This window comes from Artibeus jamaicensis, unplaced genomic scaffold, assembly GCF_021234435.1.
Source record: "Artibeus jamaicensis isolate MK-2021 breed Jamaican fruit bat unplaced genomic scaffold, CSHL_Jam_final contig_233, whole genome shotgun sequence".
NCBI lineage: Eukaryota > Metazoa > Chordata > Mammalia > Chiroptera > Phyllostomidae > Artibeus > Artibeus jamaicensis.
In genome coordinates this window covers 52,712,726-52,856,600 of record NW_026521486.1, presented here as the reverse complement: position 1 = coordinate 52,856,600, position 143,875 = coordinate 52,712,726, and the positions used below count along the sequence as shown (strand labels likewise).

Here is a 143,875-nt window from a genome sequence, read left to right as displayed (position 1 = left end):
CTAATACACACCACTACTCACATCTTCATTAGCTCATTAGGCTCCTGGCTTCCTCTTACAACTGCGAGGTCATACTCTGTGACCACTGTCACCCATTTCCCTCTCCTCCCAGGCCCCAGAAACCACCAATCTACTGTTTCCATGAGTTGCGGTTTTCTTAGTTTCCACATATAAGTAAAATCATATAATATTTGTCTTTCTCTCTCTGACTTATTTCACTTAGCATAATGTCCTCAAGCTCTACCCACATTGATGCAAATGGCAGGATTTCCTTTTTTCTCATGGCTGAATAATATTCCATCATAACAATATGTATGTTATATAGTTTTTATTGCATAGATTTTTTTCCTTTCTTGGCTAAACTCATTCCCCACTATTTTATTGTTTTTAATGTTATTGTAAATGAGATTATCTTCTCAATTTATTTTTCTAATAGTTTGTTCTAAAGGAATTTTTTTTAAATGAGTAACCCTTCGCACATATTAAAGGTGGAATCTAGAATTTTTTTTGTTGAAGGTTTCAAAAATTGCAAAAGGCAATGCAGTGGATTGGATGTGAGGGCGATCTGGCTGCGATATCTGTCACCCCAATGCAGTGGATTAACATCTTCCGTATAATTGACGTGGTTCCCTCCCTCCCCCTTCAGATCTTTGCTCAAATGTCACTTTTTGAAACAGGCCTTTCCTGGCCAGCTATCTAAAATTACAAGCCTCCTACATATTCCCTACTTTATTTTTGTCCTTAGCATTTTTTTCCCAACTTTTTTGAGGTCTCTGTAATATACCAAAAAAATACACATATTTAATGTATACATTGTGGTGAGTTTGGACATATGCATGCACCCACGATACTACCATCACCACAATCAAGGTAATAAATGTATCCAAGACCTCCAAAGAACTTCCTGTCACCCCTTGCTCTAAGTGTGTGTGTGTCTGTGGAACACTTAGCGTCTTAGCATGAGATCTACCCTCTTAACAAGTTTTTACCTGCACATGCCGTATCATCACCTATAGCCACTATGTTGTACGACAGATCTCTAGAACTTATTTCATAGCATTTCTCACTACCTAATATCCTATATAATTTACTTATTTATCTGTTTTCTTCACTAGAATGTTAGCACCATGAGAGCAGGGATTTCTGTTTCCTTTCGCTGGTATATCTCCAGTTCCTAAAACAGTGCTGGAATCAATATTGAATGGATTCACCACTTCTACCCACCTCTCCATTCTCATCCTATGAAATCAATGCTTCCATTTTCTCTATTCTCAGAATGTATTTTTTGCACTTGTGCTACATTTCTACCAGATAGGTAACTTTTTAGAAGTAAGTCTTCCCTGGTTGGTGTGGCTCAGTGCATTGAGTACAGGCCTGTGAACCAAAGGGTCACTGGTTCGATTCCCAGTCAAGGCACATGCCTGGGTTGCAGGCCAGATCCCCAGTGGGGGGCACACGAGAGGCAACCACACACTGATGTTTCTCTCCCTCTCCTTCTCCCACCCTTCCCTTCTGTCTAAACATAAATAAATAAAATCTAAAAAAATAAGTCAGTCCATCTTGGTATCCTTATTACTCAATGGATAATAGATGCTTAACAAATGATCTGTGCATTGATATTGAATGACAGAGATTCATGTAGGCACTGTTCACTCAGGCCTGTGATTGCTCAGAAGACTTCTCCCATCCTCCCCACTGACATAACCCTCTCAGGCTCTGCTCATCTCTGCCTTCCAGCACCCAGCACATCCCAGGTTCTCCCCCTACAAAGGAGAGAAAACTTTAACGATCTCACATTCAGACCTCAGTGCTTTTGAAGCTTCAGTGATCATGACAAAATCTGATGAAGGGAAACATCTTTCCCAGGTACTGTGTCAGGGGAAACCCCAAGCCCAATGAAATCCCTTTCATCCTCACAGACAATAGCCACAGACCTAGACCGTCTAACGAGAAGAAGGCACACACAGCTCCCTTGTGTGGTAGAGGTCTGTCCACTCTAACATGCTACTTTTGTTGGGAGTGTGGGGAGCAGAGAGTGATCTCAGTGGAACAAAGCACTCAAGACACATGCAAATACATCTGTGTCCAGATAAAAGGCCAAACACAGCTTTCTACCTCCCATCCCACCCCAAATGTCATGAAATGACAAACAATAATTGTTCAATTAAAAAAGGATTATTTCTGTGTTTGCAATTGTTTTCCCAGTTTCTGAGGTTATCTAACTTTGCTGTTTAGATATGGATAATATTCTAAATCAGCAATTTTCAACCAGTGTGCTACAAAAATTTTTTAAACATTCAATACCTGACTATTTAGTAGGGTCATTGACCTCTTTTTCCCTTAGATTGTCAATTTTTTAAAAATAGACAACCTCCAACACAACAATAGCCATCTAGTGTGACTGAATCACAATTATACCTTTTTTCTGTCAGACAGCAAAAAATATGTTTTTTGTGTGCTGCTGAATTTTAGTAATTAATTTATGTGTGCCATTAGCTTACAGAGGTTGAAAATCACTGTTCTAAATAAATCAATACAAATTAATGGGGAAAAACACTCAATAACAAAATTTCAAATGTAAGGAGAGAGAGTAAACATACATCTACCTATGCCTTATCTCTGAAACCAGTTGAATCACTTTACCACCAAGAAAATAAATACAGATATCTAAATTCCATTTTGAATGAAAAAGTACTTAAAACTCCAAATAACACTTTCCATGAAGAACTTCAACGTCCAGTGAAACAAACCAAATGAGAGAGGATGCCGACAGTCTCCCATAATGGCAACAGATCCTGGGCAGAGAAGCAAAACGCAACCTCTCTAAAGTGCTCAATAGATTCAGAGGAATGAAATCAAAGACACCTTGTTTGTACCTAGACCCACCTTATGTATAATGACTGCTCCTGGAAAAAAGCATTGAACACAGAAAAGAAAAACATAGTTCCTTAAAAATAAAAGGAAATTTTCACCCAGGCCAGTGTGGCTCAGTTGGTTTGAGCAACATCCCAAAAATTTGCGGGTTCAATTCCCAGTCAGAACACATACCTAAATTGCAGGTTCTGGGCCAATTGATGTTTCTTTCCCTTTCTTTCTCTGTTCCTTCCCCTCCCTCTAAAATCAATAAGCATGTCCTTGGGTGAGAATTGAAAAAATACAAAGAGGAAAAGAAAAGTTTAATCTTGCTTGGGGAGGGGGGAATAGGCAGTTGTTTAATAGATGTAGAGTTTCAGTTTTGCGAGATGAAAAAGTTCTGGAGATTGGCTGTGCAACAACATGCATGTACTTAACACTAATGAACTGCATACTTAGACGTGGTTTAGATGTTATGTGTATTCATTGTTATGTGAATTCAATGTTATGTGTATTTTACCACAGTTAAAAACTAAAATTAATAATAATGTGAATCTGCATATTGAAAGGAAAAGCAGATTTAAAATGACCAATGCTGAGAACTGGCTGGAGAAATTGTTTTACCTTCAAAGATAAATAAAGATTGATTGGAAAAGAGGGGACGGAATTAAGTACAAACTTGCCGTTGTAAAATAAGTCACAGCGTGTGACTGACGCACAGTTTAGGGACTACAGTCAGTAATATCAGAAAACTACGGCTGGTGATAGATGCAAACTAGGTTTACTGTGGTGATCCCTCTGTAACATATGTAGATGTTGAATCACTATGTTGTACCCCTGGAATTCATATAATATTGTATTTCAACTATAATTAAAAATTGTTAAACAAAAATAATCATTGGACATTCAGGCAAAACTATCAGCATACCTACTGAGGAACTGAGAGGGAAAAAAAAAAAAATATATATATATATATATATATATATATATATATATATATTCAAGCTGGCTTCAAACTTTAGCACCAAAAGAGTAGAGAAATCCTTACCAAGTCCTTTGAGAGAAGAAAAATGAGATCCAAGCATTTTGTAATTCCTCAAATTATTTTGTCAGGCTAAAGGCAATAGACAAATATTTTCAGCATGCAAGAATTCAAGAAATTGCATTTTTCTGAGCCCTTTAAAAATATATTAAATGATCATCTCTAACCAGCCAAGAGATAAATGGAGAAAATGAGGTAAAAGGATTAGTTGTGAGAGCTAAATTCACTTTAGTGCAGGACAAAAGTTGAAATTGCTGAGGAGCATTTGTTATTGAGCAGCAGGTAAATGTTATAAACTATGAGAATGTAACCAAAGATCAGAATAGGGATGGTGGGACTAGAGGAAAGAGAGGGAGTTAATAAAAGTAGGCTGACTTACTCAATTTTTATAGTTAGAATATCAAAAACTGTTTGTTTGTTTTTTAAGATATTACATTTTGCCCCAGCTGGTGTAGCTCAGTGGATCGAGCATGGGCCTGTGACACCACGGTCACCAGTTAGACTCCCAATCAGGGCACATAACTGGGTCTCAGGCCAGGTCCCCAGTGGGGACCACATGAGAGGCATCCACACATTGATGTTTCTCTCCCTCTCTTTCTCCTTCCCTTCCCCTCTCTCTAAAAATAAATAAATAAATATTTAAAAATTAAAAAATAAAAGATTTTTCATTTGTTTGTTTGTGTGCTTGTTTGTTTATTTTAGAGAGTGGGTAAGTGAGGAAGACAGAGAGGAAGAGAAACACTGATCGGATGCCTCCCCAGGGACAGACACGTTGCCTACTGAGCCCACCTCTCGGTTGCAGGAGGACATCCAACCCACTGAGCCACACCAGTCAGGGCTCAAAACCTGTTTTCACCTGCTGAGACCAGTAATAAGGGTATAAAGAAAATTACTAGAAGAATTAATACCTCAATCCCTGAAAATCAGATGGTGAAGAGTAGGAGAGAAAAGAGAAAATAGAAAAGCTATTTTAATCATTGCTTGTAGAAGGAATCAACTCTAAATAGTGAGGAACTGAGTACATCATTTGAAGTTATGGTCAAACAATAATCAGTAGGACTATTAAAAAACTATAATATTTTATATTATCAGAAGAACTACACACAAAAGAAGAAACAGATCTCATAGCAAAACATAAAAATTGTTAAAATTGAAGGATAGCATTAAGATAAAATTAGTACCAAACACACCTTTCATGTGAATAAATAAAAATAGCACAAATTCATAGATTAAAAGCAAACATTCTCAGCCCTGGCTGGTGTGGCTCAGTAGACTGAGTGGTAACCTGTGAACCAAAAGGTTGCCAGTTCAATTCCCAGTCAGGGCACATGCCTGGGTTGCAGGCCAGGTTCTCAGTTGGTGGCATGAGAGGGGCAATTAATCAATGTATCCCTCACACACTGACATTTCACTCCCTGTGTTTCTCTTTCCCCTCCCCTCTCTCTAAAAATAATTTTAAAAATAAATAAAGTCTTTTTTAAAAAGTCTCAAAAGATAGCAAACATTCTCAGATTGAGTCACAAAGCAAACAAAACTATAAACAATTAAAAGATATACCAGTAACAAAATAACTGCTTTATTTTGTTTTCCTTTCTGTTTGTCTGCATTCCTGCCTTCTTCCCTTAATAATTCAATACAAAAACCAGTAGACAGAGCCAGCAAGGCAGGCCTCTGCAAGGGCAGGGGGTGGGCACGCTGGAAAGCTGGAGCATGGTGTTGGATCTGGAGAGAGATGAGGAGGGGGTCTGCCCAAAAGTACAGGGGGCAGGTGGAGGCAAGTACTGGTCTGGAATGGGGTGTCAGAGTAAAAGCTGAGTGAAAAGGGGGTCTACATGGTATTTGGTGACTGAGCCAGAATTCTGTAGTGCCAGAATTTATATATATAAATACAGGGTCCAGAAGAAGTAACGCCTGCTTGGGTGTGGTTGGTAGAGTAATAATATGGGTGTAATAATTTATAGTTTTAATTTGAACATTTCACCTAAAATGTCATATGGTATGCTTGAGTGTGATATTGTTACGTTACAGAATTACATGCTTATGATTTTGTAATTTTTAAAAAAGGGGGCGGTTTTTGTGCCAGACCCTGTAGATGTAGAAATACATCTAAGCATAAATGTGCATGTATGATTTATTTGTACGAACATAGATACATTCATGCAAACATATATTCCTGGCTTTGACCAAGGGGAGGGCCTGGAAGCAATGATACTCCAACTACAGTGAGCAAACATCCTATACCTTCATTTCCAAATACTATTAAAAGAACACAGATCTTTGGAGAAATGACTGATATCAGGGCTAAGGCAAAGAACTACATTATGGGCTTAGAATGCCTGGTTGTGCTAGAGAGTTAAAAAGTGCTCAAAGAATGACAGATACATGTCCAAAGAATACAAAAGCTAACCAGAAAACTAGATTAATCCCATCACTGTCTAATTGTCCCAGACTAACCAAGTTCAATAGGAAAAAAATCGCAAAGTATTATAGTAATGATAATAATAAATAATGGTAGATATGGGATTATAATTTATTAATTAATTAAAAGTCATGAGTCCATGTAAATATTTTCATAAATTAGGAAGTAAGAAAGGCTTTCCTTACAGTAGAATGGCAGTTAATGAATGCAGAAGGAATGATTGAACTAGAAAGTCAGTATTTGGCAACAATCACAGGAATAAATAATTCATGCAAGAAACATCAATGAATGCTAAAACTAACTGGTAAAAGTTTGATGAGGAACAGGATACTTGCCCAGTCTCAAAGTAACTTCCTACAATGTATTTACTAATTACAAAGAGGAAAACGAGTAACTCCAAGTGGAGAAATCTGGCAGACAGCAGATTAACCAGTGATCAAAGTTAACATCACAAAAAGGGGGCAAGTAGAAATTAGGTGCCATCTGATAAAACACAATGTGAAGACTACAGTGTCTCTTCTTGCTATTCCTGCCAAAAATACGGAACCTGAATCTAATCATGAGGAAACATTAGACAAACCAAATCAGAACACATCCTACAAAATCGGCCTGTAATCTTCAAAAGTGGAATTCGTGGAAATCAAGGAAAGACTGAGGAACTGTGAAAACTAAATGCTAGTCTTGGACTGGGTTCTTTTGTCATAGGGAGCTTTATTGGGACAACTGACAACATTCACATGGGGCCTGTGGTTTAAATGGTAATAAGGTACAATAGTGTATCAAATGTTAATTTTACAATTTTAATGTTGGCATTGAGGTTATGATGATGTTCTCATTTGTGGGAATTACATAAAATTCAGTAGAAAAGAAAAGTAACTCAGGAAGATAAGAAGTCAAAGGATGAGCAAAAAGCACATATTCAAATTTTAGAAAGTGGAAGAATGATCTTAATATCAAATAACATTGATTTTAGCACAAACCCATTAAATGAAACAAGAAAGAGTCTATGAGTATAAATAAAATTTACAATTCACAACAAAAAATTGAAGAGACAAATATTTCTGCTCCTTATAAAAGAGCACCAAACGTTTAGGAAATGCAGGATTAGTAGCTGCATTCACCTCCACTCCCTAGATGACAGGTAGACCAGGAAACCGTGGCTATGGAGCACATATCTAAGTATCTTAAACAGTGAGAGAGAGATGATTCAATACTCTTGGGAAGAGAGAATATTCCTTTACTCCAGAACTGATTAAAAACACATCAAAATTTTATAATGATAAGCAACCACAATAATAATAGCTAAAACTTCCATAAAACTTAAAAATGTGCCAAGCACTATTCTAAGCACTTTAAAGATTTTAATTTTTTTAGTCGACCTAACAGCCCCATGATGAAACTTGAGACACAGAGAAGCTCAATAAAGCCATGGAGCTAAGGATCTGAACTGAGGCAGCCTGGCTCCAGAGTCTGCACTCTTAACCAGTGTCTCAGTAAACTCTAAAATGCAGACATAATGCAAATGGACATCCTCTGATCATACAACAGTAAAACTAGAAACTAAGAACAGAACTAGATAACACCCCCCAAAAATCACATTCATATGGAAATTTGTAACCTTCTTCAATGACTCAATTTAAAGAGGAAATAAAACCAAAATTATTAAATATTTAGAATTTTTTAATAATGAAAATACTACGTATCAAAATTTGAGATGAAGCTAAAATGGTACACATAGGAAATTTCAGTTTAAATATTAACAGTAGTGAAAATAAAAATTAATAATAAATCAATTTAGCAACCAACTCAAAAATTTAAAGAACAAACTAAATCCAGTGAAATTAATAAAAGTAAAATCAGAACTTAATTAAATGAAAAAGAGAAAATTATAGAATGTAAACTTTAAAAACTCTTAGAGCTGATTATTCAGGAAAAATACAGATAAATTGATAACTAACTCTTGACAGCAACAACAACAGAAAAAAGAGGTGAGGTATGGGGGTGAGAGAAACCAAAATAAGAAACGGGACATAACAAAGATAAAAAGGCAACTCAAGTAATTAAAAGGTCATTTTTGCTTCAATCTGCAAATGAATTTTTTAAACCTGAGTAACATGGATAATTTTTCTAGAAAAATATCCAAGAACGCTGGCCCCAGAAAAGCTAAACTACATAAACAGATGAATTATTTTAAAAGAAATAGAAACTATTTCTATAAAAAGCACCAGGCCAAGAGCACTTCATAAGTAAAGAAGTCCACTGTCCCTTGAAGGAACCCAGTTTCACTGATCCTGTTCCACAGTGCAGAGAGAAGAGAAAACCTCATAAGTACAGAAAAGAAGCCAGACAAACACTGATCTCAAAAGCCAAAAGAGTGCCCATAACATTTTTTGAAAACAGACCAACCGGGACTTCCGCCAAGATGGAGGCATAGGTGGATGTGCCATGCCTTCTCACACAACCAAGTTTAGAGACAACTATATATTAGCAACAGAAAACACAGCCAGATCATGGGAAATTGAACTTTTCGGAAGTCCATTAACAACAAATTCTTCAGCCTGACCGGTAAGGGGCGAAACCAGCGGCTGGTGAAGCAGGATTGCACAGGAGGTCTCGGTCAGCCGGACTCAGGCGTGGAATCCAGATGCGAGGAATCCAGGCACAGGGTTGGACCTAGTAAGCGACCAAGCGAGCCACCAGGCGAGCGACCACGGAGGAGACAGCAGGGGAGCGGTGCTGCGTGTTGACTGTGGTCGCGAATTTGTGCGCAGGCGGACAGGCGAGGGAGTGGGCGGTTGGACCAGGGCCCCGCGGCAAGCAGCAGTGGAGGGCGCCGCCATTTCCCCGCTCTGACCCCACCTCCACATACAGCGTCATAACCCAGCGACTCTGAGTGGCCCGGCCCAGCTGAACCACCTAAGGCGCTAATCCTCACCCAGCTGTGAGAAACAGCAGAGGGGGTCGCCATTTCCCCGCTCTGACCACGCCCCCACATACAGCGTCACAACCCAGCAACCTGGGAGTCCAAGGCACCGCTTCTCACACTTAAAGGGCCAGAACAGACCAAAAATGTCGCAAGATCTCAAAGCCCCAGAACCCATAGATCTAAGTGATGAAGAAATAGCAAAACTCTCAGACGCACAGTTTAAAACACTGGTCATCAGGATCCTCACAGAACTGGTTGATTATACCGAAAAATTAGACAAATATATGAAGGCGAAACTAATTGAAATGAATGGAATTGCACAGGACACCAATAGCAATGAAAAGGAAACTGGGACTCAAATCAATGGAGTGGACCAGAAGAAAGCAAATAATGGCCAAACAGAAAAGAGTCAAGAAGCAAGAATTCAAAGAAATGAGGAGAGTCTTAGGAACCTCCAGGACATCTTTCAACGCTCCAACATCCGAATTATAGGGGTACCAGAAGGGGGAAAGGCACAGCCACCAGTGGAAAACTTATTTGAACAAATAATAAAGGAGAATTTCCCCAATCTGGCAAAGGAAATAGACTTCCAAGAAATCCAGGAAGCTCAGAGAGTCCCAAAGAAGTTGGACCCAAGAAGGAATACACCAAGGCACATCATCATTACATTAGCCAAGATTAAAATGAAGGAGAGAATTCTAGAAGCAGCAAGAGCTAAGGGGACAGTCACCTACAAAGGAGTCCCCGTCAGACTGTCAGTGGATTTCTCAAAAGACACCTTACAGGCAAGAAGGGGCTGGAAAGAGGTATTCCAAGTCATGAAATCCAAAGACCTACAACCAAGATTGCTCTATCCAGCAAAACTTTCATTTAGAATGGAAGGACAGATAAGGTGCTTCTCAGATAAGACCAAATTCAAGGAGTTCATCATCACCAAGCCCTTATTATATGAAATGTTAAAGGGACTTATCTAAGAAAAAGAAGTTAAAGAAACATGAACAGTGACAGGACAACAAACTCACAGTTATTAACAACCACACCTAAAACGAAAACAAACTAAAAGGACAGCTAGATCAGGAGTGGAAACATAGAAATGAAGATCTCAAGGAGGGTTAGTAAGAGAGGAGTGGGAGGAGGAGAAGGGGGGAGAAGGTACAGAAAATAAGTAGCATAGACAGTAGATAGAAAATAGATGGGGGGGCAAGAATAGCATGGGAAATATAGAATCTAAAGGAATTGAGACACATGGTCATAAACTAAAGGGGGGTAATGGTGGGGACGGGGGGTAGGGTGGAGGGGAATGAAGGGGGGAATAGAACAACTGTAACAGCATAATCAATAAAAAAATCAAAAAGAAAAAAAAAGAAAACAGACCAACCTCTCTTACTTGAAGGCATTGAGGCAAAATTCTAAGAAATTAGCAATAGAATCTAGCAGTAAGTGCAGTCCACACCAGGAGCAAAAGAATGGTTCAGTATTAGGAAGTGTATAAATATAATTGTATGTACCAGTGATCAATGAAGTTTAAGCATATGGTATATCAAAAAATTCTGCAAAGAAATATGACAATAATTCGACATTCAAGTTTCTTAAAGATGATTTTATCATTTAAATAATACTGGTAATAAAACCACACTCAGAAGTTTTGTCACAAAAGCTTCCACTTAATTATGGAAGGAGTATTCAAATAGTTCAATCCGGTACTATGTTGAATAGAAGTGGTGAAAGCAGACTTCTTGTCTTGTTCCTGATCTTAGTGGGAAAGCTTTAAGTTTTTGCCTATTGAGTATGATGTTGGCTGTAGATTTCTCATATATGGCCTTTATCATGTTGAGGAGTGCTCCCTCTATTCCCACTTTGCTGAGTGTTTTTATCATAAATGATTGCTGTACCTTATCAAATGCTTTTTCCACATCTGTTGATATGATCATATAATTTTTGTCTTTCTTTTTGTTTATGCAATGTATTACATTTAATGATTTGTGAATATTGTTCCATCCTTGCATCCCTGGGATGAATCCATTCGATTACAGTGTATGCTCTTTTTAATGTATTGCTGGATGCAATTTGCCAATACTTTGTTGAGGATTTTAGCATCTATGTTCATCAGCGATATTGGCCTATAGTTTTATTTCTTTGTTGTGTCTTTATCTGGTTTTGGGATTAGGATGATGCTGGCTTTATAAAAAGAGTTTGGGAGTCTTCCCTCTTCTTGGATTTTTTTTGAATAGTCTGTGAAGGATAGGGGTTAGCTCTTCCTGAAATGATTTTTAAAATTCTCCTGTGAAACTGTCTGGTCCAGGGCTTTTGTGTGCTGGGAGTTCTTGGATTACTGCTTCGATTTCATCAGCTGTTATTGGTCTGTTCAGGCTTTCTGCTTCATTCAGTTTTGGGAAATTATATTTTTCTAAAAATTTGTCCATTTCACCCTGGTTTTCAGATTTCTTGGCATATAGTTGTTCATAGTAATTTCTTACAATCCTTTGTACTTCTGTGGTATCGGTTGTAATCTCTCCTCTTTTGTTTCTAATTGTGTTTATTTGGGCCCTCTTTTTCTTGATGAGTCTGCTTAAAGGCTTGTTGATTTTGTTTATTTTTTCAAAGAACCAGCTCCTTTGGATTGTTGTTTTAGTCTCTATGTTGTTTAATTCTATTCTGCTCTTGGTTATTTCCTTCCTTCTAGTTTTTCTGAGCTTTGTTTGTTGTTGTTCCTCTAGTTCTTGTAGGCATAGGGTTAGGTTGTTTATTTGAAGTGTTTCTATCTCTCTTAGGTAGGCCTTTATTGCTATGAACTTCCATCTTACGACTGACTTTGCTATGTCCCACTTTGGGTTGTGTGTTCATTTTCATTCATTTCCAGAAACTTTTTAATTTCTTCCTTTATTTCATGCTATTCAATCTCCATGAATATGAGTGTTTTTGAGGATTTTCCTTGAGAATGGTTTCCAGTTTCAGGCCCATGTGGTCCAAGAAAATGTTTGATATGATTTCAATTTTCTTGAATTTGTTGAGGCTGGTTTTGTGTATTATGTGGTCTATTTGTCTATTATGTGGTCTATCAGAAAGAAAGAAGAAGCTGCTACCCTTCACGACAGCATGGATGGAACTGGAGAGCATTCACAGGTGGCAAACACAAGGGCCGCGGGCCAAATCCAGCCCTCCACTTTGTTTTATCTGGCCAAGCACTGAGCTCCTTGCCCCTAGTTGAGGAGTAGTTACAATTATACAGCCCTAAAAGTGTATTCAGTCCTTTGAAGGCAACCATGAGGCTGATGTGGCTGCTGGTGAAAATGAGTTCAACACCCCTGAAAAAAAGTGAAATAAGCCAAGTGATGAAAGACAAATGCCAAATAATCTAACCTATAAGTGGAACATAATCAATAAAACAAACAAGCAAGCAAAATACAACCAGAGATATTGAAATGAAGAATAAACTTGACAGTAATCAGACAGGAAGAGGGATCATAGGGGATATAGGGGAAGGGCCATCAAGGAAGATGTACAAAGGACACATGGACAAAGTCAAGGGGGGGTAGGTTTGAGGGTGGAAGGCAGAGATGAGTGGGGCAGAGGGATGTGGTGGGGTGAAAATGGAGACAACTCTACCTGAACAATAAAAAGATAAATAAAACTTATAGATAAAAAAATAGTTCAAATCTAGGAAAATGTATCGGGAGCTAGGGAAAATGAAAATCATTAAACAATTGTTTGAAGGACTAAGGAAAATAAAAAAGAATATCATATAACTAAACTTATAATACCATAGAACTAAGATTCCAGACAATATCGACATGATGGGATGTGTAGAGGAAAACCAAAGGGACATAGCAGCATAAAGTGCTTGTTTTATTAGAAAGAAAATATAGACATTGAGCATCGCATGTCTTCTCACCAACATGTCTGCAATTTTCCCCTATCTCTTTCTCTGCTAGAGTTAAAGGCAGAAGTCAGAGCTTGGGACTATACTACACTTAGGCAGAGAGAAGAGATGGAGAAAGTGAGCACTGAATAGGATATATCAAAATTTTAAACTGGACTTGATTAAGGACTATCCCTGAGATATTATTAAGGGACCAGAAATGGATGTTGTACAGAGTATTTTTAAGGCAGTGATTTAAAAAATTAAAACCATTTCATATCTAATTCAGACTATTCATTACATGCTGTTGGTTTCCTACACAAAATTTATAAGCCCCTCTTCCTTCGCTGACAGATTGTTTTATTCCCTCTCTCATCACAGCCATGTGTTTCAGGAGGCAGACTCCATTCAGGGATGAACAGAAATTTGTCAAAGCCAATCGAAGTGGTCCCATTCTCCTTGCCAAAGACTCACTGAAGCATTGACATGTGTTGCAATTCCAGCTAATGAGATATAAGGAAGATTTTGCCATGGAGACTTCTGAGAAAGGTTTTTCTTAATTAAATTTACTGAGGTGACATTGGTTAATAGAATCACATGGTTTTCAAGTGTACATTACTATGACACATGAGCTGTATAAAAAATGACACATGGACTTTCGGTCAAGATGGCAGTGTAGGCAGACATAACTCACCTCTTCACACAACCACATCATAATTACAACTAAAATATAGAAAACCAATACTCAGAACCATCAGAAACCTAGTTGAATGGAAGTCTTGACAACTATAGAATTAAAGAAACCACATCCATCCAGAATGGTAGGAGGGGCACAGATGCAGGATGGGCTGGTCCTTCACCCACATGTAATAAATAAAAATTTAGGAGGGATAACTCAGGAGCGAGGAGTTATCCAGCCCCACACCAGGCCCCCAGCCCACGGTTCCAGTGCCAGAAAGATAAGTCCCCACAAGTTCTGACTGCAAAAACCAGTGGGGATTGAGTCAGTGGAAGAAACTTCTGTAGCCCCAAACAGTTCCTCTTAAAGAACCCACACACACACTCACCTACTCAGACATACTCCCTCTGAGTTCCAGTGGCAGGGTGGCAGCTTGAAGGGCACCAGTGGCATACTTGAAAAGGCTGAATTATCTGGCATCCAGGCAAGCAGATGACATTGTCCCTTTTCTGAGCCTTCCCCCTGCAGAGCCATGGAGCCAGCAGGCTGGTGGCATATCTGAGACTCCATCAACCAGGCTAAAGCTATCTGACTTGCCTTGGAGATCCCCAGAGACCCCTCCCCACCCAACTTATGGGCCCACCCAAGCTTCTTTTCCATGTGAAAGGCTGGTCTTGGTTCATCCTGCACAACTCCCTAAATCCTCTCAAATAAGCAACAGCTGGCCTCAGTGAGCCCCAGGCCTGGCACTAGCAGCAACCAGCCTAGAACCACAGCTTGGCTTCACTTGGGAACCTCCAAGCCCAACACAAGTAGCAGCCATCTCAGATTGCTTTTATAGCTCAGTCAGGGAGGCCCAAGGCAAAACACAGGTGTGGGCTGACCTTGGCCTACACCAACCAGGAAACTCCAGGGCCAGTGCACCCAGTGGACAGCTACAGACCATACACGATGTCAAAGCATCACCACCCTGCCCCTGCACAGCACATCCTCCATGGAGGGCAAAGGTTGGTGGACAGTGGTCACAACCAATCCTTGAAGCTAACTAGCCTAGGTAAATCCCTCCCATTGATCTGCTAATAGCAACCAAATCTCAACTACAAGAGGGGGGTGTGTTTGGCTCACACAAAGAGTGAACCTCAAGTACCCAGCTTGGGAAATAGGGGAGGCTGTGCCACCAGACCCTACAAGACATCTACTACATTAGGCCACACTACCAAGACACAGAGTCAAAGCAGCTATACCTAATACATACAGACAAACACAGGGAGGCTGCCAAAATAAGGAGACAAAGAAACATGGCCCAAATGAAAGAACAGATCAAAACTCCATAGAAAGAGCTAAATGAAATAGAGATAACTAATCTCTCAGATGCAGAATTGAAAATACTGGTTATAAAGATGCTCAAGGAATTTAGTGAGGACCTCAACAGCATAAAAAAGATTCAGTCAGAAATGAAGGAAACACTAACTGAAATAAAGAACAATTTACAGGGACACAACAGTAGAGTGGATGAAGCCAAGAATCAAATCAATGATTTAGAACATATGGAAGACTTCCACCAAGATGGAGGCGTAGGTGGAAGCACTGCACCTTCTCACACAACCATGTTTAAAAACAACAAAGTTTTAGCAACAAAAACACAGCGAAACCACAGAAAATTGAACTATACGGAAGTCTGACAACAACGAACCCTTCAGCCAAACCAGTAAGAGGGGCAGAGCCAGCAGCAGAGTGGGGTCTCACAGGAAAGATCCACCAGACCAACCTGGGCACTCGACCCAAGCACCCCAGCAGCCATGGGTGGATCCCAGGTGTGGAGAAGCGGACAGAACTACTGAGGGCACAAGGCGGCAGACCCACTGAGACCGGACTGTGGTCACACATTCCTGCGCAAATAAACCAGTGAAGGAGCTAGCAGTGGTGAGACGGACCACGCAGGCCCCAGTGGCGGGAAGTGGCAGAGGGAACTGCCATTGTCCCTCTCTGACCCCGCCCCCACATATAGAGTCACAAACCAGTGACCTAGGTGGCCCTGCCCTGGTGAACAACTAAGGCTCCGCTCCTCATACATAACAGGCACGAACAGAACAAAATATGGCTCAAGAAAAACTCAGAGCCCCAGAGCCCATAAATCTAAGTGACCAAGAAATAGCCAAACTATCAGATGCACAGTTCAAAACACTGGTGATCAGGATGCTCACAGAACTGGTTGATTTTAGTCACAAATTAGAGGAACATATGAAGGCTAAACTAATTGAAATAAAGCAAAAGGCACAGGAAACCAATAGTAATGTAAAGGAAACTGGGACTCAAATCCAGGGAGTGGACCAGAAGAAAGAAAAAAATGACCAAAAAGAAAAGAATGAAGAAACAAGAATTCAAAAAAATGAGGAGAGGCTTAGGAACCTCCAGGAGATCTTTAAACATTCCAACATCCAAATTATAGGGGTACTAGAAGGGGAAGAGGAAGAGCCACCAGTGCAAAACTTATTTGAACAAGTAATAAAGGAGAATTTCCCCAATCTGGCAAAGGAAATAGACTTCCAGGAAATCTAGGAAGCTCAGAGAATCCCAAAGAAGTTGGACTCAAGAAGGAATACACCAAGGCACATCATCATTACATTAGCCAAGATTAAAATGAAGGAGAGAATTCTAGAAGCAGCAAGAGATAAGGGGACAGTCACCTACAAAGGAGTTCCCATCAGACTGTCAGTGGATTTCTCAAAAGAGACATTACAGGCAAGAAGGGGCTGGAAAGAGGTATTCCAAGTCATGAAATCCAAAGACCTACATCCAAGATTGATCTATCCAGCAAAGTTTTCATTTAGAATAGAAGGGCAGATAAAGTGCTTCTCAGATAAGATCAAATTCAAGGAGTTCATCATCACCAAGCCCTTATTATATGAAATGTTAAAGGGACTTATCTAAGAAAAAGAAGATAAAAAAGATGAACAGTGAAAGGATAGCAAACTCACAGTTATTAACAACCACACCTAAAACAAAAGCAAACTAAGAGGACAGCTAAATCAGGAGCGGAACCATAGAAATGAAGATCACATGGAGGGTTAGCAACAGTGGAGTGGGAGGAGGAGAAAGGGGGAGAAGGTACAGAAAATAAGTAGCATAGATGGTAGGTAGAAAATAGGTAGGGGGAGGGCAAGAATAGTATAGGAAATATAGAATCTAAGGATCTTGAGACACATGTTCATAAACTAAAGGGGGGAATGGTGGGGGAGGGGTGTAGAGGGGAATGAAGGGGGAATAGAACAACTGTAATGGCATAATTAATAAAATATATTTTAAAAAAAAGAACATACAGAAGAAAAAACAACCAATCAGAACAAGAAGAAAAAATAATCCAAAAAAAGGGGGATACTATAAGCAACCTCTGGGACAACTTCACAATGTCCAACATTTGCATCATAGGGGTGGCAGAAGGAGAAGAGAAAGAGCAAGAAATTATAAATCTATTTGAAAAAATAGTGAAAGAAAACTTCCCTAGTTTGGTGAAAGAAGTAGACATACAAGTCCAAGAAGCACAAGTCCAAGAGAGTCCCAAACAAGATGAATGCAAACAGGCCCACTCTAAGACACATCATAATTAAAATGCCGAAGGTTCAAGATAAAGAGAGAATTTTTTTTAGAGAGAGGGGAAGGGAAAGAGAAAGAGAGGGATAGGAACATCAGTGTGTGGTTGCCTCTCACATGCCCCACACTGGGGACCTAGCCTGCAACCCAGGCATGTGCCCTGACTGGAAATCAAACCAGCAACCCTTTGATTTGCAGGCCCACACTCAATCCACTGAGCTACACCAACCAGGACAAGAGAAAATCTTAAAAACAGCAAGAGAAAAGAAGTTAGTCACCTACAGGGGAGTTCCCATAAGACTATCAGCTGATTTCTCAAAAGAAACTTTGAAGACTAGAAGGGATTGGCAAGAAATATTCAAAGTCATGAAAAGCAGGGACCTACAGCCCAGATTGTCCTACCCAACAAAGCTATCATTTAGAATGGTAGGGCAGATACAGAGCCTCCCAGACAAGAAAAAACTAAAGAAGTTTATCATCACCAAACCATTATTATATGAAATGTTAAAGGGACTCATTTAAGAAAAAGAAGATCAAAACTATGAACAATAAAATGGCAGTTAACCAGTTAATAGTTAATAACCATTGAATCTCAGAAACAAACTAAGCAAACAAGAAGAACAGAGACAGAATCACTGATATGGAGAGCATTTTGATGGTTGCCTGATGGGAGGTGAGTGTGGGAGAATGGGTAAAGAGGTGAGGGGATTAAGAAGTACAAATGGGTAGTTACAGAATAGCCATGGGGTTATAAAGTACAGTAAAGGTAATGGAGTAGCTAAAGAACTTATATGCATAACCCATGGACATGAACAATGGTGGGCGGATTGCCTGAGGGAGTGGGGAGTGCTGGGTAGAGGGGGACAAAGGGGGAAAAATCAGGACAACTGTAATAGCATAATCAATAAAATGTAATTTAAAAAACTATACATAAAGATAAAGGACTTTTTCTGCCTCTGGATCTTCCGAGGATGTGATACCTGGGGCAGTGGCAGCCATCTTGCTTACCTGAAGGGAAGTGGTCAGAAGACAGGGCTCTTGGACAGAGAATAGCAGTGTGGAGAAATGGAAAGATTCTAAGTCCTTGAAGATTTATTTGAATTGCTGATGTAACCAAGCCTACCTCCAACATTCTGTGACAGAAGATAATAGCTTTCTCTTTGTCTTTGCCAGCTGAATTGGACTGTCCATTATTTGGAAGTGAAAGCATCCTACCTGACACTAGCCAAGGAAAATTGAATGCTTTGGGTTCCATTCAAAATCTGCACTTTAAAGTCAGTGTCAAACCCTCTACCCACCCCTATGAGGGAATTAATGAGAATAGAAGTACCCCTAACACATAGATGTGACCATAATGTGCCATAACCACTACCTGTTAAGGTCTTTTCTTCACTTGGAGTCCTCACTGAAGGTCCACAAGTCACATGATTACTTCCAAATAGGAAATTCCATCATTTTATGTTCACCCCAAGTACAACCTCCATCTCTTCCACTGTGCACTCTGCCATTTTTATTTCACCCCCCAATGGGGGAAGGACAGATCTCCTAGCCTCCAAAGTGTCCAACCTCTACCCATCCCACAGCCTGCACACCTCACACTGGAATGGAACCCCACAGATCAGAGCTGTGGAGTGATACTGACAAAAAACATCTGACTATAGTATTGTGTGTACAGTTTGAGGGGTGGTTCATATGGGATTTAAGAGGAGAGAGAAAAGCCTGCCTGGTGTCCCAGTGGTAGTTGAGTGGTCCCAAGGCATCCTGGTAACTGCAAGCTTTCAGTGTAGTTGGCCCATCAGCTGTCACACCCATGCCACTCCCAGAGCAGCCGGCCCGTGTGGGCAACATTCTCAGGGTCCCGTGTCCCAGATGGAGAGTCTTTTCCATAGACTACCCAGGCAGAGCCAAGTCTGCCTCAGGCCTTCCTGCAGAGAAACTGATGTGTCTGGAGTGGACTTCTCAGCCCTGGACCCAGAGGAAGGGAACTCACTCAGGAAGAACTGCTGGAGTCTTGACTTAGAAGCAGGACAGAAGCTGCTCTCCCTCCCCATCTGCTCCAGGATTGAGTGAAGGTAGACTCCTTCTGCCCTTGGCTGCCCCTTGCTGACTCCCTCCTGACCCCCTTCACTCCCCCGCTCCAGTGTGGACCTGCTCCATCTGGCTCTCTTACCCTCTGAGCTTCCTTACCAATGGCCTTATTTTCCTCTCCATTGTGGTAACAGACTCCCCTACTGCTCCTGAGAATGAATATAGCCTGGGAAGTGTTTAGAAGCAGACATACTGATTTTCAAAGATAGTCCATGGATGTGTGGGGAACCACGGAATATGTGAAATGAAGCCCTGATGGGAAGCCAAGGGTTTGTGGTTGCTCTACTGTGGCACTGACTCCAGGGATACTTGACTGGGGGGTGGGGAGGGCATTATGGGAAGAGCATGGGCCTCAGAGCCAAACAGATATGAGTCCATATCCCAGACGTGCCAGTTGACATCTATGTGCTTAATTTTTTTCTACTTAACCTCTCTGAGCTTCAGTTTTCCCAATCTGTCAGAGGCCATCAATACTACCCTGCAGGTAATTATGAGCATTAAATCACCAATGTATCTGGCTCAAGGTCAGATCTCACAGAACTTTAGTCTCCTTCTCTTCCTCTTCTCTAGTGCACAGGTCAGCAGCCACTACAGTAGTAACACACACACACTCAAAACAATAGACTCTCTGCCTCCCAAACTCCTTACCAGAAAAAGTTTGAGCTTTTGCTTACAAGCCATTCCATGAGCAAAAGGGGGTGTGATCTTTGCCATCTCCACATCAGAACTGTCCTGAATGCTGGTTTTAAAATGCAGATTTCCAGGCTGCATTTCAAACCCACTAGATGGAGAAGAAGAGTTTCCCCGGCTGATTCTGGTGTGCTCTGAAGTTCCAGACTTACCAGCCGGGACGCTGTTATTCTTCCTGGAATGGCAGTCTCCAAAGAAGTTTCTACCCCCAGCCCAAGAGGGTGTCAGATCCTGGAAGAGGCCTCTCTAGGCACCTTCAGACAGCCCTCTGGACCCTTCTTCTCCTCTTGAGAAGGATGAGGCCCAGAGAGGAGAAGTGACTGGTCAAAGGCCACAAAGCAAGATAATGGCAGATTGACACTTTACTGCATATGTCCTGACTAAAAGCTAATGCTTTTTTTAGTAAAATAGGCTTTTTCAAGTTTATATGACTTACTCAGGGTACATCAAATGACAGCGGGAAGGACGGATGACTAGGAAGGCATCTCAGTAGCTCATTGAGTGATGTGCAGGGAACAGCCATGGCCGTGCACCCCTGCAGCTGCTCTGGTGATAGTCATTTTGCTAGAACTTTAGACCCAGGTGCTCCTCTATGCAGAGGTAGTATTGCCCTCCTTCTGTCTTTTCAGCCTCTTTCTGCTACTGTTTTTACACCTCAGTGAGTTTTCTTCTGTCTCACATTCATAATTCACTGAGAGGAGTCTTGCTGACTTGGTTAGGAACCTTCCAGTGCGGAGCACCAGAAATGGATGTATTTCTCACCCAGACTTCCTCAGAAGCCACTGGTCTTCTATGTGCAGCCTGTTGATGGATGTCTTTGGATAAGACCCAGACTTTCCCACCAAATAGGAATGGCCCGAATAATAGGGTCATCTGATCCAAAGTCTGGAACTTGTGTGCAAAGGACCACAGTGACCTCTTTTCTCAGAAGGGAACTGCAGGTATGGCCCTTGGACACCTCTTTAGTCCATCTTTCTTCTACACAGTGGGGAACTGAGCACACAGCGGGAGTCTGGGCTCTTGGAGGAACTGCTGGTACAGGGAGGGTAGAGGCTGATCTGGAGCCCTGGGGTAGGATTACCATATTTGGCAAAGAAAACACAGAATACCCAGTTAAATATGAATCTCAGGTAAACAATAAACAAACTTTTAGTATTCATGTGTCCCCTATTGGAGACATACTTATACAAGAAAAATTTATTTGCTGCTTATCTGAAATTCACATTTTCCTGGGCAACTCAACCTGACGACCCTACCTAGAAGAGAAGGGACCAGGTCTGTTCTGCTCAGTGTTGAAGTCCCAGCACCTGTATGGTATCTCGCCTCTCTACCCACCAGGAGTAAATGTATCCCCCCAGGGCCCAGCTTTGAATGAGCAAACTGACTCACTCAATTTACCAGAGCACTTTATAAGCATTAAGATCTATGCTAAATAAATTGGGAAACAGAGATAAATAAATTATGGCTCTTGTTCTCAAAATAGTAATTGACCAGTAGGAGCAATAGATCTAAACAGAGAATTACAATAGAGTGTGATAAATGACAGCCAAAACATGCATGCCATAAGGCCAAGGCCAGGCAATTTTGCATAGCATTGTATCCCTAAAACTTGCAAAATGACAGGCACTTAATAAGTAGTAGTGAAATGTAAAAATGAAAAGATGAAGATGTAAGCGATGTATCCTGGGACCACAAAGGTGAGGTGACTAACAAAGGCAGGTGTGATCGTGAAAAGTTGGATTCACTCTGGGGAGCAGGCAGCATCTGATGTGGAACCCGGTGGGGAAAAGGAGAGGGAAGCTCACTCCTGGCAGAGACACAGCGTGAATACAGATCTAACACTGCAGTGAGCAGGGAATGATGCACAGAGGAGAAAACAAGGTCTGAAAGATGAAGGGCCTTGAACACATGGCCAAGGAGTTTGCATTTATCCGATAGGTAACGGATGGTCATTAAAAGACTTTTGAGTAGAGACGTGACATGAATGAACATCGAGAGATTCATCAGGCACGGAAGATGGACCGAAACGGCCTAGTCTGGAAATAATGGAGGCCTAAACTTGTGGATTATTAGGGATATTAGGAAATAAGCCTGGAGGGCTGAGGACTCTGTCTGTGAAGGTCCTCCTCTGTCCTCGCCCTGTCCCTAGTGCCCTGGGCTGTGGGCGGGGAGGATCCCGCTGAGAAGGGGAAATCAAGGAGGAAGGGGCATAGGCAATACCGCCCCCCAAGCCCCCAGTAATTGTCCCTTTCAAACTTACCTAACAACACTTGCAGTGTTCACCACTAAACCTTCTGGTCTTCTTTTTCCTCCACGCTAAGCAAGTCACTGTCTACACTGGTTTTCTGGCTCCACGCTCCCTCTAGCGGCCTCGCTCGGCTTTACAGGGTTGTTAAATCTAGACCCCCCCTCATCCTCCCTGATTCAGAAATTAGTAAAATTGTGTGCTCTTTTCTTGTTTCTTCTGTAAAAGTATTTAGGTGTAGAAACATTTCCTTCTTTCTTAATATACCTCAAGTGTGACCTCTAAGAAGTCAACGTTTCTCCAGTGAAAATTGTCTTTCCCCAGCTCAACCAACAGAACTTCCTGCTTTTTCTCTCCCTCTTTCGATGACTTTTCTACTACAAAGCTAAGATGTGCATCTCACAGTGACCCTGTGTCTCCTGACTCCCTGAATACATCTGATGTCTTGAGACAGAGTGTTCCAAGTAGAAGACATGTTTGTGTCTCTTTTATCCTTCAAGTTTGTAACAATTCCACTGAGAGTTCCTTCACTTCTACCACTTTGGCGTTTCCTCCACAGAAGGGCCCTGGTCCTTTTGATCTGTATGAAGTCCACCACAGAGGGCATCGGAACCCCATAACCCCTGTCAGAGCTTGAATAAGTGTACAACTGGGAGCCAACCTGAGACTGCGTGGTGGGAAATAATAATACTTGAAGCCTGTGGACAAGCCATAAATAAACTCCCTCCATCGCTCCTTCTATAGCCCTAAACGCAGTTCAAAACAAAGTCGACAATCAGGATCTGGGATGGCCAACCTAGCATCACTTACTAAAGATTAGCACAAATAATCTGAATCCATCATTTAATGTTATTTTATTCTTTACCCCATGGAATTGAGGTAATTTCATTCCAGCCTCAACTGCACCTCTAATGCTGCAGATTAGAATTCTCTTTGCAAGCCTTTTAAAATCCTGTTAAATGCCTGTGAAAATCCATGGCACTGGAGTCCCCCCAGGCCAGTCCTTAATTTTACCAGCAAGTCTCCAGGGAGCCCCCACCCTGCTCATCATCCCTTCACCCCCACTGAATCCGGCCAAAGGAGCAGGCACCCTGAGCACAGGGCCAAAGGAGACCGGAGTGTTTATTTTATTAATGGCCAAACAAGTGCCAGACAATCCACAACACTCTGACCTCTCTGGCAAGCTCAGCTGGAGAAGGCAATCAAGACACAAATCCAAAGGAGCGTCCTCTGCTTCCTCCCTGCGGGAGCCACTAAATAGAGGGACATAGCAAACATCCCCCAGGGGAAAGGTGGGGGGTGGGCAGGAAGTCCTGTCCAAGTGTGTGCATTTGCATCAGCAGAGGACAGCAGGAAGAGAGACAATGCTGGTCTGTTAAATTCCTGTTAATGCATTGACTCCACTCCCCGTGAAACATGCCCAATACACCTTGTCTCTCCGGCTGCCATGCATCTCACCCTGCAGGAGGGAGCAGTCAGCCAGAAGAGGAGAGCCTCTTACCTTATATTAGTTCTCCAATTATAATTTCTAACTACAAATTACCCCAAATGTACTGGCTCAAAACAAAACAAATTTATTATCTTATAATCCTGGAGGTCAGAGTCCAAGATGGTTCTCACGAGGCTGAAATCAAGGTGTCAGCAGGGCCACACTCCTTTCCGTAGGCTGGGGGGGGGGGGGATTCATTTTTGTGCCCTTACCCACTTCTAGAGGCTGACCACATGCCTTGGCTCTTGGCCTCATTCTCCCATTTTTAAAGCCAGCAACACCCAGCCAAGTTCTTCCTTTGCCATCAATCTGGTTCTCTCCTCTGAATCCCTTTTCTACATTTAAGGACCCTTGGGACTACATTGGATCCACCTGGGTAATCCAGGATAGTCTCTCTGTTTTAAAGCCAGCGGATTAGCAACTTTAATTTTATCTGCAACCTTATTTCCCCTTTGCCAGGTAATCTAATACATTCACGGGTTCTGGAGACTAGAACATGGACATCTTTGGGGGCCGTTATTCCGATACCACACATCTCCTGCTCCCATGGGACCGGCCACCACCCACACCCCATTAGTTCCTGCTGCCACAGGAATCAGTTGCCAGAGGCCCCAAACTATCCAACTAGGTACTGAGATCTATAATCTGTCCCGACTGCTCTTAGAGGAAGGTGGGCAACCAAGTTCCTTTTGTCATTCCTGTTGTTTTCCTTAATCATCTCCAGGACCAATCCAAAGTCTCCAGGACTCTATTAACAAGATTCCCAACTTCCTGCAGCTCTGTCCTCCCCTAACCCAACCCAGTCCTCTGCCCAGCCTCTTTTCTCCCAAGCCCTCTTACTGAGCCCTCTAGAATTCCTGATCTGTGATCAGCAAACTCCCTGACATTGCTAGTGCCTTGTTTTGAATGTTCTCTCCATTGCATATTCTTAAATGGTATTCTTAAATTTCCTAAGAACTTCACAGCCTCTACAGGGCTCTCAAGTAGAAGCTCCTTTCTCCCCTAGTATCAATTATTTTAGAGCCAGAAACTGGGGGGAGAAATCCTTCTTGTTCCCCATTGCTGCTTCTACACCACTGCCCCTCCTTCCAACTTCCAAAGCTCCCCTCCTTAGAAGCTCAGAAGGGAGGCTGTCCCTCCTCCCAGCCCCCCTCCCTCATTCACTCATGACCCCGACTCCAGGCCTTCCTCTCCCCAGTTGCTCCTGTCATCATTCTTGATGATGCTCAGCATCTACATAGACGATGTTTCCTACCCTCCGGCTTCTTGGTCTTTGACCTTCGTACCTCAGTCATTGTTTTACCCTTTGCTATACTAACCTCCCAAACCATCAGCTCAAGAATCTCATCCTCTGTCTACAACCTCCTGACCTTCCATCTCCTTAACTTTAAAAGTCCAGTAGAAACAACTCTTTGACCTTGTCCCGACTTCCAATCTACTGACTGCCATTTTTTTCATGAAGTCAGTGACTACATTTCTTGCCGAAAATGTAGGCTTTCTTGCCAAAACACGGGGCCATGTGACTAGGTTGTGGTCAGTAGGATGTGAGCAAATGTGATAAGGGCAAGTTCTCGGTGGTGTTCTTGACAGAAAAGGAGTATGTTCTCCCCTTCTCTTTTCTCCCCTCTCCACTGACTGGAATGAGAGGAAGAGCTGGGAGCTGGAGCACCATCCTAGGTCACTGAATGGAAGCACGTACTAAAAAAGAAAGAGGGACAAGATAAAAAGGGCCTGGGTCTGGAAAGTTGTGGAGCCTCCACACTGGCCCCGCCTACCTTCTGCTTATGCCTGAGTATGATGGCCTTGCTACTGCACCTGAATTAGTATTTTAATATATGTATCTATCTCATCTTCTCATCTCATTAAATATAACTTCCATGTACTTGATTATACAAGCCAAAGCCCTATGAGTACATCTTGATTCCTGCCTTTCCCTCAACCACCACATCAACATGTCTTAGACTCTATGTCCAAACTGCATCCTGACTTCAGCAGCACCCCCCATCTGCACCCTCACCAGCCTAGTTCCTTTGCCAGGATTTATCCCTCAGGCTTTGCAAGGGCTTTCTGACTAACCACTCTGCCTCCACTCTGACCCTTTTCAATTCATCCTCCCCTCAGCATTTAATCAAAATGATCTTTCTAAAGTATATAGTAAATTATGTTGGTCAGTCTGCTGCTCCTTAAAACTATTAGGTGTTTTCCCATTGCACTTCAAATGAAATCCAAACTCTTTACCGGGACCTGTACGCCCTCACAGTCTGGCTCCCACCTATGCCCCCACCCCCACCCCCGACTCCAAACTCCTCTATTCCACTCTCCTGCTCCATCCAGCACAGGCATGCTCCCGGGACACACAGCACCTTTCCCAGCCCAGGGTTCTCGCCCTTGCTGCTCCCCCTACTTCAAACCCTGTTCCTCTTGCTCTTTGCGCAGCTGACGCCTTTTTCTCCTCCAGGTCACAGCTCACGTGTCTCTTCTCAGAGGGAGTCTCCCTGTTTACCCGTCTGCCCTCCCACCAGTCACTTCTGCCACCTCCCCTGGTTATTCCCTCACTGCATTTACCATGCTATGACATTATCTTATTTATATACTTATGTAGGTGTTTATACACTTTCTATCTCACAGAAATGTAAGCTGCATGAAACTGGGGAAATTGGTGATCATAATTAGTCACCATTTTCTTTCTAATACCTTGAACAGTAATTATTAAGCAAACAATTGGAGTTCAGTGAATGAGTCTGAACTGAATTCACGAGTAAATTGAATGAATGAATGAATGAGTGAGTGAATGAAATGGTAAAATTAGCACTCCTTTCCTAGGAAGGAGCAAGTAAAGGACAGAGAGACTAGAGGGCCTTGCACCAACACCCATGGTCTGGTGGAGAAGGGAGCAGAGCCCTCTGCTCTGATGGAAAGAGGCACAGGGCAGCACCTCCCTCCCTCAGAGTGTTTGGAAGGAAAAGATTCTGGGAAGGACTGAGAAGCCTTTGCTCGCAGTCCCAGTGCTCTCCCTCAGCTTCTACAAAATCAGTGCAGAGGTGAGGACAAGACCGCTTTCCCAGAGAACAAGGCCCAGTACCAGAGGCCCAGACACTGCGGTGGAGAGGTCTGAGGGTACATCTCAGGAAGGGCTTCTCAACCCCTGGACAAGCAGGAGGGCCCACCTCAGAATGGGGACTTTCTTTTATTGGATGTGAGGGAAAAGGCTTAAAGAAAAGCCCTCAAGGTTGTGCAGGAAAAATCAGCCAGACCGACCCAGGCGTGCAGGCAGTGGCTGGCGGATCCCAGGCGTGGGGTGGCAACGGGCAGACCCAGTGAGGGCCCAGGGTGGCAGGCTGACCGAGGTCGCACATTCACAGGCAGATAAACCAGGCGAAGGAGCGAGCAGTGAGACAGATCGTGCAGGCCCCAGTGGCTTGCAGGAAGCAACAGAAGGGACCACCATTGCTCCTCTCTGACCCCGCCCCCACATACAGCATGACAACCCAGCGACTGGGTCACCCCACCCTGGTGAACACCTAAGGCTCCACCCCTCATACATAACAGCACGAACAGACCAAAACATTATGGCTCAAGAACAACTCAAAGCCCCAGAGCCAATAATTCTAAGCGACCAAGAAATAGCCAAACTATCAGATGCACAGTTCCAAACACTAGTGATCAGGATGCTCACAGAACTGGTTGATTTTAGTCACAAATTAGAGGAACAAATGAAGGCTAAACTAATTGAAATAAAGCAAAAGGCACAGGAAAGCAATAGTGATGGGAAGGAAACTGGGACTCAAATCAAGGGAATGGACCAGAAGGAAGAAAAAAAAAAAAAAAACCAAACAGAAAAAAGTAAGAAACAAGAATGAAAAAAAAATGAGGAAGGGCTCAGGAACCTTGAGGACATCTTTAAACATTCCAACTTCCAAATTATAGGGGTACCAGAAGGGGAAGAGGAACAGCCACCAGTGCAAAACTTATTTGAACAAATAAGTTCAAATAAAGGAGAACTTCCTCATTCTGGTAAAGGCAATAGACTTCCAGGAAATCTAGGAAGCTCAGAGAGTCCCAAAGAAGTTGGACCCAAGAAGGAACACACCAAGGCACATCATCATTACATTAGCCAAGATTAAAATGAAGGAGAGAATCCTAGAAGCAGCAAGAGCTAAGGGGACAGTCACCTACAAAGGAGTTCCCATCAGTCTGTCAGCTGACTTCTCAAAAGAGACCCTACAGGCAAGAAGGGGCTGGAAAGAGGTATTCCAAGTCATGAAATCCAAAGACCTACAACCAAGATTGCTCTATCCAGCAAAACTTTCATTTAGAATGGAAGGGCAGATAAAGTGCTTCTCAGATAAGATCAAATTCAAGGAGTTCATCATCACCAAGCCCTTATTATATGAAATGTTAAAGGGACTTATCTAAGAAAAAGAAGATAAAAATATGAACAGTGAAAGGACAACGAACTCAGTTATTAACAACCACACCTAAAACAAAAGCAAACTAAGAGGACAGCTAGATCAGGAGCAGAACCATAGAAATGGAGATCACATGGAGGGTTAGCAACAGGGGAGTGGGAGGAGGAGAGAGGGGGAGAAGGTACAGAGAATAAGTAGCATAGACAGTAGATAGAAAATAGATAGGGGGGGAGGGCAAGAATAGTAGGGGAAATATAGAATCTAAAGAACTTGAGACACGTTGTCATAAACTAAAGGGGGGGAATGGTGGGGGAGGAGTGTGCAGGGTGGAGGGGAATTAAGGGGGGAAATAGGACAACTGTAATGGCATAATCAATAAAATATGTTTAAAAAAAGAATACCCCTCACCAGCCCCAAACTTCCTGCACAGAATATGGAGTTATGTCACACGGAGGCAGGAGGAGGGACAGCACAGCTTCCTCAGAGCCTCCTGCACTCTCCCCCCTCACCCGAAGAGACTGGATAGCCAAGGCTGTGGGTGATGTGGCCCCAGAGCAGGAGAGACACTGATTTTTTTTTTTAATTATTGTTGACACTATCACAGATGTCCCAATTTTCTCCCCCTTTGCCCACCCCATGCAGCCCCTCCCTCTGGTCATCACCACACTGATTCTCTCCACTGCCAGCTCCATCTTCCCAGGGGCCTCTCTTCTCCAAGGGTAATCACAGAATCTCCCATTCATAGACTCCAATGCACAGCTTCAGAATAACCCAAAGAATCCCAAAACTTGACTTAGGAAGGGCCCTTAAAGGTCCAGCTTGGGTCCAACGCAAGGATCCTCCAGAGAGCTTCCTGCGTCCTTCCAGGGACAGAGATCTCCACACACACAGTGCAGCCTCTTCCAGGCTTGGGGGGCTCTGGTTGTAAGAGCATTCTTCCCCCCCCCCCCCACCCCCCACCCGCCAGGCCAAATCTATCTCCCTCTCACTTGCCTCACTAGTTCAGCCTGGTGGAGCAGAGCAGATAAGTCAGGAAGGAGTTTACATGTGACAACCTTTGAATATCAGAAGGCAATTATCATTCTAATAATAAATGGTACCACTTAACGAATGCTGACCAGACACTGTGCTAAGCATTTTATGTATATTGTCTCATTCAATACTTGCAACATCTCTAGCATGTATGAATTATTATTCCCAATCTGTAGATTAGGAAATAAGCTTGAGAAGTAAAGTAATCAGCCCAGGCTCACTCGGGTATTGGAAGAATCAGGATTTGTTCCAAGGCCGGTCGGACTCCATGCCCTCACCTCCCCTGTTATGCCAAGGTCGCCCCACCCCTGGCAGAGTCTTCTTCAATGCTACACAACATCGAAGCCTTCCAGCGTTTTTTCCCTGCAATGCTCAAGGCTCCCATTGCCCCATTTTCTCTGATAACCTCTAATTTCCATAAAATCTTCAGTCATCCAGTCTCAGCCCCTCTTCCTGGAGACTGAGGAGTTGAAAAGGAAGCTCTGCTTCTGCTAATAGCAGAAAACAGAGTCTCCCCAAAATTCCCCCACAAGGCCCCCGTGCTCCCTGACAACCCACCACTTTCTGCTACCCTCCACCTTCCTTGTCATCTGTCAACTTTCTTGTTCCCCAGGGAATTGTCAAACTACCTCCCCCTTATTCTCACACTTCTTCCTCAAAATCCTACTCATCCTTTAAAAAAACCTCACCCATTTTCCACCCTCCGTGAAGCCTTCTCCAGCTCCTGCTCCTTCCTCAGTGCTCCCAAAGCTCTTCTTTCTTTTTCAGCTTTATCACAATGTAGTTGACAGATAACATTGTACAAGTTTAATGTGTACAACATGATGATTGGATATTTGTATGTATTGTGAAATGACTAACAAAATTAGTTTAGTTAGCACATCCATCACCGCACAGTTACAAATTTGTGGGGCTGGGAGATGAGAACCTTTAAGATCAACTCTCTTAGAAACTTTCAAATATACAAGGTAACCTTGTTGACTATAGTCACTGGGCTGTACATTACATCCCCAGAACTTATTTATTAACTTTTGACTGCAAGTTTGTATCTTTTGAACACCTCCACCCATCCGCCCCACCCTGTGCCCCTGGCAACCATCAGCCTGTTCTCTGTTTCTAACACAAAGGGTTCAGTACAAAGCCCTTAGTTCTGCCTCTACCACAGCTGTTGCTATTTTGCATTCATTGTGTCTGTTCACAAGCCTCCCTCCCCTGCTGTGTTTGTCCAGCACAGAAAGTGTACCTTTAATTGCCAGGCCCATTACAATGTAGGTGTTGAGTACAATAAGTGGCTGTCACTGTTAAATGCAGGCTGACATTTTTGATACTGCAAATGGAAGAACAGTGGCTAGACTATGGAAAGTCCGAAAGCAGAGCCAACATTAGGGAGCCAGGTGCTATAACAGGATAGCTGAGGCCCTCCTCATGGCCCAGCACCTGGGCACCAGCTGGTCTCCGTATAATTTAGTTCCAGTGAGTCCAAGGAAGGAATCGATTTGAAGCAGGATCTGCTGCCCTCTGGTGACCATTCCACCTCAGGGCCATTTGCTCAGTGTCCTGTTCCCTGATAGAGAAGTCGACTGTATGGATTTGGAGCCTGATGCTCCTCTCTCCTGGCACGATCTTAACTGTCCCAGATGCTTACACAGCAGAACACTAAAATTAGAATTTCAACTAAGCACCAAGGTACAACAGATGAAATTTCAAAATAAGGTGCCAAATCAGCCTATGAAACATTTCAAAGGAAATTTTTAAGAACTAGTTTCTAACCCCCTCAGCCAGATGGAGGATATAAAAAGGCAGCATAGTATGGAGAGAAGGGAAGATTTTATGAGGAGGAAATGTATGAATACAGCTGTGCTGTGAGCTCCATCCCCCTTCTCCCAAGAAAGGAGAGAGGACACTACCCCCTTGTAGCAAACTACCGGAAGCTTGTGTGGGCCCTTAGAGTCAGGGGCAGAGTGGCGTGGAGCCTGCGTGCCACCCCAAGTTTAGAAGGAGGGAGAAGGACCAAGGAAGGGCTGTGTGGGCAGGCTGGCAGAGCCCGTCCTCCAGAACGCCCTGGGCTGCCAGCACTTGCCTGGCAACAAAAGAACTAGCTATATGTCCTGGGAGAGAAACAAGTATATCTCCGTGTGCCCATCTCGGGCGTTGTCCCATGGGGCTATCTCAAGGGATGAAGGGACCCCAGCAGCTGGAGGAGGAGGCTCGGGTTTCTGGGACAAAGAAACACAGGTGAATGGGGCTGACAGCAAAGCTCTGAGCTACCAGAAAGGGGCCGGTAAGACAGCAGTCACCAGAGGACATCCGAGAGGAAGGAAGGAGGATACTGCTAGTTGAGGGAGGAGGAGGCTGAGTGCCAACTGATGTAAAAACGCACCAACGCCTCCTGTCTGCTGTACACCACCCAGTCGATCTCCCCACCAACACACCTCGCCCAGAACAGCATCTAAGGGGAGGGGGTGAAGGTTAGGGCTGGGGAGCAGAGCGGAGGGGGAACGCCACGCCCCTTCCCACGGCTCCAACTGCAGCAGGAGCCCGCAGGCTGCGGAGAGTGACGTTGAATAGTTTGCTCTGAGTCATGTACTGGCCTGGTCATTCTAATTGCTGAGTTGAGTCGGTCTCTTACCTGAGAGTGAGCAGAATAGTTAAAAGGTTTTTCTGGGTTTTCACCCAGAAGCAAGGAAAAAAAAAATTACCCCTGACCTCTGGCCCAATAAAATATAAAGAATTGTCTCATAACGCCAAATGTCATGTAACCAAAATGCAACTTATATGTTTTTATTATATGGCAAACTGTGGTTGTCATATAGTATATAATATACAATATAAAACATATACAATAATAGGTACAAAATATAATATAATGCAAGTTATACTTTCCCCTCCAAGAGAACTAAATAAATTACAAGGATCCAGGATTTCCCTTTCTATGTTCCCTCAGCCTTCTTTCCCCCAACCTACAACACCCTTGATCCCATTCCTTTGTCTCTTTACCATCAGTATCCCCTCTTTAGAGGCCTCTGGGGACCCGGTCCTGCCCACCCAGGGTCCTGAGCACCACCTGCACTTCTTGGGGGAGGGGAGACATGCCCCTGGCCTCCAGTGCCAGCTCCCGTGCTCACCCTCTCCCAGCCCTCGCGGGTACTCGAACTGTCGGTAGTGGGTCCAATAGTCCTCCAAACCATTTATGTCCACCCAGGACCTCAAAACATGACCTTATTTGGAAATAGGGTCTTTGTCAATGTAATTAATTAAGCACTTTGAGCTGAAATTATCCTGGATATAGGGTGGGCCCTAAATCCAATGACGGACATCTTATCAAAAGAGGAGAGGACACCTGTGAAGACCAAGGCAGAGACCAGAGTTGCACAGCCACAAACCAAAGACACCGGGGGTCGCCAGGGGCTGAGGGTGGCAAGGCGGATTCCCTCCCTGGGGCCTTCAGAAGGGGCACAGCCCTGCTGACTCCTCAACCTCCGACTCTTAGCCTCCAGAACTGCGAGAGACAGCAAAGCTCTGAGGGGCCAGGACCGTGCCCAGGAGAGAATAAATTCCTGTTATTGAAAGCCACCCAATCGAGACACTTCGTTACAGCAGCCCGGAAAACTGATACACCTTCTCTCCCCCGTCCTTCCAGCCCCAGCAGCAGTCAATGGCCGACCCCTGGCACGAGGAACACCAAGGTTTGGGCTGGGGCCCAGTGCCCTCTGCCGAGCCTGGGAGGAGGGTGGCCCCCCTCCACCCCGACTCCCCTGCTGAGCAGCCTGGGGAGAAAACCCCCAGCTGCCTACCATCACAGCCTGTGCAGAGCCCGGGGGGCCGTTTGCTCCTGCTCCGGGTAACCTACCCTCATCCTGTCCTGTGGCTGGGGAATTTTCCATCCCACCCCCAAGTGAAAGTCATTAGATTTAATCATTAACAGGGCTGGTGTTAATTAGCAGGGCAGGGTGAGCATCCATGCTGATGAGGATACAGCTGGACATCGAGAACAGCTGCTCAGACAAGGGTGGGGAGGAGCAGAGTCTGGCTGAGAAGGGGAAGGGGTGTCTGCCTCCAATTCTGAAAGCTTTGAAGTCCCCATTTCTTCATCCCTGATTTTTCCAGAGTCAAAAGAAACCTTCGCTAAGATGGATTCCACCCTACTAATGTCCGTTTTTCAAGCATTTAATGGGTGTTAGGCACTGAGCTAGGTTCTTTCTGGACATTACCTCATCCCACCCCTCACTATAATAATAGATATGCCTGTCATTTACAGGTGAGGAAACTGAGGCTCAGAGAGGTTAAGTGACATCCCCACGGTCACATAGCTACTCAGTTACTCAGTTGGGATTTGAACCCAGGCAGGTCATTCCAGAGGCTGGGTGTGTAATCACGCTCCCGGGAGGAGCCGGATGAGGGGGCAGTGTGCATCTGACCTGTCTGAGGTCCTTCCTTCCTTCTTCTTTAATGTGCCTCATTCTTGCAGTACTTCTACTTTTTTAATAATTTATGATTACTTAGTCATCATTTGTCATTACTTCACTGTCCCATTCCACACTGACCTCTGCGAGACTATAAGATGCTTGTGGACAGAGACTGTTCTGGACCTGTTTTGTGTTCCACTGTATCTCCAGTGCTTAAGCTAATGCCTGGCACATGTGACTGCCCCATAAGTACTGGTCGGAAGAGGAAATTCAACCTCTTAAAGGCTTGGAGGGGGAAGCAGCTAGCTAGAGGCTGCTAAGGGACTGGGTGTCCTAGACCAGTGATGATCATAGGATTAAAAATGCATCTCAAGAGGTCATCTGGTCTGAGCCTTGCTTCAGTTCAGCCATTGCCTCTGCCTTAGCCATCAAATCGGGTGGGAAAGTGTTAACATAAGTTCTAATCCTTGGGAGAGCTGCTTTCTCTCTCTTCCGTTCAGTTTCCCCTCCTGAAGGGAGTGGATTGGCTGAGTTTTACGTCTCTTCCACCTCTACCAGTTTATGGTTCAAACAGAGGCGAAGCACTTTGGAAATGAGCATCCCCCTTGTTTGAATCACCAGCTCTGGACCCATTCCCGAGAGTGCCAGATGCAGCGGGGTATGCACCCAAGCCTGGCAGGATTGCCACGATGGGCTTTTTCACAGGCAAACCAGGCCGTACACAGTTGGAGGAGGCTGGGCCTTCCAAGTCAGCCCCTGAGAGGCGACACATCTATTCTAACTCTAACTCTAACTCTAACTCTAACTCTAACTCTAGCCCCAGTGCTGCTGGGGCTCACAAGTTGCTCTGGAAACCTCTCTTGCAGAGAGAACTTCCAGATGGGCTTTAGAGCCCCAGGGGACACAGACCCTTACTGCAGGGTACCCACACCTCCCACACCTGTGTTCCAGATCAAGTTCCACTCCTCACCTGGCCTCCTTCCTTCTTCACTCAGCACGCCTCCTACCGACTCTCACTCACTGACAGAAGAACCAGGCCACTCTGAAGGACGAAGTTTCACTTCCCCATGAGGGCTCTCAGAGCAAATGCCACAAGCTCTGTGATGACTCCAAGAGAGTCTCCAGGAATGTTGGGTACACTGCAGCCAACGGGCAGGAGCACATGGCTCCCCAGGGGGACCTCGTGGACGGGCCACCGCTCCTCCTCAGCCTCACCTCCTTGGAGCTGTGTATGTAGAAAAGTGTGCATGCATGTTGTCGTCAACAAGCAGAGTTGACCTCTGCCACGCGGGTCAGACAGGCAGAAATGCAAAGGTAGAGGGAAGGGCCCAGTACCCTGGGGTCCTCAGACTTCCTGCCTATGTGGCTGGAGCACCCCACCTCGGAATGACAATATATTAGAATAGAAAGAAACCTATGCAGTCACCTGCTCCCCTCTTTTTACAGATGAGGAAACCGAGACCAGTGTGTGTGGCTCACACACACTGATGAGAGGGATGAGAGGGGATGAGAGGAAGTGATTACCTCAGAGGGGCCCAGAGAGTCAGTAGCAGAGGGAGAAATTGAACTCTGGCCTCCCAAATCCCAGCATCAGGACTCTGCCCTGGAAAAGGAAAATAAAGATCATACCACCTGCCCTCCTTCCTGGTGGGTTGTAAAGATTAGTGATAATGCAAGAGAAGGTATGAGAAGGTTCATGGGGGGTGAAGAGGATAGATAAATAAAAGCGGAAAGTGCTGAGAGCAACAAAGAGCAGCCTATGAACCCAGAGTCCAGCTCCGAGAGTGGGGGCAGGTGGGAGCCCTTAAGTGAGTCCATCACTAAGTCACATTTCTGTAACCTTAAATATTTCATCGACCCAGAAGTGTGCCATCGGAACAGCTACTGCTCCTCCGGCAAGGGCTGTGACTCTCCTTGCACTCATGAGCACACCTTGCACACACATGCAAGCTCCAGGAGGGATCTGGGGCCAGTGGGCTCCAATTCTCACTCGGTCTAGGAATGGCTCCGCCACCCCGCAGCCCTGTCAGTGAGCCACCCACACCTTTTTCCACCCACAAGCCCAACAGATGCTCAATCACTCACCCAGCTCTGGGCATAAAAAGAAAGTCAAAACGTCACCCTCACACCTTCACATGACAGCTCACATGGAGACCCCGGCAGCAAAGGCTGCAAGTCAGTCCAACGCCACCTCCCTGCTACCCATAAACACTTCGCCACCCACCCCCAGCCTCCTCCAGAAGCCAGCACCAGGAGCTGTCTCTCCTCCCTCTCCCTGCTCTCACCTCCTCTGCTTCCACCTCCGCACCAGCTGCTCCCAGGACCCCTCTTTCCACGAAGACCCCTGTCAGCCATTTCTCCAAGGCCTGAGCAATCTGGACCTCTCTTCTGACCTACAGCTTTTGGGTCAAAGGGTCTGAGACTCCGGGGCTTGAGAAAGCAGCATGAAGAGTGGTGTGAGACTTTGGGAGGAATTTCCATGACCAGATGGAATTTGAGAGGAAAAGGGGGACTATGAAAGCAGCATAGGCAAACTGGTTGACTGGTGGGGTGAGGGGGTGGAGGTAGAAGGTCTTAAGAGACTGGTAAGGTCATTCTCCTAACTCTGCTGTCCTTTGAGGAGATAACAAGACAAGGAAAACAGTACTTATCCATCCACTGAGGGCTCTTTGTGCCAGATACTTGACCTCATACGATACTCAACCCCTTCAGGGAGGGACTCTTCTGCCCATCACACAGATGGGGTAATCGAGGCTCAGTAAGGAGCATCTGAGGCCCCAGAGATAGGGGCCTGGGAATTCTAGCTTCAAGTTCCAGGGTCCTGATGGAAAAGGGTGGGGGAGAGACAAGTCAGCTATTTAAAGGGCACTTTGGACCTTGCTCTGTGTATGTGTGTTTAGGAGGTGGGGGAGTGGGGGAGCCGGAGCAAACACCTGGGCCCTGTTGGGCCCTCGTATCCCCCACCCCATCCTTCTCTTGGCATCTGGCGCTCACACCCTCTCCTTTGCTATCACGTCTAGGGGGTGGATAGCAAATGACCTGAACAGGGGCTATGAACTCCGATCAGCTGTTTCCCAGGCTGGCCCTGCCACATCAAAGAGAGAGCAAGGGAACCCTGCAAATATAGCCTGGCTGTAGGGGGCCCTGGGGTCCTAATGACAGCCGAACAGGTCCAGTTTACAGCAAACGGAGGTCTGGCTGGCCCGTGGGTCCCAGCACTGCCCTGAGAAAACTGAGACGGGCCTGGCATGTGTAAAGTGATACAGCTGGTGGGGGCAGAGCAGAGGAGGTTATTTTGGGAGGTAATAGGGGAAGAGACCATGTGAAATCCAGGCCAAAGAAGGGCTGCCTGGGAGAGGAGGCAACTGAGAGTTGAGGCTGACCCTTTACAGGAGAGGATGGCCATAGGGTCCCCAGAGAAGCAGGCATTGAGCTGTATGGAACTTTCCAGGTGCTCAGTTTAAAGCAAAAGAAACAGATTTCTGGCCCTGGTCCCTACTGGGCCCCTCCCTCAGAACTCCCGGTCCCTTGTCCCCTCCATCCCCAGTCCTCTTTGCCCTAGAATGTCCAGCCTGCCCCTCCCCAGGGCCCCAGCACCTCTCCACCTATCCCGTAGCCCTCCCAGCCCCTGCCATTGTGCCAACAGCTCCCATGAATATTCCATCTCCTTTGCTCTATAGCACTGATTGACATCTTGGTCCTACACCAAAGTAGTAAGTTCTTCTCACAGTCTAACTTCCATTCCTTCGGTCACAGTAGATCATGTCATTATTCTACCAGTAGCGACGTTGGAAACCCAGGCCATCTGTAAAAACAAGCCGCCCCAGCAAAGGAGTTTTTCTCTTCGTCCCCCAGCATCCTCTTCTTGCAGGCCTTTCACCTGCTTTCCCATCCCATAATTTAGCAAGCAGAAAAAGAAATCTATTTCACAAGCATTATTGGCTCGCCATCCCCATTATGCCTTCTGCCGAGTCCCAGATGGTCCTCTGCCTCTGAGTCCTCCGCCCACCGCCGGCGGCACTTTAAGAAGCTCTGGCCTCAGAGGCCCCCTCTCAGGCCTTCAGTTGCCTCCCCGCCGCCCAGGGAGCACCGCTCTGGTGCCCCGACCTCACCGCTCCCCTCCAAGTTGCCGTCTCCGCTCTGGTGTGTTCTCCTCAAGGAAAAAGTCCTTCTCCCTGTCTAGCCTTAATCCTTCCTGCTGCATGCCTGAATCCCCTTCCCTTCTTTTCTTTATGAGACAACCCCCTTTAATATCATAAATGAAATCTTCCTTTCGCGTTTGTTGTCTCCCTTCTCGAAATGCCCCTCCACACTCGCGGCCCCTAAGACCTTTCCGGGCTTGGAGAAGTTCTTGGTGGCCGCCCCCCACGCCCCTCCCTGCCCAGGACTCCGAGGCCATCTGCCTGCCCGCCGGGCTGTCCCCCGCGACGGGCACCGGCCACACCCTGATCGCCCGCCCGGCGGGTGGGGACCCCGGCAGCCGGCGGCGCAGCCACGACGGGGTTAAGGCTCAGGGCTCCGGGAAGGAGGGGGGCCTGAGGGGCGGGTGGGGAGCCAATAGGCGGCCGCAGAGTCCCGGGGGCCGCGAGCTGGGAGCGCGGAGCCGTGAGCCGCGAGCTCAGCGCGCGGGGCTGGGGCCGGGGACCGAAGGGAGCGGAGCGGAGCAGCGGCGCGGCCGCCCCAGCCCCGAGTCCCGCCGCCTTCCCGCCGCTGCAGCGCGGGCCAGCGGCCGCCGCCCAGCTATGGAGCCGGACAGCAGCCCCCGGAAGATCCAGTTCACGGTCCCGCTGCTAGAGCCGCACCTTGACCCGGAGGCGGCGGAGCAGGTGCGGAGCAGGGCGGGGCGCCGGGGGACTTGCCCAGCCCCGGACGAGGGATCCCGGGACTGTGGGATCCGAGATCCCCGCTCGGTCCTCCCCTAGCAGTGCGCCACTGGAGGCGGACGCGCCCAGTTTGGGGGGCTGCCATTCCCTCCCCCACTGTGGAGCCTCTTGTCCCTGTCTGTGCTTCTTCGAGACCGACGGAAGGACCAGCGCCTCCACTCGAAGCTTGTCCCCGCGAGAGTCGCTCCCTGCCTCCCCAGCCCCGGGGGAGGGGGCTGCCTAAGGACACGACCCCTCCCTCCTCCGCCCCTCCGGCGCCCTCCGCCCAGCCATCCCCGCCGGAGTTTCGGCGCTCGGAGGGGGAGCTAAAGGGTACTCGCAGCAGCGCGGGAGGGGTGAGCGAAGAGGGTAGGAAATGGAGGGAGCCTGGTGCAGTAACAGTGGAAAGAAGAGAAATCGCCCTCCTGGGCCTCTCCTAACCAGGGACGACCCTGCTGGATCCCAGAGAGTGAGGACAAGCAGGGGCTGGGGAACACTGCGAGGGCTGGGGCTTTGGGAGGGGAGGTGGTCCAGCTAGTCTGCAGGCTGAGGCTCCCCTCTCTGCAAGTCTGGACACGTGGGTCCTTTTTCCCAACTACTGCCTTTTGGAGCAGGGAGTGGGGGTGGCATAAAGAGGATGGCATTGGGGAGGCACAGGCAGGGGCTGTAAGGGCCTGGGATTCAAGTTGAGCAATCGGCAGGGGAGAAACCCTGTGCTGGCCTTGGCTCAAGGGGTGGGAGTCCAGGGCCAGGGCACAGCCTCCTGGCCTGGACTATTTTTAGCTCACAGCAGCCTGGCAGAGGCGGCAGCCTCGTGTGAGAGTGTGAGCAAGTGTGTGTCTCAGGGAGAGTGAGCGTGAGTGGAGAAGGTGACCACCTTGGTCACTACCACAGCCTGTTTGCCAAAAATTTGCTGGTTTCCCCATCTCCTTTGTGTTCTATGTCCCTTTGCCTAGTTATCCCTCTTCCTAAAGAATATCCATTCCCACAAGGTCAGTGTTTTACTCCCCCCCCCCCCAACTGGCTGCCAGGGCTCCGCTGAGCCTCCCCACCTGAAAAAACACTGTGGCCTCTCGGGATGGGCTGACAATGTTCTTTCTGTTGCTCCAACTGTTTGGTAGAAAAAGGTCTGGTTGGGAACAGAAAGGGAAGGTGCACACTCTCCCTGTAACTTCAGCTTCCCGTGTGGGTAGGGGTTAGGTACCTGCCTCTCCATCCTCTTCCTGGCCTGGGGGAACCTCATCTCCTGACCTCCGAAGTGGAACGGTGGGAAGATCGTGGTGAGACTTCAGAGCCCCTAAGGATGAGGAGAGTGGAGAATAAGGAGCATGGGGAGTGGTCCCTGGGCTCAGGAGAAAGGCTGCTATGCCTGCAGGCAGGGGACTACTAGCAAAGGTCACCTCAGACCCAGGAAAATGGCCCAAGAGTGTGGGCTGTGGGGCTTAGGGATGAGGTTTCAAGCAGAACTGCCTTCCATTGGCACAAACAGGTCTCACTACCTGACACCTGCATCTGTTTGGTGTTAGAGGAGGCAGGTGTAGGTGTGTGTTGGGGGAGGGCAGCTGGTTTGGGGTCTGGGGGCAGAGGAGAGGGGTGAGGCAGTGCTAAGGAGCCAGAGCGGCAAAGAGAGCTGGGACTTGAGCCTGCTTTTCTCTAATCTTCAGAAATCCATCTACCAAGCCTGAAATTTTACCTGCAGTCTAACCTCAGCCCCTCCTGCTGTGTTTCCCAAGTGTGCAGGCAAAAAGCTCCAGGTTTGGCGGGAGCTAATAACGCAGACTGACATGAGAGGGCAAAAACCAGTCAGGAGATCTGATCTGGGGAGCACGGAGTGTCAAGGGAGGGGAGGGGTCACAACTACCTGGTCCTTGGCATGATTGGTCTGTAAATAAATCAGAGGCAAAGGCACCAGGTGTCCTTGAGAGCTAGGACTTGGGGTAAATGCAAGAAAGAAAAGAGAGCATCTACTCATTTCCTAATGGTTCAGGTGCCTGGGCAGTGCTTCAGGAAGTCTTACTTTGTTCTCTCATAATTCTCAAGGACACTGAGTGCTTGTAAATCTTGTCCAAGCCTAGGAGATTGGCTAAGGAAGGGACCTGGGCAAGATCACAGAGCCCTGTTGTCCTTTCAAAGGCTCTTTCTGTCACACTTGGAGTCTCCTCAGACTCCCAACTCCCACTAATCTGTACCCCACCCTCTCGCTGTCTCTCCCAGTCAGCCCCCACCCCCAGGGGAGGAAAGAAACAGAAAAGAGGAGTTCCCTCTTAGGAGGAGGATGGCCCCCACCCACACACCTGGAGCAAGCACACATGCCCGGCACATTTGCACCAGGAATAGCCAGAGACAGACACAGCTAGAGTTTGTGCAGTGCGTGCGTGTGCATGTGCACACATACACAGGACTGTTAGTGCCAGGGACCTTAATATACTACCCAGACCAGATGCCACTGGGTTCTCCTGGGAAAACATTGCCCTATCGCAACAAACCCCCATCCTAGGCAACCCATTCTCCTTTGCGGAGAATCCTCCTCTGACTGACTCTCCCTCTTGCTGTGGCTGGTACTCATTTCCCGGGCATAGAGAAGGGCAGGCATCTTACCACCCTCACCCCCTGTGGTAATGATACTAAATAATGGATACACACAGATAGGAATTTGATCATTCAGCATCTCCCCTTACCCCTCTCCGCCCTGGATAAGTGCAGCCCCTTTCCCAGTCCCATTAGCCTTCCCTCCCTTCTGCTGCCCTGGAGGGAGCTGCTGAGACTCGAACCCCACCTTTACCCTCACTTCCAAATCCCTAAACTCTCCAAATAAAGAGCAAAAACTACACGACCCGAGAGTCCTTGGACCAACTTCAACAACAATCAACTTTATTGGCAGCATGACAAAAGAACAGCAACAGGAAAAGGGATTCTGAAGCCCAGCAAGTAGCTCTCATATGTTAATTTCTTAGAAGGGGAGCCGGAACCCAGGATAAGATTTTTCGGCTTAGCCTCAGGCCCTGACCAGGTTCCAGCTCATTTACATTTACAATGACGAGGATTTCCACCGACCATATTTCCTGATGAATCAGAAAGGCAATGTGTCTAAGGTTAGGAAGGACATTAGAGTGTGAGGAGCACAGGCCAAGGGAATGAACATTCAGACCTACAGTCTCTGTGCAGACTGCCCAGGCCGGTGGAGGATGGAGGGATACTCTGCAGGTGCTTGCCCACGAACGGCTAATGTCTGTTTCGGGGGTGGGCTGGGAGACTGAGGGAAGAGCCTGGTGCCCTCTCAGGTTATTTCTGACCATTGATCCAGGATGGACGGAAGGACAGCAGGCCAGAGATCGATTTGCTAGAGCAGATATCGCTGTTGAGATGGAGACCTGGGGCCAGGACTGGGGGAGATGCAGGGACGGAAAGGGGGAATGGGATGCAGAAAGTGGGGGAGGGCTTTTGGGTCCCCAGTGGAGAGGGATGGGCCCAAGAAAGTCCACCCTGGGGTAGGGAGTTTGGTGTAACATGACATTTTTTGAAGTGTCACAGGCTGACCTGGATTGCACTGCCGAGTGGTGGTAGTGGGGCTTTGATGATTCCACATGTACTTGACCTCTTTCCTCAGATTCGGAGGCGTCGCCCCACCCCTGCCACCCTCGTGCTGACCAGTGACCAGTCATCCCCAGGTAACCTTTGGGATGGCTCCCTGAGGGGAGCGGGGGCCGCTGAGGACAGCTGGGTCTGGTGAGAGAAGGTGGGCCGGGTAGAAGAAGTGCAGACCTAAGAGGTCAGAGATCTCTCAACCCTGGAGGCAGAAAAGTGGTGGCTGCATGAGCAGGAGGATTTCCTTTGCTCTGGGAAGAGGAGCAGTGCTGGGAAGGGGAGGGAGACCACCCGGTTTTTAAGCCCCCCAGGAATTGGGGTGGTCCAGTGAGTGCTGGTTGCTTCGCAGCAGCCCTCCAGCTTTCTCCCAGATGCTACTGCCCCCACCCCCAGAGGCAGCGACAGCTGTGAGGGAGGGACCACCTCCATCAGCTATCTTCACAGCCCCCAGAGGGGGATGGAAAGGTTAGAAAAAGCTCAGGGAGCAGCTGGCATTCTGGTCACCAATGTCCCCATCCAGGTCTGGGGAGGACCAAGGTCTCAGAGAATGTCATGGGTAGCTTGACCGGAGAGTGGAAGTGAGGTGATCATGCTAATAAGCTAGATGGGAGTTCAAGATGCCTGCATCTCCAGCTTTCCCAAAACTACTGAAAACGATTATGCCTTCCTGGTCCCTGCACAGGATAAATTTGCTATTGTTTTTCCGATGTTCCCTCCTTACAGGGTTCAGTTCTCAACCTGGGGATAGGGGAATGGATGGAAGGAGGAAGAGATACAAATACTTCAGAGGGAAGTGCAAAGGGACCACAGATCCTGCAACCTCCAGGTCTGAGGCAAGGATGTAGACACAGGTACACCTGCAGAGCTAAGGACAGAATTAGATGCAGGGGTAAAGCCAGCCAGGAGAACAGGAGGAAGCTGGAAAGAGTAGGTCTGGGGCAGCCACCAGGGGCAACTTCCTTGAGGCAGATGTGAGGTGCAGGTCAGGAAGGAGCTGATTACAGAGGCCCCTCCCCTTGGAAGTCAGTTCTGTGGGGATCCCCTGGGTTTCCTATCTTCATCACTTTCCTTTCCTTGTTCCCCTCAGAGATAGATGAAGACCGGATCCCCAACCCCCTACTCAAGGTGAGCTGGCCTCTCCACTCAGCCCAGCCCAGGGAATTCACAGATTTGTTGGGGGATTGGTCCTCAGAACCCTCCATCTGCAGGGCCTTTGACTCCCTTTTCCCTGCACCCCCAAACATGCATGAGTGGACATGCATACACATTTCCCCCAACATACCCCACACTCAGTCTCTTTGATGACCATTGTAGGGGGGGGTCGGAGAAGCAGGAATTTTCTTCCCCTACTTTCCAAAGTCCACGCCTACCCCCAACTGCAATCCAAAAGCACGGCAAGGCAGAGGAGGGAGGCAGGTGAGAGGACTGGCACCCACCTATGTCTTCTTCTTCCCAGTCCACTTTGGCCATGTCTCCACGGCAACGGAAGAAGGTGACAAGGACCACTCCTACAATGAAAGGTTTGGAAGACCCTTCGCATCTCTTCCCCTCTATGCTTGAGGTTGAGCATTTGACCTAATGACCCCTGTGGAAGGAACCGTAGGGAAGTCGTTTTCTGTCTGTATTATAGTGGGGTCGTTGCTGGACAAACTGGAGCTGGATTCCAGCTCTGCCTCCCAACTACTTGGGCGGCCTTGCAGGGCCTGCTTAATCTATGGAGCCCCAAACACTACCCCACGATAGCAGTTAAGTTAAAGAACATATATGAACTCACCCATTATAGTGCATAGCATGTAAAAACTATTCAAAATTTCTTTGCAATTACAGTTGACATGCAGTATTATTTTATATTGGTTTCAGGTGTGCATCATAGTGGTTAAACATTTATATAATTTACAAAGTGACCTCCTCAATAAGTCCAGTACCCCCTGGCACCATGCATAGTCATCACAATATTATTGACTATATTCCCTATACTGTACTTTACATCCTCGTGACTATTTTGTAACTACCAACTTGAACTTCTTGATCCCTTCACCTTCTTCACCCATCCCCCCAACCCCCTCTTATCTGGCCACCATCAGTGTGTTTTCTGTAAGTCTGTTTCTATTTTGTTTATTTTGTTCTTTAGATTCTGCATATAAGTGAAATCGTGGTGTATTTGTCTTTATCTGTCTGACTTGTTTCACTTAGCAAGGACCTTTAGGTCCTTCCATGTTGTCACAAATGCTAAGATTTCATTCTTTTGTATGGCCCAGCAATATTCTATTGTGTGTTTGTACCACATTTTCTTTATCCAACCATCTACTGCTGGGCACTTAAGTTACTTCCATATCTTGGCTATTGTAAGCAATGCAGCAAGTTGAACAAAGGGGTACATGTATCTTTTCAAATTAGTGTTTTGGGTTTCTTCAAATAAATAGCCAGAAATGAAATTTCTGGCTCATAAGCCAGTTTCATTTTTAATTTTTTGAGGACCTTCCATACCATTTTCCACAGTGGCGACACCAATCTTTCTTCCCACCAACAGTGCACAAAGGTTTCCTTTTATCCACATCCTTGCCAACACTCACTGTTGATTTATTGATGATAGCCATTCTGACAGGTGTGAAATGATACCTTATTGTGGTTTTAATTTACATTTCTCTGATGATTAGTGACATTGAGCATCTTTTCGTATGTCTACTGGCTATCTACATGTCCTCTTTGGAGAAGTGTCTATTCAGGTTCTCTGCCCATTTCTTAATTGGATTGTTTGGGGGTGGGGGTTTAGCCATATGAGCTCTTTATAAATTTTGGATATTAGCCCTTTATTGGATGTATTACTGGTGACTATCTTCCTCTATCCAGTAGGTTGTCTTTTCGTTCTGTTGGTGTTTTCCTTTGCTGTGCAAAAAGTTTTTAGTTTGATGTAGTCCCATTTGTTTATTTTTTTATTTCTCTTGCCCCAGGAGATATTATTGGAAAAAATATATATTACTAAGAGCAATGTCAGAGAGTTACTGCCTTTGTTGTCTTCTAGTTTTATGGTTTTGGGTCTTACATTTAAGTCTGAAGTCCATTTTGAGTTTATTCTTGTGTGTGGTGTGAGAAGATGGTCTAGTGTCCTTTTACTTTGCATATGTTTGTAGTTTTCCCAACACCATTTGTTAAATAAACTGTATTTCCCCACTGTATGTTCTTGCCTCCTTTATCATATTATTTGGTCATATAGATGTGGGTTAATTTCTGGGCTATTTTGTTTCATTGGTCTGTGTGTCTGCTTTTATGCCCAGCACCATGATGTTTTGATTTCAAATATTTCTTGACTCTAACTTGAGTCTTTTCTCCTGCCCCCAAGGGAGACCAAGTATCCCAGCAAGTTGGGATGATCTTTTGTTCTGAAAGGCTCTTCCCTACACCATTTTTTTACCTTTGAAGAAAATATGTTTTATTGTCTAGCTTTAGTCCCTCCTAATTGCCTAGCAAGTGTCCCTCCTTGTTGTTCAGGTCCCAGGGGATGGGAAAGTCAAACCACACTGGCAGAGTGTGATGGCCATTTGCTGGGCCTGTGGAAGTTGAGGGTCCACAGAGGAGGCTCTAGGCAACCGTGTCCACTGTTCCCTCCCTTTCTCTGTACCCCCAGAGCTCCAGATGATGGTTGAACATCACCTGGGGCAACAGCAGCAGGAAGAGGAGCCTGAGGGAGCCGCTGAGAGCACAGGGACCCAGGAGACCTGCCCATCTGGGATCACAGACACAGAAGCGGAGTCCAGGCTGGGCACCTCTGAGAAAGCACGAAGTACGTGCAGGCTGGGAGGGATCAGCCCAGGAGAAGGCAAGCCTTACAGTTGTGAAGAGGGGTTTAGTAGTAGCCAGGAACTGTCTTCAAAATATGGACATATCTGCATGGATGCATATATTTGCATCTCTTCACCTTTCCTTACTGAATGACCCCAACCCCTCCCAGACTTCAGAGCCCCCTGTTGTGGCTGTAGGGGGCAGCCCATCCTGACGGGAACAGCGCTCGCAGGCTGGAAGCAGCACTCTGCCCCTTTCCCAGCCCAGAGGCCTTGAGCAACTTATCGAACCTCACTCTATAAAATGATAATGACAGTGCCTATTTAACTGGGTTGTTTGTGAAAATTAAATGAGACTGCGCAGTAGCTGACACATACAAAGCAGGTAATAAATGAAAACTGCTGGGTTAATACACATTCATAGTCCCTTATCCTAATTATTCCAGAAGTCAGAATTTTTCCAGTTTTATAAAGATGATACAGTATGTATAATGTATATTACATCATGCTCCCGGCAGAGCACCCTGTAATCAAACACATTAATATTTCTACAGTGAAATGAATTGTCCCACTAAGTGGGATAAATATACTATAAATCGCTTCCTATAGGTTCAGGTTAGATTTAGCCACATGTTGAGATTGTACCCAAATTTTGAGGGTTTTTTTCTATTTCTGATTACAGATAAATATAAAAACACAGAGTAGGAATTGTGATCAGAGAAAACCCTGTTGGTCTTGTCCGATTGCCCCAGCTTGGTCTTGGCTCCTCTCAGGGGTTGTTGGAGTATGGGATGGGGTAAGCAGACGCACTGTCCTCTCTACAAGCCCCTCTTCCTCCCACCCATCCCCATTTTCCCTCCTTAGAGCCTGCAGAATCCACCCCAAAAATTCAGAAGAGGGACAGTGAGAATCCCAGCACAGAGGAGCCCTCGACCCACATACCACCACCATTGGACTCCCAGGGAGCCAGCTCGGTAAGCCACCAGGGCTGCACGGCAGGTCTGCCAGAGAGCAGCAGGCTGTGTGGATAAAGGCAAGGGCTAAGATCTGGAGTCAGGGAAAGGGGTACAAAGTACCAGCCTTGGTCACTGAAGAGCTATTCTCTGTGGCAAGAGGATGTAAAACAGAGAAGCTGCAGTGGGAGAGACTGAGATTAGATTATGTGTTAGGGCTTTCTGGCTCCTGGAATAGGTGATAGAAATAGAACAGGGGTTTTCTGGTAAAGGGCATTTGTAACCCACAGGAATCCTCACCTGTCCAGGCACAGTGAGCTGTGGTCCTGCCAGGAGTAGAAGCATTGATAAAATCACCCTATGAGCTTTTTTACAATCTTCCCTCTCCCGTGTAGACTGGACAAGGGGTAGGAACTGGTGTCAGACAACAGAAGTCAGATGCTTGACTAACAGGCTCGTTGGGCAGACCAGCAGGGAGGGGACAACAGGCCCTCTGGCCTCTCACTCACCCTCTCTTTCTGTCTCCTTTCCCACAACAGGTCTGAGAGTGAAGGGGATATCCCAGATTCAAGACTGCAGTTGGGAGTGTGTGGACACTGGATTTGTTTCTTATTTCTCCACTTTTGGGGGGGAATCTCTTGTTTTTAAAAAGTGATAAATTTGGTGTTAGGTCCTTGGCATTTACCTTCTTTCCTGACTTGGAGAAACGATTCTCCCTCCCTTCTTGTCCTGCCCTCTCTACAGCTCCCTGCCCTTCTGCCCAGCTGCCTCTGGAAGAGAGAAAATAGGGAGGCTGCACAGACTTGAGAAAAGGGTTCTTCTCCAACTCTGCCCTTATTTGCTGCAGGAAGGGAGATGGGAATCAGATAGGTGGAAGAACTTCCACGGTACCAAAAAGAAAGAAGGACCCCAGGTTCTCTTTTCCTCTTGAAGAAGATACCACCTTCTTGCAGACGCACTGCAAGGCTGTAAACTGCAGGGTTGCCCTGCAGCTGTGAAACCGAGCTGTGAGGCTGGTCCAACTGTGACTTTGCAGTGATCCCCATCTGCTGGACAAAAAGGGGAACTGCATCCTGGCACAGCCCATGGGAAAAGGGGATGTTATGTTTGGGGGATGCCTTTGTCCGCCCTCCAAGCTTCAGTGATTCCCAGACTTCAGGATGTGTTCTCCTCTCCGCTTGTGAGGAGACCACCACCCCTATTCCAACCAGTTAGCAAAGATGTATTGAGATCATGGTGGCTATTAACTAAGAGGCCCCTGCTGGGAACTGGGAAGGTCACCTCTCCCCCTTGTCCTAGGCACAAGGGGCCAGGGTAAAAGACAGGAACTGAGCATAGGTGAAGGAACTTCCTCAGACACTTAGCCAGGCCTCTCCTGCCCACTGCTTTTTATTTTTCCAGGTAGTGGAAAAATAGGGAAGGAAGGAAGGAGAGTTTCTCCCCTCTTTACTTAAGCATTTTGATGGAGGAAAAAAAAAAAAGGACCTCAGCAGTTTAAGATCCCACATCTGCCCTCCCTATTGTATGCCCTCAGGCGAGACCTCACCTCTCTGGGCCTAAGCTGATCCACTATATATATAACAGGGAGAACACTGACCACACCAGGGTTTTATCCAGCTTAAAAGAGTCAGTGGTATGTGAAGATACGCATAGACTTCCAGCCAGTGAACACAAAACACAGCCACAGATGGTCTCCCTTCTTTATTGATCTCTGACTATAGCAGGGTTCTGGGAGACCAAGGGCAGGGGCAAGTCACATGCATCTGCCCCACTCAGGGTGGGCCAGGAGGGACAGGTGGCAGGTGTAAGAGACCATGGATATGGACTTCACACAAACAGGACCCACTGTACAAATGCATGGTTGGTATTTACAAGAAAGGAGAAGGATAGTCACTTGGTCACCGGGTGCGGGGAGAGGAGCCTGAGCAGAGGAAGGGGCAGGGGGCCTGGCTGGGCTCTTCAAATGCATGACAGCAGCAGCCATGAGCCCCTCCCTATCTGCCTTCTACCAGCCACTCCCCCACCTGTCCTACAGGAGGGACCTCTTGGTGCCTGCTGCTGGGCCAGTGATGGAGGGTGAGAAAGGAAAGGGATCCTCCCCCACCGTGCACCCTTGACCCTGACCCAGCCATTCTCTTCTGCCTGTGCTCATAAGGTGCATCCTGAAGGTGCTTTGTTGGGCAGACTCAAAGCACTTTACAGACATTGGTCGGATGGGAGACTCCCAGCCCCAGGGGAGAGAAGGAGGCAAAGGGCTCAGGCATTAGCCATGGCAGACAGCAAGCCCCAGGGGCCTAGACTGGTCCCAAGCTCTTGAGCACCCCAGGAAAGACCTCCTCTCAGCCCCTGGTCCTTGTCTCCAGCTGCCGTTATAGAATGGGAGAGAGGCAAGACTGCAAGGGGTCGAGCCGGGGATGGGGCTGAAGCAGCACAGGTCTAGGGTAAAGAGGCTGTCCCCCTCATTCCCAGTCCCTAGCAAGATACTGTGCCCTGAAGAAGCCCACTTCCCTCCACATACATAGGGCTTTAAAACCCCCCAGCTTTCAATACTATTCCAGCCCCTCCCGGGGAGGAAATGGGGGACCCAGACCTTCCAGCTAAGATCTGGGGTGGGGGGCTGAGGGAACCCCCAAAATGTATTGCTTAGAAACTTGGAGGCAAAAAGGATGGGGGAGGGCCCAGGGGCTGGCATCTCTGACCCTCCCCCCAGGCCCTGGGAAGCCTCCAGGAAGCTCCCCTTTCCAACACAGCCATCTGGCCATAGGGGGAGTCCAGAGGCAGGGACATGGGCACAGTGACCATTGGGAGCCTGAAGTTCCCCAGTCTCACTGCCAGGAGATTAAAGTGCGACCCAATGGGTATCGGGTGGGGAGGGGCCCTCCCCCCAACCCCACAATCTCTAGCATTTGGCCTTTGGGTGGGTTGTGTGTTCCTCGACCTCCACGCTCCCTTGGAGCAGATGGGGGAGCCAGTCCGGATGGATGGTGCTGATGACATCAAACATTTTGGACTCACTAAGGACCTGGAGAAAGAAAGGGAAGTCTCAGTGTTTTGATCCTTGCCTTTTTCTCCAGCCTGACTTACTTCATCCAAGTCCCACCCAGATCCCTAGTCATGCCACATACAGTTGTGCAAAAAAAATAAAAATAAAAATAAAAAGCCCTGCCGAAGGGTGCCCAGCCAAGGTACAAACAGGAGCTGCAATTGAAGTCATGCCAACTGACCTCACAGAGCCTCGTATTCTGGCTAGTTCCTTTTCCCGAACCCTCACCAGAGATGCTGCACAAGATGGCTGTACCTTGCTCAGGACCCACCCTGCTCTAACGAGCTACCTGCTTTCCAACTGCAGGGGTTGGCACAGAAGGGCTGGAAGTATTTCCCTGCTTCCCACTCATGCCCTGGCTCAGTTTTATGTGCTCACTCCTCTACTTTGTTGCCTGGAAGGAGGTCGGGAGAACCTCACACCCAGTGAACACAAGACTCTTCAAAATGCCATGGTGGGCACCCAGCTCTCCCTACTTCCCCCCAACATCAAGACCCTCCCCACCCCACCATGATGGACTCACTTGGGCCAGCCCCAGGCTAGTCCAGATTCCCATTCTGGTTGTGTTCATCTTCAGCAGGGGAGGGCGGAGCCTCCTCCTCACAGGGAGACAGCTCATCAATGGACATCTGGTTGGCGATGCCTGCAGAGGGGTATGAAGGAAGTTGGGACCAGCCCAAGAAGTAGTTTTCCACACAAACCAGGAGTATGTGGGGAAAAAGGAATTCTCACGCATCCTCCTACCTTCAGGCTGAGCTATATTCAACCCCTACCCACTTGGGGAGAGCCTCTCCAGCCTTGCTAAAATTTGCAATCCTCGACTCCCACACAAAGGAAGAGATTTCCCAGCCAGAGCCACCAACTGACCCAAATCTACAGGAGCGCCCTTTATAGACCACAATGTGCAGAGGGCCTCCTGAGTTGTGAAACATGGCTGTCCCTGTTCTTTCTCCAGCCCTCATTCTAGAACAGTCCAGGCCAATCAATCAGTCTGTGATCTACCCTTAGTCTGATCAGCTCCATTCCCAAATATAGGAATCCAAGGGCTACTCCAGGAGCTTACGGAAAATAGACCTGCTACCACTCCATCAGCCACCCTCCTCCCAAGGCTTCATGCCCCACAATGGTACCCACCACTCGCTGCCTGCTCCTTCCATTTCTGCTTGTTCTCCTGAATGTATTTGGTCCAAGTGGAGCGGAAGCTGATCACATCAGGGTTGGGGTCTCCTACTTCTACGTCCAGAGAAGGCTGGCGCCACTGGAAGCTAGAAGCAGCACCCCCGCAACACACACACACACACACACACACACACAACTCTGGAGGTGAGACCCAGCCCACTCCAGAACCGCCTTCACAGCCCTCAGCGGGGAGGGGATGGAAGACCAAAAGGGGGCTTAGGGAGCCTCTTCCTCCTCTTTTCCCTCTGCTAGGCACCCTCCAAGTCTCTATCCCTCTCCTCCCAGATTTCACCCCTCCCTCTCCACATCTTCCCTCTTACTAGAATGAAAATAAAAACAAGATTAGCAAAGAGGTAATAAAGGCAGAGCTAATGGAAGAGACAAAAATATGGTGGAGAGAGACACAGGTGTGAGTCACACACTTCTGGTCCCATGGTCCCTTCCTTCCACCCCATGTGTGATGCACCGCAGGGGGGCTCCCATGTTCAGAGTGGCCCACTTCTGCACCACCCCTCCATGGCTGTACCTCCTCCATGCGAGTCAGCCCCTCTCTGTGGGTCCAACTTCCCTCCCCAGAACCAGGAGACCTGGCTATGCCAGCCATCCTTACCTGGGCTGATTTTTAGACTTGGAGTCCTCATCCGCCAGGGGCTGGACACTCTTCTCAGCCACATCAGTCAGCACAGAAAATGTGGGCTCCACAATGAAGTCGATAAAACCTGCAGTGAAGAGGGTAACACTATGAAGATGTTTTACCTGGAGATCTGGGTAGTGGATATGGCTGGCATGGCACTGACCCTTGTCTGCGTATAAAACAGAGTAACCTGTGGCTGAAGAGTCCCCAATGGAGGCATCCTTTGTAGTGATGTCTTTGTGACCCCAAAGAACTCCACCCCACCACTGCACCCCCCTGGACTCCCACTCCAGGGCCCCCTGCTCTAGCACAGCAGCCTAGCCCATATAAGAATAGCTCTGAGGGCTGGAGACTTGGGGAAGTGCTGGGCCCAAGGCCCAGGGAGAATACTCCCAGACAGCGTGCTCTTCCCTTCCCAATCCTTTCTTCACTGCAGGGAAGGATACTCACCAATCTGGGACTGTGCCACGAGAGTGGAAGTGCGGTCGCACAGTGGAGAAAAGGGCAGACCCAGCTCTGCCTCCTTGTCGCCCTGGGGAGCAGATGGGTGGGAAAGCTGGAGAGGACACCCCAGAATACCAGGTCCAGGGCAAAGCGGGGGGTGGTAGGGGGTTGCTGTGAGAGAAAAGGAATTTCTGTGCCTGTCACCTGGAAATGAGTGATATGCAAATAGGATGCCTCTGTCGTCCACTACTGTTCAGCTTTTAGGAGGATAACATTTTAGCCCATGGGTTTGGGGGTCAAGGAGAAGCTGCAGGGAGCTGAATGAAGATCTGGAGTAGATGTGTGGAAAACTAAGGGGAGAGAAGGCCCGTGGGCAGGGGCTGGGCAAAGATGCCATGCTACCTGGCGGAAGAATTCCTCCATGAGGGCCTTGGTCCAGCGGCTGTGAACTGACCACTGCTTGGTCGGGTGGCTGATATCTGCAGCGTGGAGCAGCAAAGACAGGGCCTTGGACTTGTCGATCCTGGTCCAGGCAGATAGGAAGAGAAGGGAGACTGATCTTCAAGGAAAGGAAACCTGGACCATTTCTAATTTCCCACCACATGCCCTCTCTCAGATCCCTCTCAGGTGACTTCAAACACCCTCTGGGGCCACACACGCATGCACACACATATCCACAGCAAGCAGCCCAGGCCCTGAGAATCAGAGGCCCAATCCCCACTATACCTGTCACACTCTAGCTATGTGACGCAGGGCAAGTTACTTAAATGTGCCATATTTCATTTTCCTCAATCCTAAGTGGAAACAATAGCAGAATCTGCCATGTAGAATTGTTCTGAAAATTATATGACATACAACACTGAAGCACTTAGAAGAGTGTCTGACACATAATAAGTGCTCAGTAGATGTTATCTATAATTATTATTATAATTATTATTTTCCAGCAATGATATGCTCTGACACTGCACACTCTCACACAGACACATTAACACACACGCTCAGGACACACACATGGTCCATTCTCTATTACACACATTTAGATACTCTCACTTTTAAGCAACATTAGAGGTAATTATGGCATTTGTTCTGTGCCTTTGTGTTTAACCTCACATGACTCTTTCAACAGCCTTCTTAAAGTATGAACTGGTGGCAAGATGTTGAGGAAGGAGGCACATCATTTTCACAGTTCACAGAGAAGGGAATGATTCCACACGGGATGAATGATTTTTCCCAACATTCCAGAGTAAACCTGTCCTGAAGCAGAAAGGGCAATGCCCACCAAAAACTCTGGGCCCACTGTGCTCCCCAGGAGCCCAGCTGCCTGGGCTACACACAAACCCAGGGCCACATGCACACACGTCACACACACAGATACACTCTGCTATCTGGAGCCAGGAGGGCTTGTACACCCAGGAAGAGACTTGGCACACCAAGTACCCACATGTATGCCCCCCAATTCACACACCCTCACTCTGGCCTAGCCCCAGCCACACCCCACCAGATGCCACCTCTCCAGCTGCTGCAAGGCCGTCTTCATGGATTTCACTTGCTGGAAATGGCAGGACATGTCTGTGGCCAACACCATCTCAATGACCAGCGCCCGTAGCTCTCTGAATAAACGGAAGCACAGCACTGGTCAGCCCCACAGTACTGCTGGCAGGAGGTCCAGGAGGTAGAGAGAGAGGGTTGGGGGGAGGGGGTCTCTTAGGGATGCCCACTCCTGGCTTCTGCTCACACAAACTCATCCCTGGTGAGGTTGATGAAAATGTTCATCTCGTCATCCTGCATCATTCGGAAAACAGCGCTGATGTGGTGATTCTCCAGCACTGAGCGGTCATTGTATAGGATGGCACATTCTGACCTGCAGAGCCAAAGGCTGTTGTGCTCAGCACGCTGTAAGTGGAAGTTCTGGCAACCTGCCCACCTCCACTCCTGCCCTGCCACAGCCCGCCCCTCACTTGGTCTGGATGTGGAAGCTGTTGGTAGTGCCTGTGTGCTCATAGTCGTGGATGGCTGCTGCAAAGATGATGGCCAAGATCTCGATCTCTGACAGGCAGTGCTGGGGGAAAGAGACAATGGGTGAGAGGGGGTCAGCGCCCTTGGGTCACTGCCCAAAGACCTCCACACGCAGGCTAGGCCACTCAGGGCATCCCTTACATTCTTCAAGGCCAGCTCTTGGGCTAATGCAGCCAGGTTTCTCAGCCCCTGGAATGGCCAAAGACCCTCCTCCATCCCCACCTGCAACATTCCCACTGCATCCTGGCGCACATCCCGTGAAAAGATGGTCCACCCAGGAATTCTCTAGAGTAAGTCCAATTTGACTCTGAAGACTGTGGGATGCCAAAGGAGAGGAACCAAAGAGAGAAGGGAAATTGGAGTACATATAGTCTCAGACGTCCTAGTTATGCAGCCACAGACCCTGAATCACAGAAGAGTTATCTCCAGGGCACCCACCACCATCCCCGTGCGAAGCAAAAAGCAATGAACTGTCTGGGTGACGTCAGCTGCATGGATCTGGTTGTGGTAAGGGTTCTTGTACTTCCCATAGCCTGTCTCCAAAGCATCCAGGAAAGTCATCAAAAACACCGTGGGAATCTGCAGTAGGAGGGAGGAAACAGAGATACTTGGAGGCTCTGCAGGAACGGCAGGAGGCCCAGGCCTGAGATCAGCAACGCCATCTTTCTTTAGAAGGCAGCATGGCACAAGGAGAGCGCACTGGCTCAGCAGTCAGGTGAACCTGGGCTCACATCCCAGCTCCCCCACCTGCGGGCTGTGTGACCTTGGGGAAGTCACGTGCCTCCCTGTGCCTCAGACACTTAATTGCAGAATAAAGATACCACCTCCTACCTTGAATTTAATGAGATAAGTACAAGGCACTTAGTAAGTGCTCTCTAAAGAGCAGCTATAATTATTATTATTTCTCTAGAGATTTTTAAGAAACAGAAAGACAGTTTTCCTCCTGCCTTCCAACCAACCCACCCCAACCCAATCCAACATCATGGAGAAGGGTTCGGAAGCTTGGAAAGGCTAAGATGATGTAGAGAGGACCCTTCCTACTCTGAAAAGCCTCCTCCCCACCCCAACACACACACACACACACACACACACACACACACACACACACACACACAAGCACCAGGAGCCAGAGCTCTGTCCAGCTACTCAATTCTGTCTCTGTCCTGCATATGTTCTTGGGGTATGTGTGCCTCCTTCAAAGGCTCAAGGCTCCTGGAGGGCAGGGCTGGTGTCTGCACCTGTCCCTGGATCTCCTGAGGCTGGGAAGAGAGCAAGGTTCAGGACACAGGGAAGCTTCTGTAGAGATGAGCGACAGCAATGAGACACAGAAGATGTGCCACCATCAGTCAGACCCTAACATCCCCCACCCCCACCCCTGGAGGGCTGTGCCCCAAATTCAAGGAATTTTAGAGGACTGTTTCCATGACAACTGCCCTCACTTTTGTGTTGCCATGGCATCCCTGGAGGGGAGGGGAGGGGAGGGGAGGGGAGGGGAGGGGAGGGGAGGGGAGGGGAGGGGAGGGGAGGGGAGGGGAGGGGAGGGGAGGGGAGGGGAGGGATAGGAGAGGAACTGGGTGCCCAGGAAGGGAATGTGGAGTTTGAGAAGGATGGCTCCAACTGGGGGCTCTATGATGAGTGAACACTAAAGCAATACACACCCTCTCTCTCTGTCTTGGAGCAAGGTGGACTGGGGCTGGGCCAATCCTAACCTGATGCAATTACTCCTAGGGTCCCCCAGAAACTAGTCCTTCCAGGTAAGAAGTGGAGTTTAAGAGAAGCCAGTGCCTGGAGTATGTCTGACAACCAGTTTGAAGAAACATGAGCTGGGAAAAGTCTTAGAAAAAAGAGGACCCTGTTGTTTCCTGCCCAGAGAAAATCCCAACTGAGCATCTTGGGAAAGATGTGGAAACCCCTGGGGAGTCACTGTGAAAGGAGGAGTCGGGGCAGAGGAAAGGCTCACGTGCATCAGTAGTCTGTTACAGTGAAACGGAGGCATGGGTGGCAGGCCAGTCTTCCAAAGCCCTCTGGGGGCCCTCCAACTAGACTCCTTTGATGCTTCCCCCCAGCTGCCATGGACCCCTCAGGACACACGGTTTCCTCTGCTCTAACACCTACTGCCTGCCCACCCCCGCCTAAGTCCCCACTGAGTCTCTTCAACCCCCCTCACCATCTACTTCCGACTGTGGTTTTTCCACATGGAAATGGTTTTTTCCAGCCTGAATTCCCAAAAGACATTCCCTCCTGGCACAGGATCTGGAGAGGACTTTAATCCTATATTCTTCCTGGCCAGCCAAGCTGAAGAGCAAATGGAGTTCACATACCCTTCCTCCCCTTGTACCATCCCAGCCAAGAGCTGATCCTCTCCATAAATTTCCTTGGACAGACACTAGTGCTGGGGGAGGGGGGGATTGACAGTTTTACCTCCTTTTCCCCCATCCCAAACACGGACAGACTCTAGTCCCAAAGGGCTGACAGTATCTGGACCCTAGGCCTCCGGTGCCCACAGGCAGGAGGCAGCTGAAACAGGGAGGTGCACATCGGGCCAGGCTGGAGAGGTCAAGTTAGGGGAAAACGCAAAGGGGGAGAGGCCAGAATCCTAGGCTAGATGGTTGCAGACCTAGAATCTTTGCCTAGGAAGCAAAATAAGATCAGAGGCTGGGACTGCAGCAAGTGAAAGGAAGGCGAGACTGGGGTGGGCATGAGGAGATCGTGCTGATGGTGAGACTAAGTGAGGGAGCCTGTGGAATCTACTTGTTGGAAATCTTCTAGAACAGGAGTGTTGGGCATGGAGAATCACACCCAAAGGCGGGGACAGGATGCTGCCCAACCTTAAAGCGGCTGATGAGGCTATGCCGAGTCAGCAACTCAAAAACAATCGTCTTCAGAGCATGGTCATCTGCTGCCCGGTTCAAGGAAAAGACATCAAAGCACCAGAGGTCCAGGTTCTGTAAAGAAACAACAGTCTAGGCAAAGAGATTCTGTAAGGGGAGCATCCCAGCAGCAGCAAGGGTTATAGTTAGACTTCAAGGAGGACTTCCCAATGATTATAGAGTCTTGGGAAGCAGGTAAAAAAGAGGTGGTGAAGTGGCCTTCTTTTTTTCCTGGATATGCTTAGTATCAGACAGACGAAAAGGCAGGAGTTTGCCTCTGGAGTGGGCAAAAGTTGTTTTGAGGAACATGAGAACAGCAATTAAAAGGGAAGGCAAAAATCACCCCATAAACAGGGTCCAAAATTCTCAATGGACATTTTCCTTCCCCACCCTTTTTCCTTTTTCCCTGTAAACCCAGGAATCACCTTGAGGCAGTTGAGGACCGCAGTGGAATGGGTGGGACCCACAGAGGTGTACGTTCTCCGGAACATCCTAAGGGAAAATAGTAAAAAGAAGCCCAGGTAGGAAAGTCTGCAGAGTAGGATCTGACCAGGTGGGCAAGTGGGGCCAATGCCACTGGTGGGGCCTGGAAGACCAGGGCAGCTGGGAAGGGGGATGGGACGAGAGGCAGAGTGAGGCGTGGAAGAGGCTCACCGTTCCACGAAGATCCCAGCCTGCACAGCGTGCACGATGCTGCGGAACTTGGGCTTCTCCTCTGCTCGGCGGCCTTTGGCTCGGGCCTGCTGGGTGAAGGTGGAGGCCAGCCAGTCCCGCACCTCTGAAGGCACAGCATCTGACCGAAGCTCCTGAAGCTCGTCCTCTGTGTCCAAGATTTGCCTGAGGCCCCAGAAGGGGTGGCACAGAGGAAAGACGGCAAGTGCTTCCACAACCTCCAGCCCCTGGGCCCAGCCGCCCGCCACGCCTCAGGAACTCTCAGGCCAGCTCTTTCCCTTCTCGGACCCCCCTGAGCCTTTCTCTCTCTGTGTCTTTTTATTCCTGTTTCTCTGCCTCATGTGCCCAGTCATAAAACAGGTCACCGCACGAGGCAGTGAGCACCCAGCACTGCCAGTGTTCAGGCAGACACAGGAACACCACCTGTCAGGGAGGCTAGAGACCAGCAGAAATAAAATGCAGGCCACATACAAATAACTTTAAATTTTCCAGCAGCCACATTGAAAAGGTAAAAAAGAAACGGGAGAAATTCATCTCATGGATAAATTTTCTTTAACCTAATACACTCAAAATATTATTTTAATGTGGAAGCTATATAAAATATATCTATGAGATATTTTACATTCTTTTTTTCTAAGGTTTGGAAATCCAGCAAAAACATCTAAATATGTACTAGTTTCAATTCTCAGCTGCCACCTTTCAAGCCCTGACAGCCACATGGCACCAGCAGCTCGCATGCAGGGCAGTGCAGGTCTACAGGGACCCCACACTGGGAAGAAGGTGGGGACTAGGTGAGCTTTAAGGTAACAGTCTTCTCTCTCTTCCTTGACACCAGTGTTTGCCTTTGTCTTTACAACTGTGACTGTCCCTCTACCTCGTTTTCTCTGCTAATATTCCTACCCACACCTCTTTCTCTCTGCCCACCCCACCCCTCCTTCCTGTTCTGGCCCATCGCACGTCTCAATCTCTGACTTTCTGTGTGAATCCCAGTCCCTGGGTCACTGTGTCTATCTGGTATCTTTCCCCTCTGTGGGTAGGTCTTTCCCTGCTGCCCAGCATCACCGCTGTCACCCCTCTCACCGAGTCTCATCTATATAGACGGCCTCCAGCAGGGAAGCTGTGTACTCCAGGTTTTTCTTAAGCTCCTCGATGTTGACCTCCCCATTCTCCAACTGCTTCACCATGCAGCGTAGCCTGGGAAGGGGTGTGAGGGACAGAGACATCTGTTTAGGCACTGCTACCTTGTCATAAGGACAGGATACCTTCTCACAGAGTGCGCTTTAAAGAAATAGCTTCAGTCTTCCATAAATCATTAATCATTCTAACAGCAAGCCTAATAGCAGCCAATGTTTTTCACCTCAGGCTATTGTCACTGCTTATATTAAATGTATCTATCCCCTGGCCAAGTTTAATCCCAGGCTTTTCCTAACTCCACTGCCCCCATCCACCTATGACCTCTTAACTCTCCCCTTTAGTCAGTGCTTCCTGAACATTCTTGTCTAGACTGCCCGGGCTCAGCAGAATTAGGCAGGTACAAGTCCCTGGGGTGATGTTTTGGGGATGGTCTGTTTCATGGTGTGAATAACCAAGAGTGGAAACTGCTTATTTCCCCAATGAGAGAGGACTCTGGCATCAACAGCAATCAAAATCAGTACCGAAGATTCTTTCATCATGTCTCAGTCACGGTGGGGAGGGAGGTGCAGGTCCACATCCCCTCTGTCCCTGGCAGAGATGGCAAAGACGCAGAACAAAGAGCAATCTGAATGCCTTCGCCTGGCCTCACTCCATCCAGGCAGAGCTAATGGATTATGATTCCAGAATCCATCAACCAGGACAAAGCTGGATTAACCCCTGCCTGCCCAGTACCAGAGAGAACCTTTGGCAAAGGGTGACTGTACCGATCCCCTACCTCAGCCCTGCAGCAGCTTTTCCCCCAGAGCCAAAGGTGGTGGGGAGCAGGGGAGGCGGACAGGGCAGGGGCCTCACTTATTGAATGTGTAGCCTGAAGAGACAATCCCTCATAGTTCGCACTCATGAATTCTGGAGATTGGTGATTAACTGGGAGGCTTCTTAGAAGCCTGGTGAGTCCAGCCCAGGCAGTCACAAAGCAAACAAAGCATTCTGACTTTAGATGGTGATTTTAAAGAAAGCAATTAACATTCCCCTCTCGCTCTTTCCCCCAGCCATGCCATGCCCCCACCACACCTAGACGGGGGTCAGATGGTGGCCATCACAATTTCCCACTGAGAGGGGCTGCAGAAACCCAAGGTCACCCTCTGAATCAGGGAGGAGAAGTGAATGAGTCAGGGACCAGAGGCTGAAATTAGCATCAGTTCCCAGGGATGCCGGGGGAGAAGAACAATGGCATTCCTGAACAGAATGCAGCTCTAGAATCCCAGGGTCTCAGCAGCTTTGGAATAGGGGTACCCAAAATAGCCGGCTCCAGGAAGCATCACATGCCAACTCTCACCTCAAGTACCAGCAGTTCTGGCCGAAGACATGTCTGAATGCACGTGGGGCAGAAGGGAAAGGGGGGAAATAGGAGGGCGACCCTGCAGCCTCCTCAGTGGGCTGTCTTCAAACCCCACTTCCTGCCTTCCTGCTATGCCTGCTCCCTGTGCAGACAGTGGGATCAGTAAAGCACAGAGCCTGCTGGGGCTTCCATAGGTAGATAGGGAGAATAGAGGCTAGACAACAGAAAAGGACTTTCCGGCCAATGAGCTAGAAAGGAGGGCCTGAGCGAGCATCTCCCAGAGAGCCACACCAGTCCTCGCAGAACAAAGAGGTGCACTCTGCCTTTGGGGCCCAGGCTTCTCTCTCCTGGTCAGTCCCTGCAGCCAGGAGCCGTCAAACCCAGAGACACATAACCTAGGAAGAAAGACGTTTTATCCCACCTACTCCCAGATTCCTGTACTAGCCCTAATCTTTCACTTTGGTCAGCCCTTTTTACAACCAAAAACTCTGCCTCTAGGGGTCAATGCCCTGTTACCAAAGTTTTTCCTCGGCCAACCTCTTGAAACACATATCCCAGCTCTCTAAGTGAACAGTCAAGCCCACGGGTGCTCATTTGCATGCATTCGCATAATCACTAACAATGCTGCCAACTCTACATTTTTTAAGTGCTCTCTCTTACATTATCTCATTTTATTCTCACAATGGGCCTGGGAGGAGAGAGGGAGGCGGGAAGAAATTGCTATCCATATTTCCAAAGCACAAACCAAGGCTCCAGGTCTGGGAGGCAGCAATTTTGGATTCAAACCTATCACTTCCTGGCTCTGAGCCCTTGAGCAAGTCATTAGTTCTCTTTTTTTTTAAGATTTTTTTTTTCTTTTTAGAGAGAGGGTAAGGAAGGGAGAGAAACATTTATTGATCACCTCTCACACACCTCTGCACACTCCCACCTGAGATCCAGGCAGGTGCCCTGACAGGGAATTAAACCTGCAACCTTCTGGTTGGAGGGGACGTGCCCAGCCCACTGAGCCATACTAGTCAGGACAAGTCACTAATTCTTCATCAGTATCTATCAAAATGTGGCCTATAGACTACTAAGCATCAGAATCACCTGAGATACTTGTGAAATTTTAGATTCTAGGTCTCACTACACACTTACGAATCAGAATATCTGAGGGTATGTTCCAGAAGGATCCGCATTTAACAAACATCCCAGATGATTCTCATGCACGTTGATATTTGAGTCCCTTTTAGAGCCTCAATCCTTCATCTGTAAAATTGAGAGGATGATAAAAAAAAAAAAAGAACCCACCTGTGAAGGGCTGTTAATAAGAGGATTCAGTGAAATACTGTATGCAAAATGCCTGGCACATATAGTGGGTCTGTATAAATTGATCTGAATCGGAATTAACTGACCAGCATCATGCTGGCCCTACTCAGCTCATAGCTCACTCCCTTCAAATCCAGCGGCACCTGCCTTCTCTATCCCAAATCCAGAAGAGTGAGTCTAGCCGGGACGGAGACTGGTAATTAGGAAGTCCCCTAACTGAGGAAATGGGGAAATGAAAATGGTCCTGATCTCTCCTGTACAATTGCAAATCTCACTAGAGCTTCACAATCACCTGATGAGGGAGGTGGAGTGACAAGGTCACACAACTTGTCAATGTCAGCCAGGTCAGCAAGCCTACAACTCACTACTGGAGCTTTAACTGTGCCCGGAACACCAAAGGTGTTGGGCAGAGAGAGCTCAGTCATGTAATTAGCTTGGAGAGAGGCAGGTTGCAATTCATCACAGCTTCTTCAATCTCAGTCATCCACCCATCATGAAGTGTTGGTGTCCATCGATGCATCATAGACTGTGAGTGTCTTGATGGCACTGACAATGACTCGTTTGTCCTGGTTGCTGTGTGCAGAGCACACAATACGTGCTCAGTGAATGTTCATTAAACAAATAAATGGGAAAGAAAGCAAGTTAATTAGGTGAGGAGCTATCTGCCAAAGCTCACAGTTGAGAACTCTGAGCCGGGGTTCCTCTCTAATGGAGAGCCTGGGGAGAAGAGTGGGACTGTGGGCTGGCTTCCAACACAACACTCCCTCCAAGCTCCTCCTGCTCCCACCTCCAGATCTTGTCCAGGAGCTCTTTAATAGCTCCTGTTGAAACCTGAACCCAACACAATCCAGATACCACGAGGAGAGAGGGAAAGAAAGATTAAATAATATATTTATTCTTTATTGAGATTGACAAATGGGGAGTCCAAGAAAGGGAACCTGGCCTCAGGCAGTCGGAAGGATCCAAGTGCTGAACTTCACCTTCCTGAAGTTATATATCCCCACACAGCACTTTCTGGTCTAGCAGGAGCCTCTTCAATTCTAAAGTCTTCAGAATTAAGATCTCCCTTGACCGCACCCAAAGTTCTCACTTCAACATTCTTCTGCAGAAAATCCTACTCCCTATTCCCACATCAGTTTGAATCCAACCCCTCTGATTAGATCCTCAGAAAGTCAGGCAGGGAACAGTCCCTTAACCTGCAAAACAGGATAAGGAAAACTGGAAGCTTCCCCCTCAACTCCTTCCACATCCACCCCAGCCCTGTCTCACCACCATCACTTCTTTCTCCATTAACTTCAGTCCTGGCCCCATGGGCAAAGCCTCAGATCTTGACCTTGGAATGCCCCTGTGACTTCCAGCTCTGGGCAGCCAGCTAGAAGAGAAGATTCCAGGCAGTAATAATCCCAACACCCCAGAAAAAGTTCAGCTACCTCAGTCCCCACCAGTTTCATTGTTGTTGTTGCTGTTCTGGATTACCATATGGCTGATGATCTAGCCATTTCCAAATACCCCTGCCACCACTTCCAGAACTCACACTTCCAAAAAGATCGCTGTAAGTAGGGGGCCTGATCCCAGGGCAGCCTTAAGCCAAGGGACTGAAAGTTGTGACAAGAATCCTATTTCCTTTTTGGGTTCTTAAGACCAGTTGACATTTCAGAGGAAGTTGGGGTCTTAGAGATCCTGGGGGTCAGGAAGGAGAGAAAGGGGGAAACTCTGCTACATCGTCTATTGTAGTCAAGAAGTGATAAGAAGAAAAGGGAGATGGATAAGAAAGAATAAAGTAAAGGACAAGATGGAAGGTTAAGGTGGAGAAGTACACACATACTTAACCACAAGATGTGGGAAATATCAGGTCATGATCCCTCCCCTCCACCAAATTACAACTGGTGGACACACAGTAACCTGCCATCCTCTTTCCCTCTCCCTTCCTGGTGCCTACCAGAGGATGGGGCCCTGGAGGTGGCTCCTCTGCACGGGAACAGGGTTTGCCATGGGAATCCACGTTTCCTACTTCCGAGCATCAATATGCTGCTCCCAGGGCCTCAGGGCATCAGACAGGAATGAATCCCTCTTGGGCCCCTGACTTACTCCTTCGGGTCTAAGCAGAATCGAGTGACCCACCAGAGAACTTTGGGGAGGAGAACAGGAGGAGCCTGGCTGGAAGAAGAAGGGAGTGATGAGAAAGAGACCTAGCCCACAGCAACTGGGTGAGAGGCCAAGGGAAAAGTTTCACATCTGAATCAGACTGCAAACAAGAATCTGTTCTCAGAATCCCAGAAAGGACAGAAATAGCACAGGCCAGCCCTCCGCTCTGAGGAGCTCTGAGGAGGTGGGGCTCCTCTTTGAGGTTAGTAGGAGGCTTAAGGGACAGGGAACCATCTTGAATCTGTCCTAATAAGAAAGTCTGTAGTGGGAGGGGAAGAGACCCTGCAAAAGCCCACCAGAGGTGTCAAGATTCAGCTCCCTTCCCAGGGTCTTTCTGTGGCCATTCTTCAAATTAAGCTTTAACTCACCTGAAAAAAAAAAAAAAAACAGAAGCAAGACAGGAAGAGAATTAGAAACTGCAGAGAAGGGGCTTGCTGAAGCTAGGGATTACCAGATCCTTACCCAGTGACCCTTTTAACCAGAAGGGATGCTCCCATCCCCCACCCCTACGCAGTGAACGAAAATCAGGGCTACTTGCTCACAGAAACCAAGAGGTTGGGCAAGTTACATACATTAACCCTCCCAGTCCCAGTTTTCTCATCTGTAAAGGAGGGATTCGGGGATAACTCTGAATTAACTGGAGAGGGAGAAAAGAGGTGACCGGATGGCCAGTGAGAGATTTGGTGACCAGGACTCCCTCTTTCACTTCCAGACTTTGCTCTTGCTCACGTTGGGGAAGAGAACCAAGAATCTGCAGGGCAAAGTGGATGTGCGCACACAGCCCCAGCCCGCCTCCGGATTGGCTAAAAAATGACGTCACACTAAAAGTACATTGGGGCTGCGATTGGTCAGCTGAGAGGCTGGGCGGGGCTAAGGGTGAGAGCTGGAGGTGAATCCCAGCAGAGTCAGGGAAGAGAGTCCTGCGCTATTACAAGTTCCTTCACTAATCTAGGATCTAGAGCTAGGGTAACGTGGAAATGAGGCGAGGGAACTAGTTGGGGTGAGTATTATAGGAAAAAGGGAAAAGAGAACAGGCCAAGAGCTAGGATTTTATGACAGGAAGTCTTCCCCCCACACCTTCCAAAAGCAGGGAGAAATTAAAATACCTTATCACTATGCCAAAGCCTTGAAGGATTATAAACAAATGAAGTTTGGGAACCTGCTGTTTCTCAGCCCCACTGAGCACTGGGACAAGTAAAAGTGGGTTTCAACCGCAAGGAGAGAAATAGAGGTTAAATATCTATAAATATCTACAAGTTGTTTTCTAGTGAACTCCTGGTAGCTATGAGGTGGGGCTGCTTCAGAGTTTGGAAAAACTGAAACCCACACCCTCTGTGTGCATCTCATTCTCTCTGAGCCCCTCAACACACACACACTCAAGCTGGTTAGTGTTTTTGGAAGGAAAGGACTAGACCCAGAGTCAGAGACCCAGAACTGCCACCCAGGAAATGAGGGACAAGTCATTTGGCCTGTTCTGTGGACATGCTTACTTAGAGGGGTAGGGATGGAGGTGGGAATGGGGGCAGCTGCACACCGCCTGGTGCAGTAACAAACACCGAGCCAAGCCAGCTCCCCTTCCTCCCCTGACTCCAGGCCCTCACTCCAGTGTAGGCACTAACTTCAACCTTCCTACTAAAAGGTAGAGATTTCTTAGACTAGCAAAGCTTTGGAGGGGATATCCATCCCTCTACTCTCTTGCCCAGTAGAACCAAAGCTGGTTGGACAAATGACTGTTTACCACCTCACCTCCACATACACACGTGCTGCATCACTCATCCCAGCCTATTATTACTGTTGTTGTTATTACTATTATTATTAATTGTTCCTCATAAGAAAGGATATCAGTAAACTACCATCTCTTTCTGGCAAAAAAAAAATTCACACATATTCACTCACCCACACATATATATATATACACTACATTCTACCTCTGTCCAAGCTAAGAAGACTGTCCCCAAGGTGGTAGGAAGGGCATAGATGTGACGACTCTAACAAAGATGGATTTTTGTTTAGCCCTAAAATTTAGTTTTAAAATATCCAGGAGCCCAGTGATAATGCCTCCCTCCTGGCCCACCCCCACTTGCCCTGGAGGATAGGGTTTGGGATGGGATGAACAAAGCATAGGAGATGCTGCTTCTGGCCAGACAAGAAGGGTGTTGGTGAGGGCTGCAGGAGTTGGAGAGAGATGGGGGTCGGGAGGGGCGGCAGTTATAGGGGAGGGGTTCACTGGCTGATCTAAAGGCTCCGATATCTCAGAAATGGAAAGAACCAAGGAAATTATCTGAATCTAATAGAAAGAGGACATGAGTTAAAATCAGGAGCCTTTTGCCTAGACTTTATCACTATTTGTGACCTTGAGCAAGACACTTTGAGCTCCAGCTTCCTGCTCTGTAAAATGGGTAAATAATACATGCTTCGAAGAATTCTCACAAGGATCAAATGAGCTCATACAAGAGCACCTTGGGAACTATAAAGTGATGCATGAATACAAAAAGTTATTTAGTCTAATACTTTACTTAGGTGGTTCAGCAAATTTTATTAAGAGTCCTCCATGAACAAAGTCCCCTAGGCCCACACCTGTACCCAGAACCCCTGATGTGGAAAAGCCCTGCTACCACTACTCCAGATGTCTGGGACTTCTCCCTGGCTCCTTATTCCACAGGGGCCAGGAGACAGTGGAAGCAGAAGCGGGGGAATATGCAGAGCATGGAGCTCCAGAAGCCAAGAACAACCAGATCTCTACGTTATCCAAGCACTGGTGCTCCCCTCGCTCCCCTGGCTTCCCATTGCTATAGAAGCAGCCCCAATTCTTGCAGCTGGCTGGGCACATTGGCGGGGGTGGCTCCAGAAATAAAAATAGCCCCCTAGTGGCAGAGCTGGGGTGCCATCCTGGGAGGTGGCAGGCTTCAGGTTGACATGGCAGCGGTCTCTAGGCACTGGCCCCGAGGAGCTGGGTGAAGGGAGGGTGGGAGGAGAATGGGGTAGAGCCAAGGAAGACTGGGGATTAGTGGGGGAAGGACAGAAACCAGGTGAGTGGAGGGAGATGAGGGGAAAGCAGCAGGAGTTACTAAGGGTCATGGAGGGAAGGAAGGAAAATTTGAGAGGTGCTATAGAAGAGAGTCTGAGAAACACTGAAGAAGAGGGAAAATAGTCAGCTCACCCTCTGCCTGTGTCTGAAGGCAAGGACCCCACTGCCTCCTGACCAGCAGCCCTTTCTAACAGGTGCTCAGGTCAGATGAGGAAGAGGGCAATCTAAGCAGCTTGAGCCTTGGTCCAGACCAATAAGGATCCAATACCCCAGCTCCCAGACCAGCACACAAATGAGTCTCTTCTCCCTCAGGCTTCAGCCCTTGAGAGTGGGAGGAACTGGACAAGAAAATCAGAAGAAAGCAAGTCAGAGAGGAGGCTCCCAGGACTCAGTCCAAAAGAACTCTCTCTGGTTCAGTTGTCCATCCCTCTTCTCCCTTCCTGCACTATTTAATTCTGCTCATTAACAACCTCTACAGAACCACCACACCAGCCCTCCGGACCACATCCCAACAGACATTGTCAGCAGATGCCCAGCTTCCCGGGCCTAACAGATGTTAAAGGCAGCCTGGGATGGAAAAATGAGTTGGAAACTTGGCAAGGGACTGACTGCAGGTGTGGAAGGAATAGCACTAAACTGCATCAGTGGCATTTGGGTCTGATCCAAGCCCTGCCCCTCACCTTACTAACTATCTCTGGGCATCAGTTTCCTCCTCTGCAACAGTGTCTGGGTTGGAGACACTAGGAAAGTAGGATGCCTGGGTCTCAATTCATCCTGGGTTCCAGTTCATCAATGCCTCCCCCAACTCATCCATAATCTTATTCTTAAAGGACAATGGCTTTCTTCTTTATCATAGAAAGGTCACATTCTTACCTTCATTAAATGTCCAGGAAGTTTTCTTGCTTATCTACCTTTAATTCATCTTGCTGCAATCAAAACAACAACAAGTTTTCTCGGCATTTCAAAGAAAAACAGAAAGGAAGAGAACATGCAGGACAAAGAAGTTTTGTGAGGTGAGTCTGGTACAATTTGACTTATTTTATTTCTTTCATATTGGAATTTCCAAAGCAACTGCTTGATAGAGAAACAATCTGGGTTTAGGAAGCTTGACAACATGTTGGCACATGTGCTCACTCTGTCCAGACCCCAGTAAGTTTCCAAACAGGGTGGGCATAGAGGAAGGAACTCGGGAGATGGTGCCAGGCTAGATACACAAGAGCTGATTAAAAAGGGGAGCAAGGAAGCCAAGGAATAGGAATGAAAGGAGAAGCTTCCCTAGACCCCAGGAACTGCCTGCCAGAGAACCACTAAGCCCCCTGGAAGCCAAGCTCCCTTCCCAACCTAAATGGTGCCAACACCAGCTGGCAGCCTAATCATCCCACTGCAGCCACCATAATTATTTTCAAATCTAACATTTCATTACAGCTGCAGAACCAACTGACCTGGCAGCCTGGCTGTTACCCTGGCTGTTACCTGAAGCCCCCCCCCCTTTCTAGTTCTTCTCTCAACCTATAGCCCAAGGCCTCCCCCTGCATATGCCCCGGCCCTTTGCCCACCAAGCTTGCTTCTCCACCAAAACCCAATTCTCTCTCTCTTAGTAGATTTCTCCCAGGCTGTGATGCCAAAGTAGAAGGCTAACCTGGTGTTTTCTTCCCAGACAGGGATAAGCTCCATAGATGTAGCAGGAGCTGAGGGGAAAGGAGCAACTGCAGGACTGGACCAGAGGATTCGGGGCATGGGGGGTGGGGAGGGTTGCTGTTAGAGACAGAGGGGCAAGAGCACTGGCATTAGGCACCTTCCTGTAGTGAATAGATAACATCTGAGTTTTCTCCTTTTCCCTCCTCAGTAGCCTTTCTTCCCCCTCAGTTCTGATCTTTGCCCCACTCAGTATTCCCAGGATTCTCTCCCACTTCTCTTGGACTATTAAATTTTCCTCTATCAGGGGACAATCTCATTATCTAACAACTTCCAGTCTCCCAGATGTCTCGCCTGCACCCCACCTGCTGCCCTGGTTCTGTCCCTCTTTCTCTGCTGCTGTCCTGAAGAGAGTTGGAAAATAGCTCAACTTTGGTACCTGAGAAAAATCATCCCCCTGAGATCCAAAGGCAATTATTTGGCTTCCTCCCCAGAGGCCCTGGGAGGATGAGGTCACTGAGAAGGCAAAAGAAAGGACCTGCAGAATTCAGGGGTTGAGGCTGGACTCCTAAGGTGGCCCCAAAGGGTGCCTGCAGCAAACTTACCCTGCACCATCACCACAACACCGCCTGGTGAGGGCGGAGCTCCAGGGGTTTTCTGAGTCCTAGCCAAGGTGAGGGAGGAGCAGGGGCACAAAAGCTGAGAGTGAGAGACGCTAAGTCTTAGGGAATAGGAAGAGAGAAAGTTGAGACCAGAGAGGGAGCAAAATGGAGCCTAGCAGAGAGAGAGGGAACAAAGCAGGGAATAGACAGAGGAAAGGAGCAGGAAGAATCAAAGAGAATGAAAACAGAGGGAGCGGAGAAGGTGGAAACAAATCCTCGATAATTCCTTCAAAGACTCAAGAGAAGAAAGGCTTCTTGGCTCCTCCACCGCAGACTGATGAGTGGCCCAAAAGAGAGGGGAAGATGGGAGAAAAACCGTTCACTTCATTGACTTCAGGAACTCCCTGGGCAGTGAGCGGGCAGGTGGAAAGGATCTAGACACGTGCAGTCTTCTCTTCTGCTGACTCTCTCACCTGGCCTTCCAGTCCCATAGCAACCCCAACCTACTTCACCCCTCTTCTGGCAAAGGCGATAAGTGCAACCTCAAATGTCAGATCTCCTCTCAGTTTTTCCAACTGGCCTCGTAGGGCTCCTGATGTTGGGTTGTAAGGGACCTCAGAGATTCTCTAAAATAGAATGTGGCATACCTAGTCATATCATACCCAGGCCTAGTGACTGAGGGTAAATACCAGAGGGCAACTCCTCCAGTGCTCACAGAACTCACCAGTCACAGTCCCTGGGCTCCCCACACCCACCATGTCTTACACCTGCAATTGCTCCATCCACTCCTAGTTTTTCCACTGGGAAAAGAGATGATAAGAAGTCAGACACTTTCTTTCTTTTGACCTCAGTGGCCCACACCCTTTCTAGGACAGCCTTTCTCCGATCCCACCCAGCCTTCTATCCTCTAAGCTCAGACATCTGCCTCACTGGCTCCAGACAATCCTTCATCAACAAGACTCTTCCAAATTATGTCTCAGACACCAGGACTCAAACCTACTAAGTAATTCATATCCCTGCCTCTTGAATCTTCATTTTTTTTCTCTATTGAAGCCAATAGTCACCCTTTCATTTCTATTCCCCTGCTTCTTAGCAAAGCACGCCCTCCTATGCTCAAAGAACTCAGATTGTAACATTTAAAAGCCACTTTCATATGGATGATAGCAAATAAAGAACTGAGATTCAGAGAGGCTGTGTGACTTCAAGATCATGTGTGACTTCAGAATTCATGGGAATATGAATTCTGACTCTAGTCTCTCAATATTCAAAATGATCTTCTATGACCACCACCATGCCTCCCTGCTTCCCTCCAGCCACCTATTCTGACCAGAAGTTTGTGGAGTTCTTTTTTTGCTCTCAGTTTGATTTTCCCTATTACTGAACCTCCTCTCAGCTTACTGCAGAAATTTTCCACACTCTACCATCCAGGATGCCTCATTCAAGACAAAGCTGATGGGGGAAATAGAGAGATAGAAGCCATCTGATAGGACAGGGGCATATAAACCCAAGGAGGAGAGAGACTCTGTGCTATGATGAGAAATAAAGAAGGAAGGGCTGATCAGGGAATGAAGGCACTAAGAATTATCCCTGCCAAGGCCTGGGAGAAATGATGCTCCTTTTTCTCCTGAGGTCCAGGGAGCTCTGCAATCTTCACAGCAGCTTCACAGCCATTTGCAAAGAAAGGATGGCGGCACAGTTTCCAAAACTGGTAATAGCCACAGAAGATCACTCATGGGAATACACAAAATAAAGACAAATGGCGGGATAAATCAGTGAGACACCCAGCCCAGTCCCTCAGCTTCCTCCTCCAACCCATTTGATCTCCCCAAAACTGTTTAAAAAATGTGAGTGTCACAAACACATACATATTATCCCATTACCTACGCACACACTCGCATACACTCATACATCTCATTCATAGATAGGACAATTTTGAATATTCAGCACACACGAATTCAGCATACCTTTCCCACATATTTATTATCAGCCTGCCAGTCATAAACATAAAAACAAAGAGACATCGTCATAGAGCTCTGACTCCACACACTGTCCCTGGCATGTACATCAACCTTTCCCCAAACACATGTATACATGTCAGGCATTCACAATCATTCTGATACATCTCGTTCATACAGCCAGATAATGTCGTTTATGTATCCTCTCTGTAACTCCTTCAGTCCCGGGCTCAGTTCCAGGTACTCAAACCCCACACCTTGTAAACATCGCCTTCTCAAAAACAACAACCACGTCTCCCTTCCTTCCACCCCCATTTCCCATTCCCCTCCCGGCACGCAGGAACATACACACCACAAAATCAGAGGCAGAACAGGGCTCCATGACATATACACATATAATCATTCATTCATTTGTTCATTCTTTTATTTATTGAGTGCCTATTATGTTTTAGTTACCACACTAGACTCTGACAAAACAAAGATAGGCAAAAATAATCCCCCAACTGATCCTTGCTAGAGCTCAGCTGTAATGACCTTGAACCACAGCTTAGGACATTGAGCATAGACCTTGAAAGTCCTGAGTGTGTACCATGTGAAGAAAGAAGAAGGAAAAAAGATTTTTTTTGTCTTCACTATACAAAGGGAAGAGGAAAGTTCTGTCTGTAAAATTCCAGGACACATGAGCAAAGAAAAGAGAGTGATGCTAGTGATGCTTGTACTGTCCTGGAAAAGAGAGGGATATACTTTTTTCCCTCTCTTTTCCAGGACAGTATAAGCATTAATACACACACATACATGTTTCTGTGTATAACCTCCAAAGGAAAAGACTAAGCAGAAACCAGAGTGGTAGATGGTAGAATTTTATGACTTGGGAAGGTGTAATAAAATAAGGACCAGGGCACTTCCTCCACTTGATGGAATTGAACCAAATTAAAAACTCGTTAGGAGCAGGGACTGTGTTCATCTTGTCCACCACTATATCCCCAGCAACCAGCATATCTGGTGGCCCACAGGAGACAATTAATAGTTGTTGAATAAACAAATGAGTTAAGGATAGCAAACCAATCTCTGCTCATGGTTTTTCTTGATTCCCAAAAGATATGGGAAACCCCTTCTACTCCTAATGACCCTCCCCCACACTCCTGACAGCTCTCTGGTCTCAGAGAGCTGGGAATGGGCAAGTGAAATCCTTCATCTAGTGTGAAAGGCGATGAAAGTCATCCTGGTGGACCCATCATCTCGAGACTGCCTGTCCCAGTCTCTCTCCTGTCTCAGCTTGAGTCTGTTTAGTTTGGAAAATTTTCCTGCTAGGTGGAGGCGAAATCCTACAGTTAGAGATTCTCCAGCTCATATGCTCCTGAATTTATCTTTGGCAGAGTGCTAGTGTAAGAAACAGAATTCCTGAATGCCCTTCCCAAAAGGAAATTGCCCTGTACAATTATATTATACGGTTTTTTAATCAGAGGCAAAAACACCAGACCTGGCCTCCCTAAAGATAATCTAGATGTCCTAGAGTAAAAATGAAGAGTATGGACTGTGGCAGGTGTCAGGTAAGGGAATCAAGGCTTTTGCCTTGATTTAAATATAAACATATAAACATATAAACATATGTATTTATATATTCCATTTATATATAATACCATCTGCCTTCAGTACTCAATCCTAAGATAATTATGTTTACCCCCCACCCATTTCCAGCCTAAACAACCCCTTCCCACTCAAGCCCGTTTGGGAACAGGTGGTGAGTGGGGTTGAGAGAAGGAGTGTTCTATTTCCACTTAAAAAAGAGAATGCCTTTTCTGTTCACCTTCAGACACTACTCGATCCTGAGTTTCTCTCTTCTGCCCAGCAAGAGTCCTAACTCCTTTTATTTCCCTTCATCTGATTGACAAAGCCTCCCAATATTCAAGCAGAGCCAAATCCAGTAAGCTATCAATTTGAGATCTCCCTTGATACAAAGATCTTTCTCTGCTTTGAGAAAGTGAGATTTGGGATCTATCTTGGTGACTAATAGTGAGGAGATAGTACTTCTCTGGTTACTGCACACAGGTAGCACTTTTAAGGTACAAATTGCTAAAGTGAGTGAAGACCAGAATAATCTAATCAATATGATTAGTGACCCTTGTTTACCATCATTTCCTGTAAGGACATGTCAACTAACATATTATAGGGGCAGCTGCCTCTGCTCCCAGGTTTCAGTGCCTCCTCTGGGGATCCTCTTCTCTCTCCATTTAGAATTTCTCACATCAAAGGAAGAAATAACAATTTGCTCCCAGGAAAGACTAGAGTAGCCAAAGAACACACATACATGACCCATGGACATGGACAATAGTGTGGAGAGTGGAGGGGGCAAACAAGGAAAAATTGGGACAACTGTAATAGCATAATCAAGGAAATAGAATTTTAAAAAAGAACGGTATGGAGATGGTAAATCCTGCTCTTTTGCAGGACCTGTTACCTGGAATAGAGGCAGGGAAAGTATATGAAGACTACTAAAGCTATGGAGGAGTTATCCCAGGATACCTTATATTCTCCCATTTATAAATCCTGAGGCCCCTTCTCTGCCTTTCAATCACTTCCTTACCTGCCCCTCTTCCCAGTTTAGTTCCCATTAACAGAGCATCAGTTTTCTACCAAGAATCAACCAGTGCTCCTCCCAACAAAAATCGATTCAACCCGGTTTTCCATTTCTTCATCGCAGAACTCATTCCAAGGCTGCGCTTCATAGATCCCACAAACTGCATTGGCTGGAGGCAGCAAAGGGGGTAAATTGCGAAGTACATTTGGATTCCAAGCCTTGTTACCACTATGCCTCAGTTCTCCCTCAGGCCTCTCTAAGCAGCTAGTACAACAATCAGACCCACCAACCCAGTAAAAAGGCAACATCTTATCACTGCAAGTGAAGTATTTTTTAGAACAACACAACCACAAGCATTTATCTACCTCATCTCTCTCTCTCTCTCTCTCTCTCTCTCTCTCTCTCTCTCTCTCTCCCCCCCCCCCCCCTCCCTCTCTGCCAGAGCTTAGAAACAAAAAGCTTTGGTGCTCAGTCTTAAGGATACTGGGGAGGAACTGGGTGTAGGGGCTATGTTTCCTGTACTTCCTCATTAAACATCTACAGCATCTTTGCTGTGTCCATGGGGAGTCATTTCGGGAACAGGAGCACCTTCCCTTGTTCTCTGCTTAAGAATCAACAGACTGCAGAGATTACCCACTGGCAGCTGACTGGGAGATAAACATGGTGCATGGCTTGTATTTGACCAGATCCTCTCCTCTGAGGAGCAGGAAGAAAAGTTCCTTTCCTCCCCTGGGACTGGAGTATGGGATGCCTGAATCCTTCCTTTCCTCATTTATTTCTCCCCACATGCCCTCACCCTGCAACAATAAGAAAAGATGCCTAAATGTGCTTGGAGATCTCTGGAAGACCCAAAGCAACAAAAAGGCTATGACAGTTACCTTGCCCCTGTCGATCATTCTGCACCACTCAGCTCCCAGGAAGGGGCTCTACCCGCTTCCACCAAATCCCAGTTAAAGGTTTCACCACTTCTCCAGATCCCAGGAGGGTGCCCCATCATTAATAGGCAGAGTGGAGTTCCAGGCCCCAAGAGAGATGAGCAGCTCAGGTATGGGACTCCCCCAACCCCATCCCATGTAGGATGCAGGAGGCAAAAACCACCAGTCCCAGCAGAGGTATGTATAACCCACAGGTTGGCACAAGTATCCCCAAGCACTACATCTGCAGCCGTGTGCAATCATTCTACTAACATCTCTGTGACCCACAGACACTCAGGCACACACATGGATATGTGTGAGTCAGCCTGGCACCTCCTGAGTGCTGCCCGTCTGCAGCCCTGCCACACTGCACCGCACATTCTGTGCTGCCTCTCCACGCTGCGTGTGTCACCGGGGGTCCATAGGCACATCATTAGCTTTGCAACTCCTAAACCCGCTCTAACCAGCCGCTCGCTCCACACATGCCTTGCACATGTGGCCTGGCCACTCGTGTCAGAGCAGCTTATTTGCTCTCACCTACCAACATGTGTGCCAGAGAGAATCCACCCCCCGACTCCAGCCTTCACCCCCTCCCCCCTTTCCAGGCTCCCTAAGATCCCTTCCCCCCACTCCAGGCGCGGGGACTCACAGCGACCGAAGCTTAATCCACATTTTCTTGCTGGGGGCTGACTTCAGCTCCAGAGGTGACGGGCAATCCGACTCCAGCATCTCGGGAGGGCTGCGAGGGGACAGCTCCATGCTCAGCCCCTGTCTGTGGAACAGAGGGAGGAGACAGCACCAAGGCTCAGACTCAGCCCCTAACCGAAACACCCTCACCCCCACGGCAGACCCTTCCCACCTGCGGCTGGCGTGGACCAGCCAGGCCGACGTCTCTAGGCTCGGCCCGAGCTGGCAGAGCTGCAGTTCCTGTGGCTCCTCCTCTCCCGCTGCCCAGCCGAGCTGTGGGCTCCCAGTCCGGGCTCTCCGCGCCGCCGCTGCCGCCGCGCGCTGCCAGAGCCGCCTCCTGTCTCTCCTCCTCCTCGGGCCGGTTCCCCTCCCTCTGCTCCCCTCCCTCCTCCTCCGCCTGCCGGCTCGTCCCTCACTCCTCGCTGCCACTCCTCCCCCTCCCAGAGGAACGATTGGAAGCCCGGGGCACACCCAGACCGAAGCGCCCAAATGCCGGCACAGGCACCCGGGCTCCCGGGATGAGCCGCTGTGCTTGCCCCGCGCGGTGGATGTGAGTGCGTGTTTACAAAGTGCAGCGCAGGCGGCGGCGGCGGCGGCAGGACTTCGGTGTGGGTGTTGCGTGGGTTCTGTTGGTGTGTGTTCTAAGTTTCTTTGTACGTGCGAGTGGTTTCATATATTCGCAAGTGCCTAGCGTCCCGTGTGAGAGAGACGGGTAGCCGGAGGCGTTCACCCCTCTCCACCTGGGGGCCTTGGCGCTTGGGCTCAGGGAAGCCCCCCACCATGAGAACCCAGCCGCAGACCAGAACTGCGCACTTGCACTCCTGCCTTTGAAGGGAAAAGTTCGGGGTCTGCTCCGAGTTTCCAAGGTATCCCATGCCTTTCTTCGGTTCCAGTTCCGTTAGCCCGGTCTTCCTGACGTGTGCCCATCACTGCGGCCTTTCCCCTGGTGTGTCTAACTTCCCTTCTGGGGGTGGAAGTTTCTCCCAAATTCAGAGCTTTCCAGAGAGACTCCACCAGTGCAGGCAACACCACTTCTTTCGATTTAATACAACTCCCTAAGAGCCGGGAAATCATTCCCAATATCTCAACCCGTCCTGTAGCCTTTCCAGATTATTTCTTCTTATTCTGTCTTCAGTGAAAGAAATCTAGTGGCTGAGGGCCCAGCACAAAACAGCCTAGCTGCTTAATATATTTGTAAAATGACCTGGAATTTGAACTTAAGACCCGTAACAGGACAAAGCCTCTTCCATCAAACTAAGTCCTACTTTGGACTATGGCAGGAACCACCTCAGCATTCCTTAGAATTGTTCTCTTTAATGATCAGTGCTTTGGCACTGGGGAAAATCCTATGCAAACAGAAAGTGGGGATGTATTCACTAACTAATCCAGGATCCCAGAAAGTGAGTTTTAAGTTTAAGGACACTGCAGGTTGGAAGGAGGCTCCCCACTTCCCAGGCAATGGAGTGGAAAAGAACAGATGTGAAGTGGCAGGGTGAAGACTCCTGACATGAAAGAGTTGCCTTTGACGTAATTAAGTTAAGCCAGGCCTTCCGATCTGGCAGGATAGAGAATTATCGGGAGAACCAGCTCCCAGAGGTACAAAGGCAGAAGGAGATGGCAGAGGCAGAGATGGAGGAAAACATCAGAGTACTGGGACTTCCCCTCTCTGCCCATCTAACTTCAGCCTACATACCCCTGTCCTCTCCTTGCCAGGAACAGTCCCAGACACAACGGAGCTGCACCTGAGGCCCCCAGTCAGACTCATACCCAATCTAATTCTCAAAATTTGAGAGCAACAGACTTCCTTGTCAATTGAAAAAGAATGGGCTGGAAACTACAAAAGAATTGCAAAATAGGATTAGAGCTAAAGAGCTCTAATTAGAAAATTAGGATTAGAGCTAAGGAGATTTTCAAATAATGCAGGTATTTCAACTAGAAGAAATGGGAAGAGGTTGAGATGTACTTCCAGAGGAATCTCTCAACATTTCACGTGGACACAGTGGTATATCCCGCCTCTGCTCTCCCAGGCCCCCATCTCCTAACCCATTTTAAGAAAAGAAAATTTCAAGCCCTGGCTGGTGTAGCTCAGTGGATTGAGCGCGGGCCTGCGAACCAGACAATCTCGGTTCAATTCCCAGTCAGGGCACATACCAGGGTTGCAGGCCGGTTCCCTGCAGGCTAGTTCCCAGCAGGGGATGCATGAAAGGCAACCATACATTGATGTTTCTCTCCCTCTCTCCTTCCCTTCCCTTCTAAAGATAAATAAATTTAAAAATCTCAAAAAAAAAAAAAAAAAGAAAAGAAAATTTCATACTCCCAAAAGTTATTTGTAAAAGAAGCTTTAGACTCCATCTAGCCTAACCCCCTTCATTTAACACATGGGAAAACTAAGGCTAGAATAAGTATGTGATCCCACAAAGAGTAAGCAGCAAAGCCTAGGCCAAGTGTCCCAACTTTTTCTAGTGCTTTTCCACTCCATGGCTCTTTCTCTTTCTCTAGTCACCAGTCTTGGTGTTTACCCTCAACATCATTCCTCTTGTTTCCCATTTCTGTCTTACCCTCCCTCTGGACAGGGTATATATGTTTCATTCATGGGCTCAAAAGACCCACTCTATTCTTTTCTCCCTGTCTTTCCCTCCTGTGCCCTGTCCCCACTTTTCCCAGGCTCTTTCTGCTCAACCTCAGTTCTCTCCATTTCAGCTTCCAAACTGTCCCTGTCCCTTGGAGACCATGCCTCCTCACTCCCCTAACCCCACAATCCCTTCCAACAAGCTTTGGCTTTGATAGAGACCAAAAATGACATTTTGGCACTGGTGACGGATGGATGTGATCTGCCTCCCACAGGAATGCTATTTAAAGGGGCAGCCTCCCAATCTTCTCCTCCCAAAGTGACAAGAGAAAAGCCTGCTCCTCAATCTCTCCAGAGCTGCAAACTCAGCTCAAGTTAACTTGTGACTTCCTCAGCCTGCAACATGGCCTGCTGCTCCTGCTTCCTATTCAGGTGGGAGGGAGAGTACTTGACAACTCATTGAGGTGTGGGGGCTGAAGGGGGGTTCATCTTCATCTCTTTTGATGACAGGTACTTAGGAAGAGCAGGAGGCCCTGTGGGGAGGAGGACTGGAAGAACAGTCTTCCCCCCAAACCCCGTGAGTGCATTTCAGCCATGTGCCAGCCTTTTCTCAAAGTGAAACTTTGTTGGAAAAGAACTGATATAGGTATGAGGACCTAAGGTTAAGGAAGTCTTGTCCCTACCTGGGACCTCCTTCTCATGGATTAAAGCTCAAACTGCAGCTGTTCTCTTACCTCCTGGACAAAGTGCCAAAGGGTAAGACCCCCTTCATGCAGGCCCTAGGCCTACTACATTTAGAGGCTTCCCTCACCTGCCCACTGAACTGAACATCATAGTGTCTTTATTGCCCAAAGGAATGGGAGCTCCTCTGCAAGCATCTCCCCGCAGGCCTGGTAGGAGGGATGATTCCATCTCATTGCTGCAAACAAGTTAATGGAGATTGTAATGAAAACACCGCACTAATGAAAATGCTGAGGCCAGAACCTACTCTGTCTGCAAGACAAAGCAATCAAGGTCAGAATTTCTCCCTGATATTCATTCCTCCGTTCCTTTGAGGCCAGAACAAAGGAAGCTGGGGATCTGAGAGTAGAAAGCAGTTCATAGTCGATTGTGTCCTAGGCTGCAAGGGGTCTCTGACAATTTAAGAAGAAAATTGCCTGAAGTGCTGATGGGCCCTGTTACCCCAAGACTCATCTTTTGCTTCAGGTGGTTAAGGTCATCATGTCCTTACCTTCTCCTATTTTTGCTTGTTTTAGTGTCTCTGGATGCTAACAACTAAGTCTTTGCAGATGAAGAGGCAGTCTGTTCAGGGAGAAAGGTCTAGGACTAAATATTCTCGGCTCTCAGATCTAGATGTATTGCTAAACATGTGACCTTCATTAAGTCACTTAACATCTCTGACTCTGTTTACTGGCCTGAAATAAGGAAGCCTCTTCTGGCTACCTTGCAGAAATATAAGGATGAAAGAACACTTTGATAAAGTATTTGTTGTAGATAAATGTATGTGTAATTGTGTATTTATAAAAAGACATTATCACAAATGACAAAATTTTAGAGAAGGGTAACAGATTTGTGTTGCCAGGGGATGGGGAAGGGAAGAGGGCTGCAGGAGAGAAGTGGGTGTGGTTAGAAAAGATGCAACACGAGGACCCCTGTGGTGTTGGAAATGTTCTGTACCTTGACCAAGGGTGGTGGACATACAAACCCACACATGATACAGCTTACAGAACTAAATACACACACAGAGAGAAATGAGTGTAAGTAAAACTGGGGAAATCTGAATAGGGTCAGTAGATTGTATCAATGTCAATATCCTGGTTATAATAGTATGCTATCGTTTTTGCAAGATATTATCATGAGGTAAACTGGGAAAGATGCACAGGATCTCTCTGCATTAGTTTGTTGGATTAATTATCTCAATAAAAATTGTAATTAAAAAATAAAGTTGCTATGTCTACTCTCTATTCCCCTACAGCAGCTTGTCTTCTGTTCTCTGGGAGGCTCCTTTTAAGCATTTCCACATGTAGATGAAAAGGGGTCTCCATCTCAAGATGATGATCCTGGCAGAGATATGGGTGTAAGAGTAGTTGTTCAGATACTTCTGAGTCTTCTTGTTTTCATCGACTTTGTCCTCCATTTCATAGGCCTGACCCTGAATCACTCCTTAGAACATACTGTCCTTTCCATAGCAAGGGAGGACAACTTGCTGAGGCATGAAGCAGGATCCTCTGTTGCTTCTATGTTAAAGAGCAGAAAACTGTTGCTGGGAAAAATTTGTGTATTGATTATGGGCGCCAAGTTTTAAAAGTATGGACTAAGCCTGGGTCTCGAGAAATAAAAATCAAACACACACACAAAATCCAAAAACATTTATTAAATAGCTTTAATAAAGACCAGATGGTTTTGCTGAAAATCAACAATTGCTTCGTTTTATCATGGAAGTATGAACATGACACTGATTAATCAACTAGTTAATTCTATTTGCCCATTCCAACCACTCTAAACCTGTGACATACATGATCTGTTGCTGCAGCTTCCCTGGCAGTAGGTGCACAGAAGTGATGGATGAAGGCCACTGTTTCCTGCCATGGAATTAACTAAACCCAGTTTAGTGCTATCTTGAATGCCCCAGGCTTTGTGACACTTGAAATTCTAATTAGCACAGAAAAGGGCTAAGTTGAAACAACTTGTACTCCCTCAAGTATACCCACTCTCACGGCCCTACAACCTAATGAGGTCTATGAAATTTAAGATCTACAAGAGAAATCCCTGCCTGGAGCAAGAGCTTCACCCAGGATGACAAGGAGGTTGGGGTTAAATCAGTCCTTCCAGATAGGAGGAGGAGTACCCCAAATGGTCTGGGAAGGAAACCACATGACGCTGCTCTAATTAATTGTCTTGTGCCCTGGAAATACCTAGACAGACCCTCTGTTCTGGATTGTGCTGATGTCAGAGAAAAAGCAGGAGTGGTGATAGTTAAGCAGGTGAGAGAACTTACTTGTTACCCCCAAGATGGTGAGGCAGGTGGAAGGGTTTGGGGCAGTGAAAATCTCTCAAGAGTACTTCCTCATTGCCCCTATAGATGATAGAGCTGGAGGCAGAAGAAGAGACCTATGTCTCCTAAAAGTGACCCCACAAAGGAAAAAAGGGGTTCTTTTGCTATGACTTTGCAGTAGGAGCAGGCTGAATGTTTGCTGAATACATTTGGGAAAAAAAAGAGAGGAGATAATTCTCCTAATAAATGTGCAGGAGACAATAGTAGCTCCAATGGGAGAATTATAAGCTCATTATGGTTTAATATGATGATTGATCATCTCTGCCCGCCAGCATTATCCTAGAATAGTGATGAAGGTCAAAGAGGTCCATGCCAGTCAGAGCTCAAACTCTAGTCACCAGGAGATAGGAAACAGATTTGTTCGTCACTCAGTTTTTTCATTATAAAAATTCACAGACTTGGCCCCAAGCCCCCAACTTTTCCTATCAACTGTCCCCCATCCCCCCAGCCTGCCCCACTTCTCTATGATTCCTCAGTCCTGGACTGTTTGTCCACATGCCTGTTCCTCTGCTCTGAATCCAGACCCCACCCCATTCCCACCCCTTGAGAAAATGACCACAGCTTCCAGGATGGCATGGGTTTAGGCAGTCCCAAAGGGCCCTTCAGTGGGTACTGGCAGGCACTCGGATCAGATGGAAGGCCCGAGATACCTCCCGATAGGCATTTCGAAGCAGGACATAAGGGAAACAGGACTCCAACATGTCTAGGGTCAGGAAAGAGGACTCCTCCACCATCTGGAAGAAAGGGGCCAAGAGATGAGACTCTCAGGTAGGGCATACCTGCGTGACACTCTGATCCTCCTCATTCACTCCCGTGGGCCCTCTGAGGCCCTCAGAGTTACAAGTAAACAGGGCTTCTAATCACACTCACCTTCCTCCCCTACTTGGTTTATCTCTAGGAAGGCAATGTGGCTTCCTCACCTCCCTTATAATGGCCTCTGTCCCCCTCCTCAGGGATATATGAAGGGCTCAGAAGCAGAAGGCAGGAAAGAATCACTTCCCTTGTGGCAGACAAACTCCCATTCTCTCCCACTCTGGATGTTAAAGCATATGTGGGTAGGCAGCACAGATGCAGGTAAGGATGAATAAAGTGATAATGACAAAGCTTGGCAGAGAAATCATTGCCACTGCAGGCTGAGAAAGAGAGGCCTGGAATCCACATGGGTCCCCTTGTGCTGGGCCTCAATGTCCTCCCTCCCTCAGTACAGTGCTTGTGGAACAGTAAGGATGCTGAATAAAGGAGCAGGCATGATTAATTAGTTTAATTAGAAGCCCGTGCACTGTGGTAATCCCAGCAGCCCCACAGCCCAGCAGAAAGATAGATCAAGATGCCTGGATAAGACTGGGTGGGGGGGCATATTAGCAAAGAGCAGTGCAACCTAGCATGAGGCTGGAGGGTCCCCGTCTCTGAGGAAGGAACAGGGTGCATTTCCTTCAGTACCCCTCTCATCAAGAGGTTGGGGACTAAAAGACACACTCTGGAGAGAAGTGTCCCATATCCTCTGGCAATCCACACAGATGGGCACTCCCCAATGTGTCTGGTGTTTCAAGCCCTGGAATTCACTCAGAAAAAAGAACCTACCATATCTAGTCTAACATGTTTCTCTCTCTGAAGTCCTTCGGGTTTTTAAATTTGTAGCATTCAGCTGTTCTCAAACACATGCACATACAATACACACAACAGTGCCAGAGGAGCAGACACTGCAGGCTGAAGAGAAGGAAACCTGCCATTACAACTATAGCTCTGATCTTAGGTTGGATAAAGGGAAGAATTTTTGCTAGGCAAGACTTTCAAACCTTAAGCCAGGACAGAGATAAGATCTCTTTCTCAGTATATGGCCCTCAGTTATAGGGGAATGAATGACGGCTTTAAGAAGGGTTCACAGGCCCAGGACTTTCTATTCTTTGCTCCATTAAGCACAGAAAATAACACGGCTCCTAACTGGAAGAGATTCTTAGTAGTGGAAACAGCCCTAGAGTGAAGACCAAATCTGCCCATATATTTTTGGGGAGACCTTGAATGTCATCTTTTCCTCCCTGTCCTCCGTTTCCTCACCTATGAATTGTAAGGACTAAACTAATTCCCAGGACTTGGCCTTATTCCGACATATAAGATTCCATGATTCTTTCCCCTGTGGAATGGAGGGAACCAGCTGGGAATACTGTGGTGGACAGACTGCCCAGGCTTGACAACCAAGACAGAAAGACCCCAGGGACAAAAGTGCCTGGCTAGGATTTGGGGCTGTATGAGTAGCCTCTTAGAATACAGCTCCTTCCCCTTCGGTCATTTCCAATTTCTCTGTGGAAACATTTGCATTTAAATTGCTTTGCAGCAGCTAGTCCCTCTGTCACTCCCTCCAATAAAAACTGCCTGGTCCTAGCTCTGTTCCAGCAACTCTGCAGGCTTCACTGCAATGCCACGAGGGGCAGACACCTCCTCACACTTTGAGGTTAGTAGGAGAAGGGGGAGCAAAGCAGGAAGAGGAGGTCGGGCAATACAGAAACACCTCCAACCTTACGGAGATGAAAACTGCCCAAGGAAATGAAGAGGCAAGCTTAACTATCCAGAAACTAAAATGAACAGGAGGAAGAGAGAACTACTAACATTTCTTAAGCATCTGTTATGTAGTAGGCACTTGCACATATCTTATCTCATGAATCCTAACCACTCTATCATAAGCATTGTTGTCCATTGTTATGGATAAAAAAATCAAAGTCTCACAAAGTTTAATTAACTTTCCCAAGGTCATGATGCTCCAAAAATTGTGCTCTCTAGCATACCACTGGCCTTTGCCCTCATTTGCCTCCTCTACCCTCTCACCCCTCACCACACACACCCCACACACATACCCTCATGTCCTTTCCCTTCTCTATCATAACCCTTAAGCAGCCCAACCTAGACTTTTTTCTAGCAAGAGAAACTGAGACACAGATCCCACTCAGTGCCTATGTATTTCCTAAAGGAAACCAGGGGCACTCCCAGGTATGCCTTCCCCTAACATTTGTGGTCCTGGGCCAAGAGTCCAAATGGAAGCCCACATAACATATGACAAAATAAAGCAAACAAACTACTATGTTTTATATTTCTGCCTTCACAATATACTTTTATAATGTTATAGAAGGCCAGATTTGAATTAAGAACCCTTGATTCCTCAGAGACCTGCACCTGAACAGGGGAGAAGGAACCAGCCCCAGTTTGAAGGGTTTTGTATGCACAAGTAGACTTCTATCTGCACAGCTAAGCTCTAGCCGTACATTCCTTGGGTGCCAGAGGCACCAGCAGCAGTCTGCCCCAGTAGGACGGACTTAGGGAAGAAGCTCTGCACAAGCCCCCAAAGTGGGCTGGAGCTGCTTAACAGAGAATTCTAAAGTCCCAGAAATCTCTAATGTAGACTTCAAGGAAGAACACAGCCTCCAGGTGGGCATATCCTCTTCCACTGGCCTGAGGGGGCCCTCTTAAGCACAAGGCCCAGGGCAGGAGCCCCTCCTGTTCATATCTAAGTACCATACTAACCTGGAGAATCAGACTTTTAGAGCAAAACAGTGAGTAACTGTGTTAAGGAGAGAAAACAGGGTCATGAGGAAAAGTTTTTTTTTTTAATTAACTGAGTCAGAGTTACCAGAACTTTCTTCCAAAGTATTGGAAAGCCCCCAGCTTAGGAAGAAAGGAGATGAGACAGCAGGATCTGTCTGATGCATGGTTCACCTGGCTCCTTGCCTTACAGCTTTTCATCTAAAATCCCTTCCACCTCTGCCCTGGTTGGTGTGGCTCAATGGATTGAGCACCAGCCTGCGAACCGAAAGGTTTGATTTCTAGTCAGGGAACATGCCTGGGATGTGGGCCAGGTGCCCATCTGGGGACCTGTGAGAGACAACCAGTTCAATGTATCTCTCACACATTGATGTTTCCCTCCCTCTCTTTCTCCCTCCCTTCCCCTCTTTCTAAAAGTAAATAAATAAAATCTTTGAAAAATAAAAATAAAAGCCCTTCTGGCTCTGAGCCCTCCTGCTCCCTCCCCCAAGCTCTGTGCTATTCAGCACCCTCTTCATAGTACTCTAAAGGACAAAAAATACAGTCCTGAAAAGTGTTCACACAAAACCAAACATGCGCTGAACAGGTAGTTATGGATGAGAGACACAGCTGCCCTACCAGGTCAGACTTGAGAATATTGCAGGAAAAGGGACGCATTCCACTAAGGGCCAGGCTTGGCCCTGTCCTACAGAGAAGTTCTTAAAGACTCTACCTTGAGATTACAGGACAAGTCTTGAATGTTAACCAGAATATGAAGACTAGACCCAGAGAGTCAGGCAGAATTAAGTTCTTAGTTAATGCTTTTGAATGATGAGAATACCATGGACCAAAAGACCTTAAAGGGAATCTTTGTGCCCTGCTTGGGTGGTTCAGTTGGGTGGTTCAGTTGGTTGAAGCATTGTCTCACACACCAGAAGTTTGCAGGTTTGATCCCCAGTAAGGATGAATACGAGAGGCAACCAACTGACATTTCTCTCTTACATTGATGTTTCTTTCCCCCCTCTCTCCCTTCTCACTCTAAAATAAATAGACATCCCCTTGGGTGAGGATTTAAAAAATGGGGGAGTCTTCCTCTGGCTCTCCCTCTCTCTTTCCCCATAGCAAATTAAATAAGACACATACCAAGCGCATGAGCAGAGAAATGGATTCCCGATTTCTGGTTTTAATCTTGTCATTCTCCTGGCCCAGCTGCAGGAGGCTGACAGAAGCCACCTGTAAGGGAAGAGTTTGTAAGGGAAGCAGATTTTTATGGAGGTCAGAGTAGGACAGCCTCAGGCTACAGGAAGTTAAAAGATCAAGGAGGAAAGTTAAAAAGGGCTGGGATGTTTCTGGAAACTCAGGATGGAAAAAGTGGCAAATTCCCTAGGTTTCAGAGACACACGTTGTCTGTAAACCAGCCAGTTTGGACAACAGGAGGTTGCCTGGGGTGCTGGGGGAGAGGTTGCAAGGGCAGGGAAAGAACCTAGGACAAAGGCAGGTAGTATTGCAAATTGGGAGGTTAATCTTTTTTCCTAGGCAGCCTCCAGTCACCACACTCCACCAGGCTGTTTACAGCTGACTCCCCACCCAATGAAAAACAGAGCTGGACCTCTGATTCAGACACAGTGCTCTTGGTATCTTCCTCCTTTTTTCAATTTTTTTTCAAACAATTTGGACAAAGCCTACAGTAGGATTAGCTGCCTCGTTGTAGGTACCAGTCCCTAGAAATCTAGACCAGTGGTTCTCAAAGTGACATCCCAGGATGAGCAACATCAACATAACCTAGGAACTTGGAAATGAGAATTTTCCAGCCCGGCCTCCAATCCACTGATTCAGAAATTCTCTAAGTGGTTCTGATTTATGCTAAAATTTGAGAATTTGAAAAAAAGTTTGGCTTTTTGACAGTATTGCAGTCGGAAAGGGCCTTATGGATTATAAAACTCAGTGTCTCTCCAACTTTATTGTGCTTCAGCTCTCCTTGAGATCTGATTAAAAACAGAGGCCAGGACTCACCGTAGGATATTCTAATTCAGTAGAACTGGTATAGGATTGGGAATGTGTATTTGAACAAGTTCCTTGGAATTCTAATGCACACTAAGATAGTGAATCATGCATTTGGTTTAACTGCCCTATTTAATAAATGGAAACACTGAGGCCTCAAAAGTTTAGCTCTTCAGAGATCATACAAACTCTTAGTAGCAGATCCAGAACCAGAACTCAGATTTTCTGACTCAGTCCAAGGCTCTTTCCAAGTATTTGGGCAGAGGCTGAAATACTAGCTGTTGGGAAACTTAGAAGAAACTCCTTTCACAAAGCCTTTCACAAAGTGGCCCTGACTACTTACTTAATGGACTAGATGGGAGGTGAGACTGCAAGGCCTGCTCAACAATGACTGTCTATAGATTTAAGTCAAACCATTTCTCACCAGACTTTGCAACCTTTCATTTCTTATCACCTAGACCCACTCACCACCAGAAACTCCTTGAGATGAGTCTCAATGTTCTTGTTGTAGAGTGTGAAGAGGGCAGCAGACACCTGGATAATGGCTTTGGTCAAGCAGTGAATATTGTTGTTGTAACCTAGGTTATTATTGACAGAAAAAGAGAGGGAGAGAAACAAAAAGAAATAGCCAAGTGAGTCACTCCATCCCTGACCAGCATAGTTCAGTTGGTTGAGCATCATCCTGCAAAGTGAATGGTCACTGGTTCAATTCCCGGTCAGGGTGTTAGAGGAAATTGGCAGTTATTTTAAAACATAGCACAGCACCCAGGGAATGACTTGTTTATGGCTTGTTTTTTTTCCTCTGTTTCTTGCTTGTCCCTGCACTCCAGAGATAATGATTGCCCCTGTGTGCTAGAGATAATGTTTCACTTCTTGCTTCTGTAAGCTGCTTCTTGCTTTCACACCAGAAGTAATGGTCTAAGTGACAGACCACTCCTCATCCTATATAAGCAATTGCTCCCCACTGATCAGGGCCCAGAATTTGGAGACTGCCTCCTCTGGGTCTGTGGACAGAAATAAAGGAACCACTTCACTTCCTCCAGTGTTCAGCCTGAGTTTTTCCCATTACAAGGGCACATGCCTGGGTTGCAGACCAGTGTGCAAGAGGTGACCAGTTGATGTTCCTCTCCCATTCTTTCTACCTCTATACCCCTCTCTCTAAAAATAAATACATTAAATATATTTTGTAAAAGAATAAGTCACTCCAGGCTGGACCCAGCTGGGAAGTTTTTGTTTTTCAGTCTGGACCACCCCTACTTAACAACTACAGGAGGCATTTGGGGATTAGTAGAAGGTATTCCTATGAAATTTCAGTGGAATTGAATTTTATGCATAGCCTTCTCAAGTGCTTTTTGAGAACCTTACACCTGAGTCAGAAGTCTCTACTTTCCAGATAGGCAACTGTCTCTACCTCATCTCCTTAACCCAGGACAATAACCTAAATAGCACTGGTTCCTCAGACCTACTCCTTACTTACCATCCTTCTCAATGCTATAGAAGGAAGAAGGATCTGAGGCAAGGAGTGGGAGGGAAACTGCAAGAAAGATCAAGAGCAGGCAGGCCACCTTATATTCTTCCTCAGGGGATGAAGTATCTGGTAAGAAGTAAAAGAGAAGTAAGGTCAGCCAACAGGAATCATACTCTACAAGGGTCCTATTTCACAGAATTACTGAGGATCATATGAAAAAATATCTATGAATATACTTTATAAAGCACTGCAGGCAATTTATTATTGCTGAAGGGGACAGGACTAGCCTCCACTTACAGTGAGGGGCCTGAGTCCTTAGAGGCCTGCTCTGGTGACTGAGCAGAGCTCTTAGCACAGGACTCTGCTGACAAGCAGTCTGAGGACACTGTCACCTGTGATGGGGTAGAGAGGCAGGGAGGAAAGGGTCTCACCAAAACCAAGAGAGAAGAGGGAGGACCAGTCTGGCAATTTTGAAAGGGCTTAATACCAGCTCCCTTGGTTCCATCCTGTTCTGAGTGCATATAAGTATGAACATGTTAATCAGAAGAAATGCATAATGGAACATATGGGAGAAGTGTGAGACCTGAGGAAGAAGTGAATAGTGTCATGGTGATTACATAGGAGGGGAAAGCACTAAATGACTCTGAGGAACTCAGATGCTATACCACACAACTGAGCATGAAATGTTATACTACTGTGTATTATTCTCTCATTTGCATTCATCTTATTTCCCCAACCAGATTGTAAATTCCTTCGAGCACTTGCTGAGCAACAGACTCTCACTTAATACTTTTTAGCTGATTGACAGGTCAACTGATTGGATTCTGACTAGAAATCTAAATTTCCTGTGTAAGAATTGATATTTAGTGAGGGCTAGGGATCACACTTTAAGTCCTTCCTTAGCTCCCAGCTTAAAGCTTCTGAATTCACACCCCCAAACAAAAGGCTTCTTTGACTGGCATTTTCCACCCAGAAATATGGCCCAAGCCCTCCCTCTCCTCCTTTCCCCAATTTTACCAGCTTTCAGATTAGCAATGGCGGCCACCAGTGCTGGGTCAATGTCACAGCCCACTCCTGCAGCAGATGCCAGCTCAAAGATACTCAGGGTCACCTGGCAGAGAAGAAACCAACATTCTGGAGATGATTTCCAGGAAAGAAGTACTTTGCAAAGGTTATAGGACATCAGGATTCCTAGATCACAGATTTTAAATTTTTGGTGTACTACCACATTTTCTAGGTATTCCTTTCATAGCTATCCCCTATCTACAGAGGAAAAAAGAATGAAATGCTTTAGCTTGGCCTTCCCATACACCATAGTACAAATTTACTTTCTCAACCTTATTTCCCCAAACACTTCTTACAGTCAATGCAGCCAGGGTAATTTATTCACTCTTCAAACTACAATTTGTTTGCTTATTTCCATACTTTGGTTCATGGGCTTCCCTCTTATAGAGTGTCCTTTCCCCTCCTCTACCTATATCGAGGTGAAACCCATTCCCTGAGGCTTAACTCAAATCTCATATTCTCTTTGAAGCCCTGATTATGTCAGCCCGAACCCCTGTCTCCCTCCTTAAATTAGTACCACAGACTTAGCACTGGTCACATACAGCACCTGGTCATTTCAGTTATCTTTTCAGATACGAGGTGAGACATATGTGGCTTATCTCACCAACTAGATTATAATTTTTAAAAACTCACAGCATGGAGAAGAGAGAAAAAGGCTTTAGAGTGAGAAGATCTGGGTTCAAATTCTAACACCACCAATTACTAAATGTGTGACCTTGGCTAAAATTTACATAACCTTTTTGTGCCTCAGTGTTCTCATCTGTAAAACTGGGATAATAGCACTTACCTCACAGAATTGTTGTGAAGATTAAATTAGACTACACATATAAAGCATCTAGCCTAGGGACTGATGGAGTAACTAATAGACAAACATGAATTCCTTTCCCTCTGCCTTTATCTCAAAAGCTAGAAACTTTGCATTTCTTTTTATCCTCTCTAGTGTTTAACACAATGCTAAGCACATAGAAGGCACTTGATTAATATTTATTAATTGATACCTGAATCCCTCATTGTTCTTAGAATCAGGTTCCCAGGATATAGCCCCCAAACCCTCTACTCCCACACCAAGTACTTATCCCTGTTTTGAGGTTAAAAAGGAATTTTAAAATATTCCGAGAGAACACAGATAATTGTTTCAATAGTAAACAATTAAGCATTGTATGCAAAAATCCCACAAACATAATAAAGACACACAATTTGCTTGTGTACTCCACACAAAAGGCAAACCTTAGCCACACTCTGCTTTGTCCTTTGTTTAAATTCCCTACTAACTAGATGACCCTGCTCATGGCAAACATGGCCAGGAGATCAGGGACCTGGTTTGGGACTTGTGGTTTTCTGGATGAAGAAAGGGATGATTGAAGGAGTCTTCTTTTTCTCTTCTTCTAATCTTTTTACCCCTCTGAGGCAGTAACAGAATCTCTGATGGACAGGTCATCCCCCTCCCCACCTCTACCTGCTTATTTTCACAAGCAGGCAGAGCCTAAAGCTCAGGGCTATCTAGGAGATATCAGCTAGACAAGCTCATGACAGGCTAGGGCATTCTACCTCAACAGCAGCAGCTGCCAGAAATCCAGGCTCACCATAAAATTGTAAAATCAAAGGCCAGTCAAAAGGGGCAACCATCCAGTGAAACATTGCCCACTCATGGCCCCCATGACCATCTGACCCTCATCTGATTTACACAGACAGAGGGGGATAGTTCCCAACTCTTTTGATCCAGACGTAAAGATGTGTTTCTCAACATCTAACTTTAATTCTTTTTTTAAATGTATTTTATTAATTATGCCATTACAGTTGTTCTATTTCCCCCTTCATTCCCCTCCATCCTGCACACCCCCCCACCATTCCCTCCTTTAGTTTATGACCACATGTCTCAAGTTCTTTAGATTCTATATTTCCCATGCTATTCTTGCCCTCCCCTCTATTTATTTTCTACCTACCATCTATGCTACTTATTTTCTGTACCTTCTCCCCCCCTTCCCCTTCTCCCACTCCCCTGTTGCTAACCCTCCATGTGATCTTCATTTCTATGGTTCTGCTCCTGATCTAGCTGTCCTCTTAGTTTGCTTTTGTTTTAGGTGTGGTTCTTAATAACTGTGAGTTTGCTGTCCTTTCACTGTTCATCTTTTTTATCTTCTTTTTCTTAGGTAAGTCCCTTTAACATTTCATATAATAAGGGCTTGGTGATGATGAACTTCTTGAATTTGATCTTATCTGAGAAGAACTTTATCTGTCCTTCCATTCTAAATGAAAGTTCTGCTGGATAGAGTAATCTTGGTTGTAGGTCTTTGGATTTCATGACTTGGAATACTTCTTTCCAGCCCCTTCTTTCCTGTAAGGTCTCTTTTGAGAAATCAGCTGACAGTCTGATGGGAACTCCTTTGTAGGTGACTGTCCCCTTATCTCTTGCTGCTTCTAGAATTCTCTCCTTCATTTTAATCTTGGCTAATGTAATGATGATGTGCCTTGGTGTGTTCCTTCTTGGGTCCAACTTCTTTGGGAATCTCTGAGCTTCCTGGATTTCCTGGAAGTCTATTTGCTTTGCCAGATTGGGGAAATTCTCCTTTATTACTTGTTCAAATAAGTTTTCCACTGGTGGCTGTTCCTTTCCCCCTTCTGGTACCCCTATAATTCGGATGTTGGAATGTTTAAAGATGTCCTGGAGGTTCCTAAGTCTCTTCTCATTTTTTTTTAATTCTTGTTTCTTCATATTTTCCTGTTTGGCCATTATTTTCTTCCTTCTGGTTCACTCCCTTGATTTGAGTCCCAGTTTCCTCTTCATCACTATTGGTTTCCTGTGCAATTCCCTTCATTTCACTTAGTTTAGCCTTCATATGTTCCTCTAATTTGTGACTATAATCAACCAGTTCTGCAAGGATCCTGATCACCAGTGTTTTGAACTGTGCATCTGAAAGTTTTGCTATTTCTTCGTCGCTTAGATTTATGGGCTCTGGGGCTTTGGGGTCTTCTTGATCCCAGAGCCATTTTTGGTCTGTTCTTGCCCATTAATTATGAGGAGTGGAGGCTTAGGTTGTTTACCAGGGCAAGGCTGCCCAGGTTGCTGGGTTGTGACACTGTATGTGGGGGTGGGGTCAGAGTGGGGAAATGGCGGCCCCCTCTGCTGCCTCTCGCAGCTGGGGCCTGCTTGGTCCCGTCGTCTTACCACCCACTCCCTGGGCCCGAATATCTGGGCACGAATGCGGGACCACAGTCAACCCGCTGCCCTGCACCCTCACTGGGTATGCCGGTCACTCACTGAGTCACTCATTGGGTCCACCGGTTGCAACCCCATGCCTGGGATCCTCACGCCTAAGTCCGTCTGACCAAGTTTTCCTGTGCTACCCTACTCTGCCAGCTGCTGGCTTCGCCCCTCTTACCAGTCAGACTGAAGAATTTGTTGTTATCAGACTTCTAAAAAGTTCAATTTTCTGTGTTCTGGCTGTGTTTTCTATTGCTAATATTTTATTGTCTCTCAAGTTGGTTGTGGGAGAAAGCACAGCGTCTCCACCTATGCCTCCATCTTGGCGGAAGTCTCTAACTTTAATTCTTCCTCCTAACCAGTTTCCTCTTATCACAATCCTCCCTTCCTTAAAATAATCAACAAGAGATTTAGCCTGTGCATTTAAAGGCCCTTGTTCCCAACCTCCAGCTGTATCTCCTGCATAACATATTTGTTTGTTCCAGATTATTCGAAAGATAAGATAATGTGAGGTAGGGGAGAAGAAGGGGAAGGGATGTTTAACTTGGTGTGACTACAGAAGCCCCTCCTTCTTTTACCATCTCTGTAGTGAATGGGGCCTGAGACAGGTGACACAGAGGAATCAGATGTCAGAACTAGGGGAAAGTAAAGGCCAGAAAAGGAAATGAAACTGACAGCAGGCAGGGTGGGTGGAAATAGAAGGAACAAATTTTTTACAAGAAGTATCTAAGCTCCTGACAAAAGAGAGAACTTGTGTGTACATATTACGTGAAAACTTAACAAATACTGTCCTAGAGCTTACACCTCTCCTTCCTGTAATGTTGCCCCAGCTCAGCCACACTCTCCCAGGCCCCCACTCCTCTCCATCCCTCCATGTCTCCCCAGCTCTGCCCTCTCTCTCCAAGAATATTGCCCCTCTCTCTTTATAAAATCTCTCCAGTATTTTCCTATTCTAATCCTGGCTCTTCTCCCTATAGTATTCTTCAGAGCCCTCTCTCCCTTACAAGATTGTAGCTACATCCTTTCTCAACATCAAATCTAATTGGACTCCACTTTGTACTCCCCTTTACCTTGATGTCTGTGTCTGGAGTGACAAACTCCTTCAGGCACTCAATGGGACCCATAAGAAATGGGCAGTGGGAGGAGAAAACCTGGAGGAAAGAGAAAATAAGTGAATCCACAGAACAGTTGGCCAATGCCTTAAAAAAAAAAAAAAAGGGTGAAAACAAACCAAAAAAGGGCCTCAGCCTAAATAAGAATACTAGCTTAAATAAACTCCCCTCCCTTACATGCTAGGTTCCCTCAGCTCATCAACACCCCAGAGATATGCTAGGACCTCTACCAAATTAAGCTCCTTTCTCCTCAATCACCAACCCTTTCCACAACTCCTCATACAAGCCATACCTGCAGAGGTATCTATGATTCTGTGGCATCCCTCTCTCCCCCTACTCACCTCCCTAAGTCCCTCTTGTGCCATGGCCCTAAAACTGAGGATAACTCCAATGATGGTCATGCGCTTCAGCACATTGTCAGCCCCTGAGGAGAAAGAAGAGTGTTAGACGAGAGAACACAGGAGAAAAGTGGTGGTGGTGCTTCTTCAGACCCAGCCTAGCCCCAGATTCCCCCAAACTGTGTCATCCACAGTGCTTTTCCCACACTTCCTTCACCCTTAGGGGAGATGCTCACCCGACAGCTGGGGCAGCAGAGAAGCCATCAAGTCCGCCCTGCTGAAGTTAGATCGGATCTGAACAAGTACATCCATGTTCTCCACCACCAACTTCTGCAGCCAGGACACAGAAACATTCAGCAGGAAAAGACCAGCCCCACAGTATGTCTTCCCCCCCAGCCTCTTACTCCTAACCCTCTTCCCCTAAGGCTAAACTTTTCACCCAGGGCTTGATTCCACAGTACCTTCAGCTCCACAATCTGAGAGGTCACATGCCACATCAGGTTTTCACTCAGGAACTTCATGCCGTAGGGGCCCAAGAGTTCAGCTAAGGCCCGCATCTCTGGAATAGAGTTACAGAGGTCCCAGCTGAGACTCAGAGGGTACTGGAGCATTTGCATAACAGCTATGGGGTAATTTGAACATTTAAGATGTTTTTTAGCAAAGAAAGGAAGTGGGAAGTTGAGAAGCAAAAGTGACCTAATATCCTGCATTCAGGTGATAAGTCTGGCCTGCCCATGGGACAATTTACCCTCTCCCCACTGGTACTCTCATCAAGACTTACCACAAATGATAACTATTTACTTCACATTCTTATAAGAGTCTACACTTTCCCAAGTCCCTTTATGTGGTAGCTGGGTTTCACTCTTGCTGGACCACCTGATATAGCTTTCCTAGATGTAAGACCTTAAACAAGTCACTGACCCTCTCTGAGCCTCAGTTTGCTTTTCTATAAAGTGAATAAATAAATATCTGCACTGAATACAGCACAGAGTTGATATGAGAATAAACAAGATACATTTTAAAAACCTTAGAACACTGTAAAATGTATACATAAATAAGGGATTCATATGTAATTTAACAGACAGGAGGGGGTTAAGTGCTTGTTCAAAGTCACTTAACCAAGTCAGGAGCTGGTACCAGAAACCTAGCACAATGACTTACTGCCCCTTCCTATGTCCCAGCAGATACCACAAATAGTTCCTTATCTGGCTTTTTCTATATTCCTCCCTCAACTTCTCTTATTTAACACCTCACTGTCCAAGTTTTTCTCTTCTTAAGCTACCTTTTCTTTTTTTATAATCGACATACATCCCCAGACTGCCAACTGTTTTCTCCTCTAAATTCTTCTTTCCTCTAGTCTGCCCCAATGCTTCATCCCTCCCTACCCAGCCTGCTTCTCTGGCCTTTTGTGAATCAAATAAAGCTGCTTAGGGAGGTCCCATGTTCGAAACACCAGTGACAAGTTCAGACAGGGAGGAGCTCTAGCTATGCTCTTTGGGTATGGGCTATCCTGGAAAGAAAAGCATAAAATACCAGAAGTAACAACAAGAGCCCAGTAGGAAAAAGGTGAGTTTTATATAGTTAATGGAAGTTCAGAGGGAAGAGAAAACCAAGACTCTACGCTCCAGTCTTTGAAAGCAGGAACTACACCTGCTACACCTCCTCGTGGAAGTGACCTACACTTCCACAAATGGCTGAGGATGGGAACTGGTCACAGCAGCTGACACAGAGCCTTGTCCAGAGCAAGTACATTTTTAGAGTCACCTATTTACAGTAGGAAGATTAAGCTGACAACTGGAAAAGGATTTCCTAACCAGTCAATTTAGATAATGCCAAAATGGCTTACAAAGGGGGAAAGGGGCTGAATTTCCTTCTCTGGAGTAGATGGACAGGAGACGCCCTGATCTATCAGACCTCCTTGCTCTAGTCTTCTCTACTCCAGGCTAGTAACCCTAGGGCTTCCTCCTCTTTCCATCTATCTATTTTTGGAGTAGTATTGTCCCATTACCATGGTAACTCAGGGAAATTGGGGTGGGGGTGGGAGAAGGGGGAATCAGTATTACCTCCTGCTGCTTGTCAGTTGTCAGCAAGACCTAAAGCTGATTTTAGATGCTGCCTACAGTTTGTGGGTGGATTGATGAGAAGGGGGCATCTGAAACCTCCAGGAGATGAAGAGTAGGGTCAGCTTACTGATGGAGTGAGAAATAGCACAGGAAGAAGACAGAGCTGGAAAACAGAACTGCATACTCTGACTTTCATAAAACCTCCAAGAAAGGGGGAGAATGGAGAGGGCAGGCCACTGAAACATCTCCTACCTGTCCCAGACACCGTGCAGGAGCCATGATTTATATGGAGGTGACAGGAAGGAGGAAGCAGTAGGAAAGTTCATCAATCAAGTCAGTCAGTAAAACAAATCTTTGAAAAAGGATCTGCATGGCTTAAAGCTCTCTTTAAAAAGAGAATGACTTCCTGCCCTGGCTGGCGTGGCTCAGGAGATTGAGCAACGGCCTGTGAACCAAAGGGTCATTGCTTTGATTCACAGTCAGGGCACATGCCTGGGTTGTGGGCCAGGTCCCCAGTAAGGGGGTACAAGCACACATTGATGTTTCTCTCCCTCTCTTTCTCCTTCACTTCCCTTCTCTCTGAAAACAAATAAATAAAATCTTTTTAAAAATAAAAAAGAGAATGACTTCCCAATTCAGTTACTACACACTTATTACCTGACCCTCCTTGAAACAAAAAAGCACTTCTGTGCACTGGGAAGCAGCGCTACATAGTGACTAAACACCTGGGTTCTGAAATTTGACTGCCTTGAGTTGAAATCCCAGTTTTACCATTTATGAATGTGTGACTTCAGGCAAGCTCCTTAAACTCTCTGTGTCTCAGTGTCCTCATCTGTAAAATGGGGGTGATAAGAGTATATATCTGAAGGCTCTTTTGAGAATTAAATGAGATTATACATGAGAACATTGATAACTTAGCCCACAATAATTGCCATCCATTATTTCATCATCATTATTAAACAACAGTAATCTAAGCACTGGTTAAGGCTCTAAAATGTATCCCTAAGAAAGAAGATACCGTAACATCAGACCAGTGTTTAATAGTTCCAAGCATGAGAATGTTCTCCTTACATTTATCTTTTACCCTTCTTCATATGTCCTACTATTTTATTCTTGGTAGAGATGGAAAGTAACCATTTAATAACCTTTGAACAATAGATCCTTTCAGGGGCTTGAGTGCTCCTGCCCAACTTCTAACACCCCTCATTTTCCCTCTCTACCTTCACTCCCCAGGACACTACTCAATTCTGAGTCTTGCTTAGAATCCTCTCCTTCCTTCCATCTTTCCTTTCTCTCTCTCTCTCTCTCTCTTTTTTCCTTCCTTCCTTCCTTCCTTCCTTCCTTCCTTCCTTCCTACCTTCCTACCTTCCTACCTTCCTATCTTCCTTCCTTCCTTCCCTCTCTACAGTGGAATCTAGCAGAGATGCTAAGGACAGCGTAATGAGCTTCTGGGAAAGTAAGAGATTTTAGATGGGGTCCATAGGCTAATACTGTATCGAAGGAAAGGACTCAGCTCCTTGGTGAGGCAACCAGGCCCTGGGCTCACCGGAGATGTCAGAGAACTCCTCTGCACTGAAGTGTTGCTCCTCCTCTCTGGGGATGGTGACGAAGGCCTGCATGACTGGGGAGAAGAGGATGGTCCCACTGCTCGCCTGTCTAAGCAGACTTTCTAGGTACCTACAGAGTTGGCCAAGAAAGCACAGAAAATTAGTGTTCAATCTCTTCTCCCTATCATTACTTCCTACCATTACCACTGGGCCCAGAAAGAGAAACCCCACTAAAGGCTGGGGTGGGTAGAAGAGACTCAAAAAAGATGATAAAACACCCTAATTAACACTCTGAACATTGGCTCAAAAAGAGCTGGCAGTAATATAATTCCACTTTGCCTCTAACCTGCAGGGCTGTCAAATGTAATGGTGTGCACTCTCCTCACCCAGCCCCTGCTCTTTCCCAACTACTGCTCTTGGCATTTCTGTCAGGTAAGGCAAGCCCAAGGTGACAAGAAAAAAGTTCCTACTGATTGGGCCCTTCTGAAATATACTTAGCCTTAACATCTCCGATGAAAACATTGGATTAAATACATAGAACCTTGAAACTGGGTCTCAAGTCAAACTTCTTAGACAGGGAGAAGTCCCAGGAACACTAGCCATCCAGTCTCCAAATATTCCCTCCTGACCTCAGGGCAAGCTGAGAAGCCCTCCAGCCAGTGTCAGCAGAGGAGGCCTTGGCCAACCTGTGCCACTCACCCAGGCACTAGGTCTGGGCTTAGATTTTACAGAAGTCTCCAACTAACCACTAAAGGGGAGGGTTGTTTTTGTTTTTTTCTTTTAATTTGAGCTAGTTCAAAAGTTTGAAACTGAGAGATGTTACATTAAAACTAAGGATGTAGTAGGGCAGTGAGCAGAAGCTAAGTGACAGCTGCCCCTTGAAAGAGGCATGCCCTCCTCTACTACCCAAAGTTCCCACCTACCCCACAATGCCCCAGGTCCCTTGCCTCTCGGGTCCCTGTTTGGTATTTGTATTTGCAAACTTTGTCTTTCCCCCTACCCAGGGGGGTTCTTTGCAGCCTGTTTCCTGCTGAGCTGATACTGAATTAAGAGTGCCACCCAGTGGCTTGGGGAAGTAGAAATCTGACTCCTTTCCATCCTTAGATTTTAAAAGAAATATTGCTCCTACTTCCTCTGGTTTGGGGGAGGAGGCCCCCTTCTTATTAAGAATAACCTGCTAGAGAAATGGTCATGTCTGGGATTGAAAAGATAGTGTTCCAGACAGATAATGTTAGAATGGTTTTCAGAGGAAGAAGCTGGGTGAAAAGAGAAACAAAGGGACTTCAAAAAGTGGGAGAGAGATCATTTAAATTTAAAACATAACCGAGAAAAGGAAAGTTGAGAACTAGAACTTAAGAGGAAAAATGTCGAAATGCTACAGAGTAGGTCAGTGGATGTCACAAGGAAGATTAGAAAGAAACCTCAAGGTTTCTTTGAGGTGCCCCAGAAGGTGCCCCAGCTTACTGCTCCAGTCCGCAGGCAGAAACAAGCCTTCATTTGAGGGACTGTAACCCGGGGAGCTAAAATGCCTGGACCCAAATCCTGCTGTGCTAAGGGAAAAACTGTGAACAAAGAGGTAAGGCAGACTGAAGATAAACAACACTGACCAATTTGTGTAGAAAGTGGTGATAGTCTGCTCCCCGCTGGAGTCCAGTGGCTGTGTCTGTTGCAGAAGGGCATTGCGGATGACCCTGGGAACATCTGCACCCAAAAACTGGGCCAGTGACTGTATGAAATTGATGTATGCTTTGACTCCAGCCAATAGCTCAGAAGGCCTTGCAATCTCCTGGGTGGTGGCATTGTAGCCAGCCAGCCACACAATGGCTCTAGGTGACACAAATCATAATTAAAAACCATAATGATAAATATAGTCACAGTTATCGCATTTACACTGTGTTCCAGATGCTGTGTTATGATTGTACTGCATGCATTATTTCATTTAAACCTTGTAGCAACCCAAAAACATAGGTACAATTATTATTCCCATTTTTACAGATGAAGAAAGAGAGACATAGAGTAAGTCACTTATTTTCTGTGAAGCCCACACAGCTGGCAATTGGCAGAGTCGGGACTTGAATCCAATAGCATTTGATTCCTAACCATGTGTTCTGCCTCCTCTGGAGAAATTAGGTCAGGTGGTAAAAGACCTGGGCTCCCGAATATCATCTAACTCTACCTGAGGGCTCATACCACCTGCATTCTCAGGAACAGTATTTTGTCTTTTCTCCTGGGAAAGAATTAGTTCCAACCACGGTGAGAAATAGGAAACCACACCTAGAAACCCTTGGAAGTGCAGTGCAATCCCTGGCAGCCAGGGGATGCTGGAGCTGGAGCAGGAGCGCACTTGCCTGGCATGTAGCAGCAGCCAACCCTAGAGAAGGTGGGAAGACTGTCCACACTCTGCAGCAGGTCCTCAAACAACATCTTTTTCTTCATGTTGGTCTTTTCATTTAACATTGATGTGATGCCATGGGGACTTAACTCTTTTTTTACATGGTGAAATTGGTTTTCCTACATGTTGTTTCACTTGAAAGCACAGAACCTATCAACTATGCTAAGTGAGGATTTATTGTATTATTTTGGAGGCACACAGAAACACCCCTTCCCACTGCACCCCCATCTCCTTCCAAAATACCTTCCCAATAAGGCTTTTTCCTTGTTGAAAGGTAACAGAAAGGGAAACATCCCATTTTGCCAAAGCCTACATCAGTCATTTGCACCTCAATAGGAATGAATTAATCAGATTTTTCCTAAAGCCACAGATGTTTGGGGAGCCTTTTGGTTTCGTTCTGGGCAAAATGTTTATGGCAGGGAGATAAAGGGAACAGAAGGGCCTGCTCCCTGGGGAAAAGGAAAAGAGAAGAGAAACCGCTTGAGGGAAAATAATACAAAAGAAGCAGATTCAGACCAAGCCCAGCCTATTTTAGAATTTTCACTGATGCCAAATCTCTAGGCCAAGGTTGTGGCTTCAGGAACAATGATGGCAGTGAATAAAGTATTAGAGGTATCCAAGGAAAACTAGTATATCACACCCATGCTGCTCCAAAGCCTAGAAACCACTGCCAGCTTCTGAAGGTTTATAACATGGACAATTTCAACTTGTCATCTTCTTCAGGGTGTCTATGGACCTGAGATACTTCTTTCCATTAGCTAGTGTACAGAATGAAAACAAACTAAATTTACCGTCACAAAAGCAAAAACCTAACTAAAAAATAACTGTGCATCTCCTACAATGAAAACACAGACTCCTGACCACTCTCCCTGCTTCTGTCCCTGTCTTCTCAGTGCAGTCAGAGTAAGCCTATTGAAATATGGAGTGAAATCTTGTACTGCTCTGCTCAAACTCTGTGAGGCTCTCTATGTAACTCAGAATAAAAGCCAAAGTCCTCACAATGACACAGGTGCATCTGAACAGCATGTCACTCCTGCAACCTCTCTAACCTCATGTCCACCCAGTCTCCCCCTCATTCATTCTATTCCAGCCTCACTGGTCTCCTCCATGTCCCCTGAACATTCCAGGCAAGTTCCCACCTCAGAACCTTTGCACTTGCTGTTTCCTCTGCTTAGACTATTCTTTCACATAATCGGCTTCCTCACTTCCTTCAGGAGTTTACTGAAATGTCATGTCCTCAAGCAGGCCCTACCTGGCCTCTCTGTGTAAAACTGCAACACACCAATACATACACACACATACTTCCTATCTCCCTTTCCTGCTTTATTTCTTTTTTGATTGGTACTTATCACTATCTAATCTAGCATATATACTACTTTATTGTGTTCATCTATCTTCCCCAGTAGAAGGTAATTTTTCAGGGACAGAGAATTTTATGTTTCATATACTGATGTATTAACAGCTTCTACAAGAACACTGCTGACACACACACCTTGTTCAATAAATATTTGTTGAATAAATTAGTGACTATACTACATATTCCCAAATAAGACATAGAAGACTAGGGATTATTCACAATAATTCCTCCCCTCATACCTCTAATTTCTGACTATAGTGCCCCATTCCAATATAGGGAATGGTCCTCCTATTTTGGGGACAATGTAGAAATGAGGGGCAAAGTGGAAGGAAGAGAATCTATTTTATGGAGACCTATTGTGCATATGTATGTCAGAAAGAATTTTGCACTCATTTTAATCTTTAATTATCTACCAATTCTCAATTACACTTAATTCCCAATTACCTCTCTATAAGATAAATATTATTATCCTTATTGCACAGGGTAGGAAACCAAGGCCCAAACAAGTTGAATAATGTACTCAAGTGCCTTAGCAAATGGCCAGGATATCAGCACAGTTCTGCTGACAGCAAAGGCCCCACTCATTCTATTAAACCAGTGGTGATGAACTCTGGCAGTTCATCAAAACCACCTATAGAGGTTTGGGGTTCTTTTTCATTTATTTGCTTTTAATAGAGATGCTTGGGGAGCTATGCCAGATTGACAGCACCAGGATCTCTGGGGTACAGCATGACTGCCAAGATGAATCTAATGGAACCCAACTTTGACAGTGACCATGCTGCAGAAGACAAAGAAACAGTGATACCTGTTGAGTCTGGCCTCCAGATGGCTGCTGAGATACTCAGAAGGGAAGATAGTGTGTTCAAATACAGAGAAGCTGAATACATGATTCATTGTCAGTGCCAATTCTGTCAAGTTTACATGTAGTTTGTCCATGCTGCATAAAATTGAGAAAGTAAAATGAGCCTTGATTATGGGTCTGGCAGTGCCTGCTATTATCTGGGAGGGATGTGTTGGCCATCCCCTTCAGACCCCTTTCATCTTCTAGGAACACTCAGCCTAGAACAGTATGCATTGAGACTGTGTACAAAGTATAGAAAGGCAAACAGAAAATTCACATTTAAGTGCTTTTCCATATCTGTCATTCACCACCACCACTTCTGCATTCTTTCGCTATATCACATTCCCTCTTCCCTATTCTCCTTCCTTTGATGTAGTACCCAGTTGGACCTCTAGGGCCCAGATTCTCACTTGGTGACAAGGCTGCGATTCTTTCGGTGACTTTCAGCTCCTGGCTTGTCTCGCTCAGGTTCTCCTTTTTTGGGAGTCTGCTTCTGCTTCACAGTTTTCTTGTTCTTGGCCTTGCTGATAGTAGTGGCACAGTGCTTGGGCAGAAGCTTTAGAAACAAACACCCGTGAATGGAGAAATGAAATTAGTTCCTAAAACTGCCAAGTAATTCCTACAATAGTTATAAAATTATAAAAAGGTTCCTCCATGATTGCCTGTCCTTTTATCTTTCTGCCTCTCTCTTGCCTTCCAGCATCTCTTTCTCTAATGGGGGCCTATTTGCAAAGTGCTCATCTCTTTTAGTTTTTGTTAAATATCTCCCCATGTGCAGTCTCAGAGTCTCAATATGGCAGTGTCTTTCAGGGATCCAATCATCAATTCCCTACCCACATCCCAAGAGTCTTTCCTAATGGGAAAATTGAAGTGAAACAAATACAATCTAAGAGCTCCACTTGACTGCACTACTAGGGTCTTCCAACCTGAAAGACAGTTGTTTCTTGCTGGTATGGAACCACCATCTCTCCTGCTGCATTCCTTCATATTCTGTCTGTGGAGACAGCTACCACACTACCACAGCCACCGAAGACTCAGAGCTTACAATGTGGCCAGCTCTTCCTACTACTTTTCTTTCATTTTTTTGGAAATAAGATATCATATTTTTCTTGCTAGCTACTTTAAACATCAATTCTGCATCTCCTCTCTTCCCCGCCCCCCCAGATATCCCAGTTAGCCACACAGAAAATCTAAGGTAGACCTTACATATTTCAGGTATGTTCTTCAAAGTAATCACCTCAGAATTCTCTCCTTTTAGTCAATGCTGCTGAGCATGTACAGAGAGCATATCTGGAAACTCCTCATTTGGAATTACTCTCAGAGCAGCATAAGAGCCATAGAAAATTGGTTTTGTTACTTTATAATTACACTTCATTTTTTTAAGTCCAAACTCTTAGTGTTTCCAAAAAATCAGGTCTTCCTTGATGGACAAAGGTGTTTCAACCTTGAAATTATGAGAAAGTATCTGTAGTCGAAAGTGTCTGAGAGTAATACTGGAAAATGTAATTCCATTAGTAATGGCGACATCACAAATTATTTATTCAAAATGATAACTTTGAAAGGGACAATATTCATTTGATTGCAGAAGTTCCAGTGTTTGTGAAAACAACTGCTTCAGATGTTTTAGTCATCCATGATTCAGAACAGAGCAAAACTGTGTCCCTTGCACATAGTAGATATTCAAAGTGAATGATGAATATATTCATATATGTACTTTCTTGCATTAATTATTTAACTATCTTTCAAACATGTGTTTTTATTCCTTTTTTCCTTAAACTGGGACATTCCCCCAGGGCAGGGACTGTGTACCTTCCTTCCAGGACCCCATCCCAAAACCCACCTTAGTAGCCAGTAATTACCAAATAATCTAACAGCTAACATCTATTGAGAGTTGTATAATAAATATGTAACATACTTTATCTCATTTAATCTTTATGATACCTCTGTGAAGAAACTATTTTTATCCCCATTTCACAAATGAGAAAATGGAAAGGTTACATAATAATATACTTATGCATAGGTACACATACAACAGGGCTCCCCTTCTACCAAAGTTGCTTCAAAGCCTGACTCAAACCCAGGAAGGGGTGAGTAGTCTGGGCAACCTGAAGGACTCCAGGGCAACAGCAGAACAAGTCCCTCATTTTCAAATTTTCTGAAATTTGGGTTGAGCTAATCACGGCCAGGTGCTGTGAGTCAGTCAGAGGAGGGATCGGGAGGGGAAAACAAGCAGACAAAAACAAGAAAGCAGCCCTGAGGAGCTGCCTAAAACTGTTCAGACAGCCACAGATTAGGGTGCAGACAGACAGAAAGGTGAGACAAGACAGGTGATCTGGGGGACACTGTCCAAGTATATGTGCACAGGGCAGGGAGAAGAGAAATAAAGGAGAAAGTTGACTCATCTCTCAGAATTCTTCAAATGACAACACAGATTTTGTTGGAGTGCAGCTGTTCAAATAAGTATTTTTAGACAACTCTATCTAGTCCTAAGGGAGTAAAGACTTCAGGGACTACACTAAGCAAAGAATCCTGCCATAAACTCAAGTACACAAAAGCTCTAGCCCTACTTATGAGAAAGTGTCTAAAGAACTCGAAAGTTGAGAGGAAAACAAAGGTAGGTAGAGGGATGGCAAAGGGGAAAGTTCAGCAGAGAGAGGACTGAGCTTACCTGCTCACTCAAGTTTCGCTGCTCAGCACAGATCTCCAGGACACAGTTACTGGTCTGCTTGGCCAACTCTTCCAGGAAGGAGTTGCAATGATGAAGGCCATGGCTCTTCAGGTGGGGGTACTTTGAGAAAGAAGAACCACAGAAAAAATTACCATCACCAAGACAACCACTTCTCCCTCATAATACTGTTCTACATTTCTAGCCTGAGCTATCCACTCCTTCTACAGAAAAATAACCTGAGATCCAGAGAGAGGACATAGTCTACCTAAAGCTGTGACACTGAGGGACTCATATCACATACCTATGTTCGTGCCCTTCTTGGGATGAAAATCAATCATTGGCATTGTGTCTTGAAAGAATATGAACAAGATGTGATTAGAGAGGTGACAGGATTTGGAGTTCAGGGCACCTACCTCCTCTGGGCACATCTCATGAGTGCAGTGAACAAAATGAGCACAAATCAGGGGGAAGGCAATGGCATAACGCAACATTGAGGGTTCCTCCAGGGTCATAGTGAACATCTTCTCAAAAGTACGGAGATGAAAGCTGCAGAGAAAAGGGAAGCATACTTAAAACCAGGGTTTAGGATTTGGTCACTTTGAGGTAGAGAAAATACTTATTCTTTCAACAAATATTTGTCGATATTCACCACTCCCTTCATAAATTTCCTACCCTTAAGTTAGATAGGAGCCCTACATCCCTGCCCTCAGCCCTACATCCTCTCAACATCATGCACTCTTTCTACATTCTCTTACATTTGCAAGTATTATGTTGATGTCCCTTTCACACATGGGTGTTTTCTCTCCCCATTTACACTAAATGCAGAGAGCAGAGACAACATTCTGTGTTATTTGTTATTAACAACCATGGTTACATAATAAATGTTGAACGATATGAAGGAACACAAACTAATTTTTATTCTCTAAAGGCCCTATTCTCCAGGCCTCCAGATTATTTTCAGTTCTCCCCACTAAACCCACAAGTTTTGCATATCACTTCTAAATCACAATGTCCAAAGAACATAAGAAGGTTCCAAAGATAACAGTAAGGAAAAAGATATATTGATGAATTATCCCAGAAAAGGGAAGGCTATATAAAATCCAAATGATTTTCCTAAAGAAAGCCAGAACAAAAGGGAATCAATTTCACATTCCTATCACTTAGTAAAAGCTGAAATGAGTCAGCTGTGGAGTTTAAGTATCATCTTTTAAGGAGATCTCAAGGAAAACAAGACCTTTTCATCCGTTTGGGCCAATTGCAGTCCTCCACAGATGCCATGCGAGACATCAGGTGAACTGATGAAGAGCTCTGAATCAGTACTTACCAGAAGGTAGACAAGTCAGAAGTTTCCACCAGCATTTTCTCTACTGAGTCCAGCATTCGGGAGTGAAAGACAATGAGGTTCATCACCTTGGCTAAGTCAGGGTTCTCATGCAGGTGCAGGGGAGCCTTAGCCACACTGGTGTATGCCTGTGGTTGGAGTAGGGGAAAGGGTGGAGAAAAAACAAGATAAATGAAAAATAAAAACAGCCACAGGGCTACAGTTTGGCTGTGGTTTTTTTCTGCCCAAATAACACTTTTCAATGTTGAATCATGCCATACAACAGAGCTTAGGATATTTAAAAAAAAAAAAAAAAAAAAGAGAGAGAGAGATTGTGGAGGGAGGAAGAATCTGAGAATGGGAAACCATTAACAGGAACAGACTTACCTGTAGACGGAACCAGTCCAGCCTCAATCCAGAGAATTCAAATTTCTCTCCATTATCAACTACAAGAAAAACAGAAGTTTAAAAGGAAATGATAAAGCAGCACTCTACATCAAACTATATAGAATGGTAGATACTCTTCAAGTCATCTTGTCCCATTCCCTGGCTCAAGAGATCAATATTTTTAGAGGAAAAAAAAAAACTGATGTTCACCCTCACATATACCCTGACTCCTCTACTTCCCTTCAGTTACCTTGTTTGAGATTCAAAGAAGAGAGAGTACTGACGAATGAGGACATGATAATGGACTCTTCCTCAGGACACACGGACAGGTTCTAAGAAAGAAGTTGGAGTTACTATCAAGTGGATACCAGGATAGAAATGAGGTCCACAAGGTTCAGTCAGTGTATGAAAGTAGAAAGAGAGAATTGTTAATGCCACAGATAGATAGAAAGAGCCAAGCAAAAGATGGGAAACTTCCTGGGTGTCCTGCCATGCTAACACCTAATTTCTCTTTATTTTTCTCTCCTATTTCCCTGTAGCTTCGCCCTAGGGCAGAGGAGAGGACTGCTTAGATTATTAGTCTTTTTTTTTTCTTTTAGCAAATGCAGAGGGGGAAAGTAGGCCTTTTGAGAGTTAGCCAGAGTATTCCCCAGGGGAAATTACCAGGGGTCACCCCAAAATCTCCAAAGTATAATCAATCAACTAAACATACTTGAATGATGTCACTGAGCACAAGAGCATCAAATCTGGCCAGGTACTGAAGGTGATATTGCTGTATCACTCTGACGTGTCTTCGGACCAGAGTCCTGATCTCCTCCAACAAGAAAAGCAGTTCTGCAATGCTCCTACAGATTTGATGATGAGAACAGAGAGATGTATGATACTGCAAATATGAACTGAGACAAAGACAACGATAACAAGGCAGAAGTTTTTTTTTAATTAACTGAAAATTTTATTTTTAAAGCACATTTATATAAATTTAAAATAATATTAGTTGTACCATGCATCAGTTTGAAATACTTGAAAAAAAGTATTTTAACAAAATAATTACATAAAAATTATTGATGTGCATTTAATAATACATAACACTGAGCAGCAACCTATTTCCTCCAATATACCTGAAAATAAAAAATACAAATTGGTTTTTAGTATAACATCCTTTAACAGGTTGATAGCTCCAAAGACAATTCTTTTCATTAATTTTAATTTTTTTAATTAACTATTTCTGGGTGACATTAGTTAATAATATTATATAGTTTTCAAATGTACAATTCTATGATGAATCTTCTGTGTATTGTATTGTGTGCCCACCACTCAAAGTCAAGTCTTCTTTTATTACTAAGGAAAATTTTGATGAGCCTCATGTATAATTTTTATGTTTTATGGCTGTAACAGGGCAGAAGTTGAGACTTCCTAAGCTCACTTGATGCCTCCTTGTCCCTTTCCCATCCATTTAAGGTCAAGATTTTTCAACCATGTCAAGTACTAACGAGTCAGTGTAGTCCTCAGGTGTCTTTGTCTTGGTGACATTTTCTGAGTGGCGAACCAGCCAGGTGACCTCATCACGAATGAAGGAGAGGGCCATGAAAGCATACAGAGCCTAAGGAGAAGACAGGGACTATGAGAATTTTCAGCTTTAAAAATGCATTTCCAAGCACAGACAAAGCTATCATGACAATATGTATATGGATACAATTGTGTAGCCAATGATAGTGTCCGGTAAACACAGAGACCCACAAAAAACTGTGTGACACAAAATCAGACATGTTCATATGTTGACATTAGCCCACAGTCAATCCTCTTTCCTCCCTATCAAATTGAGTTTTAGAAATTTTTACTAGGCATCTATGTGATTTTAAAAAAGCAATCTCTGTCTTAATCAGTTTACACTCAAGTAGGAGATAAGTACCCAAATGGCTAAAATATATGATATACTATGACAGTGCCCAAAAAAGAGATACCAGGAGTTTGGGATACTGCAAGAAGATTCAAGGGAATTAGTATATACATATACAAATAGATGTCAGAAGACTCAGAAATCAAAATCTCATGAATGCCAAGTCACTCCCCAAATAGAGTCTTTTATCATCATCCCCCTCCCAACATTGCTTTCTCTTACCTTGGGGCCCAGCAGTCCTGGTTCATCAGTTAACACAGTCTCTAGCTCCTTCACTGCCATCCGCAGGAATTGGCGTCTTTGACAGTGGAACTGACCGCTAAGGGGAAAAAAAGTGAAAACAAGAACATGGCCTCTCCCACCCTTAAAAATCCTCCAAAGGCAGCACAGAAAAGAGCTGCACTTAGGAAGGGGTGTCAGGCAGAGGAAGGTTCAATGCTGTAGTTAGATTTTGTAAGAAAACACAAGAATCTGGAGAGCAGCAACAAGTTCTTGGGTTGAGACAGTAAGGCTGGACAGAAACCAGGGGTGGCTTAAGTGAAGACAAGGGTTAGGAGAGATTCCTATTCCATCCCCTCTTGGAGAACCCACTCCCCACCTTTACCTGTTTGCAATGGCATGTTCCTTGCTTTCCTTTATGTCTGCCACTCGCTTGCCATACCTGAGGATTGACATAAGCACAGTAGGTTGGGCCATACCACTGGTTGGAGGCCTTGTTCCACCACCTTCCCAGTCCTCAGAGATTCCAAACTACAGCCTCGAGAGCAGGAGCAACCCTCACTATCAGGATTTTTCAAAACCCTACTTTTATCCTGGCTCATAGAGACTCATAGAGCTTAAAGATCATTCAGTTTTCTTCATTATTTTGCAAGTGAAGACAATAATACCTAGGGGGAAATGACTTGGGGTCAAACAGGATTTTAATGGCAAAGCTGTTAGTTGACTTCTTGTCCTATGCTCCTGCCTTGACAACTGCAAGCCAAAGTACTCTTCCAGATTTGAGGGAGAAAAAAACAGGAGTATATAAATGAATATGACACAAACTCTGCTCTCAAGTAAAAGAGTTAACTTCAGCTCTACCTTGGGTCTTCTTCCCAACTCCCACCTCTTAGAATTTAACTTTATCAGTTATCCTTTTGTCATTTAAATCTCTCCCTCTGCACTAGTTTATCCTCTTCTCCCAACAAATAAGTTCAAAGCCTCCCTTATCCTAAAAAGATTCTCGCTTGACCATGACAATCTACTAAACTTTGGCAATTCTCCTACACCACCAAACTCCTCCCTCCAAAGAGACACCTATGCTGTTTTTACCTCACTTTTCACTGATCCTTGAATCTCACAGGCTTTTGGCAGTAAGCAAATTGCTCTCTCTAAGGTCAATGTGCACTTTGGAATCACCAAACTAAAGGGCCTTCCCATTGTTTGTGGTCTGTCTATAGTATTTAACTCTCCTCCCAATATCTCTTTTTTCCTATGAGTAAGCCATGCTCAAAAATCCCATGTTAGCTTAAGCTCTTTGCTCTCTATGTTCCTTACACCTGTCTTCTCTTGTCCTGCATCACAGTTGCCACCACATTAGTCAGACTTCGCAATCATTCATTTCCCTTCTCCAAACCAGTCCCTTATCGATCGCCAGTCAAAGACATTTAGAGTTGGAAGGGATCTTAATTAAATCAGGATTCGACTCCCTGGCAAATAATTATTTCAACCTCTACATGGTACAATGGAAAGAGACAGGATTAAGAGTTGAAATATCTGGAATTATTGCCTAATTCCAACTCTTAAATGAGTGACATTTAAACTGAGTTTCCATATTGCCATTTTTTGAAGATTTTATTCACTTATCTTTAGAGGGGAAGAAAAGGAGAGAGGGAGAGATATATCAATATATGGTTGCCTGTCATGTGTCCCCTGCTAGGAACTGGCCTGCAACCCAGGCATGTGCCCTGACTGGGAATCGAACCGAAATACCTTGGTTCACAGGCCCGCATTCAACCAACTGAGCTACACCAGCCAGGGCAATTTAGTCATTTATTTTAAAAGACATTAATACTTATACCTAATTATAAGTGTCATGAAGATCAATGATCACTTAGGTCAAAGACTCCCTAAACCATAAATCTCATATGTTACTTGTTATACTTAGTGATGTGGAACTGAACACTCTTCAAACATCCCTTCAATTCCTCAGAACTGGTAATCATTAGAAAGTTTTTCTATGTATCTAGACTTATCTAGGTATGCAAATACAGCTAGATCTAGATATATAGATATAGATCCAAATTCACTTTCTATAACTTCAAATTATTAACCTTATATTAATTGTCTCTGAATTCTGGCAATGACTTCTTTTATGATAATACCTGTTTGTTGAGAGTATGAAGAGTTAAGTGTTCAGATAAACTGTAAATAATATATCTGTTTAGAGAGCAATTCAGTAAGCTATTAAAATTTGAAATATGTCTTTACCCCAGAAATTCCACTGCTGAGAATTTATGCTATAGAAATGTTCACAAAGACATATGTCTAAGGATGTTCATTACAGCATTGCTTGTAATTTTTATAAGAGTAAAAACATTTCAAGTGTCCATCAATAAGGGACTGGGTAAATAAATTATGTTACAAGCACAAAATGAAGTATTATTCTGCCCTGGCTGGTGTGGCTCAGTGAATTGAGCACTGGCTTGAGAATTGAAAGATTACCAGTTCAATTCCCAGTCAGTGTGCATGCCTGGGTGGTGGGCCAGGTCCCTAGTAGGGGACATACGAGAGGCAACCACACATTGATGTTTCTCTGCCTCTCTTTCTCTTTCCCTTTCCCTCTCTAAAAATAAATAAATAAAACCTTTAAAAAATACAAAATACACTAAGTGAAAAAAGAAAGCAAACTGCAGAACCTCATGTAGAGTGTAGATCCACTGGGTTTTTTAAAATTCTTACATAAGGTTGAAAATACATTCACACTTTTACAGGTTTATAGATAAACACAAGCACCTGCAGGACACACACCAAACTATTCTGAGAGGGAGATTGTAGTGAACTTCTATTTTATATTCTTTACATTTCTGGATATTAGTTTTGTAACTATAAAATATAATAAAGGTACTTGACCCCTTCCTTAATCCCACACCTCTTTCTCATTATAGCTCTTTCTCTATTCTTCCTTTCACAGTCAAACTTCTTGAAAGAGTTATTTATTAAATTTCTTACCTCTCATTTGGTCCTAAACCTATTACAACCCAATTTACAACCTCACCACTCAACTGAAGTTGTTCACAAGAAGGGTGTTAAGATAATTTTTATATACAGCCAAATCTAATAAACATTTTTCAGTCCTCACTTTATTCTACCTCTCAACATCATCTAATATAGATAAATAGTCCTTCTGTCTTGTAATGCTGTCTTCCCTTGAATTCTGCTCTCCATCTTCCTCTCAAGACCCCTAACGTATTCCTCTGCCTCTACTGGCCCTTAAATATCAATATTCCTAGAGGTTCTCTCCAAGTCTTCTCACTCCACATGCTCCCCTTGAGTAAGCTCACCTACTCCTATAGCTTTGATGACCATTTCACCAATCTTTTCCTGAATCCAGATCTCACTCCTAAATTCCAAAACCACAAAGTAAAAGGTCCAACATGCATCTATATTCAGTGTCCTACGGACACTTCGTATTCAGCCTGCTCAAAACTGAGTTCTTATTCTTTCCCCCACAAACTTGCTTTTATTCCCATGTTCTCTATCTTAAGGAATGGCAAGAATCCGTACCAGAAAGCTTGACTCCATCTTCATGTCCTTCTAATTTACTTAATTAATCTTTCTCTCTACTTTCTCCCTCTACTTTTCTTCACTGGAGCCAGGGTGATTTTTTTTTCTAAAATGCAAATACAATGGGATCATGTCACTCCCCTGTTTAAAATCACTCAGTGACTTCCTATCCTTTTTAGAACATGTTCAAACTCTATGACAGGATATACAAAGGCCAGAAATTACTTCTCTAAATCTGTCTCTTGACATCCACACCTTTGTAACTCAGCTGCCCATGCACTAAGAGCTACATGCATTTCTTAGCATTGGACATGCTCTCTCTTGCCTCAAAATTTTGGTAGTTTCTTCGCCTCGGATATCTTTCTCTGCCTTAAGCAACTTCCCTAACTTTAAACACATGTGCGCGCACACACACACATTTCACAGGTTTAACTCTTTTCAGGTCTGTCTCCAGGCTTTTCTGGATCCAAATCCAGTTTAAGTGCCTTTCTAAATGCTTCCATAGCACTTTGTGTTTTATACATCATAATCCCTCACTATATCACAACAGTTTGCCTATTTTGCGCCAATTTGTAGTAGCCTTGAGAACAGAGATTCTGTCTTTTCCATTTAATAAGCACATATGTAGCATTTATACTGTACCAGGCAATTTTCTATTTGGTATAAAAAGTAATTATTTCAATTCTCGTAACAACCCTATAAGGTAGGCCACAGGGAATTACTATTATTATCCCCATTTTATAGATGAAGACACTGAGGTGTGGCATGAAGAAGTTGGGCAGCTTGCCAAGATCACACAGCCAGTAAGTCGTAGAGCTAACATTCAAACCCAGCTAGTCAGTTTTTTGAGTCCATGCTCTTAACCTCTATTCTACCTTATTAATTAATGTATCCCTAAGTAAAGTGAAGTGCCTAGTGAATAGTAAGTATTCAATAAGTATTTCTTCAACAATTAGAATTAATCTTTACCACCCATACTCAGGACACTCATGGAGACTGAAAAAGTACGTGAGGAGGAGATAAAAATCCCAAAAGAAGATGAGTTTGGTTCTCATGTCTCACCCTTTAAAACTGCTAAACAGGTCCTCGGTGATCTTGTGCACCTGTAGCACATCGTCCCGGATGAGGGTGATGTACAGAGAGCCCTGCAGACACTGTTTCCACAGCTTCTGGCACTGGTTATTGGAATTGAGGCACCCATGACAGAGAAGAAACCCAACTGCAGGTGGGTAAAACATTACAGAGGAAGATTTCAGAAACTGCTATCCATGTAACGTGCTGCTATATCTCTCTCTGCCCATCTAATCCCACCAAACGTACTGATAATCCAGCGCTCCATCACTTCCACAGACAGGTATTCACAGGCCATCTGTGGGAAGAGAAGCAGAGGTGGTCATGCAGTTATTTTACTTGATCTTCCCCCAAAGGCTAATGCAGTCAGCTAGAATGTGAATACCAAAACCAACGTTTATTTTACTGAGCTGGATTACACCACCCTGATAAGCCAATAGCTAGAAAACCTGCAATAATAGAGGTGAGGCACTGGAAGTGAAGTAAGGGAAAGAAGGGAAAAGAGCTTGGGAGGAAGTCAGAACAAACAAAGGGTTTAACATAACTTCCCTTCAACAGTGCAAATATTTTAATAACAGGAAAGCAAGACTCAAAACCTTCTTATGATGCCCTGGCTGATGTTGCTCACTGGATTGAGCACTGGCCTGCAAACCAAAGGGCCACCAGTTCAATTCCCAAGCCTGGCACATGCCTGGATTGTGGGCCAGTTCAGGTCTCCAGTAGGGGGCACATGAGAGGCAACCACACATTGTTATTTCTCTCCTTCTCCCTCCCCTCCCTCTGTCTAAAAATAAATAAGTAAAATCTTTTTTTTAAAAAGACCTCATAATGTCTTCTTCCTTCAGATTCTTTTACCACTGAGAGTACAGATCACTCCTTTGGCACTTGTCATGCATCTCGTGCAATCAGTTGTATTACTATGACTCCATTGTACATCTTCCCTACTAGACTCTAAGTTTTTGAAGTAAGGGCCCACAGTAGTCAAAGGAGAATATTTATTAATTAATTGATGCCTATGCTCAAGTTTCTGCTGGGCTGACTGGATGCCTAATGACTCAGTCTTATCCATTTACTCATTCATTCTGTGAATATTTACTACATTCCTTCTATGGGCAGACATACACTAATCCTGGTCTAAACAAAAGATCCAACCCAACCACAATGAATTTTTTCCCCAAATCCTCACCTGAGGATAGGTTCATCAATTTCAGAGAGAGAGAAAGAGAGAGAAACATCAATCAGTTGCATCCTGTACATGCAACATAGCTATGTGCCCTAAACCAGGATTGAACCCACAAACTTTTGGTGCACAGGATGACGCACCAATCAAATGACCCACCCAGCCAGGACCTAACCATGAAGTTTTTATCTACAAGAAGTGATCAACTTACAGACATGTACTAGAAGAGAGCTAAAGCACTCTTAGGGCTGTTATTTCCTGAAACACCCTCTACAGAGATTGTCTTGGCAGAGGGACCGCCTCCACTGCCAAGAGGAAACAAGAACCTACTGTGTCCGAAGTAGCAGGGTTAATCATGGCAGGGGGGCTGCTGATTAGGCTTAGAAGCTGGGCACTGCGCCATTGCTCAGCCCCGTGATTCCTTCTGACATAGAGGAAGTGCAAAGAGAGGAGAGCTCCACTCACAGACTGTGGGGGAAAACAAATAAATCCTTAATGTCAACGATGGGAAAAATATACGTCTACCTTAGGAATTCACTACTCCATCAGGGAACTTGCCTTTGTGTGAGGCCCAAACTCCTCTGTCAGCTTCTTCAGAGGATGGTCATACTCCAAGACCATCTGACACAGGCGGGGATAACTGGGGTCACTGGAAGAAGGCAGAGGAAAGAGCATCACAGGCCTCCCTTAACCATGATGTGAACTCTCATGTTTGATGTAGAATCAAAATGTGTGTGTAGGCTGCCTGGCATTCTCTATCACCTCCAGAAATATACATACTAAACCAGGGGTGTCAAACTCATTTTCACTGGGGGCCACACCAGTCTCGCAGTTGCCTTCAAAGGGTCAAAAGTAATTTCAACTCCTTAACAGTTTAGAAGTAGTTACAATTATACAGTCCTAAAATGATTTTGGCCTATATAATTTTGATCAGGTCCATGAAAATATCTTCCATATAAGCACCCAAAATAGGGTTGGACGCATAACAGATACTCTATAAATTCATGTTGATTAGTTATAAATCAAATAACATGACTAGACCCAAATCTGTACATAACACAAAAGAATGAATATATATATTTTTTATTAAAAATAATGAGTAAGGCATGCACCTAGGTCTTCACATAGACACATGGAAATACACACCATGCGCAGAACAATGTGCCACATCCTACTCTGATCCCTCTGGTCTTCATTTTTTCAGCCCTTAAATACTTTTATTTATATTGATGGAGGAGCACAGAATTGCAGATAATCCAAAATCCACTTATATTTGGCTTCAAATGAATCATCATACATTACTTACCCTAATGGCTTTACCTTGCTATTATTCCTATCAATACTAAAAAAAAATTTTTCTTTGCCTTTTGCAATAACCTGAAAAGCAGAGAGGAAGCCAGCCCAGGATTACAAACTAATCCGGGACAGTGCAAACTGGATAGCCCACTAGCACATATTCAAGATTAACTGTGTGTAGACATGCACTTGTTGGTGTGTGCACTTACAAGTATTCTAAACTGCTTTTTTTTCGCCTGTGTTGTCATGTAGATTACAAGTTCTCATATGAGAAAGCATGGCATTTATTTCTTTTGTGTCCACCCCCTACCTCATAGCACCATGTATAAGATTCTTCATCTCCTATATCCCCTTAACTTACCTGTGCCCGTGCACCATCTCATGGGCACAGTTGTACACACCAATTATTACCCGTCGGTCCTCGATTCTCGACAGAAGTAAAATAACTGAGGTGTAAGTCACAATCAAGTCCAGGTAACTTCGAGTGAAGTCAAAGTTGAGACTCTAAAAGAAAAATACATAGGAACCCAAGAAGAGTAAGGCCAATTAATCCTTACTATCCCAACCATTCCAGGCAGTGCCAAATAGGCTCTGAAAGGGTCTATTTGGAAGGAGGAACTCATGGGACTGAGAATTCAGGAGAAAATTAGAACAAATGTTAGAGGCCAAAAGTGAGATCAAGATACAAGAAGGCCAGGAAATAAGGTAGCATTTAGAGGCTGGAGGTAGTGGAATAAGAACATTTTTGTGTAAAGTTTGTATTAAATAAATCACATTGCTGATTTGCTTCACGTGTAAACACACTTTAACTTCAGCGATTTTTATGAAAGAATTATAGTCCTGGAATAAGTCACCACTCATTCATTATATACAGATGTGGGCAAAAGTAGGTTTATATTTGCAATACAAGTAAATAATATAAAATTAATAATAATATAAAAATAAACTTTCATGTACTCACAACTGTAAACCTTTTTGTATATATGTTACAATACATTATGTATCAGATAGTCCTGGAGGAATAGCTATTCCCGTAGTCCCATCCCTCCCCACACAGTCCCAACTGAGACATTTTTCTGTGGATAGCAGAGAATTGCAAAGAATCTTACAATATCAAAATGGCACTGGCAGGCATCAATGGTGTTGAGAAGTTCATATACATGATCCTGGGGGTAAAATTGGAGATAAGAATAAATAAAAAATAAAGAGAAGATGACTTGCACTTCCAGAATTTGAAGGGAAGAATTCTCACCCTTGTAGATCTCAGGAAGCCACTGAGTAACACAGTAGAAGCATTGCTGAATAGAGGGTGTCCCTTCCCAATAAGTTGTCCGTGGATCCCGATCGAGCTTACCCTGCCATGTGCTCCTGTTTCTATAGGTACAAGTCACTACCAGATTAGACACACTATCCCTGATCTTATCATCCCAGTGATCCCTTTCTCAAAAAAAAAAGGCTACAAAATATAGATCATTTGATAGGCTGTTTCTAAAATGCCAAATATCAGACCCATTTTTATTGATGAATCCCAAAGTCAGTCTGTTTTGGGATTCCATTTCCTGTTCTCAGAAGTTAATCATTAACAAATGGGACTACAACCCAACTTTCTTTGTGTTTCTATTTATTGACATCCTACTATGTTCTAAGTACTCACTAACCAGTTTAACAACCTGGTGTATCCTTTCTTAATTTTCTCCCTATTTGTATAATCCTATTTAAAGAGAGAGAGAAAAAGCTAGAGATAGGTATTTTGGTCATCATCTGTGTTGCAAAATTGATATAGTATTATACCCTTCTTATCATCTTGCTTTCCTCATCAACCTCACCTGACGAAAGTTCTCAAAGTATCTGGGTAGAGCACCAGTACATTTCTTCTACATGGCCACATAATAACCCATGGCATGGTCAATTCATTCAGCCTCTTTCCTACTTAATGCATGTGCTTTATTCCCTATCCCTGGCCTATCCACTGCATTTTGCTACTTTCAGTTCTACAAAAGTGAAACTACCAGATCAAAAGTATACATATATTTGTCTATTTTTTAAATATGTTGCCAAAACATTTGAACAGGTTCTTTAAAATATATATATACAAATGCCCAAAAAGCACATGAAAAGATACTCAATGATATAAGCCATCAACGACACACTAATTAAAACCACAATAAGGTACACTACATACCCATTACAATGGCTAAAATTTAAGTCTGATAACAGCTAGCACTGATGAGAATGTAGAGTAACTAGTGGAAAACACTAATATATTGCTGATGGGAGGAGAAAATGGAACAATCATTTTGGGAAAAAGTTTGGCAGTTTCTTATAAAATTAAACATACACATACCATATAATTTAGAAATTCAACTTTCAGATTATTTACCTAAAAGTAATGAAACTGTGCCCTGGCTGATGTGGCTCAGTGGATTGAGCACTGGCCTGCAAACCAAAGGGTCTCCGGTTTGATTCCCAGTCAGGGTACATGCCTGGGTTGCTGGCCAGGTCAGGTCCCCAGTACAGGGCATGCGAGAGGCAACCACACATTGGTGTTTCTCTCCCTCTGTTTCTCTTTCCCTTCCCCTCTGTCTAATATAAAATAAATAAAATCTTTTTTTTTAAAAAAAGTAATGAGCCCTGGCTGGTATAGCTCAGTGGATTGAGCACGGGCCTGTGAACCAGAGGATCGCGGTTCGGTTCCCAGTCAGGGCACATGCCTGGGTTGCCGGCAGGTTCCCTGCAGGCCAGTTCCCTGCAGGGGATGCACTAGAGGCAACCATACATTGATGTTTCTCTCCCTTTCTCCTTCCCCTCTAAAGATAAATAAATAAATAAAATCTTAAAAAAAAAAAAGTAATGAAACTATGTAGTTTCTCCACAATGGTTTGTACTCAAATGTTTATAGTAACTTGTACATAATAGCCAAAAATGGATACAATTCAAATATTCATCAGCAAGTAAATAAATAAACAAATTGCATCCATACAATGGAATAGTACTCATCAAAAATAGGAAACAAGCTGCAAATACATGCAACAACATAGACAAATCTCAAAAACTTTATACTGAGTGTGAAAGAAGCCAGACACAAAAGATACATGCTATGGACCTGGTCATGGGCTTGGTTGGTTGGAGTATCATCCTGTACACCAAAAGGTTGCAAGTTCAATTCCTGGTCAGGATGTGTACAGGAGGCAACCAATTGGTGTTGCTCTCTCACATCCATATTCCTCTCTCTCTCTCTCTCCACCCCCTCACCTCCACCCTACCCCTATCTCTAAAATCAATAAACCTATCTCACATAAAGATTTTTTTAAAAGAGTACATGCTGTGTAGATTCTAATTATATGAAACCCTAGAAAACAAATATCTAATCTGGAAAGTAGATCAGTAGCTGCCTGGGGCCAGGAGTTGGGGAGGCAGGGATTGACTGGGAAAACAAAGGCACAGGGGACATGTAAGGCTTAGGACACTTTGTGCAGCAACCAGAAAGTGTCCTAAAATCTTCTCATTCCAACTTTCCTAGTAGGAGACTTTTTCTTAGAGGCTCCCAGCATTTGCTTCACTACCTCCTCCAGTGTCTGCCTTCTTCCTAATCACTCCTCTCAGTTCCAAGATTAATAACCTCTGACCTGACCCTCCTTCAGACCTTACAGGTTTCCATGTCCCCACTTCTCTCTTACTGTGTAATCTGATCAATGGCTTGAACTAGCTCCCTGGGGTACTTGCAGGGCATCCAAGGAAGGGTCCCATTCTGTAGTATGATCTGAAGAAATACTATAATACCATCACAAACTTAGATTCCTCAAATGGCTAAAATTTCTGTTATTTTTTTAATGCATTAAAAATACATGTTCACAGCCCTGTCTTGTGTAGCTCAGTGGATTGAGCGTGGGCCTGCGAACCAAACTACCATGGTTCGATTCCTAGTAAGGGTACATGCCTGGGTTGCAGGCCAGTTCCCAGCAGGGGATGCATGAGAGGCAACCATACATTGATATTTCTCTCCCTCTCTCCTTCCCTTCGCCTCCAAAGATAAATAAATAAATAATTTTAAAATACATATGTTTACTGCAGAAAATACAGACAAGCATAATTTTAATTTTTTTTCAAAACCACTAAAAATCTCAACAATCAGAAGTTCTAATCTTCAGTATATGCCAGTTTATCTATGTTAATACATATTTTTGGAACATGTTACATCTTAAGCTGTACTATACTTTGTTTTACACTAAAGAACATGTAAAGAACATTTTTCCATGCCAATTAATATAAATATGTGTTATCTTTAACAGCTGCATAACATTCACTGATAGACATATACTCTGAACTTTTAACCAAATATCTATTTATTGGATATACTCAATTCTCAAGTTGTCACATCAAAACTAATGCAACAGAGTACATTCTTGTACGTATATCTTTGTGCTTCTATTTCTTAAGACAAATTTTAGAAGTAGAGCTACTACATTAAAAAAGCATGTATTTTAGGCCCTGGCTGGTATAGTTCAGTGGATTGAGTGCGGGCCTGCGAACCAGACAATTGAGGTTCAATTCCCAGTCAGGGCACATGCCTGGGATGCAGCCCGGTTCCCAGCAGGGGACAAACGAAAGGTAACCATACATTAATGTTTCTCTTCCTCTCTCCTTCTCTTCCCCTCTAAAGATAAATAAATAAAATCTTTTTTTAAAAAGCATGTATTTTTAAGACTTTTGAAACACATTATCAATTTGCCTTTCAAAAATATTGTACTAAACAATTTTTAGTTTGTTTACATTTACAAAAATAATATATTCTCATTGTTTAAAGTTCAAATAAAATATCATTCAAGTAGTACTGCTACCAAAGACTGTTAACTATCAGACAAATCCAAATGAAGGTACAGTCTCAAAAATAACAAGTCTGGACTCTCCAAAAAGTCAATGTCATGAAAGACCCAAAAAAAAAAAAAAAAGGCTAGGAACTATTCTAGATTAAAGACTAAAGAGATAGGACAAATAAATTCAACATATGATCCTTGAAACAATCTAGAGAAATGTGAATATGGGCTATATATTAACTAGTAATGTTGTAGAAATTTTATATTTCCTGAGTGTGACCATTGTGTTGGGGTTATGTAAAAAATATATTCTTTTTCTTAACATCTGTATGCTATAGTATTTAGGGAGGGAAATGTCATGATGTTTGCAACTAGCAAATGGTTCAGAAAAAATTGAAGACAAGCAAACATGGCAAAATACTAACAACTAAAAAATCCAGGAGGAAAGTAGAACAACATTCATTGTACTACTCTTGGAATATTTGGTATATTTGTAATAGAATATTGGAAAATAGTACTTTAAAATTTTTAACTTAAATAATACACAAACATATAATATAATAAATTATTACTTTTATTTTAATGTGTAATATTCCCAAACTTTCCTATGTTTATACTAACACTATGTATAGTGTATAAGTTTATGTACCTTTTGAGATAAAAAATATAATTGTATCATATAGTATTCTGCAACTTGCTTTCATTTAACAATACAACTTAGATACCTTTCCATATCAGTACATCTTTTTTTTTTAAAGCTGGGGGAGGAAGGCATAAGAGGACTAAATGGTAATGGAAAAAAATATAAAGATTATATATTTAATAAATAAATACAGTATTAAGCAACACAAATGAATATTTATTAAAGGAGGAATAGCCTAAATGTCCCATTCCCTTCCCAAAGGCAGCAACAAATTCCCATCTACCCCTATTTTCTACTCAAGCTCTGGCTGCCTCTTCCACCTCCCCCTACAACTTCCAAGGCTGGGTAAGTAAGAAGGATCCAGGCCAGAGTTGCCTCTTTTCACTCAGACCTAGACTCACTCCCCTAACTTTCTCTCAATCCCCTTTACCACCCAAAGATAAGCCATCGCTAGCACCACCACCAAGGGACCCACTCCCCTCCTAAATAAATAAATAAATATATAAGGAATAGCTTCAGAAGCATGATGCCCACACTCAGACCTGAGCTAAAGAGAGCTTACCCGAAATTCCATGACATCTACAAACGACTGATAGTAGTTGGTGAGGAATCTAATAATCTCAGCTTTTTCCCGATGTACTGGTCCTAAATGTTGCTGAAATAAACACACGAAAAATTTTTAAATAAAAAATAAGAAGGCAAGTGATCAAAGTAACCCAAGAATAATAGGAATTATACCTAAAACATTCTTGAAGGCAGTTGAAATACACTGACAGAGGAAGTTGGGAAGTTTCCAATGCTCTGAGGGTCTTTAAACAGAGGATATTCTCTGTCTGAGAGGTAGGATGTTTGCATATGATTCTGACTAGATATAGAATGCTGAATGAGGGAAAATTTCAAGGTCCCCAGATATTAATCAAAGTTGAAAGAAGCAGAATGAGAAAATGGTACAGATGTGATGGTAAGAAATCTGGTGCTAATATTTCATAAGGGAGAAGTAAGGGATATCCCACCAGATACATAATTCTAAGACAACTAGCAAGGAAATACTGAATGGAAAACAGAAACAACAATAAAATATATGCACCCTGCTGGGTTGATAGAGCTGTCTTCCTCTACCAAAAAAGGAAAAAGGGCCCTCATGAATTTTACAATGGAGAAAGGGGCAATTCTTTGCTTCAGCTTATCCTGAGAAAATTCCATCTTTCTCAGAATTCTCAAGCCTATAACAACCTGAAGCCCTGTTATCGAACCTAGGAAAACAAAAAGAAGGCTACACCATCTCCTGCCATCCAAGCATAGCATTATTTCAGAAAAAGGGGAGAAGAGATTGTATTCTCACCGTGCTATTTCGGACATCAATGTTGGGAAATTTCTTGTTGATGTACTTAAGAGATGATTCCATGGACTTTTCCAGTAAGAAAGGTGGCTTGGATTTTGGGTCTGAACAAGTCTGCACAAATAAACCACACTATATTTCAACACTTTCTCCTGCCCCTCATAAACATACCTCTTCCTACATCATTTATTTTCACAAAATGTCTCTTAGGGAAAGGGAATCTGGGAATTCATTATAAAATCATAAGAATAGGTGAGGAACAAGTTCAAGGACATTAAGCCAATTATCAGAAGAGCTAAGTAACCTGGGCATCTTGTGTTGCCATGTAAAGTTTAATGTCTGCTTGGCCCCCACACAAAGAGGAAGCTCTCCCCACCCTTCAGCTGAAGCCGGAAGGAGTAAAATAAGCAGCTGCTCAAGAGTTAGACTTTGTAGGAGACTCAGTGTCACAATTATGTCCATTATACAAGTAAATCATCCCAAAGCACTATTAAAGGAAACATAGGGACAGAGAGACCATATTCCTGGTGATTTGTTTTATTTTTTTATGTTCAAAATTTCCCTCCCCGGACCCATTATTTTCTCTTCCAGAAACCCCCATTCCCATCCCTGTCTTTATTTTTTGCTTCCCTTGCTAACAGCCTCTCTCAATTCCACAGTTCATATTCAAACACACAACAACCACAGCACGAACTGCCTCAGACTCTAAGTATCTCAGAGAGCACCTGCCCTTTTTGTTTTAATGTAAATATCACACCTATTTTTTTTCCTTTTTGAGACGTACTTTCATGGGTGTTTTTGCTGAGACCCAATTTTGGATATTTTCAGAGTGTGGGGGATAAGCAATAATCAATATGACACAGAATTCTAGACCCCAGACTGTTATCCAAGTAACTCAGAACACAATTATTTACCACCCCACCCCTACGCCATACCCAGAAAAAAACAGACACTCTCATTGAGGTGAGAATCATACCTAGAAAGGGGAAGCTTTGAAAAAAAGCCTCCCTTCCTGCTTCACCTATATAATCCAAGTGACTGAAGAACAGTTAAGCCAACAGGAAAGAGGAGAAAATACAACCTCTGGACTTGCTGGCCTCAGGGTTCCCTGCCCTTCTACTGTTAGTATAACTAATACTAATTCAGGTGCCCTTGCTTACCTTCTTGATGTTATACATACGAATGAGAACCCCCTGACCTCTGTCATTCAGGATGGTGAGCTTTTCTGCTAATTTATGCTGATAGGCAGAGGTCAAAGACATGATGGCCACCAAGAGAGCGAAACATCCAGACAGCAATGCCTGATCTCCCCAACACTTTCAGCTTGGGTAGTGACACCCTCTGGGCAGAGGGACCCAGCCTGATTGGTGCGCTGGTCTTCCTGTAACCTCTACAATTGGCTCATGGGTAAAAGCAGCCAGTACAGCTCACGGGCCCTCAGAATCCTCCTGTGCTTCCTCTTGCACATTCAGCAGGGGAGACTTCCTCTTTCTAGCCGTGCAGCTAAGACTGTGAAATGGGTGGAGGCAGGAGAAAGAGATAGGCTTTGAAAGCTCTTCATAGTCTGGCATCAGTCTTTTTGGTCTTACCCCTCCACTAATGTCCTATATAAAGCTCTATGTTAAACGAATATTGACCACCCCACTCCCTTGTACCTTTCTACAGGGTCCGGCAGAAGTAAGGTTTGCTTGAGTGTGGTTGGTAGGGTATATGAATGTCTCACACAAGATGGACAGCAATTTGAACATTTCACCTAAAATGTCATATGCTGTACTTGAGTGTGATATTATTATGTTACAGAATTACATGCTCGTGATTTTGTAGTAAAAAAAAAAAGGGCATTATTTGTGCCAGACCCTATACTTTTCTACTTTTATACCCCCATCAAGAATACCTATGTTACTCTCTCCTGAACCCTAGGCCCATCCATTCTTTAGGGCCTAAATTAAGTCCCAAGTCCTCTTATTTATTCCATCTAATGTCAAATAGTATATGTTATATATATAACATTGTATGTCTTGTTATATTTTTAACTGTATGTATTATCTCCCCAACTACATCATAAACTCCTTAATGATAAGAATTGTATCTAATACTTCTTTATATTCCTCCAATGCTTTAGTACAGTGATTCTCAAAATGTAGTTACATAACATCACCTGGAAACTTACTAAACTTAGAAATTCTGAGGTCCCACTCAGACCTCCTAAATCCAAAACTCTGGGGTAGGGTCCAGCACTGTGGTTTAAAAAAGCCCTCCAGGTGATTCCAATGCACTCTCGGGTTTGAGAAACATCCCTCTAATAAAATGGTTCCTACAGGTACTTACAAAATGAAGTTCAATTCCTATCTCCAGAGACTCAGAATTGGTAGGTCTGCGGTGGATCTAGAAGTCTGCATTTATAAAAACCACAGGAGGTTTTAGTACAAATGTTCCATCAGACATATAATGAGAAATACTGATACCACCTCCTGGACACAGTAGCCACTCAATAAATAAGCTGATTTATTTCTTGAATTACTAAGACTAAAGTGAAAAATAGGCCCCATGAAGAAGAACCAAATTAACTGAGATTAACAAGGGGAAATTAATAATAGACTTTAAATTTTAGAAAACTGGGTGAATTTTAGCACTAAAATTTTTTTGCCATTATGGCTGGCTGGTGTGGCTCAGTGGATTTAGCTCCAGCCTGGGAACTGGGGCTTCACTGGTTTGGTTCCTGGTTGGGGCACATGTCTGGGTTGCGGGCCAAGTCCCCAGTTGGGGGTGCACAGGAGGCAACCACACATTGATATTTCTTCTCTCCCTCTCTTTATCCCTCCCTTCCTCTGTCTAGAAATGAATGAATAAAATCTTTTTTTAAAATAAAGAATGAATAAAATAAAATATTCTTACCATTCCAACCAAGCTATAACTGCCTAATTCAAGAAAACCAATTCACTTTCAACTATGTTGCAAGGCAGAAGGTCCTTGAGAAAATTCTAAATCAGACAGAATTGTCTTCATATTTGCCTCCTTTTAATACCATTTTCCCACTTTCCATGTCCAGGTCTCTCACATTATCCCAATATATCCTGGGACTGAGGGAGAGGGGAGATGATTACATTATTATTTAAAGAACTTAATGTATTTGCTCCCAAGAGAATATATTTTTTAAAGAAAGAAGAAGCCAAACTGGTATGATTCCATTGGTTGGAGCATTGTCCCATGCACCAAAAAGTTGCAGTTTCAATATCTGGTAAGGGCACAAGCATAGGTTACAGTTCAGTCCCAGTTGGGGTGAGTACCGGAGGCAACCAACCAATGTTTCTCTCATATTCAATGTCTCTCTCTCTCCCCTCCCTTCTTCTCACTCTCTGGCATCAATAAATATATATACGTATTTAAATATTTTTAATAAAAAAAATAAAGGAACAAGAAGATGGCAATGCTTAACACATGAAATTTCAATCTCCAAGAGAAACTTTGCATTTTTGAAAAATAGAATTTGCCTTCCATTTTATTTCCTGAATGTGTCCCTGGAAACCTGTGGTCATGGCATTAGGAATATTTGCCCTGAAGATTAGAATCACCTGCTGTTATCAAAGAACCAACCCAGGTTGTTGTAGAACAACCCAGGTTCTACTACAGAGATTTATAGGATTTCTATTGGTCTTTCACCTTGATAGGGGAGAATAAAGAGCAGGCAGTAAGACACCAGCATCTAGGAAGCTGAGCAACAGTATAACAGTAGCCTTATTACAAGTTAGTGTAGTTCTATTGGATCTTTCTCACTTGCATTTATCCTCATCCTGAAATTTGTGTTAAAGACTTTCCATACGAAGATAATCTTATTTTCTACTGTCTCCTAATATGTGCTTCCCAACATAGTGAGAAGCATGTTTTCAGTGTACTGTGAATATGCTATGTTCATTTCTGCCTGCCTCACTTACGTATGCTTTCCTTCTTGCTGACCCAAATCCTAATCAATCTTCTAGATCTAGCTCAAATAGACCCAAGCCCCAGCCCTGCTGAACAGTCCTTGCAGTACTGGTATAAAGTACATTTGGTGTAAAGTACATACTTCACATCTAAATTCAAGTCCACTGTAATTGTCCATTTCATATTACACTACCACCCCAGCTAAACTGTAAGATTTCTGAAGCGACTTATTTGCCTGTTCTTGGTATATAAGAAAAGCCTACATTTTGGCATCAAACAGAATTTTGGGTTCAGATGTAGTTGAATACTGTGAGCTAAGCCTTATGATCAGAAGCTAAGAGCCCAGGTTCCGAAGCCAGATAGCTTAAATTCACGTCTCAACTCTATCACCTACTAGCTCAGTTTTACAAACCAGTTTCCCTCTCTGTAAAATGGAGATGATATTGCTAATATTTTCTATTTTCAGGGGTTATTATATATATTAAATAAGTTACTACATGTAAAGTAATAACAGTTATTTACTATGGATCAGGTACTTTAAATGCTTAACATATATTACCTCAAATAAGAATAAAATAATACTCAAACTAATACTAGCTTTGTAACTTTAAGTTATCTATCAGCAGTGAGTTGGTTTCCTAGCCTGAAATATGGTGATCATCCCTCATACAACTGTAGAAGTGATTAAATGATATGGTATATAAAAACATGTGGCTCAAGACCTGTACATTGAATTAGGAATGTCAACAATAAAGTAAAATTTTGATTTCTGAGTTTGCATAAGCTTTCTGTGGAATTCTATTTGGTACCCCATAAAGAAAAAGGTCAGGTTTAGGCCCTGGCCAGGTAGCTCAGTTGGTTAGAGCATTGTCCCAATATGCCAAGGTTGTGGGTTTGACCTCCAGTCAGGGCACATACAAGAATCAACCAACGAATGTATAAATAAGTGGGGAAAAACAAATTGATGTCTCTCCCTCTTTCTCTCTCTCTCTCTTAAATCAACAAAATAAATAAAAATAATTTAAAAAAATAAAAAGGCCAGGTTTCAAAATGGGATTAATCATGCCAACTAGTAGTTAGAGAAACTTCATTGGAGAGCTCATGCGGTAGTTCCTCCTAGAAATGAAAGGAGCCCATCTAAGTGTAGCATAATTACCCAAGCGAAGAGCCTAGTAAGGTAACTCTAGCTACAAATCAGAATCTCTTGCATGGCTCTTTTGAAGCCACAGTTAGCCAGACCCCGTTTGTGAAGGTTCTAACCCAGGCATTCTAGAATGAGGCCAAAGGATCTGTCACTTTAAAACTACTCAGTGTTTCTCAATCTTCTGGAGAAGACTGAGAACCACTTCTCCAAGACTTAATTTCAAAAACTTGCAAACCTCTAAGAAACCATTCTCCCGTACAGTGGGAGAATGGGAATTATATAGCTGAACAGAAAGTTGACTCATATCACTTGACGGAAAGGTACTGTGCTTTCCCTCGCCTCAAACTTCAGCTATTTGTCTTGTTTTGCCTTACAGACAATTGTTTTCCATTTCAAGTGATACTTCCCTTTGGACTCTTGAGAAAAACGCTTCAAGAATAAGGTAGAGCTGAAGATCCTTTAGTGTTAAGGTACATCAAGATCTTTCCAAAGCTACAAAGTATTAAACAAAAATACTCCCATTATAATCTTGTTCTCCCTACTTTAATTTTCAACTATTAAAAATTAGATGAATGATTCAAAGTTGCCAAATCTTACTGCCTATTTTGAATCATTCTTTGTTGTTTTTTTTACATTTTATTTTATTTTTTATTGATTATGCCATTACAGTTGTTCTATTCCCCCCTCCATTCCCCTCCACCCTGCATACCCCTCCCCCACCATTACCCCCCTTTAGTTTATGACCATGTGTCTCAAGTTCTTTAGATTCTATATTTCCCATACTATTCTTTCCCCCCATCTATTTTCTATCTACTATCTATGCTACTTATTTTCTGTACCTTCTCCCCCCTTCTCCTTCTCCCACTCCCCTGTTGCCCTGTTGCTAACCCTCCTTGAGATCTTCATTTCTATGTTTCCACTCCTGATCTAGCTGTCCTTTTAGTTTGCTTTTGTTTTAGGTGTGGTTGTTAATAACTGTGAGTTTGCTGTCCTTTCACTGTTCATGTTTTTTTAACTTCTTTTTCTTAGATAAGTCCCTTTAACATTTCATATAATAAGGGCTTGGTGATGATGAACTTCTTGAATTTGATCTTATCTGAGAAGCATTTGATCTGTCCTTCCATTCTAAATGAAAGTTTTGCTGGCTAGAGTAATCTTGGTTGTAGGTCTTTGGATTTCATGACTTGGAATACCTCTTTCCAGCCCCTTCTTGCCTCTAAGGTCTCTTTTGAGAAATCAGCTGACAGTATGATGGGAACTCCTTTGTAGGTGACTATCCCCTTATCTCTTGCTGCTTCTAGGATTCTCTCCTTCATTCGAATCTTGGCTAATGTAATGATGATGTACCTTGGTGTGTTTCTTCTTGGGTCCAACTTCTTTGGGACTCTGAGCTTCCTGAATTTCCTGGAAGTCTATTTCCTCAGCCAGAATGGGGAAGTTCTCTTTTATTATTTGTTCAAATAAGGTTTCCACTCATGACTGTTCCTCTTCTCCTTCTGGTACCCCTGTAATTCGAATGTTGGAGTGTTTAAAGATGTCCTAGAGGTTCCTAAGACTCTCCTCATTTTTTTGAATTCTTATTTCTTCATTTTTTTCTGTTTGGTCATTTTTTCCTTCCTTCTGGTCTACTCCCTTGATTTGAGTCCCAGTCTCCTTTCCATTACTGCTGGTTTCCTGTGCATTACCATTCATTTCAATTAGTTTAGCTTTCATATGTTCCTCTAATTTGTGACTAAAATCAACCAGTTCTGTGAGGATCCTGATAACCAGTGTTTTGAACTGTGCATCTGAAAGTTTGGCTATTTCTTCATCGCTTAGATGGATCGGCTCTGGGGCTCTGAGTTGTTCTTGAGCCATTTTTGGTCTGTTCGCGCCATTAAGTATGAGGAGCGGAGCCTTAGTTGTTTACCAGAGCAGGGCCACCCAGGTCGCTGGTTTGTGACGCTATATGTGGGGGCGTGGTCAGAGAGGGAGCAATGGCGGTCCTCTCTGCTAGCCCAGTCCATCCCACCACTCTTCCTGGCCTGTTTATCCGATCAGAATTGTGCAAGCCTGCTGCCCCACACCGTGCGGTCTCAATGCTCGTCTCTTCACTGGTTTATCTGCACGCAAATGCATGACCTACTGCAGACAGCCAGCCACTCCTCTTCCCTGTGTGTGCCCATAGCTAGCCCGCACAGGTGATCCACACCTTCGGCTGCTTGCGCACCACCCGGTCAGGGATCTTTTTGGTCAACCCACTCCGCTGCTGGCTTCACCCCTCTTACCAGTTTAGCTGAGCATTTCACCGTATTGTTGATCTTCTGTGTGGTTTGGTTATGTTTACTGTTGTTAAAAATTTGTTGTTCTTAGATTTGGTTGTGCGCGGACACAAGGTGTTTCCACCTACGCATCTATCTTGGTGGAAGTCCTATTTTGAACCATTCTTTGTTTATTGAGACCAGCCTTACCAAATTTCTCACTTTTCTAGGCTGCTGACTAAAATAAAGTTTTGGGATTACCTGAGGACAATATTTATGTATTGAAGGTCTTTTCCTATTAGCTTTAAGAATCTAAAGATAATTATACACAATACTGAATTATACTGTATCTTATTTTTTCTAATACTTTTTTATTTTTTAATTACAGTTGGCATACAATATTATATTAGTTTCAGGTATACAACCCGATGATTAAATATTATCTAACTTATTAGGAGATCATCCCAATAAATCTAGTACCCACTTGATATCACACATTGTAGTATTGTTGTTATAGTATTATTGACTGTATTCCCTATGCTGTACATTGCATCTCTGTGAATATTCTGTAACTACCAATTTGTACTTCTTATCCTTTTCACTTTTTTAGCCATTTTCTAACTCCCCTTCCATCTGGCAACTGTCAAAATGTTCTCTGTATGTATGAATCTGTTTCTGTTCTGCTTGTTCATTTATTTTGTTTTTTAAATTCAATTGTTGATAGATATGTATTTATTGTCATTTTATTATTCATATTTTTAATTTTTTCCTTTTTTTAAAGAAGACCCTTATTTAACATTTTTTGTAATACTAGTTCAGTGATGATAAACTCTAGCTTTTTCTTGTCAGGGAAGCTCTTTATCCATCTTCAATTTTAAATGATAGCTTTGCTGGGTAAAGTAATCTTGGTTATAGTTCCTTATTTTCATCACTTTAAATGTTTCTTGCTAATCCCTTCTGGCCTGAAAAGTTTCTTTTGAGAAATCATCTGACAGTTTTATGGGAACCCCCTTGTAGGTAACTAACTGTTTTCTCTTGCTGCTTTTAAGATTCTCTTTTTGTCTTTAACCTTTGGCATTTTATTGGTGTGGGCCTTTTTCGGTTCATCTTGTTTGGGACTCTCTGCACTTCCTGGACTTCTATGTCTATTTCGTTCATCAGGTTAGGGAAGTTTCTCAATTATTTTCTGAAAAATAATTTTCAGATAGGTTTTCAGTTCCTTGCTCTCTCTCTTTTTTTTCTGGCACCCCTATGATATGAATGTTGGTATGCTTAAAGTTGTCCCAGTGGCTCCTTATACTATCCTCATTTTTTTAATTCTTTTTTTTTCTGTTCTGATTGGGTGTTTTCTGATTCCTTACCTTCCAAATCTCTGACTTGACCCTCTGCTTCACTTACTCCAACTGCTGACTTTCTGTAATGTAGTCTTCATTTCAGTTCATGTATTTTTTTCATTTTTGACTGATTCTCTTTTATCTTCTCTAGTTCTGTGTTTATGTGTGTTTATGTTTCCTATCTTTTTGTTGACAGTCTAACTAAGTTCATCTACTTTTCCCCTAAGTTCATTGAGCATCCTTACAACCAGTGTTTGAACTCTACATCTAGTAGATTGCTTGTCTCCATTTTGTTTAGCTCTTTTTCTGGAGTTTTGTTCTGTTATTTCATTTGGGACATGTTTCTTTGCTTCCTCATTTTGGCAGGCTCCCTGTGTTTATTTCAATGTATTACATAGAGCTTCTACATCTCCCAGACTTGGTAGAGTGGCCTTATTAAGTAGGTACCCTGTAGGGTCCAGTAGCACAGCCTCTCCAATCACCCAGGCTGGGCACTCCAGGTGTGCCCCCTCCATGTGGGCTATGTATACTCTCCTGTTGTAATTGAGCCTTGGTTACTGTTAGTACATCAACAGGAGGGATTTACCCACAGGTTGAGTGGCTGCAGGGACTGGCAACCACCATGGAGGATCAGCTGTGTGGCAACCTACCCAAAAAGCAAGACTCACTTCAGTGGGGCTCTAGTACCCACTGAGTCCACCCACTGATGGTGTCACTTGCAGATGTGGTTGGGTGGTGCTTCAATGTAGTCTGAAGCTATCCACTGGGTGCACTGGTTTTGGGGCCTCCTGGGAGGTGCAGGCCAAGGTCAGCCATCACCTGTGTTCTGCCTGGGGCCACCCAGCATGAACCACAAAGAGATCTGCAGATGGCTTCCACTTGTACTTGGCTTAGAGGTGCCCAGGTGACACCAAGCTGTGAACCAAGGCTGGCTGCTGCTAGTGCCAGGCCTGGAGCCACTTAGTACAAAGTGTAGGTCATGCCAAGGCCAGATGCTGCTTGTTTGAGATATTAGGAAAGTCTGGAGCATGAGCCAAGACAGGAAAAGCCACTGGAAGCAGCTTGGGTGGGCCCACAAGCTGGGGAAGGCAAGAGGTCTCAGAGAATCACCAGCATGGGGCTAAGTGTTAGCTGGGTTGATGGAACCTCAGAAATGGTGCCCATGTGCTGGCTCTGTGGGGGTGGGCCCAGAAAAGGAACAGCCTGGTTGGTGTGGCTCAGTGGGTTAGGCATCATCACTCAAACTGAAAGTTTGCTGGTTCAGTTTCCAGTTAAAGCACATGTCTGGGTTGCAGGCCAGGTCCCCAGCTGGGGGCATACATGAGACAACCGATCAATATTTTCTTGAATTTTGATATTTCTCTCTCATTCTCCCTCCCTTCTACTCTCTCTAAAAATAAATAAGTAAAATTATTTTTTCAGTCCTTTAATTATTTTTATTACTCAAAAAAACTTCATTTTTTTATTTAGCTTTCTGATTCTGTGTTTGTGCCTTCAATACTTTCACAGAGATTTTCTGCTCCTTACTAAAGAAAGTATGCTTGATTCTGTCACAGACACACTTAGCACACATGGATCCACTGTTGGCCCTGCTGATATGTTTTTTTCATTTTAGACAACCTCATCAGAACTTAGGTCTCACAGCATGAACTCCACGAAGTCAACCTGGGCACATGCCATATGCAGATTTTGGTGCTTTCCCAAACTTCTTGGTGTAAAGGTAAACAATTCTATTACCAGGGATTCAGGACAGCCTAGTTTTGTTAGAGGCTATACTGTAGGACAGTCTCTGACAGTATATCAAACACTGGAGCATTGTTAATGTCTAACAACACTATTCCCGAAAGAGTAAATAAATAAAATCTTTAACAAAAAAAAAAAAAAAAGGAAAGGAACAATGGCCTCTGCCAGCACTTCTGTCTGGAAGAAAGCTACCCCTCCAGCTCTCACCCTGATGCCAGACAATTCAGTAACTGCCTCTATATCCCTGGTGCCCTTCAAACTACCACCCCAGCACTGGAGCTCAGAGAGAGAAAGTCCAAGTCAGTCCGTGTGCGGGACTGGGACTCCGACTGCTATTCATCTCACTCAGCAGCAATTCCCACTGATTTTTACAGCCAGAATTTATGTAGACTTCTCTTTCTGGCACTGGAACCTTGAGCTGGGGCTGGTTCCCTCTCTCCGCAGAGAATTCCACAGCTGAGATATCCTCCTGATTTTTACCCACCACACATGGGTGTGGGACCAGCCTGTTCCACATCTCTGCCCCTCCTACCAGTCTTGATGTGGCTATTTCTTTATATCCTTAGATGTAGAACTTCTTTTCATCTAGAATTCAGGCAATTCTGAATGACAGTTGTTCTGTAGTTTTGTTGTAACTTTGATGTGGTTGTGGGAGGATTCACATACCACATTTACTTACTGCACCATCTTGACCAGAAGCCCCACTGTAGCCTTTATTTTCCATAGATCCAATTCACTTCGTAATGTGTTTGTGGCTCTAATATAATCATTAATATGCAGTGTAAGCTTTAAAGAACCACACTGGCTTGTGTTCCTAAGAGTTTAAATCCTTGGACTTAATCACCTAAATGCCCTCAGGAAAACTGACATTTAACAGTCTAGTTCTGTGCCCTTTCTCTATGCCCTACACATGATGCAAAGCAGAATTGAAATGAGCTATTCTAATCACTTTTCTATCTCTGCTGCTTATGCCAGTCTGCCTTGATTCCCCCTCTTATTAGACTATGCTGTCCCTGCTTTGCAGAAATCTCAGCTGCAGCTGTTGCCTGGAAACTTGAAGGGCCATGAAGTTAATGTCTTCTAGAATAGCTAAAAACAAGGGAAAGTAATCTTCCTACAGGCAGTAAAATGCAGCATTTTTGAAATAGTGTGTTCTTAGATCACTTCTGGGAGTCTTCATATGTTAATGCCTACAACTTTAGAGGCTCAATACTGGCATTCTCAGATAATTATGAACTTGAACATGGTATACTGTTCATTCTTCCAATCCTCTCTCCCCAAAAGTAGCTATGCTGACCTGTCTGACAAGGAGCATTCTCATCTGGCAAAGAACTTAATTTAGATGTGTTTGGAGAAGAAGTGGAAGAGGGAAATGCTAAACAGGTAAAGGAACCAGCTTCCCATCCTTGCTTTCTCCAGCACTCAAGCTTATGATGTCAAACTTCATCTTACCCCAATACTGCAAGTATTCCCAGGAATCCTTCTTGTTTAATACTCTATGTGGGGGAATGTACTCTACCTAAAGCAACCTACAAGACTAAAAAATGGATCCTACACCTACCAAACCTTCCCTAAACTCCTCTTCAATCCTGTCTCTCTTGATTGAACGGCCAAGGAACACCAAATTCAAAAAATATGTATAAATGTGTGTGTGTGTGTGTGTGTGTGTGTGTGTGTGTGTGTGTGTGTGTGTGTGTGTTTTGGCCTCCCAAGGCATGTAAGCAGTGAGTTTCTCCTATTATCTAACTGGCTAGGCTATTTCTTTAGTCATCCAAGAATTTCATAGGTAGGACTTGAGATACCATATCTTTTATACCACTCTTCTTTTGAGAAAAAAAAATAGGCCTATGCCAAGACTACCTCATCTCAAATGTCAGTATTTTCTTTGCCAACCCAAGGTTTCTGCTATTGAGGATTCACAGAACCAGAAGCCTTTGAAATATATCCTTATGACCCAGTCCACAGGATGCCAGCCAGCAGGTTACAATACCACCTGGCACTATGGAAAGGGGACTCAAATCTGTGTGCCAGCTAGCCTTTTATGTGACAATATAAAAATGCTTAGTACATGTGTTACTTCTTCCTCTTTCCAGATAACACATATCATTCTCCTTCATTTGTTCTTTTTTTTTTAAGATTTTTAAATTTATTATTAGAGAGAAGGGAAGGGAAGGAGAAAGAGTGGAAGAGAAACATCAATGTGTGGTTGCTCCTCACACCTACTGGGGACCTGGCCTGCAAGCCAGATGTGTGCTATGACTGGGAATTGAACCAGCGACCCTTTGGTTCACAGGCCAGCACTCAATCCACTGAGCCACACCAGCCAGGGAACCTTCATTTGTTCTTAAAACATTTGCTCCCAAAATGCTGGTTTGTGAAAGGTAAGATAAGTCATCTTATAGAAGTTATTGGAATAGGAAACAGAATACCTTTAAGTTGGACACTCAAAGTGACTACTAAGTTAAATTATAGGCATGGCAGATGCCTAAGCTTCAATTACAAATTTTAAAAGAACTGTATTCATGGGCTCTGAGTACTTCCATTTCTTCTTCTAAGGCTCCACTTAGGACTTTAATTTATCAAGGACTTGATTACATAAGATCCCCAATTCTTGTAAGATTCTCAAGGCATAGAAAAACTAATTCTTAAAATGATGAAGGAGAAAGAATTAGTATACATGTGCCATATGAGGCTCCCCAACCAAATAAGCTTGAAGGGCACAGCCAAGAGTTAGAAGAGCCATCAATGGAGTGACCCACCACATACACAGGGGAAAGGGAAAGTGCAGAGGAACTATATAAAGCAGGAGCTAGCACAAAAATTAGTAAATCCTACTCTGGCATTTAGTAACTATTTTTGATAAAGTAACTTTAATCTCATAAAATTGGTTATACAGACCAATTCTCTAGTTCTGGTTTCCAGCTAACTTGACTCTTTCGGTCATTTTCTACGGTGACTCGAGAGACATAAAAAAGAGACTATAGATAAAAAACATCCTAACAACTCTAAGTCCAACAGAAAAAGCAGAGTAACTTTTTAAATTAATATTATAGTTTTAACATACATTAACAATAGTATTTAACATATAAACATAATTTTAATTATTATCTCTAATGTTGTATCCTAAATCTTCAAAATTTCTTACACAAGCTTTTCTTCTTTAAAAAATAAATTATACCACACAATTGCACTTTGATTCCCAGTCAAGGCACATGCCTGGGTTGCAGACCGGTTCCCTGCAGGCCAGTTCCCAGCAGGGGATGCACAAAAGGCAACCATACATTGATGTTTCTCTCCTCGCCTTCCCTTCCCCTCTAAAAATAAATGAAATCTTTTTTTAATTAATTAAATAAATAAACAAATAAATAATATTTTCTATTCTAAGTCCTCCTCCTCCCCAAAAGAATGTAGGAAAAATCCTAATAGCTTTAAATAAGACTTTGGAGAAAGAACTGCCTTAAACCCTATTTGAAATGCTACTAACACACATCAAGGTCAGGACTTCCATAAAAACACTTGCTATCAAAATGACACTACCTCAATATACTCTTTCTACCCACAGGTCAGAACAACTGATGGAGAATTGGATTAAAAAGACAACAGACAGAAGATTTACTAAATCTTTTTTAAAACTTTGGAGAAATCTTAATTGTCATGTTTTATGGAACAACTCTTATCACTGTGGCCATCTTAACATGTTTTTATTTAAATAGAGAACATTTTTCCTATGACAAAGTTCATTTTTTTTGTTTGTTTTGTTTTTTTATTTTTTTAAACTTTTTTATTGATTATGCCATTACATTTGTTCTATTCCCCCCCTCCATTCCCCTCCACCCTGCATACCCCTCCCCCACCATTTCCCCCTTTAGTTCATGAACACGTCTCAAATTCTTTAGATTCTGTATTTCCCCTACTATTCTTACCCTCCCCCCTATCTATTTTCTATCTACTGTCTATACTACTTATCTTCTGTACCTTCTCCCCCCTTCTCCTCCTCCCACTCCCCTGTTGCTAACCTTCCATGTGATCTTCATTTCTATGGTTCTGCTCCTGATCTAGCTGTCCTCTTAGTTTGCTTTTGTTTTAGGTGTGGTTCTTAATAACTGTGAGTTTGCTGTCCTTTCACTGTTCATGCTTTTTATTTTCTTTTTCTTAGGTAAGTCCCTTTAACATTTCATATAATAAGGGCTTGGTGATGATGAACTCCTCGAACTTGATCTTATCTGAGAAGCACTTTATCTGTCCTTCCATTCTAAATGAAAGCTTTGCTGAATAGAGCAATCTTGGTTGTAGGTCTTTGGATTTCATGACTTGGAATACCTCTTTCCAGCCCCTTCTTGCCTCTAAGGTCTCTTTTGAGAAATCAGCTGACAGTCTGATGGGAACTCCTTTGTAGGTGACTATCCCCTTATCTCTTGCTGCTTCTAGGATTCTCTCCTTCATTCTAATCTTGGCTAATGTAATGATGATGTGCCTTGGTGTGTTTCTTCTTGGGTCCAACTTCTTTGGGACTCTCTGAGCTTTCTGGATTTCCTGGAAGTCTATTTCCTCAGCCAGAATGGGGAAGTTCTCTTTTATTATTTGTTCAAATAAGGTTTCCACTCGTGACTCTTCCCCTTCTGGTACCCCTATAATTTGAATGTTAGAAAGTTTAAAGATGTCCTGGAGGTTCCTAAGCTTCTCCTCATTTTTTTGAATTCTTGTTTCTTTATTCTTTTCTGTTTGACCATTTTTTTAAATAAATTTATTTTTTTTGAATTGTTTATGCTGTTACAGTTGTTCTATTCCCCCCTTCATTCCCCTCCACCCTGCCCCCCCAACCCCACCATTACCCCCCCTTTAGCTTATGTCCATGTGTCTCAAGTCCTTTAGGTTCTATATTTCCCATACTATTCTTGCCCCCCCCCATCTATTTTCTATCTACTGTCTATGCTACTTGTTTTCTGTACCTTCTCTCCCCGTCTCCTCCTCCCACTCCCCTGTTGCTAACCCTCCTTGAGATCTTCATTTCTATGTTTCCACTCCTGATCTAGCTGTCCTTTTAGTTTGCTTTCGTTTTAGGTGTGGTTGTTAATAACTGTGAGTTTGTTGTCCTTTCACTGTTCATGTTTCTTTAACTTCTTTTTCTTAGATAAGTCCCTTTAACATTTCATATAATAAGGGCTTGGTGATGATGAACTCCTTGAATTTGGTCTTATCTGAGAAGCACCTTATCTGTCCTTCCGTTCTAAATGAAAGTTTTGCTGGGTAGAGCAATCTTGGTTGTAGGTCTTTAGATTTCATGACTTGGAATATTTCTTTCCAGCCCCTTCTTGCCTGTAAGGTCTCTTTTGAGAAATCTGCTGACAGCCTGATGGGGACTCCTTTGTAGGTGATTGTCCCCTTAGCTCTTGCTGCTTCCAGGATTCTCTCCTTCGTTTTAATTTTGGCTAATGTAATTATGATATGCCTTGGTGTGTTTCTTCTTGAGTCCCACTTTTTTGGTACTCTCTGGGCTTCTTGGATTTCTTGGAAGTCTGTTTCCTTTGCCAGATTGGGGAAATTTTCTTTTATTATTTGTTCAAATAGTTTTTCCACTGGTGGTTGTGTCTTTCCCCCTTCTGGTACCCCTATAATTCGGATATTGGAGCGTTTATAGATGTCCTGGAGGTTCCTAAGCTTCTCCTCATTTTTCTGAATTCTTATATCTTCATTCCTTTCTGTTTGATCATTTTTTTCTTCCTTCTGGTCCACTCCATTGATTTGAGTCCCAATTTCTTTTCCATTACTATGGGTTTCCTGTGTAATTCCATTCATTTCAATTAGTTTAGCTTTCATATGTTTCTCTAATTTGTGACTATAGTCAACCAGTTCTGTGAGGATCCTGATAACCAGTGTTTTGAACTGTGCATCTGAGAGATTTGCTATTTCTTCGTCACTTAGATTTATCTCTGGGGCTTTGAGGTCCCCCTGCGACATTTTTGGTCTGTTCTGGCCCTTTAAGTGAGAGAAGCGGCGCCTTGGAGTCCCAGGTCGCTGGTTTGTGACGCTGTGTGTGTGGGCGTGGTCAGAGAGGGAGCAATGGCGGTCCTCTCCGCTAGCCCAGTCCGACCAGTCCGACCACTCGCCCTGGGCCTGTTTATCTGATCTGTTTATCCGATCGGAATTGTGAGAGCCTGCTGCCCTGCGCCTGCTCGCCTCTTCACTGGTTTATCTGCACGCAGATGCACGACTGACCGCAGACAGCCAGCCACGCCTCTTCCCTGTGTACTCCAGTAGCTAGCCCATGATCCGCACCTTCGGCTGCTTGCGCATTCGAGGATTTTTTTTTTTTTTGCCAACCTGCTCCACTGCTGGCTTCGCTCCTCTTACCAGTTTAGCTGAGCATTTCGTTTTCTTTGGACTTCGTATTGTCAATTTTCTGTGTGGCTTGGTTGTGTTTATTATTGTTAAAAAGTAGTTGTTCTTAGATTTGATTGTGCACGGAAGCAAGGTGGTTCCACCTACACCTCCATCTTAGCAGAAGTCCCATTTGTTTTTTTTATTCTTCCTTCTTTTCCTATCCTTATTTGTCAACCATAAGGGGTGGAGAGCTTATTTGCCTATTTCCCTTAGTAGGGGAAATACAGTCATCATGTGGGCTATAATGCTGTTCCTTAATTAGGTTCTTTATCCTCCAATTTTTTTGTTTGTACCACAAAGTCATTTACTATATGACCATCAGATCAACTTTGTTCAATCAATTCTCTGTACAAATCTTCCATGCTTAAGGGATATAGTTTCTATGACAAGCGAGTTTGGAACACAGCTCCAAATCTACCTTCTGAACTCTATAAAAATCAGTTTACTCCCATCCTAAATATGCCTTATTCTTTCTCACTGTCTTCATTATATAATGTCACCCCTTTGCCTTTCAACTACTCAAATACCTTTTCTAGCTTTTCATTAAGTCCCATTCTTAATCCTCACCTCATTTAAACTTCCCTGTTGATTATATCACAGTTACTTTTCTGTTATATCACAAATCTTCCTGAGGGAAGCCATAACCACATGCTGCTTTGTATTTGCTACCCTATTAGCCTGGTCCTGTGCATCTAATAAATATTCATTTGTTGGGAACTGCCCTACCTGGTTTCAAAAGCTGTAACCCCCACATGGCTAAGGCTGAGTGAGTGACCTTCGGACCATAAGCCACTAAGGAGACAAAGCTTATCTCCATGCCAGGGGCGCCACCTCTGTTCCTTTTTACTTGACCCTGCCTGGCCCCCAGTGCTTGATCAGTTAGCCAATGAGGGGTAAGACTCCTCACGGGAAGGACAACCTAAGATAGGCACAATCATGGGGAGCCCCCAGGGAAGGACTTGGGGGGCTATAGAAAAAAGGAGTGATGAACCCTTGCCCCTCGGCTTTGACATAGCCTAAGTCCTCATTTTGTTTGCAAGAAGTCTCCTAATCTCTTGGCTGCCTTACTTCCCCTGCCTGACTTAAGCTGGAAACAAGGCAGGAGGTAGATGTGTCCCTGTGCTAGAAAGGGTGGATTTCCCAGGGTGATTAGACCTAAAAAAGAATGCATAAAATCCTATGAAACCTATTTTGATAATACCCTCAATTTAAATGATAAGGGTTCAAGCCTGAAATGAGTTTGTTTCCCCAAAGTTTTATGGCCTTTTAACTATCTGACCCTGACTCAAAATAGGCCCTCAGAGTTCTCTGAATATTATCTATTGTTTAATTTTTTCTGCCTGACAATGATTAATGAACTTTATTCCTGTGCAAATTGAACCTAATAAAAGTTTGTCAAGGCAAGGGTTGGGGCACTCTCCCCTTGAGAGAGAAGCCACGCCATCCCTTTTCCTCCACAGGACTCAGTAGTCCATGTGAATTTGTTTCATATTTCATCCACAGTGTGGTAGACCCCACAAGCCAGGGTCCCCATCATTCACTTGGTGCTTAAATTGAACCAAGGTCCATTTTATAATAGGCCAAAAATTAGTTCCTCTTAAGCTGTAATTTTTTAAAAATTTTTATTTATCTTTAGAAGGGAAGGGAAGAAGAGAGGGAGAGAAATATCAATGTATGGTTGCTTCTGGTGCATCCCCTGCTGGGAACTGGCCTCTGCTGGGAACTGGCCTGCAACCCAGGCATGTGCCCTGACAGGAATCGAGCCTTGATCTTTTGGTTCGCAGGCCCGTGCTCAATCCACTGATATACACCAGCCAGGGCTTTAAGCTGTAATTTTTTATTGCAACTAGTTAATTTTAAAATAATAACTTTGGTCCTGGCTGGTGTGGCTCAGAAGATTGAGCGCAGGCTGGGAACCAAAGGTTTGCAGGTTCTATTCCCAGTCAGGGCACATGTCTGGGTTGTGGACTGGGTTCCTGTTTGGGTACATGAGAGAGGCAACCCATCAATGTTTCTCTTTGCACATCGATGTTTCCCTCTCTCCCTCCCTTCCCTTCTCTCTGAAAATAAATAAATAAAATATTTAAAAATAAAATAATGACTTGGTTGTTGCTAGTTTACTGATTAGTTCAGGTATATTTAGACTTACAATTAAAAGTAGAAGTTATGGCCCTAACCAGTACAGCTCAGTTAGTTGGAGCGTCATCCCATTGTGGGTTCAATTCCCAATCAGGGTACAAACCTCAGTTTCAAATTCTATCCCCTATCCAGGAAGCCTATGAGAGGCAACCAATCAATGTTTGTCTCTCACATCAATGTTTCTCTCCCTCTTCCCCTCCCCACCCCCACTTTCTCTCTCTCTAAAAGCAATGAAAAAAAAGTCCTCAGTTGAGGATAAAAATAAATAAATAAATAAGTAGAAGTTGTCAAATGAGAATTTTCTGCCCTTAGCAGTCTTATCCTTACAAAGTATTTTCTAGATCCTTTTCAAGTAACCTTTTACTCCAATTAAAGCAAAAAACAGAAGGGAAAACAACTAGATACTTTTAGTATCTAGCACATTCTAGCATACTTTGTATGAAGGAGGAATACTGACTCCCTTAAATTTATGTAATATAAACAAGAATTACTTTTTTCTCTTGATTAAGGCCTTACACATATTTTGAATTTTTTTAAATTACTCTTTAGTATATTAACATCAGACTGTAAAAACAAAAGAATGCGAAAACAAATAGCCCCAAAAGATGCAAGATGTCTTCTCTTATCCTATTTTAGGTACATGGAATCTACCCCTAGAAGGCCATGCTATCTCAGTGGGGCACCACATACATTTTCCTCCAAACCAGGGTACTCCTGGGCATGAGAGGGAGAATAATAATTATCCTGGGACAACCAAACAAATCAGGCCAGGGATCCCAGTCTTAAGTGATAAAACAACACTTATTAGGCAGGTGTGTCATTCAACCTACAGCTACCAGATCTACTCAAATCTCACTTTGAGAACTCCTGAACCCTTAGGGGAAGACACAATAGAAAATAGAACACCACATTTTTTATTCCTAACATAACATTTGGTCGAAGTTTCAAGAAAGACCAAACTTATAGAAAAATACTTACTTAAAAAAGCAAAGTTTAAAAATGTCTCAGCCTTTATAGATTTCACAAGTCCTATTCCCCCATGCTCCCATAATAGGTGGCTTATGTCTCCATTTAACCTCCGTTCACTCTGAGTTTTTAATCACTAAACTATAAGATGCTTTAAAAGAGGCATGATCTTGATTATATACTGGTCATATGCCCACAAAATAATCTAAGTTGCTGAATGTAGAGAAACTATACTTTACAGATATGGTGGGGTAAAAAGAGATTTGGTGCTCTGGGCTATTTACACTGAATAAATCAACCTTTTGAAGTGCTTGGTAACCAGGTTTACTCATCTTCACAAAAACGTCCTATCAAAGCAATTTAAATTATATTTATATAATAGTAAAGACTTTCCAATAATAAAGATTTCTCCAAAATCAGGTTTTAGAGTTTCACCCTTACATTCACAGTATGAACTCAAGGGGGAAAATTGCTAAGGCTCATTACTCTTACCCTAGATGAGTACCAAAACATACCCCATCAGTTCCAGATCTTTATCCTATTGTCGGTCCATGCTTTATAGCCCTTTTTGCATAGGCTTTCCAAACAGCTGCAGTATAAAAACAGGGAAAGAAAAAGCTCAGATATTTTAGTCTCTTCTTTCCACATATTCCCTTACAAGATAGATGATGTCTTACAATTGCAGCTCCTGACAAAATATACCTGTGCTCTCCAGGCAAATAATCAACTATGTTTGCGGTACTATATTGAGAACTGTGGTGGCCATGGTCCATCATGAGGGAACAATGTTGACAACTATACTAAAGACAGTGGTTCTCAAACTTATAGTGGATATCAAAATCACTTGGAGGGCTTGTTAAAACACAAACTGTAGGCATCTCACCCCTGAGTTTTGGATTCAGTAGGTCTGTGGTGAGGCCCAAGAATTCACTTTTCCTCATGTTCCCAAGTGATGCAGATGCTGCTGGTCTGGGGACCATACTTTGAGAACCAGCCCTGGTTGGTGTGCCTCAGTGGTTTGAGTGCTGGCCTGTGAACCAAAGGGTTACCAATTTGATTCCCAGTCAGGGTACATGCCTGGGTTGTGGGTTAGGTCCCCAGTAGAGGGCGCTTGAGAGGCAACCACACATTAATGTTTCCCTCTCTTTCTTCCTCCCTTTCCCTCTCTCTAAAAATAAATAAATAAAATCTTTAAGAAAAAAAAAAGAGAGAACCACTAGTATGACACACAGTTTAAGTGCTGGGAGGGAAGGAAGACAGAAGGAGGTGATAAGAAAACATAAAACTAGTCCCTCACACAATTTTTAGTAGGTAAGATTTCTTTAGCAAAATTCTGCCAGTCTACCACCTTTTCAACAACTTAACTTTACAGCAGTTTCCATTTCCTTATCTATCTGTTCATTAAGCATTGTCAACATGATAACAACAATGGTTTACAAACTTTGACTTACAATTTATATCTTAGATGCCAACACCAGAAATGCTGTGAGGGGCTATTTGTTACTGAGCCCTCAGGAAAGGAACTACCTAGAAGGCAAGGAAAAACATATAGAACTGATTTCTCAAATACCTTGGTAACTATTATAAGCAATGTGGATTACACAGATATATAACATTTACATATTAGGACACAGAATGAATTTAAACTACAGGAAAAAAATCACTACCAGTTTTTCCATTCATCTTATATCTTCCTGTACTTCTAGAGCTGGATGTTGGCCATTCTTGACAAACTTCTATTAACAACTCTTTTATAAATATAAATTTATTTCCATTGGGAATATAATGGAAGTATCATAGAGGAAGTACCATAGAGGAAGTACCTCTCCCTGCTACTTTGCCTAAAAAATTATAACCAGCCCCAATTTTTCACCCTCCTCTAAAGCAATACTTCCCAATATATTCTCATCAACAACAGCATCTATTTTGTCTCCCTATAGATCTCACATTTTGAAATATTTTATAACTTCAGTTATTGAATAATTTTTCTATTTTTATTATACTCTTTTTTATTTT

At 44.5% G+C, this 143,875-nt stretch overlaps 3 protein-coding genes and 1 pseudogene across 4 annotated transcripts; 1 reads left to right on the top strand and 3 right to left on the bottom strand.

Annotated features, from left to right (window-relative positions):
* Positions 1-38,305: 38,305 nt before the first annotated feature.
* Positions 38,306-47,585, top strand: PPP1R1A (protein phosphatase 1 regulatory inhibitor subunit 1A). Its single transcript, XM_037159671.2, has 7 exons — positions 38,306-38,554; positions 42,198-42,258; positions 43,263-43,300; positions 43,632-43,695; positions 45,801-45,956; positions 46,819-46,928; positions 47,447-47,585. The coding sequence occupies exons 1-7, from the start codon at positions 38,471-38,473 to the stop codon at positions 47,450-47,452; spliced, it is 519 nt and encodes a 172-aa protein (XP_037015566.2). The 5' UTR covers positions 38,306-38,470; the 3' UTR covers positions 47,453-47,585.
* Positions 47,586-48,606: 1,021 nt separating this feature from the next.
* On the bottom strand, positions 48,607-75,310 carry PDE1B (phosphodiesterase 1B). Of its 2 annotated transcripts, XM_037159673.2 has the most exons (16): positions 75,263-75,310; positions 75,053-75,175; positions 58,846-58,959; positions 57,748-57,930; positions 57,519-57,585; positions 57,052-57,168; positions 54,662-54,802; positions 54,166-54,266; positions 53,943-54,068; positions 53,716-53,817; positions 52,610-52,730; positions 52,214-52,295; positions 51,740-51,848; positions 51,085-51,215; positions 50,474-50,593; positions 48,607-49,929 (listed from the first exon to the last, which is right to left on the bottom strand). In XM_037159673.2, exons 2-15 carry the CDS (start codon positions 75,160-75,162, stop codon positions 50,490-50,492), a joined length of 1,608 nt encoding a protein of 535 aa, XP_037015568.2. In that variant the 5' UTR covers positions 75,163-75,175; positions 75,263-75,310; the 3' UTR covers positions 48,607-49,929; positions 50,474-50,489. The 2 variants fall into 2 exon arrangements, with proteins under 2 accessions (XP_037015568.2, XP_053518168.1); XM_053662193.1 differs by lacking the exons at positions 75,053-75,175; positions 75,263-75,310 and adding an exon at positions 63,486-63,538.
* A 4,703-nt stretch (positions 75,311-80,013) lies between these two features.
* On the bottom strand, positions 80,014-123,319 carry NCKAP1L (NCK associated protein 1 like). The gene is made up of 31 exons (XM_037159656.2): positions 123,152-123,319; positions 121,995-122,105; positions 121,215-121,307; positions 116,305-116,361; positions 115,557-115,699; positions 114,458-114,548; positions 114,230-114,367; positions 112,969-113,017; positions 112,711-112,867; positions 108,488-108,544; positions 108,106-108,202; positions 107,477-107,586; positions 106,699-106,831; positions 106,237-106,318; positions 105,987-106,045; positions 105,603-105,748; positions 104,692-104,824; positions 104,279-104,398; positions 102,021-102,166; positions 101,575-101,706; positions 98,628-98,846; positions 97,020-97,150; positions 93,872-93,969; positions 93,647-93,740; positions 93,414-93,496; positions 93,031-93,111; positions 88,711-88,804; positions 87,703-87,819; positions 86,694-86,803; positions 85,368-85,457; positions 80,014-81,448 (listed from the first exon to the last, which is right to left on the bottom strand). The coding sequence occupies exons 1-31, from the start codon at positions 123,251-123,253 to the stop codon at positions 81,317-81,319; spliced, it is 3,405 nt and encodes a 1,134-aa protein (XP_037015551.2). The 5' UTR covers positions 123,254-123,319; the 3' UTR covers positions 80,014-81,316.
* Positions 123,320-132,092: 8,773 nt separating this feature from the next.
* On the bottom strand, positions 132,093-132,446 carry LOC119059845 (60S ribosomal protein L34-like; annotated as a pseudogene).
* Between the last annotated feature and the right edge of the window lie 11,429 nt (positions 132,447-143,875).

Excerpts from the sequence above, each read along its gene's own strand:
- PDE1B (XM_037159673.2), bottom strand. The coding sequence starts at position 75,162 with ATGGAGCTGTCCCCTCGCAGCCCTCCCGAGATGCTGGAGTCGGATTGC. Across the intron at positions 54,069-54,165 it reads AGCTTCCACATCCAGACCAA|GTCAGAATGTGCCATCCTAT; the intron begins GTGAGGGGCGGG and ends TTGGCTCTGCAG. Across the intron at positions 51,849-52,213 it reads CGTGGCACAGTCCCAGATTG|GTTTTATCGACTTCATTGTG; the intron begins GTGAGTATCCTT and ends TCTTCACTGCAG.
- NCKAP1L (XM_037159656.2), bottom strand. The coding sequence starts at position 123,253 with ATGTCTTTGACCTCTGCCTATCAGCATAAATTAGCAGAAAAGCTCACC. Across the intron at positions 93,112-93,413 it reads CACAAGAGGGACTTAGGGAG|GTTTTCTCCTCCCACTGCCC; the intron begins GTGAGTAGGGGG and ends TCTTTCCTCCAG. Across the intron at positions 88,805-93,030 it reads CTCCAGACACAGACATCAAG|GTGACCCTGAGTATCTTTGA; the intron begins GTAAAGGGGAGT and ends CTTCTCTGCCAG.
- PPP1R1A (XM_037159671.2), top strand. The coding sequence starts at position 38,471 with ATGGAGCCGGACAGCAGCCCCCGGAAGATCCAGTTCACGGTCCCGCTG. Across the intron at positions 42,259-43,262 it reads CAGTGACCAGTCATCCCCAG|AGATAGATGAAGACCGGATC; the intron begins GTAACCTTTGGG and ends TGTTCCCCTCAG. Across the intron at positions 43,696-45,800 it reads GACCACTCCTACAATGAAAG|AGCTCCAGATGATGGTTGAA; the intron begins GTTTGGAAGACC and ends CTGTACCCCCAG.